We start from the raw sequence: 144,179 nt of genomic DNA on the forward strand, positions 1-144,179 counted from the left end.
CATATGGATCAAATTGGTGAGACAGCATTTGCTACATAGTTCAAATGACAGACATTATTGGCAAAACACATCCTTGTTATACAATGAAAAACACTTACTCTTAAGCCAAATTGACTTTATGAAGAAAACCAGATTTGAAGATTGATAAAGAACCATTTTTATGGACCTAAAAATGAGATTGTTACCTTAAATCCAGATACTTAGTGTTGAAGATGAGTTTTTGCTCTTTTCAATTTTACAAGAGCAGTTTAAACTACCTTTATCAGTTACAAGGCAATATCTGCAAGTGAAACATTTGTTATGATACAGATTTGGCTCTTCAGTTCTAAGTGTATCTGACGTTCCCTTAATATTAGAGACATTAAGTGAAGACAACCAAGTATCCAAACCAAACACACACACACGTTTCTGTTGCCTATAAAGAAATATGGCATAAGAACTTTACACCAAGAATAGGATAGAGAATTGGAATATCCAGTTTTGACTAATCAGTGGCCTTCGATTAACTGGAATCATGGATTTGGAAGAGACCACAAAGGCCACCCAGTTCTATTGTATGCCATGCAGAAATATACAATCAAAATCTCTTAACATATGGCCACCCAGGGCTTTTCCGCACAGCTATATAACCCAGAATATCAAGGCAGAAAATTCCTCAATACCTGCTTTGAACTGAGTTATCCGAGTCCACATTGCCATATATTCCAGTTCAAAGCAGAAAATGTGGGATTTTATTCAGCTGTGTGGAAGGGGCCCCAGCCTTTGTTTAAAGGTCTCCAAAGAAGGAGACTAATATTGCTATAGACCTTTGACGTTGTTTCTTACAATAGGAATGGCTCTTCCAGGCATATTGATTGGAGATGTAAGACTGTTAATGCTGCGTTCATGCATGTTTGGGAGGTGTCCCATAGTAGCTACATTTTGGAAAGAAATAATCACATGGCTAAATTGGGTTTTGGAAAGTTATTCAGAGATGTGCCTGCATTGTAAAAGTATTTACATGTTTCTTAGATATTAACAAATGGCCAATGGAAGATTTTTCTCATTATTCTGACTGCTAAAAGAGCCATGCTTCATCACTAGAGAGATATTTTTCTCCACCTGTGATTCAATAGGTAGAAGAACTAACGCTTGCAACATTTGAATATAAAAAATTACAAATGGACACATATTTTGACCTTTGTTCAGTTTTTATAGTAACAAATGTAGGACTATTGTTAGTTAGGACCAATGTTTTTCCTTCTTATGTTTTTATTTTCCTGCTTTGTGTATAATGGAGAGCCCCTTTGAATGTAAATAAAAATGATTAGAAATTTAAAATGAAATGAATGGAATGACCACATGGTTGAGTGGCACTGTTTCTCTGCAGCCGTAAGAGTTAGATGCCTACTCCTTTTTTTGTAAATGAAGGCACATAGGACTTTGGGTCAGAAGTCAGTGAAGATATTGGAATTCTGTGTCTGGAGCGCCATACAAATGGAAGGTTTGCTGTTTGTCCATTGGTGTTACACTCCTATTGGAGGTCTTTATACCAGAAGATTATGACCCATGTCCTTTGGGAAAGGGGTGGTAATGACTCTCCTGGTTTTACAGTAGCCGAGCTTTGAGTGACGGGTGGTAATTGGCTTCTCTGTGTGTAAATCCTCCAACTCTAGTCTCCAGAGAGAAGGCAATGCCACAGGCTGAGTCTCTGCTGTTCTTCCTAACTGCAAACTGTGATGGTGAGGAAGGGGAAGGGAGAAAAGAAGAAAGGAAGCGGGCAGGTGGTTGAGGTTTTAAGAGATTTTATCTTTCTACGGCAATGGAAAATTCATCCTATGATAATGAGACACTTCTACTCTGGATCTCTGTGAAAGGAAAATATTGATTCTGCAGTGAAGAGGAAAGAAAGCGACCTCCTCCCCATCTCTCCATGCATCTTTCTCTGTATTTTTACGTTCTCGCCCAGGTTCTGAAATTAAGAAATAACACTGTTTGAGCTTCTGTTCTGATAGAAAGACTCAAAGAGCACAGTGCAAGATCCTTTCAGCTTTGTTATCCAAACTCCATTACGTACGCAGACAGGACAGATGGAACAGGAAGCAACACAGCTGGGTTTTCAAAGCCCTTGCTGGGGACAATTTTCGTTCATTTTAGCTTTAAACTGAGACTCGGATTTTTAAAAAACATTTGATGTTCATTTTTACTTCTCGGCTTACTTCAAAATGCAAAGAAGGATTTGGATGCAAAAAACAATGGATGCCACTCACTGATAGCTTTTGTTTTCATGCTACAAGCCACACCTCCCTGTTTGTAGCATGAATGGAATACTAAGCCGAGGATATTTCAACGGACAATTTCAGTTAAGAAATCAGTTATTCTGCTCATTGATTGTGCAGTGGGTCATAGTGAAATGTGTCAGATATAGCTAAACTGGGATATTCATCTTCTATCCTGGCACGGTTGTGAGCGCAACAAATCAATTCATGGTAATTATCCAGTACAATATGTTGAAGATGCTCATGGATTAATCAGTGGGATTAGCTAATTAATGCCATACCTCTGATATTTCTCAAATAAATGTGTGCCCAAGAAACTTCAAAGTGTGGTCAATATAGCAAAAGTTAGTAATGAGCGATTGCAGCGGTGGGAGAGTAAATAATGCTAATACAGTATTGAAGATTGAATAAAGCTCTAATTATAAGTACGGTATTTCTTTTTCCACATTCCATCCACATATATAACCTGTATCTCTCCAAATGTGCACGTGTGTCAAATGCAAAATCCGTGGGCTGAATCTGGCCCACCACATCATTTTATGTCCCCCATGAGGCTTTCAATGTCAAGGCCCATAGTTACATTTTTAGTCTTACAATTACAAATGGCACTTCAAGGGCAACCATAAGGCTGATGTGACACTTGGTGAAAATGAGTTTGACACCCCTGGCCTAGAGCTCTTCCATAATCCACAGACTGCATATTCAGTAGCTGTGCTGGTTGGTTTTGGGGTTTTTCTTTGGAAATCAGAGTTCAAGGAAACGTTTCTAGTCATACCATCTGCTGCCTTATGGTATAGAACTAGGTTTAATGGTTTCAAGCTACGAGAGGACAGATTTTGATTGAAACGAGAAGGAACTTTTGGACAGTGAGAACATTCAGCAATGTATCCAATTGTGCTCAAGTCTTCTTTTTCGGACATCTTCAAAAAACTGGGCAGATATCTGTCGGGGACTAGCTGGAGATTGTGTATTAAGTTGGGGATTGGTCCTGACAACCTATTGGGCCTCTTCTACCTCTATTTTTTTAATTATTCTATTACTCATCTGGAAGATACCAGATTGGAAAAGGTTGTCCTAAATATTCATAATGAGGATAAACTGGGAATATAAATGTGACATATCAGATCCCCATTCCCAGTTGTTGCAGTTTCTCAGTTACCTATACTAAGGGATTATTGATACTGCCACATAATCCTTGGCCAGTCCAGAGCAGTAATTCTTCGAACTGGCCCCAGAGGCAGCCACATACTCCATCCCTGACTTCCGGTGGTGGGATGGAGTCTGCACAGTCCAGCTGGGCTGAAACCAGTTTGGTCCCATTAGACTGTTACCTTACTGTCCTTGTTGCCATCTCTGCACGCCCCCCCCCTGTTGTGCAGGTGTTATTAGCTTTACTGGAGATCTATGGTCTTTTGGCAGCTGTGGCAATACTGACCCAACCTATCCCCTTTTCCTTATCTTGATCAGCAGACTGGTCTGCATTGAACTACATCGTATTGTCAATACTGTGCATACATTGCAAGGCTGCTCCAGAGTTTCAACCACACTCTGGAGTATTCCCCAGATTTCCTTAGTACAGGGCTAAATGAGATTAACCTGGTTTACCTTGCAATAAAGACCAGAGGTCCCTGGACATCACGTAGATAGTAAGAAGCAACTTATGGTCAATGCAGGTTATATTGAGTCCATGTAGACAAGCCTTTAGTCATGGCTGGTATTTTGGAGCTGTGTTCTTTTCTCTTGTTTGTATTTCTGCATTCCAGATAATTTTTCCGATAACTAAAAAGAAACAGATTTGTTTTAGTGCATTATTAGTACTAGTTGCAATTGAATGCCAGTAGTTAGACATTCTTTCCCCATAAATCATTCATGACAGCCCAGAAACCTTGTGGCAAGGTACAGAAGGGATAGAATATTCACCATTAATAAACAAATGGAGCTATGGAAGGCAGCTACTCTCATACTGCAGAGAGTTGCAAGGTTAGAAAAGAATCAGTTTTGAATAGAAAAAATAAAAAGATGATAATTTCAGATTTAATGGAGATGTTGCTGGGATAAAGGGGCTAATCTTCTATGCAAAAACTGTAATATCTGTCCTCATTTTCAGAGCAATGTCCTTGGCTTATCTGATGTTCTAATTTCTCTTTCCTCAAAATATATGAAGATATATAGTTGAACCGTGATGCTATTCCTTAACTTTGGGAGGTTGTTTTTGCAGCCCATATAGTAGAGCTTCCCCTGGGCAGAGGGACTCTGCACACTATGGCCTTGCCTCACTCAATATCTATAATTCAGTAAAGCCATTAAGGTGAAGTATTAGATTCAAAATGCGAATCCCTACAGTAAACACAACACCCTATCTATCTATCTATCTATCTATCTATCTATCTATCTATCTATCTATCTATCTATCTATCCACATAATAAAAGTGAAAAATGTATGTGTGTGTGTTTGTGGCAGAGGTGTCCACTTACACAGACAGCCTCCCGTCTCCACAAACATCTATAGTTCCCCCTGAGAAGACACCAATGGCCCTCCCTCCACTCACATGCATGTTATCATGAGCATCACAAACATGTAGCCCTAACCCTGCCAGTGTCCTCCACAAACACCATTCTGCCCCCCACCAAGTGAAGGCTTTCATGTGGGGATAATTTCATCCTAGATGTTTCTGTTTTTCCTCCAGAATGGACGTCCCAGGGTTCCTTAATTTGCATGACCCCACCTCTTCCTTGACCCTTTCCTATCCTTTCCTATGGCACACAGTTAACAGAGGAATTGATCAGCAACTGAACAAGAGGTTTGGGGAGAATTCAGCATGATTTCCAGGATTTGTACTTGACCTATTTCCAGAGAACATTGTTAACCCAACCAACATTAGATCTGGACCAAACTTGTGCCAGATGATGGGACTTGCAGTATCTTCACTAATACTGTGGCCCCCACAAACAATGGTCTGGGACCAAACTTGGCACAGAGAAGCCCCATGACCAACTGAACATACTGCAGGGGTTAGTGGGATGGACCTTGATTTTGGGAGTTATAGTTCACCTACATCCTGAGAAACTGTGACCCCCACCGACAATGGACTGGGACCAAACTAGGCACACAGATCCACATGTCTAACTGTGCATACAGGCCTGCTCTGGGGGTGACTGACCTTGGATCTGGGTGTTGTCGTTCACCCTTATCCAGAAAACCCTGAACCCAGCCAACTATGGATCTGGACTGAACTTGGCAAACACACCCAACATAGGTAAAGGTAAAGGTTTCCCCTGACATTAAGTCCAGTCATGTCTGACTCTGGGGGTTGGTGCTCATCTCCATTTCTAAGCCGAAGAGCCGGTGTTGTCCATAGACACCTCCAAGGTCATGTGGCCAGCATGACTGCATGGAGCGCCGTTACACCTAACATGGCCAACTGTAAATACTAGCAGGGTTTGGGGGTGATGGCCCTGGGAATCTGGGAGTTGTAGTTCTCCCTTATCCAGGGAGCATTGAACCCAGCCAATGACGGATCTGGAGCAAACTTAAGTGATATCACCTAGTATCCCAAAGCAAACAATGCCTTCTTCTAATAACCCGGGCACTGCCTGATCCCCAAGCTAGTAAGTTATAAGATAAAGGAAAGTTGTTAGAGGAGGAGATAATTTGGATGTTCTTTTTGAAGTAGGTGAGTTCATACAATCATGTAGTTCCAAAGTAGAAATGGTTTGGGAAAAGTAGACTAATCAAACTGAATAATTCCTAAGATCTAGTTTTCTGGTACCACAGTGGGCTCTGGCAGCCATTAGTCCTGACAGAAGGAAAATCAAAGATAAACATTCAGTAGTGGTATGGGTAAAGTGATGCCTGGGGAAAGAATAGAACAAGGGCACCCTTTCACACTGCACATATACAATTACATTTCATTTGCCATGGCTGCAACTTATGGAATCCTGAGATTGTTGACACTCTAGAACTCAGTGGCTGACAATTTTGCATATAGTTGCCTTATCTCCAAATGTCAGAATTCCATAGTGTGCTGCTATGGCAATTAGGGTGGAATCATGGTGCTATAACTGTGTAGTGTGAAAAGGTCCTGAGGCATGTCTGAGTTGAGGAATCCACTCTCCTTATTTTGTTCTCTGCCATATTTAAAAATAGCTGACACACATGATTGATGAGCTTGTTTGGAGACAGAGAACTGTAGAGACCAAAGCAGCCCTTCCCAATCATTCAGGAGAGAAGGAATGGGAATATTCTGCAATGGGCAATGTTCAGCAACCTTTTCTGTCTGTCATTCCACTGCTTGAATGTAACATTCTTTGGCGGGTGAAACCAAAACCAAAATAGATCAAGTTAATGAACCAAACAACAGGCCCCAGTGCCCTGGCTGCTACAAAGGCTGGGATTGGTAAGCAGCTTCCTTTCCTGTCTATATGGAGCCATCTGGGGCATCCTGCCAAGGTGAACGATAGCATGAAGAAAGGAAAGCAGGAAGCCCTTCGGTGTCAGTCTTGGCTCAGCCGTGTCAGTATCTTAGATCTGTGTCAGATACACCAGCATACTTCCCTTTGATAACTTTCTGTTTTCGGAGCATCCTAATAGGCAGCAGCACACAAAGCAAGCCTGGCACAGATAAAAGAGATCTCCATCTTCACATCCCTCTCAGGAGGGAGCCACTCTCTGTGATTAAAACTTGTCGTTTAGAGTACAACTAGAAATTACAGGAAAAGATAAAGCAACACATAAGGAAGGAGGCAGCTTGTTTTTCAATAGGATGAGAATGGAGATAAACCAAAAATCTAAATGAGGTTTTCTCTACAAGAAGAAGCACTAGATTAATGAATTTTAGGTCACTGGGGCAAGGAGGTGATGCTAGTTTAGAATGCCTGGAACACTTTCCGAAAGCATTATGTTTTAGGAAATTTGCAGGCAATTTTATCAGTTTTCCATAATCTTTTAATGAATATTAAATGGATTTAACTCTATAGGTTGTTTAACACTGTTTTAAGCAATACACACACATTACTAATGTTTTATATGGTTTTTAATCTGTATTCCATTTAAGAAATTGTAAGATACCTTGCATCCCATTATAGGAGAAAAAGTAGGATATCAATGACTATAATTATTAATAATTATCATAATGAATATGGCATGGGAGGATTTGTGTCCCATGGTTGTTAGATTGTGGAGCTTGAAGGTTCTGTTCTGTTCCCCCTTATTTATTTGTTTGTTTGTTTGTTTGCAGTATTTATACCCTGCTTTTCATCCCAAAGGGGACTCAGAGTGGCTTTACAGAACATATACAGTATATGGCAAACATTCAATGCTGATTATACAATTAACAAGGACAGACAACACAGAAGAGGTAAAGGCAGTTTTTTCCATTTTATTTCCTGCATCTTGGAGATTGTGTTCGACTCTGGCCATTGGGGGGGGGGGGGCGCGTGTTGTCTCTCCATTTTCTATGCTGAGGAGCTTCCTTCCCATTGATGTCCTTAAGGGCGCTTTTATTACCTCACCGCTAAAAAAGTAGCTATTTATCTACTCGCATTTCTGTTTTCAACCTGCTATTTATTTATTTAAAACATTTATATTCCACACTTTTCACCCCAAAGGGGATTCAGGGTGGAGCACAACATATATACGGGAAACATTCAATGACGGAACATAAACTAAAAATACATAAACACTAAAATCAGTTATATCCACTTTAAAAACCATTGTTTTGGTGGGCAGGTGAGCTGGGGCTAATGGCGGGTGCTCACCCCAACCCAGGCTCAAACTGCTGACTTTTCAATCAGCAGGATCCTTCTGCAGCACAGCGGTTTAGCCTGCTATGCTAAGCCTGGCCCCTTCTGTTTAACATCTCTGTTTTGGCCAGACCTCACCTGGAATATTGTGTCCAGTTCTGGTCACCACAGTTCAAGAACAACATGGACAAGCTGGAACATGTTTAGAGGAGGGAGACCAAATTGATCATAAATAGAGGCTGGATGACCATTTGTCGGGAGTGCTTTGATTGTGTGTTCTTGCATGGCAGCAGTATGTGGGAGTTGTAATAAGGTACATGGTTAAATTCCTGTGGGATCAGAACCGTGTGTGTGTGTGTGAAGAGGAAAACACTGGCCCTGATTAATGGCAAACCACAGGCTGAGTAATTAAGGTATGTTTTGGGCTTACTGAACATTTGTTCCTGGGCTTGCTAAATTCGTGCTACTCGGTGTAAGCACCTGACTTCCAGCCCCTGTGATGCTGGTATGCTTGTCTTCATGTCCAAGGAAGGAACATTGGAAGAGACCTATTTTCTACTGGAAGAACTGCATGAATCAAATGCATGGACTATGTGTAGGTGCAATACTCAGAAGATCTGTGACTGTATTATTGGTTTGTACTTTGCTTATACAAAAGTAAATTTGACTTTTGCATTCTTCTATTTTGAGTTGCTCATCTTTGAACAAACAAAGGGGCTAATCTTCTGGACCTGCACGTACTGAAAAACCACAACAAGATGGACTGGGTTGCTGCTTAGGTCTCTTCCTACTCTATGATTCTAAGTTGATGTAGCGTGACCCTATGAATGAGAGCATGAACTGCCTGCTCAGTTCTTGCAAACTCAGGGCAGTGGTTTCCTTGGTTGAACCAATCCACCTGTAGTGTTGTCTTTTTCTTTTCTTTCTGTTTTTTATTGAATTCTCCTTTACTGAGCATCATCGTCTATTCCAGTGAGTCACAATCTCATGGTGAACAATTTCAGATAATTCAGACCTTAGAACTCTTCGCCAGCACCACATTTCAAAAAAATTAATTTTCTTCCTGCCATCTTTTTTCATTGCCCAGATTTCATATCCCTATTCATATACAATCCTACAATAAGTATGCCTGGATTATTATTATTATTATTATTATTATTATTATTATTATTATTATTATTATTATTATTATTATTAATATCTCACTTTATCTCTCCCGAAGGGGACTCAAAGCGGTCCATCTTCTATCACTGGAGGCCCAGGTGAATCCTAAGGCTTCGGATGGCTGCAGCTAGCCCTGGATGGTCCACCAACAATAACTCTTCTGAATAAGGATAACTTGGCCAAAGTAATTCATGCACTGATTACTTTATGTTTAGATTACTGCAATGCACAGAAAGGCTGAAGCTCGCACAATATGTTCTCGCCTGATGGGAGAATGAGCCTATGCCAAAGAAGCCTGAAGAATCTACATAACATTGACATTAAAGAAACTGCATTGATTTCAATATGCTTTCAATCTGAGTTGAGGTGCTTATAATGTGATTTAAAGCTCTAAGCAGCCTGGAACCTTAATGCTTTAAAGAGTGTCTTTCTCTCTATACATTTCTACATTAATTTCCACACCATGTTGAAATTAAAAATTAAGCTCATACTTGTATATATCACTTCTTAAGTGGCTCTTTAGTATTTTAAATCCATATTTGCACAGTCTTTCCTTCAACTACATCCAAGTGCAGTCATGGCCATTGACAGAATGTTTAAGAAAAACAGAATGTGAGCATTAATCTATACATTAAACATTAAAGTGTTTTACCTACAGCTTAAATATTTGATTTATAGAAAGCAGAATACTTTCATAGCCACAGGAGGTAAAAGTCATAATTCTACCTCATGGCACTTTGAAAATATCAGAGTACTGAAGCATCAAAATACTAAAAGGGAAAAATCTACATGGACATTTTAGCCTCCAAAGCTCTTGAGAGCTGACAACATCAGATAGTTTGAGACCTACCATTATGGAAAATCTTTTTTTAAAAAATCAGGCAACAAGTCCTTTTGATCAAATAAATGCAAATAGATAAAAATAATAGATTCTCAAACACAGGCCTTTGCTCTGCAGAAGATTCCCTCTGAGATTTAGCATAGCAACACTCAGGAAGAAAGGCATTTAGCTACATATGTAACAGGCTGGGATTAGCATAAAGAAAGCTAATTGGCATTTGCTTTGAAGTTCCAGTGTCAGGAAAGAGCAATTAGGACAAGGAGTGCACACACACAAACACACACAACTGCACAAACATGACCTCTAGAGTTCTATCCGTGGAATCTAGGTATAGCTAAAACCAATTAATGAAGTTTCAGTAAACCAAATTATGTATCACTATGCTTTCCCACCCTTTTTTTGACATCCATTTTTTGACATCAAATATAAGAAGATATAATCATCCACATTTTTAAAAAATGGAATAGATAAAAATGATATGTATATGTATGTATGTGTGAAAATATATTCTAATGCAGGAATTATAACTTTCAAAAATACTTCTCAGCAAAAGCACAGAATGCTAATTGTACTGGCTCGGTGGGACTGGGCTGATTTCCTATGAGAGGTAGACTGAATTTAGAGCTGCAAGATGGCCAGTTTTAAATCAAATAAGCCATTTGTGTGTGGTGTGTGTGGCCTGTATTTTTAGCTCTGATCCCTTGGAGAATTTTACAAGCGCAGAAATAAGCATCAGAAGCAAAACTGGTCAGATGGGAACTGACCCACGTTAAAGGTGCTCAAGTTTCATTTCTGTCCTTTCCTTTTTTATGGTGAGTGTTTTTGATAAGGCCTTTGTTTATATTATGGTGAATTTTAATTTTCCCTGGAACAACAGAAAAGTTGATCACCTTTAAAAGTAATCTGGGGAGTGCAATACTGGCTGAGATCCTTGTAATCTTCAACTATCTTAATTTGTCAGGGAAAGCTCCAATTAAGCCTTTGTCACCCCACATTTACAACTGCTTTCAAAATGGTTTGTTGTGTGGTTTCTGGGCTGTATGGCAATGTTAGTCGTCCCCCCCCCCCCCCCCCCGCTGTCCTCACAGTCTTCTTTTGAAGCATAATTTACTGTTATGCTCAGGACTGCTTAATATAAGTATAAGCAGATTTGCATGTGTGCATATGAGGTCCAGCAAATAACAGTGGAAATTTTTTAAAAACCACTTCTGTGGGATCTCTCTCCCCGCCCCAATTGTTATTTTAACTGTTTAAGATTATAAAGTGTAAAAGAAAAAGTTTCAGAGAATTCTAATTGCTTTCTATGTGTGCTTCCCTTGAACACCTGTGAGTTCAATTTGACAGCCCAATCAGTTGATCAGCTATTTAGGGCTTTTAAAAAGTGCATGTGACCTGGAGCAGTCTACACTGGGAGAGGGAAGGAAAGCGTGTGTTTTGCATGAATGCAGGGATATACAGTCATGCAAAGGTGCACATTTTTCAGGCTGAACCAGGTTATCTTTTTAAACACGTGTTGTTGTTTTTTTACCTCTTAACCCAATCTCTTCCACACTTTGGCTAACTGCCCCCTCTCTAACCTGGTTATTTCTGGGTTTTACAGCATGTGTAGAAGGGCCCTGAATTCCAAATGCAAAAGTATTTTTGACTCAATTAACTTAGCAAAAGTGAAGGGAGAGGGGAGGCAGAGGCTTGCTCTTTGCTGTTAGTGCACACAAAAGCACACTGCTCCACTTCTCACTGGTTTGGGTATTCTTCATCATTAGTCATTTTTGCCATCTTCACAATGTTCTTGGTTAAGTGTCCCCATTTTTATTTGTGAAATGTTAGAGAATATGAATCTTGTTCAATGTACTTATGTAATGGTGGCATTCCAAGTGATGCTTTGGCTGTTCTGCTGGCAGTTCTCAGCTGTAGGTTGGGCCTATATACTAGCCTGCTGGCACACTGTGGGTCCATCCAGACAAACCCATAATGCGGGATCTGTCTTGGTTTTACCAGAGGCATCCAGATGACATTTCTGGTAAAACCAAATTAATTAAACACCCGGTAAGATCCAGATCTATTTGGCATGCAGCCACCCTACTTGGAAAGCCCTGTTTTTGGGGGCTTGTGGGGATGCAAATTCATGCCAAAGTGGATTTTAAAAACCTGCTTTGGTGTGGATTTTTGTCCTGTGTGGAAGCGCCCTCTGATGCACTTGTAGAAGGACAATAGCCCAACAGGATTGCTGTTATGGTGTTGTGTGCCTCAAAGGCATTTTGAAGTTATGGCAACCCTAAGATAACTGCATCACAGGATTTTCTTGGCAGAACTTGTTCAGAAGAGGTTTGCCCTTCTCTTCTATGTGGCTGAGAAAGGGTTACCTGCCCCAAGTCAACAAACAGGTTTACATGGCCTAAGTGGGGATTTGAGTCTGGTCTTCCAGTATCATTTCCAACATTCAAATCACAGCACCATGATGTCAGGCTTACAGCCTGCATAACAAGTTTGGTTTTAAAAGACATTTTGCAAATCTTTCTCTCACATTGTATGTATAGAAACCAAGTACTGTAGACTGATTGTTGAATCTTATCCATAACTCCAGTTTTGTTTTTGTTTCCTTGTGCCAATTTGATTCTGTCAAAAGAAACTAGATTTTTTAAAAGTTATTGTTGGGTTCTGTTACTTTGATGCAACTGAATCTTGAATAGAAATACTTTGCATGCTGATATAAATGTGGACACAAGAATACACATTTCATAGTTTTACTACCCTTTTTTTTTTCAATCAAAGCATCACATATGGATCTTCCCAGACTGTCTCTCATGCAGGCTGGATATAGCTTCAGCAAATCTGCTGCCTTATCTGCCTCGAGGGTATGACCTGGAACAAGTATGCATAAAAATGGTGCATTAAAAGTCACTGCGAGTTGTTTTAATATCACATTCTATTTTTGTAGGTCTATAGTTTTCATTGTTGTTCTGTTTAGAAAACGATGTTCCTATTTCTGTTTCAGCTGATGTAGTGAGTCAGGCAGTGATTTTAAGATTTCCATTTTCTCCACATTTCTGTATCACCAAACCACATGTTGTTTCAGGATCATTTATATGCCAAACCATATGTCATTTACAGCTCTGTCACCAATAACATTTGTTTTTTGTAAAATCTTTTGGACATATTCCAAATTGTCACTGCAAATAAATTTCAAGTGGCCTACCTTTTTAATTTTTTGAGGAAGGACTTCTTTTTTTTAAACTTTCAAATTGTTTATTTTTTTTAAAGACCCAGTATTAGCTTGCCCTCAAAATCTCATTAAAATTGGTTTAAAAATGTAGTGACAAGGGTAAATTTATTCTGATAAGGAGGTGCTATTGACAATCTTAGCATATTCTCAAATATTTCACAAATGAAAATGGGATATTAAAAAAAGGAGGAGACATAAAAAAGCAAGAGTGAGGTAAAGGTTTCCCCAAGAAAATGGAAAGAATCTTGTCACAGAGGTGATTTATATGGTGATGACATTTTGGGTTTCTGTTTTTTGCAACAGTGATTATGGAGGGTTTAATGATGTTACATGTTAAAACCTAATAGCCTCTGGATCAACAACTCACAGCTTGAAGCTTTTCCAAAATTGGCAAGCACGGTTCTCAACATTTCCTGAATACACATTGAAACATTCCCAAGAGCTGATACTTGTGGAAGGCAGGAACGAAGGCAGACAAGCAAGCATGTGTGCTTTCTTTCATCTACACTATTTTATGCAATTATTTTCCTGTTTTTGTGTTATTGTTATGCACTTTCAAGTTTTGCAACTTATGCTGACCGTGGTGTGTGTGTGTGTGTGTGTGTGTCTATCTATCTATCTATCTATCTATCTATCTATCTATCTATCTATCGACAAGATATATTCAGAGGAAGTTTGCCATTACCTTCTCCTAAATATAGCCTTCATCACTTTGTATTCCCTAAACAGGCCCAGCTCAGCTTATCCTATATACACAAAGATAAATTCAGAAATTTTACTTAAAAAATCAACCCAAAAAACCTGGGTTGACATGGGTGAATGTGAGTACTGTACCTTAAGATTTATAAAAAAGGAACCATCTGTTATCGAACACCACTACCCCCTCCCAAATAAAAAGGATCTATAGTTTGGGGATCTATAGTTTGCTAAGGACATCAGGCTAAAATGGTATGAAAGGGTTAATTCTTGGTCACCCGATGACAGGAGTAGCAGCAGCATGGACTCCTTTTCTCTCTGGCTATATCTGTATACAGCTTATCTGGTTATATATATATTTACTAGCTGTGCCCGGCCACGCGTTGCTGTGGCGAAACATGGTGGTTTGGGAAATAAAGTATTGAGGAATTGGTGGTAGTTAAGGTCAAGGGTAAAGGTTTTCCCCTGACATTAAGTCCAGTCGTGTCTGACTCAGGGGGTTGGTGCTCATCTCCATTTCTAAGCCGAAGAGCCGGCGTTGTCCGTAGACTCCTCCAAGGTCATGTGGGATGACTGCATGGAGCGGCGTTACCTTCCCGCCGGAGCAGTACCTATTGATGCACTCACATTTGCATGTTTCCGAACTTCTGGGTTGGCAGAAGCTGGGGCTAACAGTGGGGGCTCTCTCCGCTCCCCCAATTCAAACCTGTGGCCTTTCGGTCCAGAAGTTCAGCAGCTCAGCGCTTTAACACGCTGCGCCATCAGGGGATATTATTTCCTAAAGGTTGTGAATATACAATATTTCTGATTGGTTTTTTTTGTTTGTTGGAGGCAAGTATGAATGCTGCAATTAGGAAAAATGATTAGGATGTAATGGCCTTGCAGCTTTAAAGCCTGGCTGTTTCCTCCCTAAGTGATTTTTTTCTTGGGAGGTGTTAGCTGGCCCTGATTGTTTCCTGTCTGGAATTCCCTTGTTTTCAGAGTGGTATTGTTTGCGATATTTTATGTGCTTCTACTGTCTGTGGCCCTGAGAAAATAGAGGATTTTCCAGACTTTGATTATGGGAATACTTTGTTGGGAGGTGTTAGCTGGCCCTGATTGTTTCCTGTGTGGAATTCCCCTGTTTATTTACTGTCCTGGTTTTAGAGATTATATTGTTCTGCATTATTCTATCCCAGTAATTATTTCATATTAAAGAAGAATCTCACTTATCCAACATTCGCTTATACAATGTTCTGGATTATCCAACGCAGTCTGCCTTTTCATAATCAATGTTTTTGTAGTCAGTGTTTTAAATTCATTGTGATATTTTAGTGGTAAATTTGTAAATACAGTACAGTAGAGTCTCACTTATCCAACATAAATGGGCCGGCAGAACGTTGGATAAGCGAATATGTTGGATAATGAGGAATTAAGGATAACCCTATTAAACATCAAATTAAGTTATGATTTTACAAATTAAGCACCAAAACATCATGTTAGACAACAAATTTGTCAGAAAAAGTAGTTCAGTACACAGTAATGCTATGTAGTAATTACTGTATTTATGAATTTAGCACCAAAATATCACGATATATTGAAAACATTGACTACAAAAATGCATTGGATAATCCAGAATGTTGGATAAGTGAGACTCTACTGTAAATACTACATAGCATTACTGTGCATGGAACTACTTTTTCTGTCAAATTTGTTGTATAATATGATGTTTTGGTGCTTAATTTGTATAACGATTACCTAATTTGATGTTTAATTGGCTTTTCCTGAATCCCTTCTTATTATCCAACATATTCACTTATCCTGCCGGCCTGTTTACGTTGGATAAGTGAGACTCTACTGTATATTTCTAATCTTATATTATCTGCTCAGAACTGGATTATATGAGGCTCCTTCTTCACAGCTGTATAAAATGCACACTGAAGTGGATTATATGGCAGTGTGGAGTGAAGATAATCCAGTGCAAAGCAGATAATATAAGATTATAAATGGGTTATATTGCTGTGTTGAAGGGCCTTGAGTCTACACTGCCATATAATCCAGTTAAAATCTGATAATCTGTGGAAGAAGCCTAAGTAAGGCCTAAATCTGCCTGTCCCCGAACTGAAACCTGGCTGTCCCTTGGTTGCTAGGCAACGAAGTGGGCAGAGATTAGCCCTCTAAACTGGCAGCAATTGGATAAAAAAAATTATTGATCTCCCTCTAATTAGGACTTTGTTTTTCTTTTCTTTTTGTTGTATCAACCTTGAGGCGTGGATGATGGGTTGTGTTGTCAAATTTTGAGGTTGGGGGGCCTGTACTTTTGTTGTTTTGTGAATTGCCGTGATGCCATCACTCTTTTATATATATAGATAGTAGAAATGAACATGTGGCAAATGTGCTAGAATCACAGCTACCAGGGACATTAGCCTGTGCTTGAGCAGCCACAGGCAATGGCTCACAAACACAGAAATTTCAAGGCTTTTTGTGTAGCTGGGGTGAGAGAAGGTATTTACATTTCTATACTCTAGCCTGGGAAAGTATATTCAAACAGTCAGGGTAAAAACCAAGAAAACAATTACTTTATTTTATTTCTGCAATACAGAATCAGCTTGAGGCCCAGATGATAACGACACAAACTATACAAAGGGCTTTCTTACCCAAGCTTTTGTGGGAGTTTGTTATCTGGCCACTCTAGTTAGTTTGAAGGTAGTTTTGAACTGCATTAGATGGGCAGTCTATATAGTGCCACAGTGTCTTCTACACACACACAGTGTATGTGTGTGTGTAGGAGACATTAGCATGGCATCTACGTGGTTACCCGGGCTATCAATCTAACTCAACACGGCTCCTTTAAGGTTCTTATTGAGTTACTAAAATCTAATCTAAGCCTTGAACACACACACATATGTGTTCTCGAGACAAGAAACACAGTTTCAGTTCACAATATGTCATATGGGAATAATTATATTGTCTTAAATTAGGGAAGAGCTATAAAGATTACAGAGATAATGTAAAGAGCAATTAATGTTTATATGTTGTGTTAAAATTACATGTGTTTTGCAAACCAAGTCCAAAGGTTTTAGATTTTAGAAACAACCTGTGATCTTTGGTGCAGCAGGTGAAAAGATGACAGCCCTAGTGACTGACATTGTGTTTTAAATGAGTTGTTAAAACAATCTCAGCAACTGCCAGTTCAATAGACTGTTGTTTTTTCTCGCCTTTTTGCTTCCCTTCTCTTTGCTCCAGGGGATTCAACAGACGCTCAGAGTCTATAATAAGTTATTCCTAGGCAGCCTCCATGCTGATTCTATGGATTTCCATTTCCACACATTCCCCTCTAGACTGCTGCTAACTAATATCCTCATTTCTCCAGCGCTCCCCCAGGGATTGTTCTCATTCAACTCTGTCCTTCTGGGATTAAAGACATTCATATTACTGGTGGGAAAACAATTTCTGAATTTTGTCGGCACTTTTCAGAGCAAGTTTCTCTCCTTGTAGCACAATTAAACAAGACAAGCTGGAAGAAAAATACAATTTAATATGTTTTTATTAGACATGTTGTGTGGTGGATGGAGCTCACTGCTGCTTTAAGTCACTTAAAAGTAATGCTTCCATGAGCTTCACAGAATTTGCAGGAATTCTGCTTTTTATTTTATTTCCTCAGACTACTTTTTCACAAGGAAAAGTTATAATATGTATGGAATCTGCAATATGGAAGGTGGCAGCCTGTCCCCCGACATTACAAAGTACACCCATTTTGGCCTTGTTTCTGCCAACTCTAGTTCCAATCCTGTTTTAATGCAGGTTGTGACTGACTTAAACTGAGGTTGTGTGGATGTTGATAGGAAAAGGTTTCTGCCACTTTGATATATAAAAAAGAGCCAATGATACAGAAATATTGCCTACTCCCGAGCATGCTTTGGCAGAGCTCAGGAGTGGGCAATGGCTGGCCTTCCAGATGTTGCTGAATTAGCTAGCATATCCACTGATGGGGAGTTCTGGCATAGTAGTTTAACAGCATGATCTGTAGGATTAAGTCATGCGTGCCCACATGGGCCAAATTAAATGGACTCACTTTGCAACTGCTGCAAGGAGACCACATGACATATGGCTGGTTTTGCATCTTAAGTGCCGGTTTCCACCATTAATCCAGAGCAAGGCAAATTGGAATTTAGAGGACTGCTCCAGAATGATCCTAATGTTTATTGAATTGTGAATAGCTGGTTCAGACTGGATCTGGTGCCATCTGTATCCACACTTCAAAAAGACCCACCCCTGTTTTGCCAACCAGAAGCAAGTCTAAGCAACTCCCCGGAAGAGCCTCGCTGGCAACTTCTGGAAGTCGTATGGGACTTTGCCAGCAAGGCTCTGCCAGGAAGCTGTTTCTGGTGGGTGAAACAGTGGCGGTGGCCCCTAGGACCACAGGGCATTGGTGTTGATGTGCTATTGGCCTGGCCCGCTGTCAGGACTCCTAAAGGACTTTGGTGCGGTTACACAGCAGTAGGTGTGGACTCTCCATGCTGCATTTGAGACATCTCTGGAGCAGTTTTTTCTGGAGTATTTTGAACAGTGTAAATGCAGCATCTAATTGGTTTTAGTAAGTTTAGGTTTTAATATTAAGAAAAATTAGGATAAAATCCTCTCCCGATCCATTTTTCTTCATACCATACATAATTCTATACATTTACATCACATCTCCCTGACCCACATTTTTGTCTCAGATGAAGAACCTCAGCTGTTTTAACAATATTTCACATGGAAATCCAAGTTACAAAGAGTATCAGTTTAGTCATTTTCATTTGTAGTGAGAATTCAGGATTGGTTTGCCCTAGAAACCATTCATTTGTCTTTTAAACTTTTCATGATCTCTGTAGAACTTATCTCTAGCATGACATTTCAAACGAGTAGAATTTCCCCCCCAGCTTTCTTCATTGTACAGCTTTCCCAGAAATTATAAATATCATGGCCTGGATAATTCTGGTTTTTACCAATATGTCTCACTCTTGAGGATATTCTCTAATTTATTTCTGGTTGTCTTTCCAAAGTTCAGTCTTCTGATTACTTGACTAAGTCAAGATACAGGGAAGTTTAAATATTTCAATATTTTCATTAGCTTTTCAAAAATTATGTAAATAATTATTTTTTTTCTTAATATTCAGTTTTTCCATTTTCTTCCTTAACTTTCATTAGTGGTCATTCCAAAAAAATTGGTCTTTTCTGTAAGTAATATAGTATCTGCATATCTTAAATTGTTTATATTCCTTTCCCCAGTTTTCATACCTGGTTCCCTTGAATCTTAACCTGCTTTCTGTATGTTATGTGTGGCATACGCATTAAATAGATAGGGTGATGACATGCAGTCTTGTGTGACTCCCTCTCCAATGGAAAATCACTTTGTTTCTCAATATTGTGTCCTGACAGTGGCCATAGTATAGGTTCTACTTCAGGACAGTCATATGTTGTAGCATTCCCATTTTTAGAGCAAACCATTATTGCTCAAGATCTACATGGTTTAAAGCTTTGCTGTTGATTTCCCCTTGAAATGGTATTTTCCGTTATCTAATTATCTTTGCAATATGATCCTTTGTGCCCCTTCCTTTTCTGAACCCAGATCAGATACCTTCCATTTCATACTCTATATAAGGTAAAACTCTTTTTGTAAAGTCTTGAGCATTACTCTGCTTGCATCAGTGCAATAGCTCAATGTTTACTGCAATCCCAGGCGTCCCTTTTTTGGTCTGCATATTAAATATTTCTGATCTTTTGACCACTACTTTTTCCTTATTAGTTTGCAGGTCTTTATTAGTATGTGAATGGATTCCACCTCTACATCAAGTGATAAAGCTGTCTATGCTTGATGATTTATTTTTCTTAAGTGCTTTGAGACCCTTGCCAATGTCACTTTCTAAAAAATTTCCTTGAAAATATCTGCCACCATTTCATCTCTTTTCATCTCAGTGCACTGTTTCAACTGAATTTTTATTTTGTCCTGATTACATAATGTGTTCCCTTGTTGCCAGCATAACACCCCTGTTCTTGGTTTAAATTTCACTTTGATTTCTCAGATCCCGTGAAAGCAGTCTCTTCTATCATTTTTTTTGGTTGGTCTTGCTTATTTTTGTCATTGACAAATATAGTTGTTTTCACCCCTGTGAACTATATTGCGAACTATCTCTGTTGAAATGCAAATAATTATGGGTTTTGGATATTTAAGACTATTTGGCTTTACAAAAGTCCTACTTAGCAGGGTGAGGGGGTCTGATTTATGTTATCAAATTAATGGGCCACAAAATATTATTTTTTCTCACACCCTGTTTACAAGTTTTAAATGACAACCATTATCGTGACCTGAAGGAAATAAAAGTGTCTGGTTTTAAAAAGTCAGGGTCAGCACACTGAAATGCAAGTAAAAGTCACTATGGGCCCAATTCAGATGATTTTGGAAGGAGAGCAGGAATAACTACCGTAGGAACTGGAATACTAAAAGTCTGACTGCCGTGCACCCTGCATGATTAGTTTCCAATTCATTTGGGTGTCCTAGGAAAAATGGTATCTGCATCTTTCTTGGCTTGTGTTCTATATATTATTATCAAACACTGTGTTCCATGGTTGTGAGCATCACCACTAATGACAAACCGTAATTTCTTAGCTTCTAAATCTAACATAAGAAATAACAGCCAGAATATTAGAAGACATGACTGTTTTCCATAAGGACTAAATGGCATAAAGTAAGGCACATGTCTTGACATGTTTTCTGATCATTGGGTTCCATTTTAAAATTTCCATTCTTTCTCCAACAGTTACAGTTAAAACATATGATTCTTTCCTACTTGTATGCCATAACGTATTTTTAAAATGTGCATGGCTTCTGACTTGATGACTGAGGAAAAATTTGTTATACCGAGCCAACAGAAAAAAATATAGCTTAACATGAAAAGAAGTAAAGGAAAATGCTTACTGCCCTTTATTTAGTGCATCAGTAACTGTCCCCTAAAAAGATATTGTGCATGAAGATCCCATTTTTAAAGAACAAAAATCATTTTTCTCATTGTTTACCCGCTTTCAGCCGATGCTAAATAATTGCAGTACTATAACTGCCATGGTTGCATTTGATGTAATCTTGGTTTTTATAGTTTTGGGAGGCACTGGAGTACTCTGGCAGAGAATTGTAAATGCTACATAAAACTAGGGATCCCAGGATGGAACTATAGCAGATGAAGTAGAAGCGAAGTGCTATAGATTTAATATGAAATGTCCTGGAGGAGAAAAGCACAATGAAAAGGGACCACTTCTGACCTCCATATGTTCAGCCAGCAGCTTCTACACAGGTAGGCTTGATATGTAAAAATCCCTGCAAAAATTAAGTTTGAGGGCTTTTATGCACCAGCAGGGTAACGCCCAGCCAATGTGGAATAGTTATGTCCTGGACTTTGTAGTCGCTTTGGTCTAAGGATAAACCACTGAACTGCTGACTCTCCTGATCAAAAGGTCAGAGGTTCGAATCCAGGGAGTGGAGTGAGGTCCCGCTATTAGCTCCAGCTTATGCCGACCTAGCAGTTTGAAAACATGCAAATGTGAGTAGAACAATAGGTACCGCTCTGGCAGGAAGGTAACGGTGCTCCATGCAGTCATGCCAGCCACATGATCTTGGAGATGTCTACGGACAACACTGGCTCTTCGGCTTAGAAATGGAGATGAGCGCCAACCCCCAGAGTTGGACACAATTAGACTAAATGTCAGGGGAAAACCTTTACCTTTTACCTTGGCCTATTCAGCCTGTGTAGACAAGCCTTGTAGTCCATGGCAAAGAGGTGTGGGTGAGGATGAAGAAAAAAAAGGACAGATTGGAAGAAACTGCTTGTACAAACTGCCCACAAAGTAAATGGTGTCCAGATTTTCAGCAGAATCTGTGAAGGTCAGAAATAAATTTTGCCATTTTGACACTCCTCCTCTTATTGTCTAGTTTACCACAGTCCTCTGGCTTTCTTAATCCCAACAATTTAGTGCCATCTTCCATAATAAATCCTTTCCCCATGTTCTTTCCCACATCACAGTACAAAAGATAAATGTGTTCTTCCTTTGTGGACTTTTATTACTTTTTGTTATATAAAACATAACAAGATCCTTCAGAAGAATCTTCTGAAGAGATTTCATGTGCTTTTTCCATTATGGCCTAAGTTTTTTAGCATTAAGAACATTAACATGCCATTTTAGAATACTGTAAAATGTACATCTGGACTGTGCAGAACATGCTGAGCCTCACAGGACAGCAACAGTGTTCACAGAAAGATCCAAGACAAGGGCTCCAGCCTGTACCTTTAGGCACAGATGTGAGAAGCCAGAGAATGCAAATGAAAAGTGAAACCTAAGGAGGGAAAAGATGATGAAGTGGGTGCTTTCTGGCTTTTTTAAAAAAAAGCATTATTCCTATTGTAGTGTAACTTCCTAATCGAATGCACATAGGGTAAAAATGTGAAGGCATTACATTAGCCAGAGTATTTTTAATTTCACTTTGGTGCATAAACATGGACGCTTTATAGACAAAGGGTGGAAATTATGTAACCCCAAATATGTAATTGCAAAGCAATTTCCAGCCCAACAACAACTGGAGGCAAAATGATTCCAAATCAGTGGTGGCAGCAGAACAAAATGGGGTAAGTGGGATTGTTACTGTATGCCTTCCCGTCTCACTCATGGTGACCCTAAGACAAACCTATCAGAGGGATTTCTTGGTAAGATTTGTTCAGAAGGAGTTTGCCTTTACCTTTGTCTGAGGCTGGGAGAGTGTTGACTTGCCCATGCTCATTCAGTGGAATTCTAGGGCCTAGAAGGGATTTGAACCCTGGTCTCTGGAATCATAGTCAAACACTTAAACCACTGCACCACACTGAGTCCTGGTTGATAGGATAGAAGGGGGAAAGTATATTTCCAAAACTGCTTTCTACATCAGTGGCGAACTACTGTATTTAAATTTTAAAAAAATAGGGGAAAGAGCTATGCAAAGAGATTTGATAAATGCATGCAGCCCATGTGCTGTTCTTTAACTAATCTTACTTAGATATTAATATATGAATACATTTGTCTATGTGAAAAGTGTCTTTCTCCAAATAATGATAGGAATCCAGAAATGGTGTAGAAAGTACTTGCCTCCTTGATTCTTTCCCTTGCTCCATGCCTTGTTGTAGATTGAAAATATCCAAGAAGCCAGTTACAGTATTTTCTTCCTTTCCAGTTGTCCTCTGCATTCTTTCCCTCACCTTGTCTTAAACCTCCTCTGGCCAACCTTCCAAAATCAGTCCCACTTAACAAAGAAGGGCCTTTTTACAAAGTCTTTTTAAACCCCATAGCCCCCTGCTTTTCCTTCTTGTCCTCTGCCTAGCTGCAATGTTTTAGCAGTACCAGCATTAAGAGGACAGCGATGGAGAAATGGAGAATCATAGAATAATTGAGTTGGAAGAGACCTCATGTGCCATCCAGTCCCACCCCCTGCCAAGAAGCAGGAAAATTGCATTCAAAGCATCCCGACAGATGGCCATCCAGCCTGTTTAAAAGCCTCCAAGAAGGAGCCTCCACCACACTCCAGGACAGAGAGTTCCACTGCCGAACAACTCTCTCACTTAGGAAGTTCTTCCTAATGTTCAGGTGCAATCTCTTTTCCTGTAGTTTAAAGCCATTGTTCTGCAGTTAAACTGCATTGAACTACATTATACGGGACCATAGTCCCATATAAAGAAAGAAAGTATTATTTAAAGAAAGTATTATTCCTATTGTAATGTAACTTTCTATCAATTTGCAGCAGTGTTTCTACAGTAAAAAAATACAATAAAGCATCATTTGGAAATAATGGGAGTTTTCCGGGCTGTATGGCCATATTCCATAAGCATTTTCTCCTGACGTTTTGCCCACATCTATGGCATTGTACCAGTCAATTCAACAGCAGCTGTGTGTGCTTCCTTACAACAGACAAGGTAAAAGCAGCCAACTGCAGAATCCTTTATTGAGCATGTGTCATCTGTCAGAAAATGAAAAGGAGATATAGTAAGCCAGTCTCACCAGTTACCTCCACTGTGGAAAACAAAACAAAACAAATATCTGTAAGTTTGGCAACCAAAATGGAAATCATAAGAAAAGAAGAAGCTGGTGAAAAAAAAGGTCATCCCTTTATTTCAGAAGAACCGTTCAGTGGTCTCCAGAAGCCTCAAATATTTTTGCTTACTTATGGAAGGCTCACCTGATCTTGTTTCACTTCTCATGTACATATGGTTAGCTGTGAATAAAAAGTTTGATGAAATATGTTGAATTGCTCGTGTGTATCCCCATTCTTTCCACGTTATTTCTGCCTCTGGTACCAAAAGAAACAGATCTATTTTGTGAACTGAAGCATATCTTTATCCCCCTTTCTGTTTCTCCCTCCTACCTCTGAGTGCCCGTTTCTTCCATCCCAAAGCCTCAGTTCCCAAAGTCGCTTTATCCTTGAAGTATCCTCTGCTTTTTCTTTTGCTGACACCCACGCTTCCAGCTTCATACAGTGGAAAGAGAGGTTGGGTAGCCATTCAAAGGTAAATCTCTATGGCAACACTGCTAGTTTAGGGCGCCTGTGCTTTTTTGTACTGCCTCGGAGACACACTTGAAGCACACACTGGTCTCTCTCTTTTTGCATTTCTTTCAGGAGATAATCCTTTGTGTTCCTGATGGCCGTCCTATTAGAGTGTAAATAAATACAAAGCCATAAATATAATGTTCTTTCAGGGACACAGCACACTATAGGCTCTGTTCAGAATTGAAGCTGGAAGAAATACACGTGATGTAGTTGGGATTTGTATGTTTGATTATTTGTCAGCCTTAACTAAAAATCCTTCAATACATCTTTTCTGGTGTCTGATGATTAAGAAGCAGGTATTCTTTCCCGCAGGCTATAAACAGAGCCAATATTAATTCCTTGCCTCCGGTAAAGAGGATTTCTTGGTTTAATGCTATGCAAAGTCATGATACTACAGTGGAAATGTTTCGGAAGTTTGCTTCATACTAGCTCTGTTTTGTCTATAAAAATACAGTTTGGGGAATAGGATTTGGGAGGTATACAGTTTAGCATATCACCGATTATTTCACCAAAAAGGAGCCAATCACCTCACTTCTCTATCCTTTTTTCTCTTCACATTTTTTTCTCTGTTTGGAATCTAATCTATTTCTGACTAACTTTTGCACTGAAGGATCTGAACATGTTTATTTATGTATTGCGATTTCTACACTACCCATTCCCCAAGAGGTCCAGGGCAGTTTCCAACCACATTGAAACATTTAATATTTGAAACACCAATAACAAAAAGGTAGGTACACAATAACAAAAAGTGAAACTTGTGCCTGTACACATGCCTTACCATCAAATGCCTTTGTGAATTAAAAAAGACAATACTTTCAAGAGGCCTGGAGATTCAGGACTCATCTAAACTGGTAGATAATCCAGTGCAGATGGCACATTAGCTTGGGGTGGCCAATGATGCACCCAAGCTAATGCGGGGTAATCTGGAGTAAACCATCTAATCCGGTTTAAACCCGAGTTAAAAAAAACTTGCAAAGACCCTGATCTTCCTTGATCTTCTGGATCTTTGCAGGTATGGGGGCAGTGGGAACCACTTCCTGGTATCGCCACCTATTATCCCAGGAGACATCCCCACAGCCATCCCATGCTCCCCACATTGGCAGGGGTGAAGATGTATGGTTGCCCCCCACTCAAGGTGGGGTTTGCTCCCGTATGTGGCCTCAAAATGAGACATGAACCAGCGATTTCAATTCCTGTTCATTCCGCATATTGGCCAGTGTGGAAGAACTCGGGGATTGGTAGGTCTTTCTTTGTTGTTATATGCTTCCACCTTGACTCTGACTCATGCCAAACCTCTCACAGGGTTTTCTATGCAATAATTATTGAGGTTTCCCATTGCTTTCTTCTAAGGGAATGTGACTTGCTCAAAGATATCTATTGGGTTTTCTGGATAGGGATTCAAATCCAGTTCTCCTAAAGCAGTAGTTCTCGACCTGTGGGTCCCCAGATGTTTTGGCTTCCAACTCTTAGAAATCCTAACAGCTGGTAAACTGGCTGGGATTTCTGGGAGTTGTAAGCCAAAACAACTGGGGACCCACAGGTTGAGAACCACTGTCCTAATGCCTGAGTCCAACACTCAAACCAGAACACCCCATCAGCCGTCTAATGAGAAGAAATTTCACACCCGAATACTAAACCAGAAAAAACCAATTAGTTTGCTATATGCATAATGCAGCAATGACACATTCAGCCAAAGATTATTGCATGGTTATAGAGCTCTCATGGGTGTATATAGGAAGAGGCCTTGTAGATTAATGCCAGCACCATGAATTATGTGCCAACACATATATTATTCATATACTGGAACACTTCTGTCAATAAACATTTCATGGGATCCTCCTATTTGGTTCATAGGTAAGACCAAACTAAGATTTAACTCAGGCATAGAAGAAAGAGTATTTAGGGAAGTGTAATGGAAATACCAATTACACCATACATCCATATTATAAATTAATATTTCACCAAACAAATGCATGCATAGCTTAGGCAAGAGGGTAGATGGAACAAAATCCTGAAGGATTTCACAGAGAAGACATAATAAAGGTTTGACCAGATATGAACTACAAGGCAATCTCATGTATGTGATCAGATTTGTGTTCATATTAAAAGCACATTAAAATAATAAATGGGAATTTTGCAAAACCAGCATAGCTGAGTTCTAAGATTTCCATGTGGCTTATTTGTACGTGAGAGGATTTAGAGTTGCCACATTAATTTAATTAAAATCATTTCATGGGAAAATTTTTAATAGTTTATATAAGATATTTGTTTTAAAAACTGAAAATCTAATAATCAGAACATGTCTTACTGATGTTTTTTCTTCCAAGTTGTGGTCATTAATTTCAACATTTTGGAATCTGTTTTTGGATGTTGTAAAAAGCGGTCATACCATAGCACCTTTTATTGTGACTTTTCCACATCATAATGGTTTTGTACACCCACCGGCTTAATTTTAAAACTAGTAGGTTTTGAGGATTTTCAATGACCCCATCAATGTGCTCGCTAACAACAACAACAACAACAACAACAACACTCAAACTAGTCTTCACTGGCTAAACAGTTGTGTATCTTGAGACTGAAATTATGGCTGTATGTCACTCTCAAAGGTCTGATCATTATGCGATGAGACTGTGGGGAAAGCCGAAAGCATGAGCAGTAGCTTGAGAGGCAGATTATGTGAGCAAAGGCCCCGAAGCCTCTGAAAGAGAACGTTGATCAAAGCTGGCTTCATGATAGGTAGTTACCCAAGGGTGAATTAATAGTATTTGATATTGCAGGTAGCATCGTCGGTATCAAATGTGAATATCCTGACAAAAACTGTTCCGCCATCCCTGCATAGCCCTCAGTCCTATCTTCCAAAGGAAAGACTTTACAAGAATTGAATATTTCACAACTTTTCACCATGTGCCCTGAGTAAGACTGAAGCTTGGATCCAACGAGTGACTGAACTTCACAAACAGCAAGTCTAGCACACAAGAACATCAGTTTCAAAACACCCTGCAGACAACATTTTGAAATCCCTCCCCTCCCTCCCTTTTCTTCCTGGCAGTCTCAAAATCCAGGCTTTTCAGACTGTGCTATCTTCTCTATGTAGAGTCTTTACGTCTGTATGATTTTTAAAATCTTGTCAGTCCAAGTAGGTCACACTCTATTGTTCATCTGCAAAAATAATGAGTCCACATAGATGGTTTATTTCAGCACAGATCTCTATAGAAAAGGTTCCGTCACAATCCTTGTCTACTCTGTGTCCTCTGTTTCACAGGAAAGTACGTAATTCGGGAGAATTATCCATCATGCGCATCATGCAAAAGTCTGTATTATACATGGCCACCTTTCGATAGGTAAGCAATCAGTGCTACAATCACTCCGACATACACCCCTGTGCCGATCGTAATGGCGAGTGCAGCAAGAAACAGAGCTCTCCGGGATGCTGAGCTTGCCAGGTGGAAATCCCCCTTCGAGATGGCCTTACTTGTCTAGAAATGAAAAAAAAGAACATAATATAGGTTATCTGTTAACAAAGCACAGTGTTCATACTTACCCTATATAATTATGTTTACTTCTAGAAATTTTAGTAAAAAAATCAACCCAAAAAATCTGGATACACTTATCCGCCGGTCAATGTAAGTCCTTTACCTTAACGCCGATTAAAAAAGAAACCACCCCCTTCTTTAAGTGGAGTGGCAAAAGATGAGAACGTAGTCCACCCTGTGAGAACCTAAAAGAAGCACCAACTCCATTTACTCTCTCCACCACGCCTTTTTGAATGCCTGGGTGGGGAAATTATGGTGGCGGTCAGATGTATCAAAATCCATAATTTTGGCCCCTAAACCTGCCCTTGACTTATACATCAGTTCGACTTATACATGAGTATATATGGTAAGCATATTAGCAGTCTTTCAAACAAGACCTTGTATACTGCATCAGTTCAAACACAGTGCTTTTCTACTTCAAAAAAGCCTGTGTGATGAATATGTGCAAATAAATTAAACTGAATTACAGGTTAAGTATCTTATGTTGAATTATAAAGTCCAAAATTTTCTAAAATACAAAAAAGTCCACACGGATCATTGAAAAGTGACACCTTTGCCTTTTGATGGTTCAATGTACATACATTTTGATTCACATAGAAAATGATTATTTATTTATAGTATTTATATTCCACCTTTCTCACCCTGAAGGGAACTCAGGCTGGATCACGGAACATACATATGCAGCAAACATTCAGTGCTGTTTATACACTGACAAGGCAGACAATTGTACATGGATAGAGGTATATATAGGCTTTTCCCATCTTCAGCATCTTGGAGGCTTGTGCTCGGTTCTGTACATGGGGGGGGGGGTGCTTTCGCTCCATCTTCCTGCCGAAGAGCATTGTTGCATATAAAATTACCTTCAGACTATGTGTATACATGTTTACGAAACATAAAGGAATGTTGTGCTTAGATTTGGGTCTCATCTCCAATATATCCATTGTACATGTTCAAATATTCAGGCCAGGCTGTGGTACAGGCTGGTGAGCAGCCAGCTGCAACAAATCACTCTGACCAAGAGGTCATGAGTTCGAGGCCAGCTCGGAGCCTGCGTTTGTCTCAGTCTCTGCTCTATGTTAAGGCATTGAATGTTTTCCTTATATGTGTGCAATGTGATCTGCCCTGAGTCCCCTTCAGGGTGAGAAGGGTGGAATATAAATACTGTAAATAAATAAATAAATATTCCAAAATAATAATTTAAAAAACTCCAAAATACAGAATACTTTTGGTCGCAAATATTTTGGATAAGGATACTCAACCTAAATATTAGAAGATTTGATTGAAAGCACTCCCCTTAATGGAGGAGGTGGAGGCGGTCGTTTTGCCTCACCTTTCTCTCCACTTTGCCAGTTGTCTTGGCAATCCCAGAGGTAAGCAAGGTGAGTGCGCAATGCGCACAGTTTTGTGAGGCTTCCCATGTTACCAGATCTAGGCTGCCTCCATAGAGGGAAGCCGCATGCACTCCACACACACCTCACTTCCCTCCATGGGATGGCAGTGTCAGGCTGGAAAAACGAGGCGGGGCGAGGAGAGATGGGAGCCCCAGACCTCGCCATTAAGGTGAGTGCATGCCGGCAGCTTCTGTTGCTGCCACTGTGCATGTGACAAGGTCATAAACAGGAAAATAATATTCATATAATAATATAAATAATAAATCTTTATTTATACCCCCACCATCTCCCTGAAGGGATTTGGGTTGGGTCACAGAAGCACTCCAAGTGCGGCACATAAACAACAATACATAAATATATACGCAGTGACATAAGTATACAAAACAACAATGCACATAAAATCCCAGCTAATAAAATTGTAAAAATTGTAAAATTATAAAATTTCCTAGAACAGTAGAACCTGCGAGTAAAGCTGGCTATCTGCAGTAACAAACAAAGTGCAAAGTGACATAATCGGTGGATCATCAAGCTGACCATAGATTACACAAAGTCAGAGGTCTGTCTGAAGAGCCATGTTTTGAAACTCGCTTGAATAGTGGGAGCTAATCTAATTTCTTTAGGGAGGGTATTCCAGAACCGGGGCGCCAGCACTGAGAAGGCCCCCTCTCTCAAGCTTTTCAAAGTTTAGGACTGCCGTGATTGAGAGTAATGAGATTGGGTGGAAATGAGAAAAGCCCAGAGAAGAGGGGGGGGGGGTATCTGCCATAAGAATGATGCCTCCTGTCTCCTTGAGAGTAATAGGATTGGAAAGGAAAGTCAAATATCCCAGAAGTGGCGTCTATCTTAAGAATGGTGCTTCAGGTCTCCTAGTTGAGGCAGGAAGAGGTGATCTTGTGTGATGGGGGTAAGTAACGTATATACTTGTGTATAAGACGACCCGAATATAAGCCGAGGCACCTAATTTTACCACAAAAACTGGGAAAACTTATTGATTCGAGTATAAGACGAGGGTAGGAAATGCAGCAGCTACGTGTCAATTTCAAAAATAAAATAGATATTAATAAAATTGCATTATTTGAGGCATCAGTAAGTTAAATGTTTTTGAATATTTATATAAAACTGTAATTTAAGATAATAAGACTTTAATAAGACAAGACAGTCCAACTCTGAATACCTATATACTCAAGTATAAGCTGACCTGAATAGAAGCCGGCCAGGAACCTCGCTCGAGTATAAGTTGAGGGGAGCCTTTTCAGCCCTAAAAAAGGGCTGAAAAACTAGGCTTATATTCAAGTATATACAGCAAATTCTTTGTCTTCTTTAAATATAATCCCCCATGCAAAAAGATAATTTTTCCTGCTTTCCCCAGCTCCATCTGATGAAGTCTTATGAAATATTGGAAATCCTACACTGAACACATGAGTATGGTAATTTCTTAGGTGTCTGTTTGCGAGTGTTGCTAGGAACTTTAAAAACATGAGTCTTAAGCACACAGGTCACAAGCTGCTGCAAAATAGGCATAGGCTAATTCATATTTATGTAGGCAAATCAAGAAGGAATTATTCAGGTTTATTTAAATTGCATAGAAAAAACTACCAATACCAATAACTACAACCAGAATAATTTTTTTCAATTACTCTTCCATTCCAGCAGAGGTTGGAGTTGGGATGGTCAAAAGACCACGGCTACAAAATCTTTCATCAAGACAAGTTACGGTTGAGAGTAATTTCTACAGACTGTAATTGGAGACAGTGACTCAAGTGGCAAGGCTGTTAGCATAAATCTGCTGAAAGACTCCTTAGTTTTTAAAGTTTCTCTTCATCATTCATCTTTCTCTTTGTATTGTGTATTTTAGACAGTAAACCTGTAGGCTAGGACTAACATTTTTATTTAATGTATGCAATACACTGTGGGAGCCCTATTAGCTGCAGGGCAGGATGAAATGGTAATAAACAAATGAATATTAATACGCAACTGTGTGAAATATGCAAAAAGATAGTAGGTGGTAGGGTTTTCATGGGCTCTTTATCTCTCATTCTCTCTCATTCTCTCTCTCTCTCCCCCCCCCCCCCCCCCACACACACCCCTAAAAACAATTTTAGCACCAAAATTCAGTTTCAAATATTGTGCTGTTGCAAAAGCAATGAAGGATGGCTGGAGAGGGTTGGCTCTCAGGCAATTTCTCAGCCGCCATCCAGATCCTGTCTAAATGTAATACATTTCCCTTCAATTAATTCTCCAATTCATATATTATCAGTACTTCTAAACCAGAGCTGAGCCTGCTTAACTCCCAAAAGTTGGCACCATTAGGGGATTTAGACCCTTGTATCAAAAAGGGAGGAAAGATAAAACAATCATTAGCCAGTACTGAATGCATAGACAGACTTAACAATGAAAAGGGAAGGGACAGTAAAGGCAGCGGGTATGGAATGATGGTTTCCTCATTTTCTTTGTTCTGTTCAGTTTCTTAGATTGTCTCTCTGTGTGATTAATAAAATGTCCCCAACACATAAACTAAGAGCAACCATGCCACTGAAGACATGTAGAGATGAGGACCCGTAGGTCCAGGAAAAGATGAAAGCCCTCCTGGTATCTTCAAAAGACTGTGCTCTCTTCCATCATGTAGTGGTATCCATCATTTGTATTTGCCCATTTCATTACAAAAGGTTGAAATGACTTCTCCAAGGCTTAGCAGGAGTTAGAGGTTTATGATAATATATAGTGGTATTTTGATTCCACACCTTTGCCTCCACCAGCTAATAAAATGTAACTCTTGAACATTTATCTGAAATTGAATCTGGCCCCATCCCACCCTTGAATATTTAAGAATATAATTCCTGGACATAACTGGAAATCTACATTCATTTACAGCTTTCATACCATACAACTTTCACAATTGACAGGGACTGTCTTGATAAACCCTCTGTTGCCCCACTTTTTCAATGGAGAGAAAAGAAGAGGAGGAGCTGGAACCTTGCCCTTCCCTGCAGGCAAAAGCAAACTGCTGTTGGCCATCCTAGCTTGTGTGTTCCTTCTCATTAATAACCTTTACAATTTTGACCACATTCTGATATTGCATGTGGTAGGAGCTCTGATGTGTTAGGAGAATTTACAGTAACCACAAATTCACTGAGATGTCCATGGCTAGTCCTCTGCATTCACTGATTCTCAGCTAGCCTTAAAGAGTCTCCCCTTCTCTTGCCTGTCACTCACATGTATGCTGCCTCCAGTTGCTGCTAACTACACCTTCAATTTGAGAGTTGCTACAATTGAACACATAGCACTCAATTAGCTTAGCAGGGTTTGAATCCCCACTTAGCCATGGAAACCTACTGGGTGATCTTGGGCAAATCACATTCTCGGAGCCTCGGATGTAGGCAAAGGCAAACCAGCTCTGAACAAATCATGCCCTGAAAACCCTGTGATAGGTCAGAAATGATGTGAAGACACAGAGCAACAAAAGCACGAGGAGAGACATGCTGGCTACCTACTTAGAGAAAGTTTCCTGAAGCAGATCAATATTTCAGTTACATTAGTAATGTAATCATAGATCTATCTATTCAGATTTATGTATGTGGATACATCTTCAAGTCACCTATCAACTTATGGTAACCTTATGAATGTCACAGTCTTTTTTTTTACCAGTTCCTTTGTCTGGAATATACCCTGGAAGATCTGGTATTTCCTGTTGGTCTCCTATTCAAGTATCAACAAGGTTGACCCTGCTTAGCTTCCAAGATCAGATGGGATCAGGTGCCTTTGGCGCAGTGGTTCTCAACCTGTGAATTCCCTAGGTGTTTTGGCCTACAACTCCCAGAAATCCCAACCATTTTACCAGCTGTTAGGATTTCTGGGAGTTGAAGGCCAAAACATCTGGGGGCCCATAGATTGAGAACCACTACTTTAGGGTATTTAGACACTGAGACGTAATCCCCCAACTATTTACATAGAACTTACTTCTAAGTAATGTTTACAGAATTTTACACTAAATAAGACATTCTAACAGGACAATGGAATACATAGATATCGTTTTGAAATTTGTCCCTTTCCCAACAGTCTCTTTTTAAAGCAATTTCATTCTATTTATCACCTGCGGCTAAAATGCTGCACACTGTTTTCCACCACTCCCATCTACCCATGCACCCACTTTTCTATCCTGACACCAAAACTGTGAATTAGGTTATCTTGAGTTGGTGTGATTAGCTCAAGGTGAATGTTATGTTATATGGAAGCTGGGTTTTGACCTGATCTATAATGTGCCTTGCCCATAGGGGATGGGCATAAATGCAGTGTAGATTAGAGTGCATTTTAATTTTAAAATAATGTTATGAATTTCTTATTAATTATGGTGCATGTGTGCGCACACAAAAACAGAATATTGTATTTATTGATTTGAATCCCTTTTGTTTTTCAGGCTTTGCTAAACTCAAAACATATATTCCAAGGATTCTATCTTAAAATAGTACTTTTCTGTGTAGTTCCTCATTAATAGGTCTTGCCCTCTTATTGTCTGACTGCACACTTTGACCACAATGTGATGTTTCTTGGCCATACATGTTCTTATTTCCATCTGAAAAATGTTGAAGGATATGGAGAACTGATTAGCAGTTTTGGTACCACTTTATAGTGACTTTTGCCACCTCCCTAGGCATTTTTCTGGGGCTGCACAAAAGATTGGGGGGTACATGCAGTCCAGAGACTGCACTTTTTCCACCTTGCTCTAATACAAATGTTGGGTACCTCAGGGGAGACCTTTTCCACCTTTGGCCTTTGAGAGGGCAAACCCTGCATGATATGGCCTTTGAGAAGGCATTACAATAACTAAGAGAGAAAAAACCCCCATTGGTATCAAGTGAAAGTTTTTCTTCTGATATGCTACTTCTTGAAAGGGATTTCTGTACTCTTGGCACATGATACTCCAGGGCTATAGGATTTATATTACTGCACTTATATATATTTCACCTTTCTTCCAGAACTAGTACTCAAGGCACTTCATGTAAGGTTGAAGGACATTTGGTTCTCCAGATGGGTTTGAACTCCAATTCACATCATCCCTAGCTTCCCTGAAATGAGGGTGATGAAAAATGCAGCCCAACAATATCATTGATCTTCTCAATATCTCCCAATGGCATAAGATTTCTTGACTTGATAGTAAAATTAGAGTAAGGATGGAACCATCTTGTCCTCCATAGGGAGGGAATTCCAAAGTATGGGAGTAATCACTGAAAAGACCTTCTCCCCTTATTCCCATCCTTATTCCTAGCCTGAGAAGATGGTGGACCATAGAGAAGGGCCTCTCCATATAAACGTAAATCTCTAATTGACTCATAAAGGGACATACAGTCTTTAAAGCTTTCTGAATTTTGACTGGAAACAGACCAATAGTTTAGTGGAGATGTAGCAACAAAGGAGCTGTGTGGTTCTTATCGCTAGCCCCAGTTAACAATCTGGTTGCAGCTCTTTGGGGCAATTAAAGTTTCCAAGCATTTTCAAAGGGAGTCCCATGCTGAGCACATTAGAAATCCATAGGGCCAGAAAAAGGTCTGCCCCCGGGGACATCTTTTGTGTGGCAACAGGAAGGCTCAGGCACCCTGCTTTGCCACAGCTGGAAAAAGTGACTTGCTGGCATTTTGAGCACAGGAGGCTTTCAGCCCACGAGAACCAAGGCTTTCCTACTACTCCAACTTGTTCCTGTAATGATAGCAGGGAGGAGAAACTCAGCACCATTTTATTTCTTTCCTATTGAAAGCGATGTTCAGACAAAAAAGAAAAAAGAAAAAAAAGACCCCCAAAAGAAGAAAGATACCAGACTCCTTGTATTTTCCATCCTATCAATGTACAATAAATTGGTTTCCCCTGGAGGTGACCCAGAATATCTATGAAGTATGCCACCTGAGATGGTATCATAGATAGTACCTGAAGTTGGAAAGGCAACAACACTAAGCTCCAAAGAATGAAGAATGCCTCACAGTGGGCAATAATAATTAGGTTTAAGTCTCCCCTCTATGTTTTACTATCCTGACTCCTCTGTGATGTAAACTAATAGTCTAAGGCAGGGCTTCTCAATTTTTTTCAGAGCCCTTTTTGAAGCAAAAGTTTCCTGTGGAGCCCCAAGAACTGGCAGTCTTTCCTGTTATCATCTTCACTCATATCAATTTTCCATCCCACCAAGAGCTCTTTCTGGCTAATCTGGGTTCTATTTTAGAGAGTTTGTTTATATATCAGGCATGAGCAAACATTTTGACATATTTGGTTTTAAAATTTGACACACAGGCCGAGCCAGTGGCAGATGTGAAGAGTATTTGTGTGAACTAATTGAAAAAAAATGAACAAATTCCTATGCACACTGCGCATATCTCGTTTAGAGTGCAAAAAAAAAGGAAAGAAAGAGCAATACAATATTTTAAACCAACATAAGCTTAAACCTTAACCAACACAAACATTAACTGACATAAGCTTAACAGTATTCCAGTGAAAGACCCTAGGGCCCATCTGGTCCAACCCTCTTCTGACATGCAGGAAAAGTGCAGTCAAAGCACTCCCAACAGATGGCCACCCAGCCTTTGTAATAATAGTAATAGGAGCAACCTCAGATGCCATCCAGTCCAACCCCCTTCTGCCATGCAGGAAAAGCACAATGAAAGCACCCCCAACAGATGGCCACCCAGCCTTTGTAATAATGATAATAATAATAGTAGAAACCCCAGTGGCCATTCAGTTCAACTGCCTTCTGCCATGCAGAAAAAACACAATTAAAGCACCTTCTGAGCAGTGAGAAGGAAATAAGGTTTTGGAAGCAAGGAAGGCAAGGGGCAAACATCTGGGTGGTGAGGAAGGTGAGGAAAAAAGGCTTTGGCAGCAAGCTTGGTGAGGGAAAAAGCTTTTGGCAGAAAGGAGGTTGACAGAAAAGAGCTTTTGGTGGCAAGAAAGGCTGGTGAGGAGAAAGGAGCAAAAAAGAGGGAAAGCTTGGAGGACACTCAGGGAGAAGGAGAAAACTGCAGAGCCCCTCAGTATGCTTCGTGGAGCCACAAAAGCTCCATGGAGCACACTTTTGAGAATCACTGGAGGTTCATAAGCGAGGGGACAGTGGGAGAATCTATGAGGCACCGGGGGAAGCTGTCGGGCAACGCTCTGCATCACCCCCTTACCATCACACAGCGTTTCCCATCTGCCCCCAACTTCATTCCACACTGTTCCTGGCTTCTTGAACGAAAACACGGGTAGTCACCTATGTTTTCAGGGCAGCCTCTAAACACGCTACCAAGACATAGCTGGGGCAGAGCCCCGCCGGGAGTAGGCCCCCCGTCATGTGATGGGCTCTGGTGACTCCGTCCTGGCTGTGTCACAGCTGCATCCTAGGACGGGGGAAAAGCCCTGTGTGCTGAGGCCCTTAGACCCCCATGAGTCTTCTCTTGACCTTCCAGATAGATAAAGCTAGGTTAGATCAGCACCATCTATCTTGGAATGGAGCTCCTACAATAAAGCTTCGTTTCTTTCGCCATTGGTGTGTTTGCTCCTTAAACCAAGATCTGTAACCACTGCATGCATTCTAAAACCAGAGGCCATACTCATCTCCTTTCTGGCAGTAAGAAAACATGAAATAAAAATGTAATAAGACATGAAACTATTAATAGTTTTCTGCCCTTTTGAGACACTCAAAATCTGTACTGTGAGGCAGCTGCCTGACTCTGCCTAATGCTAGGGCTGGTCCCAACTCTCTTATCATCTGCAGGTATTGGGTGGCTCTGTTAATAGGTTTTGCCAGCTGTTTTTTTTATTGCTACAGAAATTTCCAAAGAGGTTTCCTTATTAGTCTGTTGCAGCAAAAGTGGAATATTGTAAGACCTTAAAAACTTAAGAAGTTTTATTTGGCATAAGCTTTCAGGGACTCCATCAGATGAAGAGAGCTAGAGTGTGTGGAACTGATGCCAAGTAAAACATGCTCATGTTTAAGGTCTCATCAGATCCTTTGTTGCTTTTCTAATGTGTGCATATTTTCCTGTTGCTTTTATTGTTATCATTAAGTTGATCTAGAAACTCCATCCCTTTGTATCTGTTAGAGATTTTTAATCCTAACAGAAGAGAGCTGATGGAAGGGAAAAAATATCATTTTTGTAATTCCTGTCCCGCTTCCAAGCCCCTTATGCTCCTCATCTACTTTGCCCCTCCAATATTACTTTCCATACAGGTTCTGATAGTTGTGGATATGGGAAGGAATTGAGAAAAATATCACCTTTCTAGGGTTGGCAACATTTGAAGGAGAATTCTGCACAGGGAAGAATGTCTTTTTCCCTAGACAGGAAAAGGGAAGATAAATCTAACTTACTGGTTCTTTGTGCTTTGTTTTACCTTTTTAATGCCAGCTGTGTGCGACAGAAATCTTATAAATAAATAAAATAAAATTGAGAGATTAAGTCTGTAATCTTTTGGAAATCTTGGTGGTAGAGGACACCTTACAAACATCTTTTCTTTTTTGTTTGTTCATTCTTAATTAAAACCTAGGAGCTGATTTTTGCTAGATCAATTTGACTGCAATGTAATTCAGCAGAAATCAATAGAAACTCACCAGTATAATCACTTAAAAGACAGTCTTCAAATTGCAAGTCAAATTGCAAGGTGCTTTCATTTTCCTCAAGAGTAAATATATTTCATATACTAGGGAAATACAGATGATATAACCTATTTGGTCCTCAATCAGGCATTTTGTGAAGAGCTACAGAGGAAATTACTTTTTAAACTGGAAATGATGAGTAAGGTAATGGTTAAAGGGAAGCAAACAATGCATTTTGCTCAAAGCAAATGTTCAAGTTAGAGAGATGTAACAAGTGGACTTCCCCAGCCATCAATCTTCTAGGACTTGTTTTGTTCATTATAGACCCTAGGGAGGGAAATCGTAGGTTACTGATGCAATTTGCAAATGGCACCAAGTCCAGAAGTCTTCTAAAAGCAAAGAATAACTAGATAATTATACAAGATGAAACGGAGTAATAGAATTGACTTTTCTTGCAGTCAAGTGTGCTTTATCAGGGGGTTTCTTGACCTGATATGTCATGACCTTATCAGGGGGTTTCTTGACAGCATTTGTTCAGAGAAGGTTTGCCTTCATCTTCCTCAGAGGTTGACATGATTTGCCTAAAGTTGCCCAGTGGCTTTCCATGGTTGAGGGGAATTCAAAACATGATCTCTAAAGTGATAATCCAATGCTGAAAAACAAAAATATATCACAGTGCCTCTTTTACATTCATTAATACAAATAGTAAATTCATGCACTTGGGAGCAGTGTTTTTCTTTGTTTATTTGTTCATTATGTTTATTTGTTCATTAATTCACTCTTGTAGTTTTAAATGAACTTTAGCCTTCTTTGCCAAATAGTGCTGGTGCCTCACCAAACTACGAAGTCCAGGTATCTGTAACACTGAGCCAAGGCAGTTAAAGGGTCAATCTACGGCCTCTTCCACACAGCTGAAAAAAATTCCATGTTTTCTGCTTTGAACTGGAATATATATAGCAGTGTGGATTCAGATAACCCAGTTCACAGCAGATATTGTGGGATTTTCTGCCTTGATATTCTGGGTTATATGACTGTGTGGAAGGGTGTCAAAGTGGTGTCAAACTGCATTAATTCAAGAGTGTAGATGCACCCTGTGTTGTCAGTTTTGAGTCTCAAAAGGACAGAAGAATGAAGACTACACTACATGATCAGTATGTGATTTATCAAATTATCAGTGTCATATGTTTGCATCCATGCAATCTGGATACGTGTAGTCCAGAAATGGAAGGGTTAATGTGTTTATTTAGTAATTATTAAGCTTAAATTAATTCAATTACTTTTTTCAGAAAGGAAAATAGCTATTATATTTATGATAATATTAACTTTGTAACATTAAGTTGTAAGTTAACTTTGAATTAAAAGCCTACAGGAAAACCATTATAGAAAAATACCTTCCCTCTTTTTTCACTGTGGGCTTGTCCACACAGCCATATAACCTGGAATATCAAGGCAGAATAACCCACAATAACCCATAATCATTCATATTATGAGGTCTCTAGTCTCACACCTTCAAAATTGAATTTTTACTACTAATGGGACACCTGCATATACTGTCCAATGTACAAACCAGGAGGGCCTGAGAATGCAAAGATAGCTACAGCTGGTCCTCCACATTTGCAGATTTGTTTGACTTTTGCAGATTTGATTATTCACATATTTGATTAAAAAGTTCTCTCTATGAATTTGTAGTTCCTCCCGTGTGATTCTTGACCTCATCACAATTACTTTTTCTAGTGTTCTAGGATGCTAAAGGGAAAGTCCAGTGACAGATGGGCATGCTGTCCATCACACAACATCACTGGATTTCCTGTTGAAGCCCCGCTCCCAACCAGAATGGAAGCATCGTAGGATGCTTCCCTCCTAACACGGGAAGACTTCAATGGAGCCACCACACTTCAAGGCTGTTTCAGTGTGCTTCCCTTGTGTGACGGGGAAGCACTGACACTTGGGAGTGGCATGTAGGGCTATGGAGTCGTCCCACATCCCTACCATTTCCCCACAGAGCCTGGAAAAACGAGGGGGGGGGGATCATCCATGAGATGAGGTCACATGTGGTCAGTTTCCAGCAGGAGTTGACCACAGAGTCATATCTATGTTTATATCAATATCGGTATCAATATAGATACATATATAGAGAGATTTATATATATAATAGATAGGAAACACAATTATAAACTGTAATTTTTTTGTTTGTAGTTTTTCATTTGTTCTGTGTCCCTGATCCCAGCAAATGTGGAGGGCTGACTGTGAATGCCTTCCAAGCTGCTCTACTACTTGTTGATTTAAATGTTGATTTACTTGTTGATTTAAATGTTTCACTGTGGAATACTCTCAAACATGGACAAAAATAATCAAAGATTCCAATCACCATTTTCAATTGCAATAGTTTGAATCTTGTGAATAAACATTGGAAATCTCTAAGCCTGAGGGACTAACAAAAAGCAAGAAGCACTTTTTTAAATATTGAAAAAAACCCTAAGCTTTGGGTAAAGAACTAGCTGAAGTCTGTTCACTCTTTAGCATAGTATCTCATTTAACAAATTAATAACTTTACTTAACTCTGTAATTAAGTTAAAGCTGAAATTCTTATTTAAGACAATGAACTACCTTAAAATGAATTTAATTAAGTTGCTCTTTTATGCTACAAAATGTCTAATTTAATTTCTAACTTTGGCATTGAGGGAGATGGGCTTACTTATATGGCTATTGTATATTTTTATCACTACCTGAGAATCTTACTTTATTTATTTAATCAGATAGATAGATAGATAGATAGATAGATAGATAGTTGCTGTTATTGTGTGCCTTCAAGTCATGTCTGACTTATGGTGACTACAAAGTGAATCTATCACAGGTTTTTCTTGGCAAGCATTGTTCAGTTTCCTATTGCCTTGCCCTGAGGCTGAGAGTGTGTGACTGGCCCAAGGTTACCCAGTTGGTTTACATGACTCAAAAGGGATTTGAATCCCATTCTCCCAAATTCATAGTCTAACACTCAAATCACTAGGCCAGTGGTTCCTAAACTCCAGGTGTTTTTGACTTCAGCTCCCACAATTCTTAACAGCTGGTAAGATGGCTGGGATTTCTGGGAGTTGAAGTCCAAAACACCACTGCACTAGGCCATTCCGGCACCCATGTTTGTATCTCCTTGATATTAGTTTTAGCCATCTTACAATAACATCAAGTTGAACAATTTACATAATGTAGAATTTAAAACAATAAATAATTTAGATTAAAGATATATGACTATTTTAAAAAGTCAAACCATGTATAAATGCAGATCTGGATGAAATCACAAGGGCCTCTTCCACACTGCCATATAATCCAGATTATCAAAGTAGATAACATGGATTTTATATGGCAGTGTAGAAGGGGGCTAGGTCTTAACAGATGAAATCCTGTTGTGAATGGACTTGTGCCTGCATAACATCCGGATCCAGTAAACAGCTACTGTTATGTTGCTACATAGGCAAGGCAGCAAAGTGATGATGTGCACTGGGAGTGATGTGCATTGGGACACTGCTTAGGGAGCGCAGACACACATCAGGACACTCTTGCCCTTCTCCTGTTATGCATCTTTGCAATTCACGGACAGGCCCCTTCCGCACAGTTTATAAAATCCATATTGGATTATATGACAGCATGGACTCAGATAACCCAGTTGAAAGCAGATATTGTGGAATATCTGCCTTGATATTCTGGGTTATATGGCTGTGTGGAAGGACCCTGAGTGCCTCTTCTACATAGCCAACTGCAGTAGAGTCTCACTTATCCAACCTTTGCTTATCCAATGTTCTGGATTATCCAACGCAGTCTGCCTCCCTCCCAGATCCACAGCTGTTTCTCTAGGCAGCAAGGACTAAACTTTTTATGGATTTAACTTCCGACAATGTTGTTACTGTAACAATTCTATCTTGATTTGTAGTCAATTTGTTAGTAGCCAATGTTTTTGTAGTCAGTGTTTTCAATACATTGCGATATTTTGGTGATAAATTTCTAAAAACAATAATTACTACATAATGTTACAGTGTATTGAACTGCTTGTTCTGTCAATTTTTTGTAAAACATGCTTTGGTGCTTAATTTGTAAAAATCATAACATAACTTGATGTTTAATAGGCTTTTCCTTAATCCAGCCTTATTATCTAACATTTTCGCTTATCAAAAGTTCTGCCGGCCCGTTTATGTTGGATAAGTGAGACTCTACTGTATATGTATACTGTGATAGAGGATTCTGGCCAAGGTCTTCAATTAACATGTTGCTGTAATGAAATGACATTCGGACCTTCAAGAAGAGTACTGTATATCTCACATTATTGGCACCATAACACAGAAAGGCCCTTTTTGATATCTTTACACAGGGTGCATCTACAGTGTCAAATTAATACAGTTTAAGATCACTTTGCCACCATTTATACTGCCAGGACTCAAAGCTCTAGAATCCTAGGAGCTGTCATTTTATATTTTTCTGCCAAAGAGTACTAGTTTCTCACCAATCTACAACTCCCATGATTCCACAGCATTGAGCCATGGCAATTAAAACAGTGTCAAGCTGCATTAAATCTACAATGTAGCTGTACTCTTAGACCCCTTCCACACAGTTGTATAAACTATACATTGAACTGGATTATATGGCAGTGTGGACTCAGATAATCCAATTCAAAGCAGATATTGTGGATTATCTGCTTTGATATTCTGGGTTATATGGCTGCATGGAAGGGTCCTTTGTGTAATGTTCCCTCTAATGGGGCAGGGCAGGGCCATTCCAGTAGATCTCAATCCATGGCCAGGGTAATACAGAAATTCTTCAAGTATCAAAATTCCAGGCTGTGCAGGTCTTTAAATTTTATTATTAGCATCTTGAATTCAGAGTGGAAAAATACTGGCAGCCTGTGCAATTTCTTTATGGCCCCTTCTACACAGCTGTAAAAAAATTCAGATTATCTGCTTTGAACTGGATTATATGGCAGTGTAGACTCAGATAATCCAGTTCAAATCAGATAATGTGGATTATCTGCTTTGATAATCAGTATTATATGGCAGTGTAGGGGCCTTAGACTACCTCAGGGAGGTCTTCTTCAGAAGAAGGCCACTGAAGTTATTTTGTTCCTCAAGACCCATGATATTTTGGATTGGTTTGAGTTAAATGTATGTATTTGTAAAAGTAATCTTCTACTGTAGCAGCCTGTCCGAATTAAGAAGCCATCAAATAATTTCATGCTACCAGGGATCCTATTAAACACTGTACTGTATGTCTTATATTGATTCATTCCGCCCTGCTAGGCTCCTTTTAAAGAGCAGTTTAGTAAGCTAAAAAGAACATTGGAGGCAGAAGAACATGAGAAGATGCTAATTCTTACCCCTTGAGAAAAGTAGAAGGCAGCAATTCCTAGAGGCCAGAAACAGCACAGCATTGAGAAAATAGCTAAGCCCAGGTGGTCTCGTGGGGGAAGCATCAAGAAATTATCTTCACTCTCGCTGTCACTTGAAGAGTCACTCTGGAAAGCAAATTAATTCAAGGATGGTGACCAATGGTGCAAAGTAAGCCTGGCTTGCAGAACATCCAGGGAGAACAGCCAGCGCCACTATGCATGTTTGGATAACACATTTCTTCTGATACATAGCAGGCAGAACATGGGGTAGGAGACTTACTCACTGAAATATATGATGTAGTCTCAGTGGGAAGGTTCCACCATACATTTTGGAGATAGAATCAAACTCTGTTAGACTGTAGGCATAGGCAGTTTCGTTTGCAAAAAACAATGACTAGTATGAATTGGTGGCTTTCAAAGATCTCAACGGCATTATAGTTCCTTGAATTGTAGTTTAAAATATCTGGGCCAAAATCCAATTGCTGCTCTGAGAGTAGACCCACTGAGTCAACTGATAAATGATAAATCAGGACCCAACATAAATCCAATTGATTCAGTAAGTCTGCTCTAGAAGGGACAAGTAATTGGATTTAAGCCGTGAAATCTACTAGGCAGCAGAGGTGTCACTTAACATTCTAGTTAAGAAAGATCTCCTTGGATCCTGTCCACAAGCATTTCATCTAGAGTGGTGGTCGGGCAGTCAAAAGGACTTTAGTGAGGTTCTGGCAAGAAGAAATATGTAGTTCTCACCAATAAGTATTACAGTTGTCAAAAACCAAAGAGGGTTTGTGTACTTTAATGGCTGTATAGAAGAGGGGATTTCATCATGGCAAACAGTTGCTGAAATTCCCTCTTCTGTGCAATTATGAAAGGTACAAAAGTTCTCTCCAGTTTTTACTGTGGTAATAGGAACCCCCAGTGGCACAATGGGTTAAACCCTTGAGATGGCAGAACTGCTGACTGAAAGGTCAGCAGTTTGAATTTGGGGACCAGTGTGAGCTCCCATCTGTCAGCTCCAGCTTCTCATGGAGGGACGTGAGAGAAGCCTCTCACAGGATGGTAAAACATCTCAGCGTCCCCTGGGCAATGTCCTTGCAGATGGCCAATTCTCTCACACCAGAAGCAACTTGGAGTTTCTCAAGTCGCTCCTAACACGTACCCCCCCCCCCAAACTCTGATAATGTTAAAACTAGTTAGCACCATATCTGCTGTTAGCATATCTAAGAAGTAACATCTAATATACAAAGATGTCTATTCCCCCTACTCTCCCAAAAACCTTGGCAATTGCACTCATAATTCTAAAACGTTAGACTATTAAATTAAACCAGCAGAAAAACTGCCGCATAGATTAGTAAATCTATGCCTCAGACTTACGAAATTTTGCTGACATTCTCAAACTACTTAATTCAGAAGAACCCCTTGATTTTCCTGAAGAATAATTCTTAGAATTTAAAACCAGCACCTGGTTTTAAAAGAAAAGCAATCTTTTGTTCTATATTACACTGGAGACTAGTCATTGTTTTAAAGATTGGTCAGATCACAATTATATTCCCTTGGAGGAAAGTTCAGTTTATTTCAATGGAACTTGAAGTTACCTGTGTTCAGGAGACAACCTTTCATTGTTAAATAACTCAGTGTGACATAGTAATCCAGAAAGCTACAATATCATAATAATAGCGATGATGATGGTGACGGGGATAATAGTAATAATAGAAACAGTATAAAAAGTCCCACTCACTGTTGTCAGTTTCAGCCCTTGATGTGAAACAATTGGCATCCTACTGATTTTTTCTTTTCTCCCACTGAAAGCTGCTTCCACTGCATTGTCTGAATATAATATTTCTAGGACATCTATCATCACCATGGCATTTAAGGAGCATTTTCACCCTCCTACTCTTCCATTCATTAAGTATTTTACAGCCTTTCTTCTCACTGTCATTTGACCTTCTTTCCAGTTCTACTTTCACATATTTGCTTTTTCTGCTTCTTTTCATCATTTTAAACACGAGAGAAAATGGATTTGAGAAGTTTCTATCAACTGCAAAGTTTCTGTAAACACCAGCGCTCTGCTCTGTCCATTTGGATAAGGAGAAAAATTTCAACAACTAAGTTCTTGGGTGAAAATAGGTTCTCATTTTTCTCCAAAGCAAATTTCTCAGGTCACTGGCTGGGGATTTGAGGTTTCCTGGGAAAATTGTTTTTCTTGAATGTTGGTGAAATGGAGCAATTTTTCATCTTCAGCAACATACCTGCCTTGCATTAAGTCCAAAGCTTGTAAAAACCGCCTCTCATTCTAATTGCATGCCTCTCTTGACTATTTCCAGCTGCACTATTTTTAATATATGATGCTTTCAGTCTTCAGAAAAAAAAGGAAGCTATAGCTCAGGCAGGAGAAATTATGCTGTAGCATATGCCTCAATTCCATCTGCTATTAATAATTTTATATTAAAACAATTACTGTCTATATGTATGTCCTAGTCTAAGTATGAACACTTAGAAGAAAATCACATTGTTTGTTAATGATGGATTAATAAATGTACCTCATATTCTTGTAATTCCTCTTCTTCCACTTCATAGGATACTGTCTGGATTTTGATATCGTTTTCCATTAGGGAGCATCCTTTTGTTTCCTGTCCATCAGCAGCCTCAGCAAGTGGTTCCTTATTTTCTGTGAAGGTTGTCTCACAGCTCTCACCTTTGTTGTCCTTGACTTTAACACTTGCTTCATCCTTCACCAGGATGAAATTTGGGCCATACAGTGCTTCCACAGCCAGCTGAAGAGAGCTGGCATCCAGCAGCTGGTGAGTCCTCGCATTGCCAGAATTTTGGAAAATGTAGGAATACAGTTTGCCCTGGCAACGATGGCCAGGATAATCCTGACGAAATGTGTAACTGTTATGGAGATGTCCATTATTCTTGGACAACAGGGGATTCTGAAGTTCACTCACGCTTTCCATTCTTCCGAAAATTCAGTCGAGGTTCTGTTGCAATTGATGAATGGCCTGAAGAAGAAAGAATAGAGCAAGAAGTGCATACATTCTACAAATCAATTAAATGGCCCAGGAGCAATGATTGCCCTCGATGACTTGGGATTGGGATATCTGAAAGTCTGCCTCTTCTACTGACATAAAATGTCTGCCATAAATTTGAGCTCTTCAGAGGATCTCTGAACCTGTTTTGTGGTCCAATCTTTTGTAAAATTAGGTTGGTGGGCACATGTAACAGAGCTTTCTTCATAGCAGCATCTTGATTGTGGAACTACCTATCCAAGGAAGTTAAGCGGACTTCATTTTTTAAATAAACTTCCAGTTGATAGCTCAAACAATGCAGTTGAACATTGCTGTTTTTAACTGTTTCAAAACTGGATTCTAGGTTTGTTTTACACTGCTTTTAGGAACTTCAAAAATGTTTTATCTTGGAATCATTTAAATTGGTTTTTATTTGGGAGGAAATACAGGCATACTACAAAACAAATAAACAAACATACTGTGTTCCCTCAATACTTCGCGGTTCACTTTTCGCGGATTTGCTGTTTCCCGGTTTTTCAATAAACTGTAAAAGACTATTATGTATCATAAAAACTTACAATTTACAGCCTAAGGAGGGAGGAAGGAGAAGCCAAAAGGAGAGGAAAGGAGCCCAAGCGGCAACGGGAGGAAAAGGAGGCGATTTATCAACACACGATTGGTTGATAAAGACTTAAAATAGTGTATAACTACTAAAATAATGTATAAATATTAAAATAAATATAGTGTCCCTACTTCACGGATTTTCACTTATTGCGGGTGGTCTTGGAACCTACCCCCAGCAATAAGTGAGGGAACACTGTATTATGTGAGCAACATGTTTGTCTCATTAAAAATTTGGAAGTTGGATTTGTATCAGATATGGTCCTACAGGTATCTTTACCCATGAAAACTGAGCTTATGGTGTCTTTGGGAACATTTTATAAAGGTAATTTGAAAGAAGATCCCAATAGACTTTACAAAGGCCAGGCAATGTGTCCCACTTCACCTGGCTTCTGGGAGAAAAAGAGAGGCAGAGGGGCGAATCTGTTGCCCCGCACACGGTTCCTTCTCGGTGACGTTTTCCCCATCACTCTGAAAAAGTGTTGCTCGAGGACCAAGGATCTGTGCTGGCTCCATTGGAGCCAGTGCAACACGGGAAAGCCTCCCATGTTGAGAGTGAGACTTCTGGCAACATTTTCACTCGGGTTAGAGGTGGGACCTCAGCTGGAAGTCACATGACATCATGTGATGGCTGGCATGGGACTTCGTCCCAAGTCAGGCTGGAAGTGTTCTAGGACACTGTTTAAGGTAAGTGTGATGATGTTGAAAGTGTCAGTTGAGGAGTCTAATAACTTGTTATACTCTTAAGAAATCAAGCCTACTACTACCCTGGCAAAATGGAGAACCTCTTCTCACTATAGGAGATTATCTGGAGCAGTGGAGGAATTGTTTTCAGTTGTTTGATTCTCAAATAAAAATCTATAAACCAGCTCTGGCTGATTTGTGTCTGGACTGTAGGGATGAACTGTAGGGATAAATGCTTTGGTTAATTTTATGACATACCTTCTAAGACTAATTTTGGATGGTCTTTCAAAACACCAACACCATCTTAGTACAAGCCATCCTTCCCTTTCATAGAGTTTTTGATGCATTATTTGAGAAGGAATTTGCAGCAAGTGATAGTCATAAATTTAATGCATTCTTTTCTTACATACTGTATTCCTGCTACATAAGTCCCTCTTTTATGTTACATTAAAATTGTGGAAGAAGTGCTTCTTCGACTTCTGAATCGTCTTCTACCCCTTTTTAGAACATCCAAGGCACCCTTGCTTTCTCACAAGTCTTGGATACTATTATCACAATTCCTTGAAATTACTTTATCTAGGTCTGTACAAAAACCTGACAGGTCAGTCAGAATATGCTGCAGAGATAAAGCAGATCCACAGTGTTCCGTGCTGAAACCCGTGATTAACGTACAAAAGATCTGGATGGCATGCCATCTAGTACTTTGATAATTTGGGAAAATATAATCAGCCATTAGAAACAGGAGCAAATGTTCTACTTTTGATGGGAAATGACAGTATTTGGCTCCACAATTGGGCACAAGACCATGTACTTCTTTCTCAGCCTGCCAAAATATGGGTTGAGTGCTGACTTTATTTGAGCCTTCTTGTCAGCCGCATTGTGGCAGGTAGCGAAATCGGACTACAAACCATGTGATAAGATGAGAAGGTCAAAGCCATCATGATGGTTAGAATGTGTTGAGCACTGCCCTTTCTCCTTGGCAGCTGGAGGAAAAGGGAACAGAATTCTGATGTAAATGCACAGTGTATTCGTTATGCCGGGTCATAACTTCCTGCAGAGCTACAGTGAATAACAGATGGCCCTGGCACAGACCTGGAGTTGGCATCCCCTGCAGGAACCCTCCTTGCATTTTAAAGACGCAGGGAATACAATGAATTACAGCCCTTTCATTTGTGACTGGTTCCAGTAAATGTAATATATTTTGCATGCTAAAGAACTTCTAAGGAGTCACTCAGGATTTGAACTGAATTGTACAAGAGGAAAGAAGAAATCACAGGAAGATGAACAAAAATGGACTCCTATGCACCTTTATTTTTATAACCAATGCCTACTTGATATTGACAATGCTTCTATCTATATTACAGAAACTAACCCAGTGGTGCAGCGAGTTAAACTGCTGAGCTGCTAAACTTTCTGACCAAAAGGTCAGCAGTTCGAATCTGGAGAGTGGAGTGAGCTCCCACTGTTAGCCCCAGGTTTTGCCAACCTAGCAGTTCAAAAACATGCAAAATGGGAGTAGATCAATAGGTGCCACTCTGGTGGGAAGGTAACAGTGCTCCATACAGTTTTGCTGGCCACATGACCTAGTAGGCATCAACAGACAACACCGGCTCTTCAGCTTAGAAATGGAAATGAGCACCAAGCCCAAGAGTCGGACATGACTAGACTTAATGTCAAGGAGAAATCTTTACCTTGACATTAACATTCTTTGCTTCCACCTTAAAGTACAATTGGCTCTCTATACTCAAGTTCACCATCATAGCACACATCACTATATAATATTATGTATCATATTATAATAATATAAGGGGCCGGGCTGTGGCGCAGCTGGCTAGTAACCAGCTGCTATAAATCACTACTGGCTGAGAGGTCATGAGTTCGAAGCCCGGGTCGGATTAAGCCTCCGACCATTAATAGCCCCGGCTTGCTGTTGACCTATGCAGCCCCGAAAGACAGTTGCATCTGTCAATTAGGGAAATTTAGGGACGCTTTATGCGGGAGGCTAATTTACAACACCATAAAACTGCCAGCAAAACACGAGGAAAGGAATGCGGAAGTACAGCCACTACTGGACGGTGAAGCAACAGCTCCCCCTGTGGCCGGAATCGTGAAGCTGGAAAAATGTTAAAAATGCCTCTGAGTCTGTCTAATGTATGTTGTTTGTCTGTTGGCATTGAATGTTTGCCATATATGTGTTCATTGTAATCCGCCCTGAGTCCCCTTCGGGGTGAGAAAGACGGAATATAAATACTGTAAATAAATAAATAAATAAATAAATCAAGAGTTGGTGGTTTTGATGCAAAGCATAACAAAGGGCTCAACTACATGGTCATTGTCATCCAGGGCCAGTCCAAAGCATTTCTACTTAGAACTGGTCCTTGATCCAGCAGAACTATTTACACACTCTGTCCCTGAACTACAGCAGTGCTGTGAGTTGAGTCCAGACTGTACCATTGGGCCAAACCTGGATCAGCCCTGCTGGACAGTTACCCTTACGTGGACTGTTGTCCCTGTTGTTACAGGTTAACTAATTTTACTCCACATTACCAACTGAAAGTCCTTGGACATTGTCTGGACATCCAGGAGTGACTTTCCATTGGAACCTTAATAGAACCGGAATGAATTCTGTTAAGCTCTTGTATTTGTTGATGCCACTTGAACTGAGACCAGAAACACTATCTTTTCACCATTCATGCTACTGGTATTTCAGGAGATGAAGCCAACAGCTTCCTCCCAAAAATGGATATGGTAATGCCAAAAACAGAGTCTAAAGACAATGGCTTTTTTTGCGAATGGTTCAGGGTTGTGGAAGCAAATGAGAACATATCAACAACATGCTATTACTATCATACCTGTCTGCAATTGTGCCCTTGTCCTTTGCTCCTTCTTTTCTCTCCCAGTCCTTTCTTTTCCCATATTATTTCTTCCCCGCTACCCCTCCCCTTTTTCCATAGAGTTGCAAAATTCCACCCCAACAAAATCTTTAAATGAAAGATACAGATCCCACCCTCTCTTTTCTCTATTTGAATACCTCTTTCTCTGTTGGAGGGACAACTGTGCTCATGATCAGGGGACAGGAGTGGTGCAGAGTGATCAATTGAAAGGGAAGGGTGTTGGATTAAGAAAGGGGATGTTTCCTAGAGGAGAAAGAGCAAAATCAGAGCTAATCTTGCTAAGCCTCTCTCCCCCTTCCCTATAGATCTCTCTTCCATACATAAAATCAACTTTTGCTTGTTTAGGAGCAGCAGAGGGGAGAGGAGAAGAGAGGGAGAGGAGAGGAATCACGCCCACTCAAGCAGCGATAATGGGACAATTGATGCATTTTTCAATGCATATCAATGAAAAGGTGTACTCCACTAACACTTTAAATGCAAAGCAGCAACAGGATAGATTTTTTTTTCCTGTCAGGAGTGACTTGAGAAACTGCAAGTTGCTTCTGGTGTGAGAGAATTGGCCTTCTGCAAGGACGTTGCCCAGGGGACGCCTGGATGTTTTTTGATGTTTTTACCATCCTTGTGGGAGGCTTCTCTCATGTCCCTGCATGGAGCTGGAGCTGATAGAGGGAGCTCATCCGCGCTCTCCCCAGGTCGGATTAGAACCTGGAAGCCTTCAGGTCAGCAACCCAACTTTCAAGTCACAAGGCTTTAACCCACTACGCCACCGGGGGCTTCAGGATAGATATGACATCATGTGATAAATACTGACTACAGATGTTATTATCCTGCTGTAATTACAGTTTACCAGCATCATGTGATAAATTCCTTAAAGCTTTTCCTGGCAAGACAAATGTGTTGGGAAGTGGCACCATTTTGTTGTATTTCCTGATCCCCCCCCCCCCAAATATCAGGAAATACAACACAATTTTTCAGTTACACCATACTTCTAACTGCCTCTATTTTACTCTTTTCTCAGAGGTGAGGTTGAGTTCATAGAATTAACCATCCACAGCTTGAATATATCTATCTATCTATCTATCTATCTATCTATCTATCTATCTATCTCCAAAAAGCTACTCTATGTAAAGGGCCCCATTTAACTACACCTTTTAATTCAATGGGACATGAGCATCCATGGAGTTTGGTATCCATGGAGGGTCCTGGAACCAAATCCCAGCAGATACCAAAAGCCCACTATATTTTTTATGGGAAATACTATGTGGGGGAAATGCCACAGGATATTTTTTATTCAATCAACAATTTTACAGGATAGTTAACAATCCAGGCCCTTAGCCAGGATTTTGATCGCGGGGGGGGGGGGGGGGGGGGGCTGAGTCTGAGTGAGAGAGGATCTACCCTAGCAAACCTTTTGTATCGTTATCCCAATACCCCCATGCATATGGGATATATTGAGCATGGTGATCAGATCATGATATGAATAAACACAACAGTTTAAATAATAAATGTAAGGCCTTCTCACGGACCACCCCGAGAGTTTCGGGTTAGGGGGGCTGATGCCTGTTAAACAACCCAGCTCACAAACAATTCCATCTGTTAGATACTGCAATTTTGATCCAGAAATGGAACAGAACTCTATGAGAATACAGCAGCCCTCATGTATATGCAAAGGCTACAGGTTCTAAGCCATTAAATGAACAGGGGTAGTGTGTTACCTGCAGGAGAAGCGGAATTGCACTCAATTATTGTGTGTTTGTATGCGTGCATAACAATGTTATAGTACCAGATGTGCAGGAATATGTGCTGTCGCACCATAGTACCACGTTTCAAAAAATAATGGTAGAATAGAGATTTGGGCCATTAATTTTATGTAAATGTTAGTTCTGTTTTGGTAAAACAATAGATCAGATGCTAAGTGAAATCACTTACCTAGGGGATATGAATCCAGCAATGAATGCAAAGGATTTGTGAGGGATGCCTCATGTTCAAACAAATCTTATATTTTAGCCAAGTCTTTGAGAGCTAGTTTTATGACAATTTTCTGCCACCGTTATCTTAAATTGAGATGGATGGGAAATTGTTGCATGAATTGAAGCCTGCCTGAAGAACTGATAAAGAGCAGCATGCAGCACAGTCGGACGGGTTCTGCTAGGCACAGCATGTTTCAACATTCTGTCTGCTTTTTACTGGAGAACTTTGTTAATGGGTCTCGAGAAAGAATACAAGTGCAAATTAATGAACATCATTCAAATGAAAGTATATTGCACAGAATCGGCGAGAAATCCCAATGGCTAAAGAAAATTAAAACATTACCAGAAGATTTCCATTAGGGACAGGGTTATCAAAAATATGTGTGCGGGAGAATCTTCTGAGTTAAAACTGGTGTGTCTATCTGCAGAGTGCCCTGCCTCATTTCAATACATAAGATCATAAAAGCCCTGCTGGCTTAGCTAAACCCACTATTCAGTGCCTACAATGGCTAACCAGATTCCCATGGGAAGCAGAAAATGAGTGTAACAATAGCATTCTTCCATTTGGATTTTCAAGAAGTTGGTATGAGGGATGTATTATGCCTGGTGCTGTATAGGCATAGATACATTTGGCAGGAATAGTCCCAATTTATCCCTTATTGTTCAACTTTTTGAGCTGCTTTTAAAATGACCCAGTTTTTCTGTGCCCATTTTACTTTTTTCTTTTGTCCTCAGCTTATGTCAACTATTTCTCCAAGAAAAATGCAGAGAACAAAATCAATCCCTGTACATGGCATTCATCAACCCTGAAAAGGCCTTTGACACCATAAATTGTAATGCTCTGGATCATCATCCTGAAAATCAGATGCTCTGATGAATTTGTGAACATCCTGCTCCATGATGACATGATGGCAACAGTCTTGGACAGCAACAGCTCCCAAAGTGATCCATTTAAAGTGGGATCAGGAGTCAAACAGGGATTATTTTCCATCTTCATAGCTATGATTCTACACCTTGTTATGAGAACCTTCCCATTGGTGTGGAAATCACCTATTGGACAGATGGCAGACTCTTTAACCTCAGAAGGCGGAAAGTAAGGTCACAATAACCTCTGTTTTAGAATTCCAATATGCTGACAATAATGTAATCTGTGCTCATTTAGAGGAAAACCTACAAGCCACTTTAAAAACCTTTGCAAAACTATACAGAAACCTTGGCCTTTCATTGAACATCAAGAAAATCAAAGTGCCCTACCAATTTCTGTATTGCTAGAAATAAAACTTATTGGGTTAAAGCTAGAAAATGATGACCATTTCCACCACCTAGGCAGCCATTTTTCTACAAAAGCTGAGATAATCAAAATACAACACCATCTGAGCTCTGCAAATGCAGCATATTTTCAAATGAAGCCGACAGTGTTTGAAGATTAGGACATTTGTAGGGATACCAAGATGCTTGTTTATAAAGCTATTGTCCTTCCAACTTTTTTATACTCCTGTGAAACATGGAACATCTACGTCACTCTTGACTTCTGGAAAGACTCCATCAGTGTTGCCTTTGAAAAATCCTGCAAATATCTTGGGAAGACAGACTGACAAATGTCAGCATTCTAGAAGAAGCAAAGACCACCAGCACTAAAGTAATGATCCTCTGGAACATGGACCGGCCATGTTGTCCAAATGTCTGTTAAGTAAGGTAAAGCAGTTACTTTACTCTCAGCTCAAGAACATAAAATGGAATGGACAACAGACATATTGTGGACAGTAAAAAGGATTTAATGATGGGCCTAAAGCTAACCTTAAAAAATGTGGCATAAACACAGAGAACTGCGAAGCCCTGGCCCTCAAGTGCTCTAACTAAACTTATCTGTTACCAACAGTTTTGAAGAGGCATGAACAGAGGGCAAAAGATAGAAACATACCAAGAGGAAGGCGCATCAAGCAAGCTCTTGTCGGGACCACCTTTCATCTGGAAATCTATGTCCACACTATGAAAAATGATGTGGATCCAGAACAGGTTTTTACAATCACTTACAGACCCACTACCAAGACAATCATACTAGGCCACAAGGGATTGCCTATAATGATGACTTCAACTACTGCAAATTGATTGCAGAGTAGAAAAGTTTGTAGTAAATTGTGTGTTGTCAAGATGTTCATTTTGCGTGTCTTGGAACAGTCTCTCCCTGTAGAGATGTAATTTGTAATAAATTAATTCTTTGATAGAGAAGAGAGAAAGAGGCAATATCCTGGTCTCTTCCTGCAGCCTCCTCTGGTGTGTGCTCTTCCTCTATAATGTTTGTCATCTTGACCACACAGTGTTACTTGGCCACATGTGCCCTAGTTTCTATCTGCGAAATTTTAGAGGGCATGTAGTCATCATGACTAATAGCCATTGATAGTCTTATCTTCCAATAACTTATCTAATCTCTTTCTAAATCAGTGCCAGCCAGCAACTTCTAAAAATTCTCAGCCATTATCCAGACAGAATGGTAGACTCATAGAAACATAGCGTTGGAAGAGACTACAAGGGCCACTCAGTTCAACTCTCCGTCATGCAGAAATACACAGTCAAAACACTCCCAAGAAATGGCCCTTGAAGCTCAGTTTAAAACCTCCAAAAAAGGAGACTCTACCACACTCTAAGCCAGCATGATCTACTATTGAATAGCTCTTACCATCAGACAGTTCTTCCTAATGTTTTGACAGAATCTATTTTCCTTTTGAATCCGTTGCTCCATTTCTTAGTCTCTGGAGCACCAAAAATCAGCTTGCTCCATCTTCAACATGACATCCTTTCAAATATTTAAATATGGCTATCATGTCACCTTTTAACCTTTTCTTATCCATATATATATTGGATTAGCCTTGTACTTAAACCTACAAAAATAACTAGCCTGCAATTTTTATTTTACCTATTGCCCTCATTCCTGTCTTGTATAGAACCTGCAGGATATTTACCCCTTGGAGTTTATTCCTTTACCTGCTATTCTTAAATGTTTTACTGAAATTCTGTGCCATTTTTTCCTGAGGAAAAATATCTAGGGCTGTATTGTTTGTGCGATAGTTTTAAAAAGAAAAAGAAGACGCATGCCAAAACTTTGAGCGTCAGTGTCGAGCAATGGTCAGGGTGCTTGAATGGAAGAAGTGATCGAAGTTCTGATCCCCACTGAGTCATGAAATTATCCAGACAGCTTTACTCTAGTAGTCAGTTTCTCTCATCCTGACATATTTCATATGGTTGCTATAGGAATAGAGCAGCCTGCCATGAGCTAAATGGGGGTAAGCTGGAATATAAATGTAGCTAATGGTTGGCATCCTTTTGGTGAATGATGATGACATTATTTGGACTTATACCATCAAAATTCATCTTTTGATTATTGCAGGGGCTGTGATTTTGTAACAACAGTGCATTGGAAAAAATCTCTCTCCCCCTCAACCAGCTTTTCCCAGCTCACCTGACCATTTATGATCAATAGAGAGCACATTGTTTCCCCTCACAGAGAGCTCCCAAAGGTCCTGCACATGCAAAAGGAAAAGAGCTTTGTGCTTGTCTTCTGGTGCTCCAGCACCCTGGAAATGGTCAGATTTGGGAGTGGGTAGATTTTGGAAAGGGGATGGGCAAAAGATAATCATAGCTGTCTCATAACTGCATTTCCCAGTGCAGTATCACAGCAATAATTAACTTCATGCTATCATCTGAGCTCCTAGAGGAGGGGAAGAGCTGAAAGAGTGATTTAATGACTCTTTAAGGCCAACACCGAAACCAAGGAGATAGAAATCTGCCCATCCTCTGCCAGCCAAGTCATTCATCTTCATGGAATTCCAGACAAATTGTTAATGACAAGGCTATATTAGATATGTGTTAAGTATGCCTTTCAAGTGGATCTCTCTTACGGGTGGCTTTTCATATCACTGACAATATTTGCAATGCTGTACACTTGCACAATGCTGGAAAGGCCAAGTGGGCCGCAAAAAAGAAAAGACACAAAAGAATCCAACAACAAACCAGACAAGATGTGGGAAATGATAGGATTGACTGAGTGAAATACCAGCAAGAGAGAGAGGACAAGAAATTGAAAAGGTATGTTTCCTCCATTCTCCCTCTTTCTGCTGCAAAATGGGGCAGGAATACTCATGTGCAGTTCTGTGAGCTCAACAAAATAGCTGAAAGTATGCTGGAAGTGACTGGAGATACAGTGGTAAAACATATGCTTTCATATAGGAGGCATGTCTCCAGTTTAAGGTCTTCAGTGGCATATAATGAGTGCTTCCAAAGTCTTATGACCTTGTCACACTTGTCGCTGAAGATGTCCAGATCACTGCATCCTGCCGGTGGTTGCGCAGGGGGCGAGGGGACCTGTCACCCCACACCCCATTCTATTGCGGCTTCCCCCTTTCCTCATCACATGAGGGGAAGTCCTTTTTCGGTGACTCAACCCATCTTTCCTTATGAAAAGACAGGGAGCTTGTTGTTGTCTGCTGTCGTCATTTCTTTGGCAGCGGCAGCACTTCAACCACGGAGCCGCCCTGGAAGTAGTTGTCTGGAGTGTGATGGGAGCCAATGGGCTCTGTGGCTGAAGGCTGAAAATACAGTAGAGTCTCCAACACTCGCTTATCCAACATTCTGGATTATCCAACGCATTTTTGTAGTCAATGTTTTCAATAAATCATGATATTTTGGTGCTAAATTAGTTATTGCCCCTACCTTATTTTCCATCTTCATCACTATGATACTTCACCTTGTTGATGGGAAGCTTCCCACCGGAGTGGAAATCATCTATCGGACAGATGGCAAGCTATTTAACCTCAGCAGACTGAAAGCCAAAACCAAGGTCACCACAACATCGGTTATAGAACTCCAATATGCTGATGACAACGTAGTCTGTGCGCATTCAGAAGAAGACCTACAAGCCACTCTAAACACCTTCGCAGAAGCATATGAGAAGCTCGGCCTCTCACTGAACATCGAGAAAACCAAAGTGCTCTTCCAATAGGCACCAGCTAATCCCTCTGCAAAGCCAGGAATACAGCTTAACGGTGTAACATTAGAAAATGTTGACCACTTCTGCTACCTTGGCAGCCACCTCTCTACAAAAGTCAACATCGACACTGAAATACAACACCGCCTGAGCTCTGCAAGTGCAGCATTTTTCCAAATGAAAATGATTGGGACATCCATAGAGATACCAAGGTGCTTGTCTATAAAGCTATTGTACTCCCAACCCTGCTCTACACCTGCGAAACTTGGACTGTCTACAGACGTCACACCAAACTCCTGGAGTGTTTCCATCAGCGTTGCCTCAGGAAAATCCTGCAAATCTCTTGGGAAGACAGGCAGACAAATGTCAGCGTGCTGGAAGAAGCAAAGACCACCAGCATTGAAGCAATGCTCCTGCGCCATCAACTCCGCTGGACTGGTCACGTTGTCTGAATGCCCGATCACCGTCTCCCAAAGCAGCTACTCTACTCCGAACTCAAGAATGGGAAACGTAATGTTGGTGGGCAGGAAAAGAGATTTAAAGATGGGCTCAAAGCCAACCTTAAAAACTGTGGCATAGACACTGAGAACTGGGAAGCCCTGGCCCTTGAGCGCTCTAATTGGAGGTCAGCTGTGACCAGCAGTGCTGCGGAGTTCGAAGAGGCACGAACGGAGGGCTTAAGGGAGAAACGTGCCAAGAGGAAGGCGCGTCAAGCTAACCCCGACCGGGACCGCCTTCCACCTGGAAACCGATGTCCTCACTGCGGAAGAATATGCAGATCAAGAATAGGTCTCTTCAGCCACCTAAGAACCCACCCTCAAGATACCAAGGATGGAAGACAATCATCCTCGAGCTATGAGGGATCGCCTAAGCTTATGATGAGGCTGCATAAGCCTCCAAAGAAGGAGCTTCTACCACACTCAGAGGCAATGCGTTCCACTTTCGAACAACTCTTACAGCCAGGAAGTTCTTCCCAATGTCCAGATGGAATCTCCTTTCCTTTAATTTGAACCCATTGCTCTGAGTCCTTGGATTTATGATTAGATGGATGGATCACTGATTTGACCCATATATCTGACTTGAATGAATAGCAAGAACAGCAAAAACCCGCAGGCAGAGCTTGGAAAAGGGTGCATCTACACTGTAAAATTAATGCAGCTTGACACCAGGGTTTGGGCAGAGACCAGCACTCTTTGGCAGAGAAGGCTAAAGATCTTGTAAAGCTACAACTCCCAGGATTTCACAGCATTGAGTCATGGCAGTTAGAGTGGTGTCAAATTGCATTAATTCTCCAGTGTAGATACACCCAGAGTCATTAAAAAGCAAATTACAATTCATTATAATTTTAACATGTTTGTAAGTCATCATTTTAATTATTGTATCATCTGCACTGTTAATGGTCTGAATAATTGCTAACATGATGGTGGAGATGCTACATGTAGATTGCATTGCAGAGTTAATTGTGCAGCAAACCCCTCATATTAAATTGCAATGTCACACAACTAAACCAAGACAGTAAATGTATAAATGAATGCAGATCCAAATGTTCATGCACATTTCTGCGCCATGCAAATCCAAATGCACAACATGTTCTGCTTTCTTGTACAGAATGTGAAAGTTTTATACTGGACAGAAATATCTACTTCCATAAAACAATCCACGCGTCTGTGAGACACCAACAGAGTTCCAGCCTTTGTGTTACTTTAATTTGTTATTTGGGGGATAATTTCAACTTTTATCCCATATCTGGCAATTTTAAAATTATTTTAACTGAGTCCTGGAAATCGAATGGTATTGAATCACTGAAGAGTTTTTAATTCAAGTATATCTCAGTTATTTTTTGTGTCAGGAATGACTTGAGAAACTGCAAGTTATTTCTGGTGTGAGAGAATTGGCCATCTACAAGGACGTTGCCCATGAGACGCCTAGATAATTTTTACCATCCTTGTGGGAGGCTTCTCTTATGTTACTGCATGGGGAGCTGGAGCTGACAGAGGGAACTCACCTGCTCTCTAACCACCAACTTGTTAGTCAGCAGTCTTGTAGCACAAGGGTTTAACCCATTGCACCAAAGTTGATGTGTTCCTGACCATTGCTTCTTTAACAGAAGTTTTGGTACTAGAGGCAAAAGTAACATGGAAAGAATAGGAATAGATTTCTACTCAACAAAAAAGGAAGCACTTCATCATGTTTCAGCAAAATTTTCATCTAAAATGAACAATATGCACATATCAAATGGGAAAATCCAGGAGTCTTATACAAGGAAACAAAAGCACGTTGAACCTGCTAGAGAACATGTAAAGGGTTTTTTTTTCAAAATCCAGCCAGGAATTATTATTTTTCTTTCACCAGTTTCCAGTTTTCTTATTAATTCCATTTTGGTGTTTATACATCTGCATCTCTACTCGGCCATGGCCCCCCGGCTCTGGAACTCCCTCCCTAGGGAGATTAGGTTGGTGCCCTCTCTACCATCCTTTAAGAAACAACTCAAAACGTGGATGTTTAGGTTGGCCTTTGGAGAGACAGCCATTGGATGACCAGCCTCATTATAATTCTAGTCTGAATTTTACTAGGTCCCTCTTATCGGGGTATTTTAATCTAATAATTCTATTTTATATTGCTGCTACAGTCCCCCCCCCCCCCACCTATGAAGTTGACTGAACTGTATTGATGGATGTTTGATACTATTTCTGTTGTATTAACCTTTGTTTTAACTTTTGTTTTATTATCTTATTGTGTTTTAACCTGTGCATTTTGTGCTAATGTATTTGTGTTGTTACTTTTGTAACATTGTGAGCCACCCCGAATCCCCGTGGGGAGATGGTGGCGGGGTATAAATAATAATAATAATAATAATAATAATAATAATAATAATAATATTATTATTATTATTAACATGCTATGAAGTGGGGAGCCAGTGAGGCAGGTTTATCTCCCTCCACTTTCCTGTGTAGTTATTCAGTTTGTATAGTAAGGGAATCTGGAGGCAGATGTAGTTTACCTTGTATTTTGTAGGTAGGTACATGCAGCTACACAATTGGCTAGAGCAGAATATCATACTTCCCCTAGCTCAAGCTTTTTGCATTGTTTACTACAGACATGTTCTGGCAATCTCACATCAAAAGTCTTTATTTCTCCAGCCCCTGCACTGTCTACATATTGCTGAATTTTCGGATTATTTTTTTTTAGCTCAATAGAGAAGAAGGAAAAGGCCAGTTTGGCCAGGAATAAGAAGACTTTGTACAAAGGAACTCCCTTGTCAGAGGTTTTGTTAACTGCGGTATGTCTGCATTGTACATGTTGAATTACTAATTTTATAATATTGACTTAAGTGATAAATGTTAATTCATTTTTGAATTAGCTTTAATGTGAACAGCCCAACCACTTACATTTCCAGACTCTGTTTACAAGAAGATTGCAAGGTTCTTTGATATTAAACTGTACATCATACCCCAAGGCCCTCTTGTCAATTCCAGCACTGACAACGTTGAGCTGAACAAATTACTAATCAACTAATATAACAATCTCGCATTGGTAGGTGGATTATTCCTTGGGACAAAGATGGCAATAACATGCTTTTTCTTCTGAAAATGGGATTGAAAGAGGAAAATGTCAGGCATGCCAGATTATTATTATGTTAAAAGAATTTGATCAGTGTCCCTGGCATCTCTGAGCTGTGGGCGGTTATAACTAGCTGAATTTACAATTCAGGTGCATAATTTCACCACATTTGTGCCACTGGAGTCAAACAAAGTCTTCCTATATTTTTTGCAGGAAATTTCCTCCACATTATCTATATGATGCTAAAGCACTTGACCAAATATGGGAGATGATACCAATTCATCATCACCTTTTTGTTAAATTTGGATAAAAAGGGCCTCATGTGTTATTGTGTGAAAGAAAAAAAATTAGACATGAAATTATTTCCAATCAGGCTGTATAAATATGCAGAGAGTCTATACAGTGCAGCTCCAGCAGCCTCATTATTTTGTTTTTGCAGGTATGTCGGTATCTGGGAAAAAGAGCTCATTGTAATGTCAAGGTCCCATCAGGTGCTGCATTCAGCTGTAGCCTAATTTAAGCCTTGAGCGAGCTTCCTGCATATTCCAGCCTTGCTGGCATCCATCACTTCTCCATCCAGCACATATGAAAGACACAGGGGCACATGGGGTCACTGCGAAGGCTCACGACTGTTCTCTTTTTTAATTTCTCTCACAAGGGGTCAAACATTTTGACATGTTTGGTGTGACCGAGGTATGATTTATATTAAAAAGGAGCATTCTGATTTCTGCTCCAGCAAAGATTACACCCAGCATATCACACATATAGATCTGCAAAGCAGATTGGACATTCTTATGCTAAAGTGTATTTTGCTTCAGTTGGGTCTTATTACCTAGCACTAGCTTTTTGAAATATAAGAAATCAAACTCAATTCAGAGCGAAGCGGCTTTGAAGCAGATAAAATTTGCTAAAAGCAACCATGATCCATTTTCATTTAAAATCCATCTCCATAAAGTGATGGAAGGCATTGTTATTCTTATCCACACTGTGAAATAGTGTAGCATTGGTAGCTACTACAGGTTCATACATAGCATATGTGGTTAGCTAAAAGCTAAGCACATATGCTGGGGGAAGCGCTGACAGATTATAGATTGACAGAACGAGACAATGGTGGCAATCAAGTGAGATAAAGGGACTGGACCGCATGCCAGCTTCCATCAACTCTGTGTCGGCCGGCATCTATGTACTTTTACGTGCCTCTGCCAAACCATGCTCGTTATGACTGGCCCTCTCACAACTGAAATTGAAGATGGCATGTCCAACCTCACATTACAGCAATGAAGTTACAGGTGGTTGAATCTGTAAATGCTTGTCTCAGCGGAGAGTCTTAGATTCCAATTTGACATTTGGCTCACTCACAGCTGGATACAATAGTCCAAGCTAATGGTGAACTAAGTAGCTTTCCTCAGAATCAATCACGGGATAATTGGCCTGTCAGGTAAACATTCAGTTCTTGTACTCCACATTCGATGCACACTCTGTCCACCAGAACAATTTATGGGAGTAGACTCCTTATTCACATGACCTTCTGGGCAGCATGCAAAATGTTAATGAACCAATTTAGCACTCCGTCTGAAAGGGAAGTTCTGCAGTCTGCCATTTAAACAATACCACTTGTCACTACATAGAATTCCTAGGGGTTATATTCTTGTATCCAATAGAAGCAAAACACACTGATAAGTTTAGATTGCGGGCAGTAGCCAGTCCTTCTGAAAGCCACCTAGACATTACATGAATCTGTTAGTAACAACATGCAGTGTTTACATTGGACTCTGGAGAAAATGCTTCGGCTTACATCATAAAAAGAGGAAACCAGCCCTATTTATTAGCAAGACTCACAAATGCTGATTTGTTATCAGTAAATGTTCGACTTTTTACCTATTTTATATCCATATATACCTCGGGTTACCTAAAATTGTCTCAGTTAGAAAAAAGTTGTGAGTGGAAAAAGTTTTTAAAGCCCTGTTTTATTGGGATGCTAAGGAAGAATGATTACTGCAAGAGTTATGTTTGATGTATCTCTGGATGACCAAATGCAAAGGAAGACTAAGGACCCGTCACATGCACCATCAGAATCAGCCAGTGTCTCCACAAATCAAGGCAATCCCGGCAGCGCCTGCTCAGGGGACGTGGGGACCTGTCATCCTGCGCCTCGCACCTACCTGGCTTCCCCTCTACCTCATCATATGGGAGGAAATCTGTTTAAGACGGCTCAATCTATGTTTTCCAATGGAAAGACGGGGAGCCTCCCATTGTCTGCCACCTATAATTTTTTGACAACGATGGTGGCAGGGTTATTTTCCATTTCAGTCATGGAGCTGCCCCAAAAGTACTTTTCTGGAGTGTGATGGGAGCTGGGAGGCTCCATGGCAAAAGGACAAAAAACCCCATTGTCACCACAACATTTTGGACCACATGAATAGGTTCTAGGTTTCTCTGACTTTTAAATATTCTCTAGAAAAGGAAACTTTGGCAAAATTGTGCAGCACTGGGGAAAATGCTCTTCTTCCTCACATGTATCAATGATCCTGAATATATCATATCCAATGATCATAGCAAACTCATTAATATGAAGACTCATCCGCCCTGAATCCCCCTGGGAAGATAGGGCGGAATATAAATAAAGTTTCATCATCATCATCATCATCATCATCATCATCATCATCATCATCATCAAACAACAAGGCATTATTCATTCTTGTGAGTTACATGCATGGTGTGAAAATATATCCCATTCATCACAAATTAAGCTATGTTCCTTATAACAGTGCTACTCAGAGTGGTGGTCCATCACTGGCTGCTGGTGTTCTAGGAAATTGCCCATATGCTATTAATGTGGCAAAATACAGTACTGGGGAAAGAAAAGAACTGGTACACTACATCTTAAGAGCTTGGTCTTAGATCTTCAACATAAATTTAGTATATCTATTTGTCTTCAAGTAGTCTGTTGATTTATAGTGGCCCCATGAACACCATAGGAATAGACAAGGAATTTTCAGAGTTGACGGGCCACTATCTTCCAGAATAGAAATTTGCTTTGCCCAATATTTCCTCTTCAGTTGTAGCTGCCAGGGGAAAAAGTCTCTCTGACTCAAAACAGAGATTACAGAGGCACCACATTAAAATGTGAGGGAAGGGAAGGCATTTGCACCTTGAGTTGGGCTGTCACGCCATAAGGTGTGTCAATGTGGGTTCAGGTTAACGTGCAGGCTTCTGTGCTGCTGAAGCGGAGAGTTCAAACAGTCTATAATGGAAGGGAGATAATTCACCTGTCTTCAGCTACTACTTCAATACAGGTAGGAAAGAACAAATGTGCCATTTGTTCTATTCTTCTAATAGCAATAGAGTCAGCTGCTCCAGTGATGGGCTTTGGTATCTGACAGAGGCTAAATTGCTTAGAGAATTGGGATGCCATGTGCTGATGTTTAGAGGTTTGCTAGTCAAATTGGCCGATTTCCAGATGGAAATCAAATCTTTATTCTCCCTGATAAAAATGTTTCTTGGCAGAGGCGAAGTACTTACTGCCAAGACATCTCTGCTAAGGGTGAAAAACCAGAATTAGGTGCAGAGCCCTTGGCAAAGCCTGATCATAAAGCTTCCAGAAAGTGATGGCATATCAGCGGAAAGCAGCCAAAAGTCTTCCTTACACTGTCATAGATCTTCCAGCAAACACTGTAAAGCATTTATGCAGCAACCTGCTAAAACTCTCTCACACTTTTTTTGGAGGTTGTTAGAAAACAGTTGAAGCTTGGTTCTTTTATGCATTTGTTTGTAAAGGGCCAGTGCAGTGGTTTGGAGTTGTATTTCTTCAAGTCATTTCCAACTTACAGAGACCTTAAGGTGTTACTGTTATGAGGTTTTCTCAACTAGATTTGTTCAGAGGGATTTGCCCTTGGTTTCCTCTAAGGCTGAGGGAATGTGTTGCCAAAGACCACACAGTGGATTTTCCTGGCTGAGCCAACTGTGGTCTCCTAGAGTCCAACACAACATAGATTTTATGAGGGATTAGCCATTGGTTTCCTCTAAGGGGCTCAGGGGAAGAGTTCTGACACTCTATGATGGAGGGGAGATCATTCACCTTTCTGAAGTTGTTAGTTCAATATGCGTAGCAAGGAATAAATGTGTCATAGAAGAAGCAAAAATAAAAGGAGGAACAAGAAGGCAGATTGTAGAAAACGTTGTCATGTACACTCTGAATGTTTTAGACATTTCAAAGCAGAAGCTGCAACCCATGGCCAGGTTTGGGCCCAAGGCTGGTTTACAGCCCCTCAGTTCCTGCAAATCCACAAGTTTTGTTGCCCTAGGAGATGTGGAGGACCATTTTATCCCATTTTTGTTTTAATTTTAGCCTGATACCTGACAGTTTTCAGTGACGTTAAATGCTAAATTTGTATAATAGCTTTAAACAGTGGGAAGAAGGATGTCAGAATTTTCCAAATATATATGTGTGTGTGTGTGTGGGGGGGGGGGGGGGGCACACAGATTCCTTTCTGTAATCTTACATTAGGTAAAGGTAAAGGTTTCACCTGACATTAAGTCCAGTCGTGACCAACTCTGGGGGTTGGTGCTCCGAAGAGCCGGCGTTGTCCATAGACATCTCCAAAGTCATGTGGCCGGCATGACTGCATGGAGCACCGTTACCTTCCCGCTGGAGTGGTACCTATTGATCTACTCATATTTGCATGTTTTTGAACTGCTAGGTTGGCAGGAGCTGGGACTAACAGCGGGTGCTCATTCCGCTCCCAGGATTTGAACCTGGGACCTTTTGGTCCGCAAGTTCAGCAGCTCAGCACTTTAACACACTGTGCCACCAGAGGCCCCATTAATATTCCTAATCTTACATTAGGAATATTAAATTTCACCCCTTTCATCCTTGCATGACAGTACAAAAATTCTCATAGGTTTTCTGCCTAATGGGTAACATTTAAAAAGTTTTGGCCTACTGTGAAATGATTTTTCACAGTTTTGGCTAATTCAGGCTCAACCATAACACAGGAAGGGTGTTGTTGTTGCTATTGTTGCTGTTGCTGTTGTTGTTTAAAGCTCACTTTTTAAAAAATCCATAGAAAATGATGTTTTATTCCCCCAGCAAGACACCATGTTTTTGTACAAACCCCAAACTTTTTTCTGCTATTGTTGTTGCTGACCGAACAAAAAGCCAAGCGTTTTGTCTTTTCATTTTCCTGGAGAGCGAAAGGTCTCACAGCAACTGTGAAAGATCCCTCTTTGTGTAAAGGGTGAGAAAAAAGTGAATATTTTTTTCTATCATCACCTGACTTCCAACCTCAGACGTGCAATCTATTTTGCAATTGAACCAATGGCTGCCTCAAATTGCCTCAGTTTATGCACACTGGGATAGGCAAAGTGCAGCCCTGGTCCTTTTTCTGTCCCTTCCAAAGTGGCTTAAAAATGGTTTGAAGAGCCCCCCCCCCCCCATGATCTAATTAGGGGCATTTTAAAAAAAGAAGTAGATTCTTGCTTTATGCTGAATTGGGGGTATAAGGTTCTAGGAACAGAAAAATGGCCCTGTAGGCTCACCACAGTTGCCACATAATGTACATTTGATGTTGTCAAAACTATTAACAAGCTAAGAATGAACACTTTGTATTCTGCACTAGCCTCGATATCGGCACTCAAAGTGGGTTACAATTTATTAAAATCAATTAAAGATTAAAAGAAGATTTAGTGTGGTATAGGGGTTTGAGTGCTGGACTAGGTCTCTGGAATATCAGGGTTTGAATCCTCAATTTAACTGTGGGAACCTGTTTGGACAAGTCACGCTTTCAGCCTAAGAGGAAGGGAAGCACCTTGGGTAGGTCACCATAAGTCAGAAACAACTTGAAGGGATACAAGGCCAACATAATAGATTTCAAAAATACAAAAAAAAATCAGTAAAATGTATGTGTGATTTAAACAAAACATTAAACAAATTATATAATTACATTTAAATTTCATCAAGAAACAGAATATTAAAACTGACAACACAGCACACCATTAAAAATCAACTGCGGACAGTTCCTCAAAACCTTTCACTTGTCACAAGAGACCAAGAATGGCTCTATACTTTAACTTTTATGGCTTAATGCTATGGAATCATGGGACTTTGGTGAAGCACCAGCACTCCTTGGCAGGAAGGCTGAAGACCTTGTAAAACAACAACTTCCAGGATTCCATAAAATTGAGCCATGGCCGATAAAGTGGTGTCAAACTGCATTAATTTTGCAGTGTAGATGCACCCCAAGAAGAGAGCAATTCAAACCACCCTACGGAAGGAGTTATGTGTTTTGGGCGCACACATTGAGAAGACAATCTATTTTGTCCCCACCAAAATAGCTTGGTAAGGTAGTAGGGCATGCAGAAAGGCCCTCCTTAATATCTTAGAGCTCAGACTTGTTTTGAGTGTTTCTTCTATCCGCTGCTGTTGCCAGTTCCCAATCTCCTGCTGCTGCCACTTCCAGTAGACAGACAGAGAAGAACTTTGACTGCAAAGCCAAAGTTTTCCCCTTTCTTCCCAATTGCTTCCTTTTAATTTGTTTTAATCAAGTAACTACATAGCTCCAAAACTACACCAAACCACTGATATAAGTTTCCCCTCTTAATGAAACATTTCCTTTCCTTGCAAGGCAAGACCGTTTTGCAGAACTTCCCACTCATGGATTGTTTTGCATCATTAAAAAGGTTTCAAAGTCAAAACTACACTTTCCCCTTGCAGAATATACATGCTAGGAAAATCCTTTTAATTGCAAAATGCTTATTTATTCTTTATGAATATTTTCAGTGTTCATAGGGATCATGCTTCAGTACTTTGAAAACTCAGAAGTACAAAGATGTGCTTCTCTTCAGGCGGGCAGGGGGAAAGTGGGGGAAATAGGAAGAAAACAGAGGGAACCATATTACTTGGTTCTCTACTGTCTTTTCATGTCTTCTGGGATGGCCTCCCATGCCACGTGGTTTCCTGTCCTTTCCCCATCCTTTCTTGATTCCTCTTCACCTTCTTCACTGACTCCTCCAAAGTCATTCTTGGCTCCGTTTCTGCATGCTGCCAAAACAGAGCCCCACGGAGTCCCGATGGAAGTTGTGTCATGTGATGGGCTCCATGGGACTATGTTTCGGCAACATGCCAAAATGAGGAGAAGACACAGAAAATACTGTGTCTGGTAAGGTCCTTAGAGAGCAAAAGACCAGTCTCCACGAGATTGTGAACTCTCAGAGTTCCACAATCCCCACAGAAAACAAAACAAAAACGTGGGGGAGGGCATGATTGAGGTCAGGGAATCCATGGTTTTGTGGAAAATTATGTCCCTGCAGCTGCACTAAGCTAAATGCTCTTCAAGCTTTTCCAAAGTGTTTTCAATACATGGTGCGATAAGAAGAGGGGCTAGGCAGGTGTACTTTAGACTCAAGGAATATAGGTTTGCAACAGCAGAATCCATTTTAAGAGCCACTTGGGATAACATCCCTGGACTCTTTGGAGACTCAGAGGTGAGTATTTTCTTTTAATGGGAGAGGCATAAAACAAAGATGGAATAAGTCATGTGCCTCTGCCATAAAGACATGTAAATCATTCACTCAGACAGTATCTGAGAAAACGAACAACAGAACTCATTAAGGAAGGGATATAATCAACTCTTTTTATTTTGGTCACTAGATGTCTCTGTTGTCCTATATTTATCCCCTAGCCTGAGTCTAAAAGTGTTTCTGAATAGGGAGAAATTTGGAGCTGAAGCCCCCAAATTTAACCAAATATTGATAGTGAGCTTGAAAATTGTGCAAAATGCTCTCTTGGTAACTGCATTGCTTATTACCAATGTAGTTTCACAATGAACAGCAACACTGTCAAGCTGTTGTTGCATATCTTCGTGTCATTTCCAAATTATGGCTTAAGAAATGTTCAGTTAAGTATGGTTTTTATTATTATGTATGCCAAAGCATTTTCATAGCATCGGAAAGGGAAATAGGCAGACTCAGAACAGACACAGATAGACTCAGGTTTAACAGTCCTCCAAATCATGATTTGTAAAACCAGGAATGGATTTGCTTGTTTCTTGTATGTGCTTTATTTATTTGATTTTTGCTATACTTTCAATAATACTGCCCTCTCTTTCTCATCAAATATGAAACAGAAGAACACGAGAAGAATTATTCTGGATCAGATCAAAGGTTTGCCTTCTGTTGTTGTGTGCCTTCGAGTAATTCCCAACTTATGGTGACCTTAAGGTGAATCTATCATGGAGTTTTTGCTGGAATTGATTGGTTCAGAGGAGTTTCATCCCTTCCTTCCTTGGAGCCTGAAAAAGTGTGGCTTGCCCAAGGTCACTGAGCAGGTTTCCATGGCTGAGCAGAAATTCAAACCCTGGCCTCAAGAGTTGCAGTCCAAAGCCCAAACCACTATATCACACAAGTTCTCTAAAGTTTTGTCTAGTCCAACTTTTCATTCCTTCAGTGGCCAAGCATAACTCTGTGAAACACCCACAAAGAAGGGCTGCATATAATAATATCCTTCTGCACATGTTCCCTAGCAACTGATGTTCAGAGAGACCTTCTGCCTACTGGAGATTATCAATAGCTAACACGACTAGTAACCACTGACTACTTTATCATCCTTGAATTTGTTTAATTCTTGGTTAAAGTTACCAGAGTTGGTGACCACCACGGTTTCTTGCAAAAAAAAGAATTTTATCTATCGCTAGCATCCTGTTCATGATTTATGAGTTTGTAGAACATTAGAATTGAAGAGGTTGAAGAGACTACATGGGCCATCCAGTCCATGCAGGAATACACAATCTTATAAACTTTAGAATACGCATTTATGGTTATTAACGTGATCCCAGACATCTACTTCTTAAGCCAAGTAGCACCCCAGGCAAAGGGCTTCTGAGGTGCTATAGGTCATGGTACTAGAAGTGATGATTCCAATGCTCTCCTGGGCAATATGTTGAGACAAGCAGATACAGAAATAAGCTAAGGGATCTTTCCACCCCCCACCCCCCCTTTCCCAATGTGTCCTGCAACTGGGAGAGCACTACAGACATCATTTTCTAGTGTCTTTATCTGCAGCACTTTAGAAATTTATTTATTTATTTACAATACTGCCTTTCTGCTCAGTGGACCCAAGGCTTACACATCAAAACATACAATACAAAAATTTAAAACATTTAAAATCACATGTTGTATATAAGCCATTAAAATATATGCTTAGCTTACAGGTATGACAAATGTTAAAATGGCTCCCCAAACAGGAGAACTTGGGGAGACCATGACTGAAAAAAAGACTGGGGGGAAATACATCAAATACATGAGACGTAATACACAGAGAATGTTCCACAAGGTAAAAGACTCAAAGGAGAGCTGCACAAACCACACACTATAGTAGATAAGAGATCTTTTTAATTTGAGCGGAGAAGAATCCAATTTGGATTTCCCAATCCGGATGCTACAATGTCTTGGGCTTCTAGCTGAAACATAATATAGAATTGTTCTAGAGTAGGGGTTCTCAAACTCTGCTCCTCCAGATGTTTTGGACTTTAGCTATTAGGAATTGTGGGAGTTGAAATCCAAAACATCTGGGGGAGCACAGTTTGAGAAGCTCTGTCTTTACTTTCTCCATATCAAGCTTAATGCATATTACTAAGCTTTTCCTTTATTTGTGACAATGCTCAAGAATCCTTATTTTAAGGATACAGAGGATAGTACTGCAAAACAGAAATTCCTTGTCACTGGTCCCTGAAAACATAATATATAATGTATACTAAGGATGGATACAGCCCCAGACCAGTGCCAGTGATATGATACCTGGCCTCCTGTCATGATAGATGAGACCAGTAAAGTTATTGCTATGGGACAGCCTTCGTGTACGACACTGCCATTCACAAGTCATTTTTAAACTGGTTGTTGCTGTTGTTTAAATGAGGCTGGACAACATGAAGGGTTTCAACACATGGAGTGGGAGAAAATGTGACAGACATTTTCAAATGTTTAAAGAAAAGTCAAAGGTAATATTTGATGCTGAATATAATAAGGGTAATATACAAAACTGTAGCTATAGGAAAGGAATTGTACCTGTTATTTCTTGGGGTGTTGTATATGAGAGCCGTAATGTGCCAATGAACCTTGTGCAACCCAAACACTCATTGGCCATAGTTGCTGAAGTTTTCTGGAAAATATAGAGTCAGCCCTCCACGTACATGGTTTTCACTTTTGCAGGTTTGAAATGTATTAATATATTTTCTCTACACATCTCTAGGTCCTCTGGCATGTTTTATGGTCAACTTAAGGCAGAACATGACCATGGAGTCACACCGGAGGGCCTAGAGATTCTTAGAGAGGTGTTCTCTCAGGTTAATTTTTTAATTTGTGGCTTTTTAAAATTTTCACAGGGGTCTGATACCTCTACCCCAGTGAATGTGGAGGGCTAGCTGTAGTAAAAAAAAAAACAAACAACTAGCACCCCTTTTCTAAACTCTACACATTTGAGGGAAAATAATCTGAGTTCCCCTGATATTACATGCTACTCTTTAAAAAACAATACTATTCCTAAGTAGAAGCACAATAGGAACATAACCTCAACAGAAGATTTCTGGAATGTGCACAACAAAGAGATAATAGCTTCATCTTGATTGAATAAAAACACTGGTAACATAAAAGGTCCTTACTATAGAAAGGGTGAATGCATTCTAGATGTCTTGTAATTAAACTAGGAACAAAACAGAGACATCTTCTTCAGTGCTGGCCTATTCAGTTTGAGATCTCAAGCTGTTATCGGTCACCTTAACTGGTTTATAAGCCAGCCTGCACAATTTGACATTCAATAAACTGAGTTGAAGGTGTCCAATCAACTCTATATAGGGGTTTATAAGGGTCTAATAGGGTGATAAATAGAGAGTTAGTGAAACACACAGCAGATCACAAAACAGTTTGTGCAGGAATGCCTGCAGCTTAGATTTCAAGGAGATATCAATTTTCCCTGCTAGTCAATATAAAGTGGCAGGCTAAAACCCAGAACCTCAATCAGTGGTGGACACCAGATGAGAAACTCCCTCCTGGGCACACAGAAAACTGGACGACTTGGAAGGCGTGGAACAGACTGTGCTCTGGCACCACGAGATGCAGAGACAACCTTAAGAAACGGGGCTACAAAGTGGAGTCCACGACATGTGAGTATGGAGAAAAGCAAACCACAGACCACTTACTACAATGCAGCCTGAGCCCTGCCACATGCACAGTGCAGGACCTTCTTACAGCAACACCAGAGGCACTCCAAGTGGCCAGCTACTGGTCAAATGACATTTAGTATAATGCCAAGTTTTTTAAAACTTTGTTTTTGTTTTCAAAGACATTACAACTTGTATCTTTGGTTCGCTTCTGACACGATAAATAAATAACATAAAGAAAAAGCAGGTTTGCAACATCATCACCAGCATAAAAACTAACATTGCAGGGGCTAAGAGGATCTTGCAAGAGAAGTAAATTAGAAGACAATTTGTTATATGTAGCATTATTATCTGTGCATTGTGAGAGTCATTAGCAAAACAAATAAAATAAAGCTTACAGCAAAAATGACAGTGTATCATAGGGTTCATTAAGAAGGCACTAGAAAAATAGCTGAGAAATGTGAAAATTCAACTCTAGTGATCTAGTCATATTTTTTCCTTGCTTAAAATACTATCTATATCTCTATCTCTTCATTTTCACAAGCATTACATGATTTGTATATAAATGAAACATGTACAATAAACATGATTGGGAGCCTAAATCAAGTTGTTACCCCCAACTGAAATGCATCTATTAAATCAGGAAAATATGTAAATTTTATTGATTCAATAGGTCTACTCCATCTGGAACTGGATTTTGGCTACAGCGTGTTTTCATTAGACCAATGAAGAAGCATGGTGCTCTAGAGACACTTCTCAGTGAATATAATACAGGTTCTAAATCCTGAAAATATAGTATTGAAAATTTTAGGATTACAACTCACAGACCCCCAGGCAGCATGGACACTGATCATATTGACAGGATTATTCTGAATGTTGCACTCCAAGAGGACATTCCCACCTCACCCATACTCATATTTTCTGAAAGCAAAGTTCGCCCTTGGTATCTGATGGGGTTTGGTTCTCCAAGATCCACTGTGGATACCAAAACCCACATATAATCATATCCTATTATATACAATGGTGCAGTTAAATTGTGTCCCTTGTATAAAATGGCAAAAATTCTGGGAATCATTTTTGAAATCTTTTCAAGTTGTGAATGTTTGAATCCATGGATGCAGAATTCATGGATATGTATGGCCAACTATCATTGGAAGGGAACACACAGTAGGAAGGAAGACAACAGCAGAGAAGTAGCAGACAGTTGCAACAAACAGACAAAAAACTTCGTTCTTATTTGGGAGATTGAGTTCAGTATCTCGTAAAGCTCCTTTAAAGGTCAGATTAAAACATGGCATGGCTTCACTGCCTCACTGGCAGAGACTACCAGCCATCAGAAATGCTTACCAGTGCATATGCTAGTGAAGCACTTGTGATATGAATGGAAAGGGAGTTGTGTTACTTTGCCAAGATGTCCATCCCCATTGCTAAAGATGGGACAAGATAGGCCAGCTGCTCCCAGTGAATGTAGAACAGCTTGTGCTTGTCAACTGTATGCTGATTGCAGGCATTAATGGTTATTGTTTGTAAACCTCCACTGGCATTTCTGCAGCCGTTCATCTCTGCAGTCTATGATATACATTGGGTCTCTTGGAGAGCGCCAAGCTTACTTCCTCTGCCAAAGACTTTCTTGTCCATTGTCTTGATTAGGCAAAGATATAAACCAACTGAAGACTTCTTTTGACAGATCGGAATGGACTTTGATGGACTTTTTGAGCAATAAGAAATGTAATGATATAGCAATTGTAGAAGCAAATCTACTAGGTTTACTTAGTTGGAGTTGTAATGGTACATTTTTTAAAAAATCTATAGTTTTTTTTCTTTTTTCCTTTAAGTTTGGATTGAGAGGTTAGAGCTCTTTAGCGCTAGTGTGTTAGTTCGTGTTTTTTGTTTTGTTTTAGTTTACTGTTTTAGTATTTATTTGTTTTAGATTTAGGTTAGTTTCAGTTACATATCCTTACTCATATATCTCTTCCCTTTTCTGTCTTGCTTTTTGTTTTTCTCTACTTTAGTTGTGAATTACATTGTTTATCTTAAAATCAATCAATAACATAAAAAGATAGGTAGGCTGGTAGACAGACTCTTCTTTTCACACAATGAAATTTGGTAATGTAGTTGTATGCACACATTGTCATTTCTGTTCAATATTCTTACAGCACACTCCTTCATGTTTCTTCTCTGATCTGTGATCAATGGATCTAACTCCTTGAACAGGTGTTGAATTAGCTGCCTGAATTAGCAGGGATTTGGGCACGATGATTGTTAATTACTGATACATTTGAAAAAACTCCCAAGCTTGACTAACAGCAAGTTAGTCTTACATGAAGTAAACTTATGGGTTGAGGGTTTTTCCAGACTGAAGGGCCACTCTCATGATAATGACATACAATCCAACTGCCCTAATTTAGCAGGGATAGCTCCTACTAAGCATTGCTCATCCCACTTTTTTTTCTCCTATTTTTACCCTTTGTCCTGGAGCCCCCGGTGGTGCAATGGGTTAACCCTTGTGCCGGCTGAACTGCTGGTGGTGGTACAAATCCGGGGAGCGGGATGAGCTCCCATCTGTCAGCTCCAACTTCCCATGTGGGGACATGAGAGAAGCCTCCCACAGGATGGTAAAACATCAAAACATCAGGAAGTCTCCTGGGCAATGTCCTTGCAGATGGCCAATTCTCTCACAACAGAAGCGACTTGCAGTTTCTCAAATCGCTCCTGACACAAAAAAAACCCCTCTTTGTTTACAGACTATTATAATTGCAGCTCCTTAATATACTTTGCCATCTTGACATATTTTTTAATGTTGCTGGGCCACGTGTGTCCTGGTTTTTATTTTGAAACATTGAAGGGTGTGCGCTAATGGCAAATCTCTTTTAAAACCACAGAATTTTCAAAGACCTCAGAGCAGGGAGGAAATGGAATGAAGTATCCATTCTCCCCTGTGGGAAGGAAATAAACAAAAAATTGCATCCCTCATTTATTCATGAAGATTTTTTTGCCACTATTGTTTTACTTTTTGTGTTTTATTTATTATTTCTTTATTCTTGATTTAATTTCACTGCCTGCATTTCTGGAACAGTTCACATGTGTGCAAAACAGGAAGCTCAGCTTCTGGGATCATTCCAGAGCCCCAACCATTGTAACTTGACTTTGAGGAGAGCTGTGGATCTACTCTGGGTTTTAATCTGAACTTTGAAAGAGCTGCCTAAGGAAGTAGGTTCATTTTAGAGGTGAGACTTAGAACTTTGGATAGCTTATTTAAAGTTCAAGTGAAAACTCATAGTGGATTCACTGTCCTACTGAAATGGGATCCACCACATCTTGGGAAACATGCGGAGAATGTAAAGCATGCTTAGATTCCATACTGTTCAAGGGCACTGGTTAAATTTCTTAGCCTGGTCAATGCCTTTTGAAGAACCTACAGCTGGAGGGGCTGGTAGTATAATGTGCTTTTCATACCCATATGCCTTATGAGTTTTGTGCCATTCTTCAGTTGAGAAGCAGAGATTAATGGGTACATGACCTTGGAGGCATCTACGAACAACGCCAGATCTTCAGCTTAGAGATGGAGATGAGCACTACCCCCCAGAGTTGGACACGGCTAGACTTAATATGAAGGGGAAACCTTTACTTTTACTACAAGTATGACAGCCAGTAGAGTGTAGTAGTTTGAGTGCCCAGTTTTTGAAATCCTGGGATCACATCCCTGCTCAGCCACAGAAATAAAATCTTTAAAAATCCACCATACACTTGCTTTTTACTTTGTAATGAGATGATATATCAATTTTTTTGAAAATGGGTTCAACTTCCAACAATTGTTTTACCATTTCAGAAATACTGAACGTATCCCTACCACCATACAGAGTACTCTTTAAACCATTTCTGGCAATGGCAATATTACAGCTTCACTCTTTGGAGCTTTATTATTATTAACTATTGTAATCATGTGGTTGTACCTGTTTATTAGCTAGCTTAAAGATTTCTAAAGGGGAAGAAGGGATGAAAATATTTTTAAAGTAAATAAAATGTGCAGTAATTTATTCCCTTTCTCTTCTTATTCCTTCTTAATGTCTGCATGGCTTGGTATAAATACACAGAATAATTACCATAAATTGCTGATATGTATGTCATTTTAGAAATGTAGGCATTCCATTAATGCAGAAACATTTTCCTTAAGTATATAAGAAAATTTGTCTTTACGTATATGATCAAGTTACCGTTCTTCTGCTGCCTCTTAACTCCTTTCCCTGCTTTTGCTATACCCATTGTTCTGTCTTTATTTCTTCAGCATGACAGCAACTATTGCTATAATTGTCTTGCAATACCCAGAATGCTTTGCAACTGAGTAACAATAACCATACTGTATATTTAAAGAACATAGTAGCTGCAATTTATTTTTAGTATTAGTCTGCTGTCACTTTTAAAAACATACCTTGTACTTTGGAATTTGCACATTTTCATGTTTCTTTTTTGAACCACTGAAATATGGTTCCAAGATACAAAGGCTAGAGGATAAAAGCGGTATTCTATTCAAATTCAAGGTGAAAATATCCTCCAATTTTCTGCAAGTTCCGGAGAATACTTAATTTAGGCTTCAATCCTGTCACATTTACATGGGAGTAGGCTCCATCGAACATATTTGGATTAAGGTAGTTTTAGAAGTGTTGCCAAAAGCTCAAAGAGGACACAGATTTCCCTATTCTGATTTACATTAGCACAGGGAAATCTAAAACACAGAGCATAATTTTGCAGTAATGAAACACAATTGTGATATTGCATCTGCATACAGAATGCACACTTGTGCATGCAATACATAATGTACACAACTGCATCTTTGGAAGCCTGAACTGAATACAGATGTTCTTTATCAGACAAAAATGTCCAAACATTTTGAACAAAAATGTCCAAAAATGTCCATGTGACATCAATATGAGTCTAGCTATTACATCATGAAGCTGAAGAATGTGACCACATGGACTCTGTGCCCACTGAATCTTTTATCCAGGTGCTCACCACTTAAGGGCAACTTCTAGGTTCCTACTCTATAATGTATTATTGTTGTGTGCCTTCAAGTAATTTTGACTTATGTTGACACTAATGTGAAACTATCACTGGATTTTCTTAACAAGATTTGTTCAGAGCCTTCCTCTGAGGCTGAGGGTGTGATTTGCAAAGGTCACCCTTGGATTTCCATGCTCAAGAGTTGATTCAAACCCTGGTCTCCAAAGGCATAGTCCAATGCCCAAATGACTACAGCATGCTGTCTCTTCCTTTTATGAACATAGCATAGCCTCTTTTCCTGGTTGTTTTATTTTCCTTTGCTTTACATTTTATTCTTTAATATCCTACTCCAGCTCTTTTGCTCTCCTCTTATGTACTCTCTTTCCAGCCCCTCAGCTATTTCCCAGTGCCTTCTCTGCTTTCCAACACTCTTCTGACAGTCATGGAATCATAGAGTTGGAAGAGACCACTTGGGCCATCTAGTCCAATCCCCTACCATCCAGGAAAAGCACAATCAAGTTATCCCTGACAGATGACATTCTAGTTCCCTTTCTTACCATCTCCTTCTTAGCTGCCAAAACTCTTTTATTTTTTGTATGCTCCTGTGATGCCCTTATCTTTCTCCCTGCCCCAAGCACTCTATGGGATGCTGCTGCTTTTTTCTCATCCTCACCTTGCTTTGTGGACATGGTGGCATGCTTTGGGTGGGAGAGCTCTGACAGGAGGTTGTGATGGAGGCAGTGAGGTTTATGCAGGCAAATAAACCCAGAGATGCCAGTAGAAGTCGTAAAAGTTGGCAACTACTTTGTGAGTCAATGTAGTTGGGGATGATATGGAAGGGGTGGGCAATGACTAGAGCTAAGATATACCAAATGTATACCCTTCCCAACTGTCCTGATTTCACAATTAATCTTCTGCCCCACTTTCTGAGCTGCTTTTGAAATGTCTCATTTTCTCTCCTCTTCTCTTCACTTTCCCTCTTCATCCTCTCTTCATCCTCAGCTTACTTGCATTGCTGCAAGCTGTGTTCAGAATGAAAAAGGAGTTTGAATTCAATTAACTCAGCAGAGAGAGAGGAGGAACTATAAGTGTTCTGGATTGCAGATTATTTTCAAATTTTAAAATACTTGCATATATATACAGTAGAGTCTCACTTATCCAACATAAATGGGCTGGCAGAACATTGGATAAGCGAATATGTTGGATAATAAGGAGGGATTAAGGAAAAGCCTATTAAAAATCAAATTAGATTATGATTTTACAAATTAAGCACCAAAACATCATGTTATACAACAAATTTGACAGAAAAAGTAGGTCAATACAAAGTAATGCTATGTAGTAATTACTGTATTTACGAATTTAGTACCAAAATATCACGATATATTGAAAATATTGACTACAAAAATGCATTGAATAATCCAGAATGTTGGATAAGTGAGTGTTAGATAAGTGAGACTACTGTGTATATATATAGAGAGAGGGGGGGGGAGAGGAGAGGGAGATATCTTGGAGATAGGACCCAAGTCTAAACATGAAATTTATTTGTGTTTCATATACAGTTTCATATTCACATGCCATGATAGTAATTGCATACACAATATTTTAAATAATTTTGTGCACAAAACAAAGTTCTGGTGGGACATTGAACATCTAGAAAACAAAGGTGACTATTTCAGCCACCCATGCAGGCAATTTGAGAATTCTGGATAATGGATGTTCAACCTGTACATGTTGGCAACCTGATTAATGGTTTGCATTTGAGAAAATGTAATTTTAGGAAGAAAGATATTATATAATGTTTTCTACTAGATTTAAGAGAGGTTTGTTTCCCTTTCTGACAATTTTGTGCCTTTGGAAAGACCTTCACAGATACTGTGTTCCAGCTGCAATGATCAAACGAGCACACAATATTCCAGTCCGGTTGCACCACAGATTTTTTTCATAAGGTAGTATGATATTGGCAGTGTTGTTGTTTCTGCACCTTTTCTAATGATCAAAACATAGAACCATCTTCGTTTTACATCATGTTGAACACAGAAATTGTTGAAAGCTCAGCAGTTACTTGTCCTTGTTTTCTAAGGTTTTAGGCAGTGAACATCAAAATAACCCAAGCTTTTTATTTTATGTCTATATAATTTCCCCTTGTATCCATGGATTCAACCATCAATTGCTTGAAAATATATTTTGCAGAAATTCAACAGGCAAGCCTTGATTTCTCTGTTTGGGATAGTATTTTACTCTGCCACTGTATATAATGAGACTTGAGCATCCACGGATTTTGATATCCTGGAACCAAACTCCAGTGAATACCAAGGGCTCACTATATAATTTTAATTGGGCAGCTTGGATACTGAAAATGCCACCTGCAGCTGTTGCTCTGTTCCCGGTTATCTTTCTAGCAGCAAACTATTGTTGTAGACATCTTTGCAATTAGCAGTTCATAGCAGTACACTCCTTGGACTAGAATGCTATTGTGGCTAGGCTATGTAGCTGTTGGGTAAATTTGTGGTTGGTTGACCGGCTGAGGACAAAGGGTGTTTCCTAATGGAGAGAAATGGAGAAATAGGGTGCCACAGAGTTCTATATCAGGACCACTGCTATTCAACATTATAATAAATGATTTTTATGATGGAACAAAGGACATGCTTATGAATTTGCAAAGGACACCAATTTAAGAGAGATAGCTTATACCTAGAGCACAGAATTAGAATCCACAATGACGTGGACCCAAAACAATGAGATAAATTTCAAAAGAGGGAAACTTGAGGTATTACTATCTTTAGACATAAGAAATTAGATGAAATATGGTAGGATGGGTGACACTTGGCTTGATAATGCTGCATGTGAAAGGGATCCAAGTGTCTCAATAGACCACAAGCTGCAAAATGAGTCAACACTGTGATGTAATACCTAAAAAAAGTCAGTGCGATTCTAATCTATATCAAGGGAAATCTATATTAAGGAACACAGTAGTACCATTCTATTCATACTTCACCTGGAAGACTGTCCAGTTCTGACACCACAATTCACAATGTGATTTTAATGTTTACATTAATATGTTTTTAACTCTGTGTTTTAATGTTAATGTTATTGCATTTTTATGATTCAATTGATAGTTGTATTTTATTATTGTTGTGTAGGCATTGAATTTTGTCATAATATGTTTGGAAACCGCTTTGAGTCCCCCATCTGGAGTGAGAAAAGTGGTATAAAAGTGAAGTAAATAAATAAATAAATAAATTCAAGAAGACTATTAAGGTGGTGAGGCATGTCCATAGAGGATGATCAAAATGGCAAGAGGTCTGGTACCATGTCCTATCAGACGTAGTTTAGGAATCTGGGTTTGTTTAGCTGGGAGAAGTTTAAGAGGTGACATAGCCATGTTTTAATATTTGAAATGATGTCATACTGAAAATGGAGTCTAGTTGCTTTCTATTGCTTCAGGGACTAGGGCATAGAGCATATAAATTACAGGCAGTCCCCAAGTTACAACGAGATAGGTTCTGTACATACACACACACATATGCTTTGGATAGCATAGGGAAAGGTTAACACTGCTGTGATGTCTGTTTTGCTGTCTGTGCCCCTGTTTAGAAGATTTCACCTCACTGTATGTCAATCTGCTAATTGGATTTTGAAAAATGTGGCTTGTCGTAGAAACAAGGATTGGCGATAAAGCTTCAGTGGAGACATCTTTTCCCCATGATAACTCTTTCAGGAGTGAATGTCCCTTTCTGGAGGTAGACTTCTCTCATTTCCTGTTATCTCACCCCCATTCTTAACTATGAGCCGTTTGTAACTCGGGGACTGCCTGTACAGGAAAAGAGATCCCACCTGAATATTAGGAAGAACTTCCTGATAGTAAGAGCTGTTTGTCAGTGGAATATGCTACCTCATTGTGTAGTGAGTCTCCTTCTCTGGCAGTAGTGTTATAAAACTGTGGCTGAATGGCTGTCTGTCAGAAAAGCTTGGATTGTGTGTTCTTGAATGGCAGAAGGGGGCTGGACCAGAGGTCATTTGGGGCTTCTTCCAACTCTTATGATTTTATGAAATGTCACATCTCTGGATAATCCCTTCAGAAAGCATAGAGATTGTCAATGCAGCACACCTTTCTCCTGGGATTTTGAGATTCTGCACTCTGTCATCTAAAATTACCCTAATTTTACTAAGCACCACACCTATTTTCCAATTCCCGACCTCCTGGAAATTCAGTCCCCCCCCCCTTTTTTTTTTTTTTTTTACTTTGGTGGTAATGCTTAGGTCATTACCTTTCTTACCAGAGTTTCCATAAATTACTTTTCTGGATGGGTTGGTGGAGATACATTTCATCTCTAAGGCATATGCCTGTAAATGCACACACACACAAAGAGTGATGCCAGGTAGTCTTCAGCCTGTCAATTCATATTACATTGAGGCCCGTGTTGGACTGCTGTTCCCCAGCAACTGATATTCAGGCGTGTTGCCATCATGACTGGTAGCTGTTGATAGCCTTATCTTCCATAAATTTGTCAGTGTTGACAATTGTGTTTTTCATGCACCTCTCTGCTAGCGCCATCTAGCTACATCTCTTCCTGAACAATGTACATTTTCTAGCACACTGCCACAAAAAGAACTATCTTTAAACAGTGAGGCAGAGAATGCTGTTGAAGATTAGTTGGCAAGCAATTTAAAACTGGAATGATGCGAAAAAAATCCTTGACATAATACCAGGGCATTGCCCAGATGCATCACTATTTCTGTCCATAAAAGATGAAAAATTATATGATCTGGAAACATGTGTTTTGAACACATCTGATCCTGTCTAGTTTTGGAAGCTATGCTGTACTGGGCCTGCATAGTAGACAGGAGACTACCAAAGAATACCAGGTTTCTTCAGTCAGTCAGGCAGTCAGTCCCAGGAAAGATTCCTATTTGAAATCCTAGAGCAGAGGTTTTCAACCTGCCCAGATGTTTTTGGCCTTCAACTTTCAGAAATCCTAACAGCTGGTAAACTGGCTGGTATTTCTGGGAGTTGTGGGCCAAAAACATCTGAAAACCCCAGGTTGAGAACCACTGTCTTAGCGAGTTTCTGGCAGTCAGAACTCACAATATCGAGACAGGTGGGCCAATGATGGTAACTGATCTGATAGTTTTCCAGGCTCCAATGGAAGATTCTCATGTATTTTCAAAAGAGAGCACATATCTCTTCTATAACATCATACTTTTTAAAAACATCAATGAGGTCAGGAAACAAGGTTGTCTTTGAAGCAATATTGCCTGAAAGCACAAGATGCTTTTTTGAATGGGCAGATAAGAACCCAGGAACACAATTTTCATCTGGGTCTGATGTAACAGAGAGCTCAGTAGCCAAGATCCTGTGATGAGAAGGGGAAACCACACAGTTCTATGTCTTCTGTCAAACATAGGAATTTGTTTCTGCAGCAGCTGGAGGGTAGCACCATTCAAACAGTGGTCCTGGATCCAGCACATATTTTCTGGAAATGGGACTAATATCCAGCTGGTCCATCCCATCCCCATGCTGGGCAGAAAACATGGCTTGTTTCAGTGCAGGCCATGCTTTCTGATTCAGGCAGCTGTGGAGATCTGGACAGTGACAGCACCATGAATTTCATCAAGTTCTCTTAGGCAAGAAGTCTTCAGAAGTTATTTTGTCAGATCCTTCCTTTCATATTCGTTGATGATTTCCCATTCAAATGCTACTAGGGCTGATCCCCTTTAGCTTTCAAGATCAAACAGGACCTAGTGCCTTTAAGGTATTCAGGCCTATTAGACAGACTTTAGTAAGCCATCATGGCCAAAATGACTTTCTGGTCAATGCACCATGGGAAAACCTTCTAAAGGCATAGTGGAAAGAACTGAGTTTCAGTAAGGCTTTATTTTCTGGACCAGTTTAGTTCTGTGGCAGGTAAAACTATTTGTGCTCTACCAGGCCCGTAGCCTGGATTTTGTTTCGGGAGGGGCTGGGATTTTGGTTGGGGGGGGGCTGAGTCTGAGCGGGAGAGGATCTACCCTAGCAAAACTTTTGTATTGTTATCCCAATACCCCCATGCGTATGGGATATATTGAGCATGGTGATCAGATCATGATATAAATAAACATAACAGTTTAAATAATAAATGTAAGGTCTTCTCGCAGACCACCCTGAGAATTTTGGGGGGGGGACCGAAGCCCCTCAAGCCCCCCCCCCCCCAGCTACATGCCTGTGCTCCACCAACTTCGAAGCAGAATTCACCAGTACTCAACATCTTCAATACATGCTTCAAATTAGGAATGGCGGAAACTGGAGATGGACAAGAGCTGTGAGGCTGACCCTCCCCCTTACACAACACTCATCTATACTTCCAAACAGCTGCTGGCAAGTGGCTATAACCCAAAAGGAAGGGATGCTGTATGCCCTTTCCAATTCTTAGAGGTGCCAAGGCATGCTGGCAACGAGTGCATGAGGTATTCTGTGAAGTGCATGTGAACAGGAGGTAAAAACAGCCTTGTTACACGGAGGCAGGCTTGATGAAATTGCGATGGGAGGGGAGATGGCAGGAGATAGCAGATACGGCTTTTTCAAATGGAACAATCATGCGGTGACCAGGCCACACTGAATAACCGTGTGATCTTATTACCAGCATTTTTGTCCGTCTTCTCACTTGCCCACCCCTGCTTTTCTCTGCTTATTTCCTTTACTGCTTTGCAGCTTCTATGATGGAAGATAGAAAGTCTCAGACGGAGAATTCTTGCTTATTTCTATGAAATGCCCAGCAAGTCTTTAGGTGTTAGAAAAACATTAAGTGATAAAAAATATATCAGAGATTTGAAACTGTGCTGCCTTGTGCAATCTTACTTGAAAAACACATTTGTTTAGGCACAGTTATGGTCCTGGCACAGAGGCAAGCACTGAAAAGCTGACAGAAACTGTAAATAAAGAAGGGATCTTCAGATAAACAGCAAGGTATGGAAGTGTGGGAGGTTTCTAGGTTGGGCTGATGTAGGATCTTCATTAGAAGTCTGGAGATTGGAACAGGGGCTCTAATGAGATTCAGAGATGATACTAAATCAGAAGTAGCTGCAAAACCTTCGTGAAGACAGAGGAATTTACATGCATCCATCTTTTCTGAAATCTACTAAGGGCAAAGGAAATGACATTTAACATGATATAGAGTTGCATTCCAATTGGAATGCCAATTAATGAAGGAAACAGAAACAAGGATGAACCAGGGAAGAGAATCGCTATGGAATGCAGACATCCCCACCAGAAAAATTATTTGTTTTCCCAGACACTAAATATAGATAATGGAAAGGTGACCTTTAAGGGCAATAGTGCCCATAACCCCCTAGCAAACATGAATTCTGGGAGTTGTAATCTAAAAAAGTAATATTTGCCAACTTTGGCTAGGCAGGCCAAATGGACTGAGCTGACGTTATTTGGTCTATTTTGTAATCATGTTTTGCGTATAGTAAAAAAAAATATCAACCCACATTGCTGGTAAAAGAAATTACTTTATTTAGTAATAATAGTATTTCCAACTAGTTTACAATGGATAGTTCAGTGTGTAGGATTAGTTTTTAATAAAGTAGTGCCCAGATAATATGGAAGAATAGAAACTTTATTTATGGCTTATACTCATAATTGACAAGAGTCTTTTTAGGAATATTAAATCAACAGTTTAGTATTATTAAAACAATAACACTTTAATTAAACTCCATACATTATTCATAACTAGAGATGGGTTTGACAGAATTTCTCTTAATCCCCCTGATTAAAGGCAAATCAAAAAGAAATACAGCCTCTGGTTTTGCAATGGAAGCACAGAAATCATTTTGGAAATGTTTTCTTTTGAAAAGTGGGCAGGTATTTACCTGTGTGAATGTGTGTAATAAATTGGAAAATGGCTTATTGTCTGATGGGGTGCAGAATTACATCTACCCATGTGTTCGAACTACATAAAAACATTTGAACTAAATGTTTGGAAGAGCTTTCTCTCAGAAGATTTTGTCACAGGCTTTTAATTAGATGCCTAATGAATTCCATAAAGGGATATTATAGTGTCTTGGTGGGGCATTTAGATTAAATAATCTTTGGGAACCTGTCCAAATCTGTGATTCTATAAATCCATTAAAAACATATGAGTACTTTCTGAGTAGAGTTATCAGTTGTAATCCTATTGGGCAGTTATGAAGGTATAATTGCTATACTTGTGGTGCTATACAGTGAGTTCGGCTCACCAGCCTTCCCATTCCCATTAAAGAAAAGCAGCCACTATGAACAATGGGTGGGGGTAGCAGTTGATTGACATTCCCAACCACTCCCGAGATTGATATCCACTGCAACAGGCAGAAAAAGGGTTCCCACTCACTTGAGGAAACATCAGTTAGCTGCTTCCCGAGTGACAGGGGAATAAAGCTCTGTCAATTGTGGCAGTTGCCTCCTGGTAAGTGGGAACTGAGAGACCTCCAAAGTCCCTACACGTTCCCTAAACCAAGGGCTACATAGGGATCATATATAACACACAGTTAAGAATGAGTAACTCTGAATTATGCACTTGTAACTTCCCAAAAGAATTGTGGCCGTCCTTTGCACAGCATGCTAATAAAATGTACCACTCAACAGAATTCATAATATTTGGGATGTGAAGGGATTTCCTTGTGCCCTCCAATTTGTCCTGATTAATCTTCTGTCACCTCACTTTTTCCAATACAGGCAGTCCCCAAGTTACGAACAAGGTAGATTCTATAGGTTTGTTCTTAAGTTGAATTTGTAGGTAAGTTAAAACAGGTATATTTTAAGGGTAACCCCAGCATGAATACATACATACATACATACATACATGTGTGTGTGTAGGTGTTTGTTCTGCTGTTATGTTTGTTCTGCTGTCTGTGCCCCTCTTCAGAAGATTTCACCTCACTTTTTGTTCCTGTGATAATTGGATTTTGAAAAATTTGGCTTGTTGTGGAACCCAGGATTGGTAATAAAGCTTCTGTTGAGACTCATTTTCCCCGTGATAACTCTTTCAGCAGTGAATTTCCCTTCTGAGGGATAGAGTCCTTTCCCTTTCTGTTGTCTCACATCCATTCTTAACTGTGCCTGTACTTTTAAATGTCCCACTTTTCCTCTCTTCCTTCCACATTATCTCTTTGTCTTCAGGTTATTTCAGTGGTGGCAAACTGAGCTCAAAGTGCAAAAGTAGTTTACATTCAATTATTTCAGCAGTGTATAGAGGAGCGGAAGGATGGGATTTTGTCCTTTTAATTAGACTCAGATGAAAACAAGCTGCTGCAGCTTCTCCTAGCTTGTGTGTTCTTCCTCATCTTGGCTACATGTGTCCTAGTTTTCATTTGTGAAATGTTGATGGTATGTTCCTTACCCCACTACAAACAGTAGATATCTCTGATTTGACCTTCTACATTAATTCTTATCATCTAGCAATTTCAGGGCTTGGTTGCATTAATCTGGGCTAGTTCATACTTGTATATATTTAATTTTTTGTCACTACATAGCTTACAGTGTGAATTGACTCCATTCACAGTACTGTATTTGAGTGTTTTATCTGTGATCATGGTTAATTCATTTTTACCTATGTGAGTCACCACTAAATATTGCCTTCATCAAGTTATGAGTATTAAAATTGATGACTTGACCCTTGTATGGAACACAGAACACATTAGAAGAAGCTGTTTTAATATTTCTGCATCTAGCCTCGTTTGAGATCTGGCTTAAAACATTTTGTTGTATGGGATGGAGCTGCAGAGTTCTCCTTTATAACAACAACAACAACTACTACTACTACTACTACTACTTTATTTTTATACCCCACCACCATATTCCAATGGGGACCCGGGAGGCTTATACATGGGGCAAATGCCCCTAGATACAAATACAAATGATCCATCAAAAACAAAAATATAGGTAAAAATAAAAACAATAAAAGTAACAAAAATAATTAAAAACACAGTTCCAATAAAAACATAAGAATATCAACCTGCTCCTTTATGAAAACCTAGGGAGGAGAATCTTGGGTAATCCAGGTGTTTTGACCTACAACTCCTATGTTTCCTTACTACCGTTTGGATTTTAATTGTATTTGCTTATTTTTATATTTATATGTATTGGCATCGAATTGCTGCTTGCTCTAAGGCCGCCCTGAGTCCTCTTCCAGGTGAGAAGGGTGGGATACAAATACTGTATGTGAAATAAATATTGGCCATACTAGGTGGGACTGATGGGAAGTGTAGGTCAAAACATCTGGATATCAAATAGTCATCCACTTTTGTCTCAAAGTAATCCTGTATCAGGAAAGGTAGCTACAAAATGTAGCTAAGTTTCTCTTCCAACTCTCCCATCAACGTCATCTTTTCTCAGCTGAAACTTTCTGAACCTGGCTATTGCCTGATCAATGGAGAGCTGACATTCGCCTAGCCATTTTCCTATAATTGAAAGCTTAGGAGATCATCACACTACACTCTTAAAGTGTTATTATTACACTTTATCTGCTATGATTGTCTCCTGTGGAATTCTGGGGTTTATAATTGAGAGAGGCCCAGGACCTTTCTGGTTGAGATTTTTAAATGCCCCCTTCCTAAACTGCAAATCCCAGGATTCCACAGGAGGCAGCCATAGCAGTTAAAGTGGAATAACAGGACTTTAGCAGTATAGTGTGATAATCTATGTAACAGTCCTCCAGAGGTCTTTGCAAATAATGTTATTTCTCTTTTCTAGCCTAAGCTGTTGTAATTCACCAACAGGATGCAAGCTATAGTGTGCAAAGTTTGTTACTGATGGTAGTTTATTAACTACAGTAGAGTTTCACTTAACCAACATAAACGGGCTGGCAGAATGTTGGATAAGTGAAAATGTTGGATAAAAAGGAGGGATTAAGGAAAAGCCTATTAAACGTCAAATTACGTTATGATTTTACAAATTAAGCACCAAAACATCATGTTTTACAACAAATCGACAGAAAAAGCAGTTCAATACAGGGTAATGTTATGTACTAATAATTACTGTATTTAGGAATTTAGCACCAAAACATTGCAATGTATTAAAACATTAGCTACTAACAAATTGACTACAAATAAAGGTAGAATTGCATAAAATGAACTTACAGTAACAACATTGTCAGAAATTAAATGCGTAAAAAGTTCAGTCCTTGCTTTCTAGAGAAAAAAATTGTGGATCCAGGTGGGAGGCAGACTGCACTGGATAATCCAAAATGTTGTATAAGCAAATGTTGGATAAGTGAGACTCTACTGTACCATCAAGTTGAGTTTACCTTATGGTAACACTATGAATAAGAGCCTTCCAAATTAGTATCTTCTATTCTTCAACCCTGCAGAAAACAATTATAGCTGGCCCTAAATAATAATAATAATCATCATCATCATCATCATCATCATCATCTTCTTCTTCTTCTTCTTCTTCTTCTTCTTCTTCTTCTTCTTCTTCTTCTTCTTCTTCTTCTTCTTCTTCTTCTTCTTCTTCTTCTTCTTTATTTATATCCTGCACCTATCTCCCTGAGGGGACATACAATTGCAGGTTTGACTTTTATGGATTTGGTTATTCAGATGTTTGACTTAATAGTTCTTCTAAGACAGTGGTTCTCAACCTGTGGATCCCCAGATGTTTTGGCCTTCAACTCCCAGAAATCCTAACAGCTGGTAAACTGTCTGGAATTTTTGGGAACTGTAGTCCAAAACACCTGGGGACCCACAGGTTGAGAGCCACTGCTCTAGGACCTCTATGTTCTCCAGTGCAATCCTATGGTTGCAGGAAATCCAGAGATTCCTGGACAGAATATCTTTTTAGGAATCTCTAGGTCTTCCAGAACCAAACTATGATAAGGCTCCAGCAGAAGTTGATCATAGAGTCATGCTGGAGAACCTAGAGATTCCTATAAGATGGCTTAGTTAGATTTTTTTGGAGACGACTCCTAGATATTTTTAGCCAACATGTAGACCAAAGAGTGTTTTCCCCCTCAAAATTGTGTTCCTCACATCTCCCTGCTCCTTCAGTGGATTTTCTATTGGTTCTCCAGAAAAATCCATCCCCAATGATTCTCCCTGTCAATTGTATTCAGTGGTTGAAATTGTGACTCTTGAGAGGAAGAAATGCCAAACAAATACATGTAAACATGGAGACCCCCCCCCCCCACAAAGCATCAAATGTGTGTTCTGTTGGCATATGGAAATTTGGATTGCAGGGTTGTTGTGTGTTTTCCGGGCTGTATGGCCACGTTCCAGAAGTATTCTCTCCTGACATTTCACCCACATCTATGGCAGGCATCCTCGGAGGTTGTGAGGTATCCATAGATGTGGGCGAAACGTCAGGAGATAATACTTCTGGAACATGGCTATACTGACTAGAAAACACACAACAACCCTGTGATCCCGGCCATGAAAGCCTTTGACAACACATCGAAATCTGGATTGATTGGTCATATCTAATATACAAAAAGCACTCTGCCCCTAGCAATGACCCAGCAAAACTTTAATATCTCTCACATATGAAAGCCTCCAGAGACACAATTACTTCAATATTTTTTTAAGTCTTAAGGAAGAAGGCAAAAAAACTGACAATCTGAAATTAGTCTTGTAAAAGTGCTTGTGATGCATTTCTCTGGGGACATAATTTCCCAAATGCTCAAAAAGATACATTGCATAAGGAAGGAGCATTACTAGCAAGAAGAGTTTGTAAAAGACTAGAGGATAGCGTTAGATGTGTTTTGAAAGCATTGAGATTCATGAAAGAGTTAGTGCAAAAAAAAAAGAAGAGGGAGAAGGGAGGAAAGGAGGGAAGGAAGGAGGAAGGTGAAAAGACTTCATGACAATTTCTAAGGGAAAACAACATGAAAATATATGGAATATCTTTGGTCTTTACCCATCCTTTCTATGCAGCAATAAAAAAGCAGGTTTGAAAGGAGGGGTGCTTAAGCATTTCCTTTTTTCCCCTTCCAACTACCCCCTGAAATATCCTTTATTTACCTTCCTAATGGGACATGAGAGAAGCCTCCCACAAGGATGGTAAAAACATCAAAACATCCGGGCGTCCCCTAGGCAACGTCCTTGCAGACGGCCAAATCTCTCACACCAGAAGCATCTTGCAGTTTCTCAAGTTGCTTCTGATACAGAAAAAAAAAACCCTTCCTAATGTAGTGTCCAAACATTGCCTTTATACTGTTGAAAACTTGCATGGCTGGAATCACTGGGCTGATGTGAGTTTTCCAGGCGGTATGGCCATGTTCCAGAAGCATTCTTTTCTGATGTTTCACCCACATCTATGGCAGGCATTTTCAGAGATTGAGAGGTCTCTTGGAAACTAGGCAACAATCTATGGCAGGCATCCTCAGAGGAGCCCCTGGTGGTGCAGTGGATCAAACCCTTGTGCCAGCAGGACTGCTGACTTGAAAGTTGGGTTTCTGACCTGAAGGGTGCGGGTTTGAATCCAACCTGGGGAGAGCGCGGATGAGCTCCCTCTATCAACTCCAACTCCAGCTCCGTGCGGAGACATGAGAGAAGCCTCCCACAAGGATGATAAAACATCAAAACATCCAGCTGTCCTCAGGACAACGTCCTTGCAGCCGGCCAATTCTCTGACACCAAAAGCGACTTGCAGTTTCTCAAGTCGCTCCTGACATGAAAAAAAATCAACAGAGGTTGTGAGGTGGAATCTAGGTTTACATAAAAGACTAAGTGATCTTTATAAAGAAGGCTATCTTTTTTTTTTTTTACAGCTAGATAACATTGAAAGTTTAGGTTTTGATTGCGTTTGGAACTTAGCCAGACAGGAAGGCCTTGTGGGGCAATTTGGTGAACAGGGAGAGAGCTCTGTCACTCCACAATCCCAGTTCATCAGGACTACCAGTTAATCAGTTTTGTGTGGATACTGGGAGATGGTTAGATATTTTTCACTCTTTCCTGGGGGCTTGTCTAATATGACATTAGGTATCCCAATGCTGCTGTTGTTGTATGTCTTCCAAATCATTTCTGACCTTCTTCTTGGTAGGATTTGTTCAGACAGGGACTGCCTTTGCTTTCCTCTGAGGCTTAGACTGTGACTTGCCCAAGGTCACTCAGTGGGTTTCCATGGGCAAATGCAGATTTGAACCCTGTTCTCCAAAATCTTGGTCCAGTGTTCAAACCATTACACTATATGGGCTGTCTACCAGGCCTATTTACTGGGCTATACACGTTCTCAATATATATTTAATTTTCTGCATCTTTTCTTCCTCTCTCACCTGTCACCTACTCTCCATCAATGCCATATCACTACATGCCCACACTATTAGACTACTGATATTACATCTTCCCTCATCAGGATTAGGCAGGGTGAGGCACTGGCATTTGGGCACAGATTTTTTTGTGCCATAAATAAATGCACATTTTAGCTATTATACATTTATTACATTTTTACTGCTTCTGATGGGGAGAGATGTTTTGGGGATTTGATGTCACATATGTCAAAACCAGTTGGTTGTGCTCTTTGACTAGGAAAGGATGTTATTTTCCTTTTTTGCATCCAGCAGCATAATGTTTTGGGCTCTGCCTGCCATCCTTATTTAACTCCTCCATTCTGTCCTGAAGTAGCTAGGCCTTCAAAAAGGGAGTGGGTGATGTGAATACAATGTTTTCAACCCACCTTGGGTTCCAAATGGCCTTCCTCTTAATTTGGGAACTACTAAGCCAAATATTCCTGGGTGGCTTACCATAAAAGCATATAAAACTGCAACAGTGTCATTATTACTTTCACATTAAAAGGTTCTGGATTGAGCCAATTTTATGACAAAGTTAGAGCTGGCAATTGAATCAGTTTTCCCTCACCAGTCAAATAAATGTCTTGCTTCTAACCAAGCAGTTAAGTATTACTAAGATGAGGTGCTATTTTGTAGAATGCCTCCACCAGCATAATATTTTTTCATTAAAAATGTTTCTATGAACTAAACCATGTATTGTTTGAAAACCCAATCAGGCCATATGTTAAGAGACTCATGCAGATGACTTTAAACAACCTCTTTCCTTTGGGAGGCAGTTCTAACAAAACCCAATTTGAGCTCCACATCCTAAACTGGCAATTAATTAATGAATCAGCATGCAACAATAGGGTGACCAGCATGGGAGCTCAGGACAAGGCAGAGGAGTAAAAGCACAGTTGGGAAAGACTTTTGCAGCAAGAAAAGCTCTTATCCCAGATGTACAAAGTGGTCTGGGGGTGGCTGGGGAGGCAGACAGCACATGATGTTTCATTCAATATGTTTTTGTCAGTACTAGGGAGAGAGAACTTCAGTACTGGATCCTGCTCTGTTTCATGTTTTGGTCTTCTTGAATTTCACACTTTTCTCCTCTAACAGAGCACCACACTCGTTTAACTCTACATCTCTGTGTACCTTCTCCTACACAGAATGAAGGAGAATTTGCCATCGTAAGACATATTTTTGGAGAAACCAACCAATCAATCAAATAAAGAGAAGTGGGTAGGAATCTACTTTCAGAGCAACTGCAGTTAAGGTAGCTGCTACTTTGGAATACAACTTATCTGCCTCTAGGAAAAAACACAAAGTTTGTGTGCCACTGACACTCTTGCTCAGAACAGGATCAAAATAGGTGGCAAGAGATGCATATCTGAATGGTCATAAAACTGGCAGAAGAAATATAAGGGCAGGACAGAGATTTCAGTGGAGCAGGGCATTTTCATGTGTTGGTGTGTACCTTCAAGTTGCCTGTCTACTTTTGGAGACTCCATACAGATTTCTGAGCAAGAGATGGTTTTGTCAGTTCCTTCCTCTGAAATATATTTGTTGGCAATCTCCCATCCAAGTACTAACCAGGGCTGACCCCATTTAGCATGGAGCCCTCATGGCGCAATGGGTTAAACCCTTGTATCAGCAGGACTGCTGACCTACAGGCCGGCATTTCAAATCTGGGGAGAGCGGGTGAGCTCCCTCTGTCATCTCCAGCTCCCCATGCGGGGACATGAGAGAAGCCTCCCACAAGGATGGTAAAACATCAAAACATCTAGGCATCCCCTGGCAACCTCCTTGCAGACAGCCAATTCTCTCACAACAGAAGCAACTTGCAATTTTTTATTTTAATTTATTTTTTATTAATTTTTTAATTTTTTTAATTTAATTTTTAACTGATTTATAGTGTATTGTACAGTTTTTATATGTGTGTTTTATTGTAAGCCACCCTGAGTCCCCTGTTGGGTGAGAAGGGCAGGATATAAATATTGTAATAAATAAATAAATAAATAAATTTCTCAAGTCGTTCCTGACACAAAATTAAAAAAAAAAAACCAAAACCGTTTAGCTTTCAGGATAGACAGAATCTGGTACATTTAGGATATTTAGGCTCTGCATTTTCATTCCCAACGCAAAAAGTGCCACTTAGCCTTTCTCATTGTTTGTGTACATAAGTGAATGTTGTTCACGATAGTGAGAAAATGAAACAAATCCATTTAAATGTTAATTTTACATTGACATTACAGACCTTTTAAAGAGAAAAACAACTCAAACCTTGCATGTGCAAGTGCCGTAAACAGGAACAACAGATGAAGGCTATGAAACGTGTGTGCACACACACACACTATCCACATCAGAAAAAACTCTCACAGTATTTAATGGTACCTAAGGGTACAAGGGAGCATGGGATTATCAGGGCATCCATTGTGGGACATTGTGAACATAATAGACCCAACAGAGCTGGTGATTACAACAAACTGTGTTCCTCATTTTGTTGCTTCTGGCTTGTGATAAAAAAAGACTCAGACAGCTTCTTAGTGTGATTTAACTCTTGGCTGTGGTAACAAAAGGGGGGGGGACTATTGTAACTTGTAAGCACTTATAAGAGGCAAATGTATTTAGGTGACAACTGTAGTTTAACAAATTCGAGTATCATTCACAGCTAAAAGCAAATGCCACCAGAGAGTTCATGTAGTTCAAATGACATCCGGTTGAACTTTCAATCTATCACAAAATATACTCGATTATTTTGAGCGAGTCTAGGATCAACATCCCTCCCTGGGGTGTTATACGTTGAAATTGGGATGTAAGCTCCCTCCAGGGCTCCACTTTTGGGTAAAAGACTAGCCAGTGCAACAGAGACATTTTTGGATAGCTGTGAGTTTTCCGGGCTGTATGGCCATGTTCCAGAAGCATTATCTCCTGACATTTTACCTACATCTATGGCAGGCATTCTCAAAGGTTGTGAGGTTGCCTAGAGTTGGAAACTAGGCAAGTGGAGTTTATATATCTGTGCAATGTTCAGGGTGGGAGAAAGAACTCTCATCTGTTTCAGGCAAGTGTGAACATAGCAATTGGTCAGCTTGATTACATTGAATAGCATGGCAGCTACAAAGCCTGGTTGCCTCCTGCCTGGGGAAATCCTTTTTTGGGAGGTGTCAGCTGGCCCTGATTGTTTCTTGTTTGGAATTCCACTGTCTTCTGAGTGTTGTTTTTTGTTTACTGTCCTGATTTTAGAGTTTTTTTTTAATACTGTTAGCCACATTTTGTCCATTTTCATGGATTCCTCCTTTGTGCTGAAATTGTCCACATCTTGTGGATTTCAATGGCTTATCTGTGTAGTCTGACATGGTGATTGTTCGAGTGGTACAGCATTTCCTGTTCTCAAATAATCTGCTGTGTCCGGGTAGGTTCATCAGGTGCACTGCTATGGCTGACTTCTCTGGCTGAATTAGCCTGCAGTGTTGTTCATGTTCCTTGATTCGTGTTTGGGCAATGTTGTGTTTTGTAGACTTGTTGCATGGTATAGGGTAGACTTCTGCAGAGGTGAGAGGATCCCTCTTGTCCTTTGCTGAATGTAGCATTTGTTGGATTTCCTTAGTGGGTCTGTAGATAGTCTGTAGGTTGTGTTTCTTCATCAGCTTCCCTATGTGGTCAGTGGTTCCCTTGATGTATGGGAAGAACACTTTTCCTCTGGGTGGATCTTTGTCTTTACTCTCGTGGCTTATTCTTGATCAGACAGGGGAATTTCAGACAAGGAACAATCAGGGCCAGTTAACACCTCCCAACAAAGGATTCTCCCAGGCAGGAAACAGACAGGCTTTGAAGATGCCAGGCTATTTAGTGCTAATCAAGCTGGCCAATTGAAACATTCACACTTGAATTCTCTCTCCTACCCTGAACATTCCATACATATATCAACCCCACTTGCTTAGTTTCCAACAGACCTCACAATCTCTGAGGATGCCTGCCATAGATGTGGGTGAAACATCAGGAGAGAATGCTTCTGGAACATGGCCATAAAGCCCGGAAAATTCACAACAACCCAATGATTCTGGTCACGAAAGCTTTCGACAACACAAAGACATTTATTTGGTTCTGCACACAAGGTGGGTGTGTGATGGATTTAGGAAGCTTTCCCTAAAGAACTCCAAGTGCTTCAAATGAGCAGCTGGTCCCCCAGCCTTGGCTCCCTGGGGATGACGGATGGGCTCAGTTTGTTCCCATCCTGAACCCTCTTCTTGGAATCGGAAGCAGACGGGGCTTTCTCCCTACGTCCCAGGACTGTTTCTCTGCCAGTGCGCGTTGACTCGGGAGAAATCCCTGCTGAGCCCAATGGGCAAACAGGCTTCTAGTCGGGCAGTTCCCGTTCTCCGCGAGTTTGGTTGGAGATGGGCAGTTTCCTCGGCCATTTTGGCCAACGCAGCCCATGGGGAGCTGGGGATTGGAAGAGGCCACACGGGCCATTTCCTTGCCATGCAGGAATCACAATCATTGAATCATAGAGTTGAAAGAGACCTTGTGGGCCATCCAGTCCAACCCCCTGCCAAGAAGCAGGAAAATCGCATTCAAAGCACCCTTGACTGATGACCATCCAGCCTCTGCTTAAAAGCCTCCAAAGCCTCCACCACACTCCGAGGCAGAGAGTTCCACTGCTTAACAGCTCTCGCAGTTAGGAAGTTCTTCCTAATATTCAGGTGGAATCTCCTTTCCTGTAGTTTGAAGCCATTGTTTCACATCCTAGTCTCCTGGGCAGCAGAAAACAAGCTTGCTCCCCTCCTTCTTACGACTTTCCCTCACATATTGGCCATCATGTCTCCTCCCAGCCTTCTCTTCTGCAGGCTAAACATGCCCAGCTCTTTAAGCCACTCCTCATAGGACTTGTTCTCCAGACCCTTGATCATTTTAGTTGCCCTCCTCTGGACACATTCCAACCTGTCAACATCTCCCTTCAATTGCGGTGCCCGGGTGTGGTCTGACCAAGGAAGAATAGAGGGGTAGCATGACTTTCCTGGATCTAGACCAGGCATGGGCAAACTTCGGCCCTCCGGGTGTTTTGGATTTCAACTCACACAATTCCTAACAGCCTACCGGCTGTTAGGAATTGTGGTAGTTGAAGTCCAAAACACCCGGAGGGCCGAAGTTTGCCCATGCCTGGTCTAGACCCTCGACTCCTAGCGCAGGTTTTCCTTCCCCATCTCCATGGCCGTGGCGCTGAGCTGCCCTGCCCACCTTTCCCTTTCCAGCCCCGATAACCGTCGGAGACGTGGGTCGCAGGGCCCCCAAACACAGCCCCAAACTTCATGCCAAGAGGAACAAAGGCAACCCTCTCAAACTGCCCACCCCATCTTATCCCGTCCGCTTGGCTGTCTTTTCCTTTTCGGAACTCCTTCCCTTCGTGAACATTTATTTCTACATCCAACACTTTGCGGAGGTTTAAACTTTGAAGGCTCTCCTGCCCCGCGGAGGAGTCCCGGAGAGCCAGCGAGACACAGATGGGAAGCAGGACGTGGTTAGATAGAATGACAGCATTGGAAGAGACCTCCAGGGCCATCCAGTCCGACCCCGACATTGCACGCCTTACCTGAACCTGGGAGGAGGAGGAGGAGGAGGAGGAGGAGGAGGAAGAGGCAGCTGCTTCACCCACCGAGCTGCATCCAGGCGGGTTGGAGGGGGCGTCGGGGCGCAGGCATGATCCCGGGGTCGCCTCTCTTCGCGCTTCAGGTGGGAGGAAGCCCAGCCGGAGAGACGGGCAGAGGCGAGGTCTGGGCTGGAGAAGGGAGATGCGCCGGAGCCAGGCAGAGATGCAAAGAGAGGGAGGGAGAAAGCACGGGAGAAAGAAGAAGATGCGCTTTGAGCCCAGCCTCCCGGCTGCAGCAAAGTCTCTCCTCCTTTGGGCGAGAGAGAGAGAAGGGGGGGGGGGGGAGAGAGAGAGAGAGAGCCCGGCTGCTCGCTCTCTGGCTCTTCCTCTCAACTGCGAGGAGCGGCTCCTCCAAGCAGCAGCAGCAGCAGCAGCTCCTTCTCCCTTGCTGGGCTCCTTCCCTCCTCGGCCCCCCTCCCGCCCAAACCGCTTGGCATCTTCCTCAGCCTCTTCCTCACATCCCCGTGTCTCCAGGGCCCGCAAGGAGCGGAGTTTCTTCTCCCCTCCTTACCAACAATCCCGAAGAGGGATTCAGATTTCAGGGGGGGATCAGATTTGAGATGTTATTCCAGATTCCCTTCCTTCGTTTCCTTGATTTTTTTAAAAAAGATTCCAGATCTCTGCCTGCTTGTGTTTCCTTCCTCTCAGAAGTAAGTCTCCGCTGGGTTTTTCTGCTCCTTAGCAGCTGAAACGTTTCGATTTGCAAATTCTCTGAATCATTTATCGCGTGGATTTGTTTATTGAAGACGAATTAAGTTTTTAAAAGGGGCAGCCCGTCTCCAGCCGACTGACATCAGACGGATTTTGAAGGAGCCATGGGAGACCGTTCAAATTTGCCTTGCTCAAGCGGAGGGGATGTACTGTGTTTATTAAGTCCCAGCCTCCTGATAATATCTTCAAAGGTTTCCAGCCTATGTAAAATATATAGAGTATCTATGTTTATAGAAGATTCCAAAATACCACGACCCTATGGCATCGTGATGTCTGCCAATCTAAAGAGACTAACCTGGGAGTAAACCTGACTGAGCTCCCTGGGGCTGATTTCTGAGAAGAGGTGTATAAAGCTACACTGAAAGGTGCAATCTTGTGAACATGTCCATGAGAGTACAGTGGGACCTACTTCTGAGTAAACACACATACAATGCTGCTGATGTACACCAAAAATCATTAATTGGAACTCTTCCTTCATGATGTACAAAGGTTGTTGTGAGTTTTCCAGGCTGTATGGCCATGTTCCAGGAGCATTCTCTCCTGACGTTTTGCCTGCATCTGTGGCCTGCCATAGACTCAGGGGTTGTGAGGTCTGCTGAAAACTAGGCAAGAGGGGTTTATATATCGGTGGAAGGTCCAGGGTGGGAGAAAGTGTTAATGTAGCAATTGGCCACCTTGACTAGCATTGAAAGGCCTTGCATTTTCAAGGACTGGCTGCTTACTGTCTGGGAGAGATGTTTGTTAGGAGGAGGCCTTGTTAAGCCAGCTCCACTGGCTGCCGATATGCTACCGAGCCCAATTCAAAGTGCTGGTTTTGACCTATAAAGCCCTAAACAGTTCCGGCCCAATCTACTTGTCCGAATGTATCTCCTCCTATGAGCCAGCAAGATCCCTGAGATCATCTGGAGAGGCCCTGCTCTCGGTCCCACCTGCCTCGGAGGTGCAGCTGGTGGGAACGAGGGACAGGGCCTTCTCGGTGGTGGCTCCCTGGCTGTAGAACACCCTCCCAAGAGAGATGCATCAAATTCCAACCCTGTTGGGCTCCAGAAAAGCCCTAAAAACATGGCTGTGTGCCCAGGCTTTTAATCAATAAATGGTGAAAATGACACGGACTGAACTATGGACAAAGCATGAGGAAGAATGGATCTGATTTTATGTTTGAAATGTATATTTTTAATTCATAATGTATTTTAATAGTTTTAACTGTTTTATGTGCTGTTTTATATTGGTTTGTATGGGCATCTAATTGTTGCCACCGTTGTAAGCTGCCCTGAGTCCCTTTGGGTGAGAAGGGCGGGATATAAATGTGAGAAATAAATAAATAAATAATCACCACAGACATCAGAAGAGCTGCAAGGCCAGGAACAAGCCATGAGAATAAAGACAAAGATCTACCCAGAGGAAAAGTGTCCTTCCCATACATTAAGGGAACCACTGACTGCATTGGGAAACTGATGAAGAAACACAACCTACAGACTATCTACAGACCCACTAAGGAAATCCAACAAATGCTACGTTCAGCAAAGGGCAAGAGGGATCCTCTCACCTATGCAGGAGTCTACCGTTTACCATGCAGCTGTGGACAAGTCTACCTAGGGACCACCAAATGCAGCATTGCCCAAACACGAGCCAAAGAACATGAAAGGCACTGCAGACTAACTCAACCAGAGAAGTCAGCCATAGCAGAGCACTTGATGAACCAACCTGGACACATAATATTATCTGAGAACCAGGCCCGGTCCAACATGGAGGCCAGTGAGGCCCCCGCTTGGAGCGCAGGGTCCCCTGGGGCGCCGTTGAGGTGTCTCCCCCCTCCCCCCCCCCCCCACGGGGATCACCGGCTCAGTTGAAGCCTTCCACCTTCCGCAGCAGCGGGCATGGCTCTCTCTTCCTCCCTGCTTCTCTCTCTCTCTCTGAGAGGTCGGAGGGAGAGAGAGAGAGAGAGATAGAGAGAGAGAGAGAGGTCGCACAGAGAGAGAGAGAGAGAGGTCGCAGAGGGAGGGAGAGAGAGAGAGAGGTCGCAGAGAGAGAGAGAGAGGTTGCAGAGAGAGAGAGGGGGGGGAGAGAGAGAGAGAGAGAGAGGTCGCAGAGAGAGAGAGAGAGAGGTCGCAGAGGGAGGGAGAGAGAGAGAGAGAGGTCGCAGAGAGAGAGAGAGAGAGGTTGCAGAGAGAGAGAGGGGGGGGAGAGAGAGAGAGAGAGAGAGGTCGGGGAGAGAGAGAGAGAGAGAGAGAGAGGTCGCAGAGAGAGAGAGAGAGAGAGAACGCAGGGAGGGAGGGAAGAAAGAAGGGAACCAGCACCAGCCTCTTTCTCTTTCTCCCTCTTAGGAAAAAAGTCTCTTCCCCGGTTTGGTTTTGCTCTTTCCAGACTTACCCAAGAGCCAGTTAGCCTTAAAGGGGAACACCTGAGGCAGGCAAGCCTTTCTAATGGGAATCCTTAAGAGCCAGAAGATATCCCTTTAAGAGATATCTCCAGGAGGATTATGGCACCAGCTCACTTGCAACAGATTCAGTGCCATGTAATCATGTGAGTTGTAGTTTTTAAAAGTCCCTAGCCTTCCCTGCAGAAGAGAGCCAGTAGCATGCCAAACTACAACTCCCAGTTTTCTGTCAGATTGTTTTGGATTTCAACTCCCACAATTCCTAACACCAGACACGGGCAAAGTTTGCCCTTGCCTGGTATAGAAGCATTCTATTCTTTTTCCCCAGACATGCCAACAGTTTGTATATTAAGTGAGAAAATCCTGGGCATTTTTTCCTTTGATGCTAAAAGTGCATAGGTTGTTCAGCAACAGCCTACTGGCTGGGTTGCTATGAGTTTTCCGGGCTCTATAGCCATGTTCCTGAAGCATTCTCTCCTGACATTTTACCCACATCTGTGGCAGACATCATCAGAGGTTATGGGGTCTGTTGGAAACTAGGCAAGTGGGGTTTATATATCTGTGGAAAGTCCAGGGTGGGAGAAAGAACTCTTGTCTGTGGGAGGCAAGTGTGAATGTTGCAATTGGCCACCTTGATTAGCATTGAATAGCCTTGCAGCTTCAAAGCCTGGCTGCTTCCTGCCTGGGGGAATCCTTTGTTGGGAGGTGTTAACTGGCCCTGATTGTTTTCTGTCTGGAATTCCCATTTTCTGGGTGTTGTTATTTATTTACTGTCCTGATTTAACTTTTCTTTAATACTGGTAGCCAGATTTTGTTTATTTTCATGGTTTCCTCTTTTCTGTTGAAATTGTCCATGTGCTTCTTGTGGATTTCAATGGCTTCTCTGTGTAGTCTGACATGGTGGCTTTTACAGTGGTCCAGCATTTCTGTGTTCTCAAATACTGGCTGTTAGGAATTGTGGGAGTTGAAGTCCAAAACATCTGGAGGGCCAAAGTTTGCCCATGCTTGATTTAGATCCATCTCAAAAAAGGGTATATTTGGCAATCCCTTTGGGTACGACCTTGGAAATATCTGGCTATAGTGCAAAATGTTCTCAAGTGTTGGGTTTTTGAAACTGCACAAGATGGCTTTAAGGCAATTTCTGCCCCCTCAGCCAAAACATATACAGCCAACTTCAGTAAGCTGGAAATAGTCTTAATCATGTATCCAGCTCAATAGCAGATTGTGATGGGAAAGTTCTGGAAAGTGCAGTATAGAGCAGGCATGGGCAAACTTTAGTCCTCCAGATATTTAATAATAATAATAATAATAATAATAATAATAATAATAATAATTGTTATTCTATTTTATTTCTAACCTGCCCTCTCTCCCCAAAAGGACTCAGGGCAGCTTCCAAATGCAAAGGCAAATATTCAATGCCATATACAATAATAAAAACACAACACAATAAAGTCACAAATAAATAATAGCTAAAAGTGCATATAAAATTGATTCTATAGGGAGGATAAATGATTGGATTTCAACTCCTACAGCTTAGCTTTCTCTGCCAATAATGGTACCATAACAAACTACAGCTCCCAAGATTCTGTAGCAGTGAGCCATCTTGGATATTGCAAGGGATGATTTTTATATTATTATTATTATTATTGACACAACGACGTTGTATGACACAGCAAACAAGATAGATATGCTGGATTTCGTTTCACAAAATCACAAGTCGAACACTTCCCAAGTGTCTAGGACTGTGTGATGTATTTTCGGATTATTATTATTATTATTATTATTAGGCCTTGCTCCTGGGAAGGTTCCTTCACTGTGGCTCCCTACTTATCTATCTACCTTTCCACATATTCTCCACATTGTGTGTATGTGTATGTATACATACACACACACACACATACACAAACACATATGCAGGGACTATAACACACACACACATATATATTCTATTCACCTCTACATTCTACCTTTTATTTTTCAGTGATTGGTTTCAGGAGGGGGGGAACCAAAATGCTGCTTGCTTACACTTGGAAATTGCCTAGGGCCGGCTCTGCTGAGAACACAGAAATGCTGGACCACTCTAACAATCCCCATGTCAGACTACACAGGGAAGCCACTGAAATCCACAAACATCTGGACAATTTCAACAGAGAGGAGGAAACCATGAAAATGAATAAAATCTGGCCACCAGTATTTAAAAAACTCAAAAATCAGAACAGTAAATAAATAACAACACTCTCAAAACAGAGAAATTACAAATATGAATCAATCAGGGGCAGCTAACACCTCCCAACAAAGGATTCCCCCAGGCAGGAAACAGGCCGGCATTGAAACTGTCAGGCTATTCAATGCTAAGCAGGCCAATTGCAACATTCACACCTGCCTCAAACAGACAAGAGTTTTTTTCTCCCACCCTGGACATTTTTTCCACAGATATATAAACCCCACTTGCCTAGTTTCCAACAGACCTCACAACCTGTGTGGATGCCTACCATAGATGCAGGTGAAACATCAGGAAAGAATGCTTCTGGAACATGGGCTATACAGCTCACAGCAGCCCATGCCCATGTGAGTTCAATGGGACTTATTTCTGAGTAAACACATACAAGACTGCTGATGTACACATCAATTGGAATTCTGCCTTCATGATGCACAAAGGTATTGGTCTGTTTTTCAACAGAGAATGCAATTTCCAGTCATTATTATCTGCCCTCCGAGGCCAATGCCCAAACGACAGGCTGTTTTTAAGACTTTCTTCTTTTCCACATCCCAGGAAAGGTTCCATCAGAAAGAAGGGAGGTGGGCGGATATTGACATGAAGCCTTTTGGATTTCTTGAAGGCAGCTAACTGGGTCCCTCTGGGCCAGCTATGTGTTTGACAAACATCCCTTAGAAACACCTCATAGTGAGTGGATCTGGCAGTTGTGTGTGTGTGTAACTGGATCACTCATCCCCCAGCCCACACACACTGATTTGTCATCCAGTAAAAATAAAGAGATGCCTATCCTTGCTTTTTCCCTCTTAGCATTTTCTTTCTGAAGTCTAAGAAGAAACATCTTATTCTCCCCATGGTACTGAACAATTGCATATATATTCATATTTGAGAAGAGGCTCCATAAAAGAAAAAGGTGCCCAAGGGATCTTACGCACACAGAGGAAAGGCTGATCTAGTGCATCTGAAACAGAAGAACATGAGGACTGTCTTGTTGGATCAAACTAAGATTCATCGCAGATTCTGTCTCCCAATATTGCTGGGAGGCTACCCCCAAATTGTGATGGCACCCGTAGCAACTAGCTGGCACTTATTTCAAAAGAGGTTGTGTTATATTCAGGGAGAGTAACTAGATGCAGACCTCTGCCTTTAGAGGCAGCAGATCTTTTTGGTTGCAATAGGCTATAGGCAGTATCAGGACATGATGTGTCAAGTGACCTCTACATTGGTTCTGTTGAACAGAAGTTGCTGCCACACTTAAAAATTGCATTTGGAAAAAAGACCAGAACGCAGTGATAAGAAGCACATACTTTTTATTTTGAAGATTTATTTATTTATTTATTTATTTATTTACAGTATTTATATTCCGCCCTTCTCACCCCGAAGGGGACTCAGGGCGGATTACAATGAACACATATATGACAAACATTCAATGCCAACAGACAAACAACATATATAGACAGACACAGAGGCATTTAACATTTTTTCCAGCTTCACAATTCCGGCCAGAGGGGGAGCTGTTGCTTCACTGTCCACTAGTGGCTGTACTTCCTCATTCCATTCCTCGTGTTTTGCTGGCAGTTTTATGATGTTGTAAATTATTTAAATTAGCCTCCCACATAAAGCGTACCTAAATTTCCCTAATTGACAGATGCAACTGTCTTTCGGGGCTGCATAGGTCAACAGCAAGCCAGGCTATTTAATGGTCGGGGGCTTAACCCGACCTGGGCTTCGAACTCATGACCTCTCGGTCAGTAGTGATTTATTGCAGCTGGTTACTAGCCAGCTGCGCCACAGCCCGGCCCCCGGGCTGTGATTGGCCCCTGATTATCAGATTCACTCTCTTCCTGCCATCACTGCAGAAAAGGTAGCAGTTAAAGGAGAAATACCTCCCCTGAGACTTTGGAAAATCACTGCCGGAATGGTCTCATGAATTGATTACATATAATTATTTGATTATACATGTTTTCATGTCAATTGTTTCTATTCTGTCTTTTCTCAAAGGGGCTCAAGGCACCGATCTGTCTAATGTTTTATCCTCTATCCTGTGAAGCAGGTTAGGCTGAGACAGAATGCTCTAAGGGCACCCAGTGCACTTCAAGACTGACTGGAGATCTGAACTTTTGTCTTATTCCAGCAGGTGGAGGATATAACAAACAGGGCGGACGGAGAAAATTTAAAATATTAAGAGGGGGTGGGGAAAAGCGCCCCCCCCGCCGGCGCCGCGGGAGGCGTGGCCATGTGTCGCGGGAGGCACATGGCCACGCCTCCCGCGGTGCCGGCGGGCCCCGTCTCCCGCGCCCTGGCCCCGCCTCTCGCCCAGCGTCCCCTGGCCCCGCCTCCCACGCAGCGTGGGAGGCGGGGTCAGGGCTAGTAGCGTGGGAGGCGGGGCCAGGGTTGGCCCCGCCTCCCACCCAGCGTGCCCTGGCCCCGCCTCCCACGCAGCGTGGCAAGGGCAAGGCCTGCCAGGCCACAAGGCCAGCTAGACCAGGGCGCACTGGGCGGGAGGCGGGGCACCGTCAGGGCGGTGCCCCGCCTCCCGCCCAGCTCAGATCGGCCATGTCGCCCTAAGTTGCTGGACGCAGGCGCAGATCTGCTAGCCGATCTGCGCCTGCGTTCAGCAACTTCAGCGCTTTGCAGTTTGGCGCGGCACGGCGGCGCTACGGGGCGCTGTCGAGGCATCGACAGCGCCCCCTAGCGGCATGCGCCCGAGGCGGCAGCTTAACCGGCCTCATAGGTTAAACCGGCTCTGATAACAAATAAACCAAACATTCAAACTGTGGGCACGTCTGTAGTATAGAATGTCTGTGCCACTGATGAATTTCAGTGTGGTAGCTTAGAGGCAATTTCTCACTCCCTGTTCATCTTCCACATTAAAGTAACAGGCATTGAGCATGTGAAATCACATTTAGAGAAACTAGAAGTGGGACTTTCCATCTCTCATTACTGCTGCCACTCCACCAAATTTTGGATTACCTCAAAGGATGGCATCTTACCTGGCAGCAAGGTGAGATCTATTTTCAGTTTGAGGAGTTCAAAGCTACCAACTTTGGCAGGTATACTCCAGGTATAACTACTGTTGAATGTCTTAAAGTTATCTCAGCTTTTAGGAATGTACATTCATTATATGTCTTGTGAAGAAGTCTTTTTTCATCTCTGTGTCTCTAAGTTGACTTCTGATCAACATTCTTTGGTGATGCCAACTCCTATTATTATACGAGACAGGGAGAATGTCTGCCTATTCATCCTCTGGCTTCTTTCTCAATAATTTCCTTAATGATGCTTGGAAACCACATGGGACTTGTGCAGACTGCAGCTTGTCCAAACAGCAGACTGACCATTATCATGATCAGCATGGGTGGTACAATCCAAAATGTTGGGGCATGTAAAAATCAGTTGGTGTGTGTGTGAACAGAAAATGCAAAGCATGAAGTTGATTGGTTGGGCCATACCCAGGGAGTTAACTGAGCCTGGGAGTTTTGGCAACAGTTACCACTGACTTTCTGTGCAGGAGCTTAGCAGGAGAGGTTTTTACTCCTGGGCTGCTGAAGGAAGACATTTTACACGAACAATCTAAAGACCTAGTTTATTCTTACCTAGTTTATTCCATACCTCACAACCTCTGAGGATGCCTGCCACAGATGTGGACGAAACGTCAGGAGAGAATACTTCTGGAAAAATGGCCACACAGCCCTACAATCTAAAGACCATTTGAATCTCTCTCAAAGGATATTGTGTGAGTCAATGCAACTGTTGAAATGACTGCATTTTGAACAGTAAACTTCTTGTTCTTTACTGATGATCTGCATGGCATATTTTTTATCTGACAAGACAGTGTGTGGACTGGTCAAACATGAAATACGCATGATTTTCATTTCACCACACAAAATGCCAATGTTGCAGAAAAACCCTGAAGCTAGAGGTTATTGTCTCCTCACAAAAACGCCTTCTCTGGTGTAGCATTATTGTGATGTACTACCAGGACAGGACCTGAGGGTAGACTTCTTGATGGGAGACTGCCAATGAATACCATGCTATATTCCAGAGGAAGGAACTGACAAAACTACCTCTGAATATTCCTTGCCTAAGAAAACCATTTGAAATTCATGGCATAAGTTGACAGGTGACGTGAAGGCACATACATACAACATACTTCATAAAGTAAGCACCTGTGCTCCTTCTGGTGTACCAGCTCTATCACCCATCAATTCCAATGTCCATTCTCAGCTTCTAGGTCTCTGTTCCTCTGAAACCTGAACTACATCAGCAATTTGCAAGGGCCAAAAGAGACTGCCACTGCTTCTAGAAACATATCCCTACTTAAGCAGTACATTTAATTGCTTAGAACTTTTAACTGCATACTGCCTTGAGTCAGCTTGTATTTGGTTCTACCAGGCATGAGAGTATCCTGAAATGGAAATCCAAAGGTCTTTCCATGAGAGAAATAAATCAGGTCTACAGGATGGTCTGGGCAAGAGAGAAACCTATTGGGAGAAGGGAAACATGGGGACATTGTCTCTCCCAAGAATTCTTCCTTTTTTCAGTTATCATTTTTTTTAGCATTGCAGACAGCAAGACACTGAAACCTGTTCACATCAAGAGTTATTACATTTGCCCTGCTTGCATTGCCTTAGTAATCATACCTGCCCCTTTTCTTTGGATGTCTACACTGTATTTCTCAATGGGCAAGTAAAAAAAAATTAGAGCCATGTTAACTGTTTGGGTGGGGGGGTGAGGAGGAAATTTATGTTTGGTGTGGCAGATTTTCTATTTGGAGGAGAATGTCTTCATTCTGTCCCCACCATCCCATCCCCGTAACTACAAAGGAGAATTCAAAACTTCTGTCATTATCATAAATTCTAACAAATCTGTCGTGACATGAACCATCTCAGCCTGCTTCGTCAGATGTATGACAGTGTCTATCTCCTTTAAGGCAACACAGGATTCATGGCTCTTTTTAATACAACAGACCAATTATGCTTCCACCAAAACAAGCGAGAAAGATTCTGGACCAGTTTATTTATGATGAATTCCTTTGAAATCAATGAAGTTAATTGTGAGGTAACCCTACATAACTGAATAAGAAAGAAACACACCTCGGATCAGTTTCATCCGCTTGTATCCCCTCTCTCCCTTATTAAGTGAATGCTTTTCATTACTATCTAATAGTGCCTAATCAACATGCATAGACTTCACTGTTGTCTCAGACTTTTCCAATTTCACTTCCTTAAAATTCTCTGGGTATCCAACTCATCACCCTTGCCCAACTACTTTCCTCTAGTATTCCTCTTGGGCACCTTACCACCCACACTTTGGGATTTGTTTTACACATTACCATTTTAAAATGTATGTCTAAGAAGTTTACTACACACCCAGTGCAAGTGTAAGACTATTCTTTTGAAAAGAAAAGTGAGGAGAGGCTGATTTCTAGAAGAAAACATGGGGTGTATGTTGGAGACAGGAAAGATATGAGAGTGTTGAACCCTTTTCTCTTTCAGACTACATAATTACAGCTCTTTAATACCATTTCACTATAGCTTCTTCCTTTGGAATCCTTGGATTGGCAGGGAGCTGTGGCATGTTCCGCTTTTTCACACAAAAACTAGACAACTACATCTGCTCCAAATGCAAACAGATGACTCTGATGGAGCAGAGGATCCAACAGCTCGAGCACCGTATTAAGACCCTTAAGGACATTCAGGCACTCGAGCTCTTCTTGGACACTGCACAACACGCTGCTGTAGATCAGCAGCCTGCATCACACCAACACCACCAAGACCATGATCAGGAACCTTATGGGGAGATCAACTCAAAGGTAGACAACCCTCAGGCTTGGAAGGAGGTCACCCATAGAAGGAGACGCAGGACCAGGCAGCCTCCACAGAACTCCTCTGCTCAGCTGCATTTACACAACAGATTTGAAATTCTTACATCATTAACATACAATCAGGAAACACATCTTGTGGAGGACCACAGTTTCTTAGATACCACTCAGTGGACCATCCTGGATCAATGCGCAGGGGATAGCCCTGACAGGGACAGTGCATCACCACAGTCACACTTATGTAATCATGCAAATGCTCCATCCCCAATCATAGACCAGGAGCAACAGGAACATCCTTGGGAGAGTAATGGGCTCTCGGATGTATCTCAATGGATTGTCATTGATGAATGCACTGGGGATGTTGAGGAGGAGGACAACACTTTACACCTACATGATTCACTTCAACAGGAACACTCTTCAGGGGACATACACACTGCCTTGCACAAAAGGGACCCTGTCAATCCTCAAAGGAAACAGGTCTTGGTAGTAGGTGACTCCCTCCTTAGAGGAACGGAAGCCATCATTTCCAGACCGGATGGGATGGCTCGAGAAACATGCTGCCTCCCGGGGGCAAAAATACACCATATCACTCAGAGGCTCAGCAGGCTCCTAAAGCCCCATCACCCTCCCCACCTTATGTTGATTCATGTAGGTACCAATGACACCGCTAGGCATACTTTTCAAAAGATCACAAATGATTTTCGAGCTCTGGGAACAAAGCTAAAACTGTATAATGTACATGTGATCTTTTCATCCCTCCTCCCCGTTGTAGGACATGGCTCTACAAGGGCCGGAAAAATAGTACAGGTCAATAACTGGCTCAGAAAATGGTGTCAAGAGGAGCATTTTGGCTTCCTTGACCATGGTCTACTCTTCCAAGAGGATGGACTACTGGCAAGCGATGGGGTGCATCTCACACAAGTAGGAAAACATCTTTTTGCACACAGACTCACAAACCTCATCAGGCGCACTTTAAACTAAATCCACTGGGGGAGGGGAACAACAGCCTGGCGAACACTATATTACCCACGACCACAGGGAACCGCCGTAAGGCTAAACGGAGGGCTGCACAAACACAGCAAGGACCAAGTACAGAGAGCACAATAATCCCAAATAAACAGTTCGAGGGGAGGTCACAGGGGCTTACATGTCTTTACACTAATGCTCAGAGCATGGGAAATAAGCAAGACGAACTCCAACTCCTAGCACAGCACCACACATACGATGTCATAGGCATCACTGAAACCTGGTGGGATGACTCCCATCACTGGAATTTAACCATTGAGGGCTATAACCTCTTTCACATAAATAGAACAAAGGGGAGAGGAGGGGGAGTAGCTTTATATGTCAAAAACAGTTACGTTGCAGAAGAAATGCAAGACTGTAATCCGGGAAACCAGCTTGAAAGCATCTGGATAAGAATCAAGGGAACCGGGACTCAAAAAGATCTTGTCGTGGGTGTCTACTACAGACCTCCGAGTCAGGATGAAGGACTTGATGAAGCCTTCTGTCAACAGCTGACCAAACAGGCACAAAGAAGAGATATAGTAGTCATGGGCGATTTCAATTATCCCGATATCTGCTGGAAAACAAACTCAGCCAAGAGTACAAAGTCCAACAAATTCCTCACTTGCCTTGCAGATAATTTTATGGTCCAGAAGGTAGAAGAGGCAACAAGGGGATCAGCAACTCTTGATCTAATCTTAACAAATGTTGGAGACCTGATCAATACAGTTGAAGTGGTTGGATCCTTAGGGGCAAGTGACCATGTGCTCCTGCAGTTTGCAATACAAAGGAATGCTGAAACTAAGACAAGTCAAACACGCATTCTGGACTTTAAGAGAGCTGACTTCCAAAAAATGAAGGAATTACTGAGCGGCATTCCATGGACGCCGATATTAAAAAACAAGGGAGTTAAGGATGGATGGGAGTTTTTCAAAAGTGAAATACTCAAGGCGCAAATGCAAACAGTGCCAACAAAGAAGAAAAATAAGACAAGTGCAAAGAAGCCAGAATGGATGTCCAAAGAACTTCTAACTGAGCTAAAGCTCAAAAGTGACATGCACAAGAAGTGGAAAAGGGGAGAAATCACCAAAGAAGAATTCAAACGTATAGCCAACTCCTGTAGGGAAAAGGTTCGCAAGGCTAAAGCGCAAAATGAGCTCAGGCTTGCCAGGGACATAAAAAACAACAAAAAAGGTTTTTTTGCTTATGTTGGTAGAAAAAGGAAGAAAAAGGAGGCGATAGGGCCACTGCAAGGAGTAGATGGGGTGATGGTGACAGGGGATAGGGAAAAGGCAGAACTGCTTAATGCCTTCTTTGCCTCGGTCTTCTCACAAAAAGAAAGCCATCTTCAACCTCAGCAACATGGAATGGACGAAGGATTGGGGGAAATCCAACCCCAAATAGGGAAACAAGTTGTCCAGGAACACCTGGCCACTCTAAACGAATTCAAGTCCCCAGGGCCAGATCAGCTACATCCAAGAGTATTGAAGGAACTAGCGGAAGTTATTTCAGAACCACTGGCAATCATCTTCGAGAGTTCTTGGAGAACAGGAGAAGTCCCAGCAGATTGGAGGAGGGCGAATGTGGTCCCTATCTTCAAGAAGGGAAAAAAGAACGACCCAAACAATTACCGTCCGGTCAGCCTCACATCAATACCAGGCAAGATTCTGGAAAAGATCATTAAGGAAGTGGTCTGCAAACACTTAGAAACAAATGCGGTCATTGCTAATAGTCAACACGGATTTACCAAAAACAAGTCATGCCAGACTAATCTGATCTCTTTTTTCGATAGAGTTACGAGTTGGGTCGATACAGGGAATGCCGTGGATGTAGCATATCTAGATTTCAGTAAGGCCTTCGACAAAGTCCCCCACGACCTTCTGGCAAACAAACTAGTAAAATGTGGGCTAGACAAAACTACGGTTAGGTGGATCTGTAATTGGCTAAGCGAACGAACCCAAAGGGTGCTCACCAATGCGTCGTCTTCATCATGGAAAGAAGTGACAAGTGGAGTGCCGCAGGGCTCCGTCCTGGGCCCGGTTCTGTTCAACATCTTTATTAACGACTTAGACGAAGGGTTAGAAGGCACGATCATCAAGTTTGCAGATGACACCAAACTCGGAGGGATAGCTAACACTCCAGAAGACAGGAGCAGAATTCAAAACGATCTTGACAGACTAGAGAGATGGGCCGAAACTAACAAAATGAAGTTCAACAGGGACAAATGCAAGATACTTCACTTCGGCAGAAAAAATGGAAATCAAAGATACAGAATGGGGGACGCCTGGCTTGACAGCAGTGTGTGCGAAAAAGATCTTGGAGTCCTCGTGGACAACAAGTTAAACATGAGCCTACAATGTGATGCGGCAGCTAAAAAAGCCAATGGGATTTTGGCCTGCATCAATAGGGGAATAACGTCTAGATCCAGGGAAGTCATGCTCCCCCTCTATTCTGCCTTGGTCAGGCCACACCTGGAATACTGTGTCCAGTTTTGGGCACCGCAGATGAAGGGAGATGCTGACAAGCTGGAAAGCGTCCAGAGGAGGGCAACTAAAATGATTAAGGGTCTGGAGAACAAGCCCTATGAGGAGAGGCTTAAAGAGCTGGGCATGTTTAGCCTGCAGAAGAGAAGGCTGAGAGGAGACATGATAGCCATGTACAAATATGTGAGGGGAAGTCATAGGGAGGAGGGAGCAAGCTTATTTTCTGCTGCCCTGCAGACTAGGACACGGAACAATGGCTTCAAACTACAGGAAAGGAGATTCCACCTGAACATCAGGAAGAACTTCCTCACTGTGAGGGCTGTTCGGCAGTGGAACTCTCTCCCCCGGGCCGTGGTGGAGGCTCCTTCTTTGGAGGCTTTTAAGCAGAGGCTGGATGGCCATCTGTCGGGGGTGCTTTGAATGCGATTTCCTGCTTCTTAGCGGGGGGTTGGACTAGATGGCCCTTGAGGTCTCTTCCAACTCTACTATTCTATGATTCTATGAGGGAGCATTTAGAAATCTCAGCTAGAGAGCTTGAATGCTTCATCAAGCTACAAATCCCAGAATTCTGTAAGAAGGAGGCATGACCATTCACATGGTTCAGAGTGCTAGAATTATGTCATGTGAGAGAAATAAATGCACCTGCTGAAGGATTTCATTCCATGGTGCTGGAAATGTTCTTTCCCCCCAAGAAGCGTCCCTCCTGTGGTGGGGACAATTTAGAATGGACATATAGCAGCCCTTTTCATCTCTTCCAGTGAACCAGCTGAGAGCTTTACATTTGTATTTAATATATTCTTCCTCCTGCTTTCCTCCTGTGTTCTCAGCTACTTCAGAATGCAAAAGTAGTTTGCACTCAATTAACTAGGACTTACATCCCAGTAGGATTAGTCAAAAGCAAACTGCAGCCGTCTCTCCTGACTTGTTTGTTTGTTTATTTTATTTACAGCATTTATATTCCGCCCTTCTAATCCTGAAGGGGACTCAGGGAGGATCACAGAACACATATACAGCAAACATTCAATGCTGATTATAACAATGACAAGATAGACAATAGATAAAGGTATATAGGCTTTTCCTATCTTTGAACTCCTTTGGAGGCTGTGCTCGATTCCAACCACTGGGGGTGCTGTCGCTCCATCTCCCTGCCAAAGAGCTTTCTTTTTTGTAAACTTCCTTTTTTTTAACAAAACGCCGAGACTAAATACCTCCCCTCTTTTAATGTGGTTCCTATTTATATACACACATTTATTTTTGAACTGCTAGGTTGGCAGAAGCTGGGCTAAAGGTCAGGAGCTCACCCTAACCTGGGCTTCGAACTCTCAGCTTTGTGGTGACAGATTTATTGCAGCTTGGTGATTAACCTGCTGTGTTAAAGCCCAGCCTTTATTAATTAATTAATAATAATTCCTTGGAACCCCCGGTGGCACAGTGGATTAAACTGCTGAGCTGTTGAACTTGCTGACCAAAAGGTTTGTGGTTCGAATCCGGGGAGTGGGGTGAGCGCCTGCTGTTAGCCAACTTTGCAGTTGGAAAACATGCAAATGTGAGTAGATCAATAGGTGCTGCTCGGGCAGGAAAGTAACGGCATTCCATGCAGTCATGCCAGCCACATGATCTTGGAGGTATCTACGGACAATGCTGGCTCCAGGCCTGTAGTGAGGGGTTTTTTTAGGGGTTCAAACCCCCCCCCCCCCATTTTTCAGGTTATAAAAAAACCTGGTTTACTCATGAATTTTAGCTGGTTAACCAAATCCCAGTGCTAAGTCTATGAGACGCAAAACATTAAGAGTCCCTCCAGGCACTATCTCAAGCAGATATTGACAGGTTTGTAGCGGTGTGTGTGTGTGTGTGTGTGTGTGCTAGGGGGTTCAACCCCCCCCCCCTGAAATTTTCAAAACCCCTCCTAAAATTTTTTTTCTGGCTGGCTCTTCTGCTTAGAAATAGAGATGAGCACCAACTCTCAGAGTCTGACACGACTAGACTTAATGTCATGGGAAAACATTTATCTTTACCTAATAATTCCTTATTCGTAACTTTTGCTTATTAATTAATAATAATTCCTTATTAATAACTTTTGCTAGGTTATCTTGCTTGGCCACATGTGTCCCAGTTTTAACAGTAAAATCTTGTTGAGGATGGGTGACATATCAATGCTGCAAGCAATGGTCATGAGTATTGCACAAATACATCTCCTGAACTAAATTGTCACATGTGTAATTAAGTTTGCTGCTTAAATGACTTTTAGTAGACTAATATCCTAAGCAGTCTTTTCTACCATCCCAACAATGATGGGATATATACTTTCACTGTTTCCATGGCATAGTAAGAAGATGGCAGGCTTTGCACATGAAGCTGTAGCATTATGTAATATGCTAACATACCTCTAATCATATTAATGCTATTTCTATCAGGAAATAATATGTCTATAATGGTAACTCATAAGTCCAGCTCAGAGAATGAAGACTAAATGTCACCTCCTCTAAACAGGGATGATTCATCTATAGTTTCAGAAACCCTGGCAACATTGACCATGAATCAGTTCTGACACCATGAGATCCTCTATGTTCCCCAATGAACCAGGTCAGCCATGGCTCATCCAAAACTATACCTACTTAGAGGTATGGAGAATCATTCTCCAATTTCCTAGAACTTGCAACAATTCAGCAAATTCACTTTCTTTAGATCAACACTTCCACTTCTTGCAAGCCATTGTTCTCAAATCTGTTGCAAGTACTGTATATAGCCTGGAATACACCAATTCAAACCACTGCCCCCATCTACTCCAACTGACAGCCGTTCAGTGAGGCTGCAGGACAAAAGTCCCAGTCCTGATACCTGAGATGACTGTTAACCGGAATTGCCAGTGGATGAACACAAAACACTCTGCTCAAAGCATGAAATTAACTTGTAAACAAGTAACAATATCACCTGTGACATGTTGTTTTGGGGAGCAACAAGGAGCCAACAGTAGCGTTTTAACAAAATAGTGTAACTAATGAAAACACTATAGGTTTTTAAAAAATATTATAAGCAAAGTTTAACATTTAAAAAAATGTAGGTTTTTTTTGGCCATTGTGGCAATTTCTGTTTTTTTAATGTTATAGCTAATTTTAATGTTTAAAAGTAATATATTAGTAACATATCACTAACACTTCCAAAGCAGCATGTTACAAGTATTGATCAACATATTATATGGAAGAGGTAGTATGTAAAGGCATCGTATAACACCTTTGAGATTACCAGAAAAAAATAATTTTGTTATGCTAGATTTAAGTCTAGGGAGGTCCATGGAGGTCCCCTAACCTTTTCTCTGTGAGTCTCAAATGTGCTACAAGATCCTTTTGCAAACTGATCCAGATAAGCACCGTTATTTTTTTGAGAGATAGAGAAAGATAACACAACACATAGAATCGTAGAATTGGAAGGTATTACAACGGCTATCTAGTTCAACACTCTGCCATGCAAGAATAAACAAATAAAGAACTTCTGAGAGATGACCATCCAATTTCGGCTTAAAACTTCCAGCTCTTACTGACAAGAAGTTTTTTCACTGTTTAGGTGGGATCTCCTTTCTTGGAATTTGAATCCATTGGTTCATGTTCTAGTCTTTCTCACTTTAAAATATACTATTCTAAGTTCTGGTTTAGGTGTATTCAAAGGCTGTGAAGTATTGATTAGAAATGGGCCTTTTGTGAGCTACGCGTGCTGTTGTGAGCTTCACACTTCAGTTCCTCCAGCAGCCAAAGCACCTCTTCATCACCAACCCAACATACAAACAATAGTATCCTTAATGCTACACATTATTGACATTCAAGAAACAACACAGATGTGTTGAAATTCAGTATCCCTATTAGACTAACAGTATAAATTATCTGCAGGAGAAACACCTATCATTAACAGAAATGGGTAAGAGGCTATACTTCAGTTTAAGTACAAATAGATCTACAGTCCAGTAAAGGGTTACAGGTGCCTTCATCTCTCCTTACCCCATCGTCTATTGTTCAAAATGATTTAGTTCAGACTGAGCACAAAACAAGAGAGAAATGCGCTTGCCCACAGGTGACAGTCTGTCTTATTCATAATCATTTTTTGCATTAAGATTTTGGATGATTGAGGGGCTCTTTTTTATACCATTGGGATATCAGCTGTATTGTGCTAGGTACAATGGAGAAACAGAAACAGACAAAAGAGCAAAATCTTTTCAACCCAAGCCCTTCAAGGCAGCTGTCTTTCTAAGGCTAGAAATGAGATAATTCCACAAGAACAAGATAGCCGAGTGACTGGCTTGTACTGTGAAGAAGACAAAGAGAATTTCAGGAAAGGTGTTGCAAAATGTCTTCTTGTTGCAGGCATACAGGAGGTTTGATTTTGTTCAGCAGGCAAAGAAGAAGGCAAGGTTCCAGCGGACAGAAACATCCACTCTCAAAATTTCTCAGACAGTACGACCAGTTTCCAAGAACAACAAGGATCTAACTTATACTATTTACATTTGATCTGGCTAACTCAGTAGCCTCACAATTCCTGCCAATCATGGGGCTCTGTGTTCCGTCTGCATTTTCTTCTGCATTCCCCCCGCCCCCATTCTGACACCACATCACCTCCTCTATCTTCTTGGGTGCATAAATACCTCTGTTGATGTTAGAACAGGACACCCATGATGGTCAGAAGCTTGTACGGATATCTGCAAGCAGCTGTGAGTGTTGACAATGACAAAGAGGATGAGATGTGGTCTCAGTATAGCTGGACTATGTGGACAGTGGTGGACTGGCCAGGGTGTTAGCTTTCCCGATGGCAAGTGGGACCATTTAAAAATTGGACAATGTGTTCAAAATGTTAATGACCTTTGAGTAGCTTGAAAATATAATAGAAGTTCCAATGAAAGTTCCAATACCGTATGCAACTAAAACTATGTTGTGTTATTATTTTAATAAAAATGTTTTTCAGGAATACTTTATATTTAAAAATATAATAAATAAATCTGAAAATATAATTCTGATTCGGGTTATGTGTGTCCAACACATGCCTTATGTAGGCTCTCATCTTTACTATTTCTTTTAAAAAATGAAATGATGGCCTTATAGTTGTGGGTGGGCCCCCTTTTTTTCATGGCAACCAATATTTGTAGATCCTGTCGCAGCTATCAAACTGGGTGTGATGTCTCATGGGCCTTGTAGTCCCGTTCCTAGTACTATTGTGGCAGATGAGGAGGAAAACATGGGATTTCCACCGGTTCAGCCAGAATCGGAGCCCCTGCACCTGGAGGATGTTTGCCCTCAAGAAGTCAGCCAAACAAGCCTTGGGCAGAATTCTCCCCCGTTTTCTCGAAAGGACAATTATAATAGAGATAGAGGAGCTAGGGAGGCGAATCGCCGGAGCGCCAGAATCGCAGCCAAACAATTAGCTGATTAGGTCTGCTTCCCTTGGGAAATTCTAAGGAGTCATGCATCTGGACAGAGTTGGGTTTCACTTCTAGTTCTCCAGGGAAAGTGTTCTTCTGGTGGGAAACGAGACTCTATTTAGGTGTTTTGCCGCGAAGGAAACCTTGCGGAGTCAACTCGTCAGCTTGAGGAGTGAGATCGTGTGTGGACTACGCAACTCCAGTTCCTTGTTTCCAGGACCAAGTTCCAAGCCTGCCTTGTTCCCCGGACCTCGCTACGGACCTTGTTCTTGCTTCTTGTTGCCTCGTATCAAGTCTTGTTTTGCCAAGAATCTAGTTTGTTTTCTAGCCTTGTTGTCAAGCTTCAATGGACTAAAAGACCTTGTCATTTCCCCACACTATTGCTCGGCAAAGTGTGTGTTTCGGTTATTGGATTATAACTTTGGACCTTAATATCACATATTGGACATTATTTCCCTGGACTATATTTGACCTTTCCTGAAAGGTCTATTTCTGAACTTTATTCTTCACTTGTTTTTATTGACTTTATATATTCCTTTAATAAAGATATTAGATAGAATCCGGCCTCTGCGCATGGTTATTGGTGCTCTGTAGCCTGGGTCCTGACAGTTTGACTCCGCCACCCTAAGCACCAATTAACCTAGGCCAGGATGTCTACAGGAACCGGGGCGGAAGCCCAACCACTCAGCTACACCATTTCCAAGGATGAATTCGACAGAATCCGTGATACACTCCGTACGCAGGAGGGAGAAATACGGGGCTTGAAGGAACGCGGTGTCCGGCTCCCTGCCCTAGCGCTTCAAGCCAAGTTTTCTGGAGAAGCCTCCAAGGTTCATGTTTTCCGTCGCCAGTGCCAGGCGTACATAGAAGCCCGCCAAGCTGAGTTTCCCCAAGAAGAAGTCAAGGTGGTGTGGATTTACAGCCTCCTAGAAGGGCCTGCGGCCAATTGGGCGACGGCGCTATTTGATGCGGGTTCCATGTACCTAAGTTCCGCGCAAAACTTCCTGAATCACCTTAAAGCGACATGGGGGATCGAGGACAACGGCGTCTTTTCCAAGGGGACAGGCCGTTGTCCCAGTACATAGCCGAGTTCCGGGTGTTGGCACAGAACACCGGCTGGAATGATATAGCCCTCAGAGGACAGTTTCGTGAGGGTCTCAACATCGAGATGCAGGAAGAAATCTCTAAGGTGGATCAACCAAATTCTCTTGAGAGACTTATCAATCATTGTTTACGAGTCGAGGTCCTGCTTGCCAACAAAAAACAGTGGCTCCGAGGCCAGAGTGGAAGAGCCGGAGTGAAACCTCCCGCTTCCGCCAGTATTCAGCCACGTCCAGTGTGGAGACCCCCACCACCAGCCCCAAACCCCAGGGGAAGCGATGAGGAGCCGATGCAGTTGGGCAATGTGCGCCCCAGACTAGATGTTGCCGAAAAGGCCTGCCGCCAACGTTTAAATCTCTGTTGGTACTGCGGGAATGGGGGGCACTTCGCCAAAGGATGCCCAGCCAAGGGAAAGCCCACCACCCGCCTGGCGGCGGCGTCCTCCGCGGAGGCGGAAGTGGCCACAGCGACTGAAATCAAGCCAGCGGGGGAAGTCAGCGACCGGGCGTAGAGAGGCTCGACAACCCGGTCAAAAACCCTGCTCAAGAGCCGCAAACCGGGGTCCTATTTCTCCTGGTGATTGCGCTGTGGTCGGTGAAAAAGGGACCCGTCATGATCCATGCCATGATAGACTCAGGGGCAACAAACAATTTCATCGATAGAGAGTATGCCGACTCTCTGGGATAACAATATCACGAAGCGGAACCGCTACCCCCTGCCTTTGATCTCGGACCTATTAGACCGGCTTCGAGGGGCCAAGGTTTACACCAAGCTGGATCTCCGGGGGGCTTACAATCTAGTTCGCATCAGAGAAGGGGACGAATGGAAAACCGCCTTCCAGACCAAATTCGGATTATTCGAGTCCCTAGTCATGAATTACGGATTATCCGGAGCTCCCGCAACGTTCCAGCATTTTGTCAACGATATCTTCCAGGATTATCTAGATCAGTTCTTGATCATATACTTGGACGATTTTTTAGTGTTTTCTAGATCACAATCGGAGCACGAGAAACACGTCAGAATGGTGCTACAACGATTGCGGGATCATGGACTATATGCCAAGTTAGAAAAATGCGCCTTTGATCTGCAAGAAGTAGACTTCCTGGGGTACCGCGTCTCGCCTCTAGGGCTCTCCATGGACCCAGCAAAGGTCTCAGCAGTATTGGAATGGCGGGCGCCAACCAACAAGAAGGAAGTGCAGCGCTTCTTGGGGTTCGCAAACTACTACCGCAAATTCATCCCAGACTTCGCTCGCTGGTCTGACCCAATCACCAGCTGCATCCGTGGGAAACAGCCTTTCCGCTGGACGGAGCAAGCAGAGAAAGGGTTCCAGCAGCTAAAGAAGTTATTCACGACCCAGCCAATTCTTCAGCACCCTGATCCTAAAACCCCTTTTGTTGTACAGGCTGACGCCTCTGATGTAGCAATTGGGGCTATACTCATGCAACCAGTGGGAGAGCATCTCCATCCTTGTGCCTATTACTCCCGTCAACTAACAGCCCCAGAGAGAAATTACACTATTTGGGAGAAAGAACTTTTGGCCATAAAGGCAGCTTTTGAAAATTGGAGACATTGGTTGGAAGGGGCCAAATTTCCCATTGAGGGTCATACTGACCATCGTAATTTGGAACATCTAAGAACTGCACGAAAACTAAATCAAAGGCAGCAGCGCTGGGCTTTGTTCTTTGAACGTTTTGACTTCCAGATCCATTATGTGACCCCGGCTCAGACCAAGCAAGCAGATGCTCTATCACGGAAACCGGAGTATGCTGCAGGGCGCAGAGAGACCTCAGAGTCCCGATTGCTGCAGCCGGAAAACTTTGCCACGCTCACAGTGGGAAACACCAAATCCACTCCAACTGAACCAACTCCCTCTAACCCAGAATCCCTTTGCTCTCAAGAAATTAGAGCCAGTCAACAGACAGATACCTGGGCTCAAGAACAGATTCGCCAAGGACTACGTTTCCCATTCTCACTTAAAGACGGCCTACTATGCTACAGGAACCATGTTTACATTCCTCTGGGCCCCGGCAGAGAAAAGGCACTTCGTCTGTGTCATGACAGCAAGCCAGCAGGGCATTTCGGACTATTTAAAACCATGCACTTGATCCTACGAGACTACTGGTGGCCCAAGATCCGCAAGGATGTGGAGAAATATGTCAATACCTGCCCTGTATGTCAGCGCTCCAAGACATGAAGGGAGAAGCCCTCAGGGCTACTTCATCCCCTTCCCACTCCTTCTCGTCCATGGGAGATAATTTCCGCGGATTTTATCACTGACTTACCACCCTCCCTTGGATTCACCACGATTCTAGTAGTGGTGGACCTTTTTACCAAATTGGCCCATTTCGTTCCCTGTGATGGTCTTCCCACGGCCAAAGAGACTGCAGATTTATTCCTTCAACATATCTTCCGCCTACATGGGTTGCCCAAGAGTTTGGTCACTGACCGTGGATCTCAATTCACCTCTCGGTTCTGGAAGGCACTGCAACAACTATTGGGCATAGACTCTCGTTTATCTTCAGCTCACCGTCCCCAAACGGATGGGCAAACGGAGCGCACCAATGCCACTTTGGAACAATACCTTCGCTGTTATGTAAACTACCAACAGGACAATTGGGCTTCCCTATTACCTCTGTCAGAGTTTGCCTACAACAACGGTGTCCAGGCTTCAACTAAGGAAACCCCGTTCTTTGCAAACTATGGTTTCCATCCATGTTTCTTTCCTTCTGTCATTGAAACCTCAGAAGTCCCCGCAGCGGAGGACTGGCTGCAGGAACTCACAGCAGTGCAAGAACTCTTGCACCAGCATCTGGATCAAGCCAAAGAGGACTATAAACGCCACGCTGACGGTCATCGCCAGCCGGGCCCCGAGATCAAGGTAGGAGATCGGGTTCTCTTGTCCACTCGCTTTTTGCCCTCCCACCGTCCCTGCCAGAAGCTAGATGCCCGTTTCATTGGTCCCTACCCAGTGGTGGCGCAACTTAACCCCGTGTCAGGACCCAGGCTGCGGAGCACCAATAACCATGCGCAGAGACCAGAATCTATCTAATATCTTTATTAAGGAAATATATAAAGTCAATAAAAACAAGTGAAGAATATAGTTCAGAAGTAGACCTTTCAGGAAAGGTCAAATATAGTCCAGGAAAACAATGTCCAATATGTGATATTAGAGTCCAAAGTTATAATCCAATAACCGAAACACACACTTTGCCAAGCAAAGTGTGGGGAGATGACAAGGTCCTTTAGTCCATGGAGGCTTGACAACAAGGCTGGAAAACAACTAGATACTTGACTAAGCAAGACTTGATACGAGGCAACAAGGAACAAGAACAGGGTCCGTGGCAAGGTCCGTGAAACAAGGCGGCTTGAAACTTGGTCCAGGAACGAGGAGCTGGGATTACGAAGTCCACACACGATCTTACTCCACAAGCTGACGAATTGACTCCGCAAGGTTTCCTTCGCGGGAAAACACCTAAATAGGGTCTCGCTTCCCGTCAGAATAACATTTTCCCTGGAGAACTAGAAGTGAAACTCAACTCTGTCCAGATGCATGACTCCTTAGAATTTCCCAAGGGAAGCAGACCTAATCAGCTAATTGTTTGGCTGCGATTCTGGCGCTCCGGCGATTTGCCTCCCTAGCGCCTCTATCTTTATTATAATTGTCCTTACGAGAAAATGGGGGAGAATTCTGCCCAAGGCTTGTTTGGCTAACTTCTTGAGGGCAAACATCCTGCAGGTGCAGGGGCTCCGTTTCTGGCTGAAACGGTGTAAATCCCATGTTTTCCTCTTCGTCTGCCACCATAGTACTAGGAACGGGACTACAAGGCCCATGAGACATCACACTATCCCCCTCCTCAAGGCCCCTCTCCAAAATGGGACCTCTTCCCGAGGTGCGGGGCCGCGGCTTGGCAGGGTAGGCCTGATGGAAGCGGCGAACTAAATCGGGAGCATGGACTGTGGAAGCGTCTTCCCAAGAGCGTTCTTCGGGCCCAAAACCCACCCAGTCAATGAGATACTGAAGGCGGCGGCGATGAAAGCGAGAATCCAAAATGTCCTGAACCTCAAATTCCTCCTCCCCGTCCACCAAAACAGGGGTGGGGGCTGGCCGGTCCACATCAGGACGGACACCATCTGCCGGAAGGAGCAGGGAACGATGAAACACTGGATGAATGCGCATGGAGCGCGGAAGTTGGAGTTTGAAAGTCACGGGGTTAAGTTGCGCCACCACTGGGTAGGGACCAATGAAACGTGCATCTAGCTTCCGGCAGGGACGGTGGGAGGGCAAAAAGCGAGTGGACAATAGAACCCGATCTCCTACCTTGATCTAGGGGCCGGGCTGGCGATGGCCGTCAGCGTGGCGTTTATAGTCCTCCTTGGCTTGATCCAGTTGCTGGTGCAAGAGTTGTTGCACCGCTGCGAGTTCTTGCAGCCAGTCCTCCGCTGCAGGGACTTCTGAGGTTTCAATGACAGAAGGGAAGAAATGTGGATGGAAACCATAGTTTGCAAAGAACGGGGTTTCTTTAGTTGAAGCCTGGACACCATTGTTGTAAGCAAATTCTGATAGAGGTAATAGGGCAGCCCAATTGTCCTGCTGGTAGTTTACATAACAGCGAAGGTATTGTTCCAAAGTGGCATTGGTGTGCTCAGTTTGCCCATCCGTTTGGGGATGATGAGCTGAAGATAAACGAGAGTCTATGCCCAATAGTTTCTCTAGTGCCTTCCAAAAACGAGAGGTGAATTGAGATCCACGGTCCGTGACTAAACTCTTGGGCAATCCATGTAATCTGAAAACATGCTGAAAGAATAAATCTGCAGTCTCTTTGGCCGTGGGGAGACCATCACAGGGAATGAAATGGGCCAACTTGGTAAAAAGGTCCACCACCACTAGGATCGTGGTGAATCCAAGGGAAGGTGGTAGGTCAGTGATAAAATCCACGGAAATTATCTCCCATGGGCGAGAAGGAGTGGGAAGGGGATGCAGTAGCCCTGTCGGCTTCTCCCTTCGTGTCTTGGAGCGCTGACATACAGGACAGGTATTGACATATTTCTCCACATCCTTGCGGATCTTGGGCCACCAGAAATCTCGTAGAATCAAGTGCATGGTTTTGAAAAGTCCAAAATGCCCTGCTGGCTTGCTGTCATGGCACAGACGAAGTGTCTTTTCTCTGCCGGGGCCTGGAGGGATGTAAACATGATTCCTGTAGCACAGTAGCCCATCCTTAAGTGAGAAAGGGAAACGTAGTCCTTGGCGAATCTGTTCTTGAGCCCAGGCATCTGCCTGTTGACTGGCTTTAATCTCTTGAGCGCAAAGGGGTTCTGGGTTAGAAGGAGTTGGTTCAATTGGAGTGGATTTGGTGTTTCCCACTGTGAGCGTGGCAAAGTTCTCGGGCTGCAGCAATCGAGATTCGAAGGTGTCTCTGCGTCCTGCAGCATACTCGGGTTTCCGTGATAAGGCATCTACCTGCTTGGTCTGAGCCGGGGTTACATAATGGATCTGGAAGTCAAAACGTTCAAAGAATAAAGCCCAGCGCTGTTGCCTTTGATTTAGCTTTCGTGCGGTCCTTAGGTGTTCCAAATTTCGATGATCAGTGTGAACCTCAATGGGGAATTTGGCCCCTTCTAACCAATGTCTCCAATTTTCAAAGGCTGCCTTTATGGCCAAAAGTTCTTTCTCCCAAATAGTGTAATTTCTCTCTGGGGCTGTTAGTTGACGGGAGTAATAGGCACAAGGATGAAGATGCTCTCCCACTGGTTGCATGAGTATAGCCCCAATTGCCACATCAGAGGCGTCAGCCTGCACAACAAAAGGGGTTTTAGGATCAGGGTGCTGTAGAATTGGCTGGGTCGTGAATAACTTCTTTAGTTGCTGGAACCCTTTCTCTGCTTGCTCCGTCCAGCGGAAGGGCTGTTTCCCACGGATGCAGCTGGTGATTGGGTCAGACCAGCGGGCAAAGTCTGGGATGAATTTGCGGTAGTAGTTCGCGAACCCCAAGAAGCGTTGCACTTCCTTCTTGTTGGTTGGCGCCCGCCATTCCAATACTGCTGAAACCTTTGCCGGGTCCATGGAGAGTCCTTGTGGCGAGACGCGGTACCCCAGGAAGTCTACTTCTTGCAGATCAAAGGCGCATTTTTCTAACTTGGCATATAGTCCATGATCCCGCAATCGTTGTAGCACCATCCTGACGTGTTTCTCGTGCTCCGATTGTGATCTAGAAAACACCAAAAAAATCGTCCAAGTATATGATCAAGAACCGATCTAGATAATCCTGGAAGATATCGTTGACAAAATGCTGGAACGTTGCGGGAGCTCCGGATAATCCGTAATTCATGACTAGGGACTCGAATAATCCGAATTTGGTCTGGAAGGCGGTTTTCCATTCGTCCCCCTCCCTGATGCAAACTAGATTGTAAGCCCCCCGGAGATCCAGCTTGGTGTAAACCTTGGCCCCTCGAAGCTGGTCTAATAGGTCCGAGATCAAAGGCAGGGGGTAGCAGTTCCGCTTCGTGATATTGTTCAATGCTCTATAGTCCACAACCAAGCGTAAGTCCCCTGACTTCTTTTTTACAAACATCACCGGGGAAGCAGCTGGGGATTGAGAGGGTCTGATGAATCCCTTGCGAAGATTTGACTCTATGAACTCCCTGAGAGCTTCTTGCTCTGGTTCAGTCAGGGAGTAGAGGTGTCCTCGCGGGATCGGGGCCCCCTCCACCAAGTCAATGGCACAGTCATAGGGTCTATGCGGGGGTAGTTTCTCGGCTTCCTTTTCATTGAAAACATCCCAAAAGTCTGAATATTTCTTGGGCAAGGTGATGATGGGCTCAGCGTCTGTGGCATGGCAGACCTTGGCTACTAGACAATGGTTTTGGCAATATTTAGAAGCAAACTGTAGTTCTCTGTTGGACCAGGAGATGTTTGGGTCGTGGAGTGTCAGCCATGGAATTCCCAAAATCACAGGGAAGTGGGGCACCTCGGTAACGAAGAAGGAAATCTCTTCCATGTGTTCCCTTATCCACATTCTGGTGGGCTCAGTCCATTGGCTTACTGGACCCATCTTTAGGGGACGGCCATCTATAGCCTGCACCACCCGGGCGTTCTTGAAATCGTGATATTGTAATCCCAGAGAGTCGGCATACTCTCTATCGATGAAATTGTTTGTTGCTCCTGAGTCTATCATGGCATGGATCATGACGGGTCCTTTTTTCGCTGACCACAACGTGACCACTAGGAGAAATAGGACCCCGGTTTGCGGCTCTTGAGTGGGGTTTTTGACCGGGTTGGCGAGCCTCTCTACGCCCGGTCGCTGGCTTCCCCCGCCGGTTTTGCTCCAGCCGCCTCGGCCGTCTCCGTCTCCGCGGAGGACGCCGCCGCCAAGCGAGCGGCGGGCTTTCTCTTGGCTGAACATTCTTTGGCGAAGTGGTCCCCGATCCCGCAGTACCAGCAGAGGTTTAAACGTTGGCGGCGGGCCTTTTCGGCAACATCTAGTCTGGGGCGCACATTGCCCAACTGCATCGGCTCCTTCTCGCTTCCCCTGGGGTATGGGGCTGGTGGTGGGGGTCTCCACACTGGACGTGGCTGAATACTGGCGGAAGCAGGGGGTTTCACTCCTGCTCTTCCACTCTGGCCTCGGAGCCACTGTTTTTTGTTGGCAAGCAGAACTTCGGCTTGTAAACAATGATTGATAAGTCTCTCAAGAGAATTTGGAGGATCCACCTTGGAGATTTCTTCCTGCATCTCGATGTTGAGACCCTCACGAAACTGTCCCCTGAGGGCTATATCGTTCCAGCCGGTGTTTTGGGCCAGCACCCGGAACTCGGCTATGTACTGGGACAACGGCCTGTCCCCTTGGAAAAGGCGCCGGAGTTTGTGGCCGGCCGCCTACTCGTTGTCTTCGATCCCCCATGTCGCCTTAAGGTGATTCAGGAAGTTTTGCGCGGAATTTAGGTGCATGGAAGCCGCATCAAACAGCGCCGTCGCCCAATTGGCCGCAGGCCCTTCTAGGAGGCTGTAAATCCATGCCACCTTGATTTCTTCTTGGGGAAACTCGGCTTGGCGGGCCTCTATGTACGCCTGGCATTGTCAATGGAAAACATGAACCTTGGAGGCTTCTCCAGAGAACTTGGTTGGAAGCGCTAAGCCAGGGAGCCGGACACCGCGTTCCTTTAAGCCCCGTATTTCTCCCTCCTGTGTTCGGAGGGTATCTCGGATCCTGTCGAATTCTTCCTTGGAAATGGCGTAGCTGAGTGGCTGGGCTTCCGCCCCGGTTCCTGTAGACATTCTGGCCTAGGTTAATTGGTGCTTAGGGTGGCGGAGTCAAACTGTCAGGACCCAGGCTGCGGAGCACCAATAACCATGCGCAGAGACCAGAATCTATCTAATATCTTTATTAAGGAAATATATAAAGTCAATAAAAACAAGTGAAGAATATAGTTCAGAAGTAGACCTTTCAGGAAAGGTCAAATATAGTCCAGGAAAACAATGTCCAATATGTGATATTAGAGTCCAAAGTTATAATCCAATAACCGAAACACACACTTTGCCAAGCAAAGTGTGGGGAGATGACAAGGTCCTTTAGTCCATGGAGGCTTGACAACAAGGCTGGAAAACAACTAGATACTTGACTAAGCAAGACTTGATACGAGGCAACAAGGAACAAGAACAGGGTCCGTGGCAAGGTCCGTGAAACAAGGCGGCTTGAAACTTGGTCTGGGAACGAGGAGCTGGGATTACGAAGTCCACACATGATCTTACTCCACAAGCTGACGAATTGACTCCGCAAGGTTTCCTTCGCGGGAAAACACCTAAATAGGGTCTCGCTTCCCGTCAGAATAACATTTTCCCTGGAGAACTAGAAGTGAAACTCAACTCTGTCCAGATGCATGACTCCTTAGAATTTCCCAAGGGAAGCAGACCTAATCAGCTAATTGTTTGGCTGCGATTCTGGCGCTCCGGCGATTCGCCTCCCTAGCGCCTCTATCTTTATTATAATTGTCCTTATTAGAAAACGGGGGAGAATTCTGCCCAAGGCTTGTTTGGCTAACTTCTTGAGGGCAAACATCCTGCAGGTGCAGGGGCTCCGTTTCTGGCTGAAACGGTGTAAATCCCATGTTTTCCTCTTCGTCTGCCACCATAGTACTAGGAACGGGACTACAAGGCCCATGAGACATCACACCCCGTGACTTTCAAACTCCAACTTCCGCGCTCCATGCGCATTCATCCAGTGTTTCATCGTTCTCTGCTCCTTCTGGCGGATGGTGTACGCCCTGATGTGAACCGGCCGGCCCCCACCCCTGTTTTGGTGGACGGGGAGGAGGAATTCGAGGTTCAGGACATTTTGGATTCTCGCTTTCATCGCCGCCGCCTTCAGTATCTCATTGACTGGGTGGGTTTTGGCCCCGAAGAACGCTCTTGGGAAGACGCTTCCACAGTCCATGCCCCCGACTTAGTCCGCCGCTTCCATCAGGCCTATCCTGCCAAGCCGCGGCCCCGCGCCCTGCGGAGAGGGCCCATGTTGGAGAGGGGCCTTGAGGAGGGGGATAGTGTGATGTCTCATGGGCCTTGTAGTCCCGTTCCTAGTACTATTGTGGCAGATGAGGAGGAAAACATGGGATTTCCACCGGTTCAGCCAGAATCGGAGCCCCTGCACCTGGAGGATGTTTGCCCTCAAGAAGTCAGCCAAACAAGCCTTGGGCAGAATTCTCCCCCGTTTTCTCGAAAGGACAATTATAATAGAGATAGAGGAGCTAGGGAGGCGAATCGCCGGAGCGCCAGAATCGCAGCCAAACAATTAGCTGATTAGGTCTGCTTCCCTTGGGAAATTCTAAGGAGTCATGCATCTGGACAGAGTTGGGTTTCACTTCTAGTTCTCCAGGGAAAGTGTTCTTCTGGCGGGAAACGAGACCCTATTTAGGTGTTTTGCCGCGAAGGAAACCTTGCGGAGTCAACTCGTCAGCTTGAGGAGTGAGATCGTGTGTGGACTACGCAACTCCAGTTCCTTGTTTCCAGGACCAAGTTCCAAGCCTGCCTTGTTCCCCGGACCTCGCTACGGACCTTGTTCTTGCTTCTTGTTGCCTCGTATCAAGTCTTGTTTTGCCAAGAATCTAGTTTGTTTTCCAGCCTTGTTGTCAAGCTTCAATGGACTAAAAGACCTTGTCATTTCCCCACACTATTGCTCAGCAAAGTGTGTGTTTCGGTTATTGGATTATAACTTTGGACCTTAATATCACATATTGGACATTATTTCCCTGGACTATATTTGACCTTTCCTGAAAGGTCTATTTCTGAACTTTATTCTTCACTTGTTTTTATTGACTTTATATATTCCTTTAATAAAGATATTAGATAGAATCCGGCCTCTGCGCATGGTTATTGGTGCTCTGTAGCCTGGGTCCTGACACTGGGGTTCCAAACTCTCAACCCCTTCTGCGGAAGTTGCACCCTTCGTCCAAGGAGAAACCCCAAAACCAACTGTCTTTTAGTAAAGAAAGATTTATATAAAAATACATACAAACAAAACAGTCCTTGGCTTTTATCAGCAGCTTTCAACTGGCGAAACAAAAATGTTATCTTCTAGCTTTCTTCAGCTCCACTCCAACAGCAGCACCATCACCTTCACGATCACATTCACATTCACTAACTCAAGATTTACTCAGTCTCTATTAATAGCCCTCAGTCTTTAGCAGGTGTCTTGATTGCTGCTGGTCATACATGGATAGGACATGATTCTTACAAACACTTATCCATTTTCACGTAAGAAATGACCTAAATAATATAAAACTCTGACAGATCCAATCCACCACTGTCTAGATGCCAAAATGGTACCACAGCGGGTTCAGCCGGATGATGTGGCCACCTGCAGCATCAGTCCAGATTATTTCTGCTCCAAACGGGTCAGTGAGTTTAAAAATAATAATGGTAGAGAGGGCAATAAGAATATGGCTGCTTCAGATATCTATGTCTGCACTATATGTCTGATGTTACTTTAATAATCTTGGGTTCTATTGTTTAATGTACTTTAGGATTCTTTGCTAGAGGGCTCTCACTCTATATTTCAAATGAGTGTCCTAAAATTCTGTGGCAGAGAATTCAAAGTACCTCATTTAACTACAGATCCCAAGATTCTGGTCAAAGACATCTCGGAAGTGATCAAAAACCAATCTACAACTTGCATTGCTAAATTGATCAGCCAGTTTCTTCTGCATCAAGTGAACTCTGGGTGTTGATGGGAGTGGGGTGGAGGGGTATTATTTCCTAAAGCCATGCCAGGCAGCATTTGAGGACATTTAATGGGACATTTTTCACCAGAAATATTAGAACAGGACTTGTGGGATACAAACAAAGATGGATCTAGATATAACTCAGAGGTTATGGTTTCACCACTTCAGAGCTAGTTAGATATCTAAGATCGGGATCTACCATGACCTACTGGAAAGAGATCCTTTCTGGGCTCAGATTCAACTGGCACAACATTGTGCCCCTGCTCTCGTCTTTCTGGTTTTCTCTAGTTATTAAACTGTTCTTAGGAAGATTTGGGCTGCCTCAGCTAAATAAATGAAACATGCAAGACCATGAATGGACATGGCCATGTTATAAAAGCTAAGAGGTCATTCTTCAATTATAAAAGGTAAAGGTTTCCCCTGACGTTAAGTCCAGTCACGTCTGACTCTGGGGGTTGGTGCTCATCTCCATTTCTAAGCTGAAGAGCCGGTGTTGTCCGTAGACACCTCCAAGGTCATGTGGCCGGCATGACTGCATGGAGCGCCATTACCTTCCCGCCGGAGCGGTACCTATTGATCTACTCACATTTGCATTTTTTCGAACTGCTAGGTTGGCAGAAGCTGGAGCTAATAACGGGTGCTCACTCCACTCCCGGGATTTGCACCTGCGACCTTTCGGTCTGCAAGTTCAGCAGCTCAGTGCTTTAACACACTTCGCCACCGGGGTCCCTGGTCAATTATAAGACCTTGCAAAGTACTCTTGCAAAAACAAAACAAAACCCAACTAAAGAAGCTGAAAAGCCACCCTGCTTTGAAAGTGAGTTGCCATAAATTAAAATTGAGTGAGTTTTGTATTCATCAGAATCTTTCTCTCCAAAGGCACAAAATAGATTATTTCCCACCTACAAGTGCTGCCCTGACACACAGCTTTCTAATTTGCTTAAAAGCATCTTTTCAGTACATTAGTGATAAGCTGCTGCAAATGCATTTCAAAGGACTCGGAGTGTATGGGCACAGAGGAGCTGTCCAAGGCAATTCTTTGCCAAAATGGAGTCATTTCAGCCACACAGCATTCCTGTCCAAAACGGAGAGATCGGCTTTCCTCCATGTGGCTGCAGCTTCCTCCCTGTGGGCCACACAGATTGACTGGATTCAAATCCAAGAGCTGCAATAATTCAGAGTTGAAGCATGCACAAAGCTTAGCCTCCCTAAGCCATAGCAGAGATAACCAGGCAGCAGAATTATCAGACTTTGTCCTTCGATTTGGTAGCAATAAATGCCTCTCGAAGTGAAAAATTAAATGGGTACACCCACACAAAAATTGCCTTGGACTTCTGGTTGATGCCTTAGCAGACAACTTGAAGAAGCAGCTTTTCCCTTGAAGTTCCAGGGAAAGCAGGTGGATTTTGTGACACAAAGTTCCTCATGTTGGAGGCATTGCACAATCTCATATATGAATGGTGATTCTTGTACTCGTTTGAAAATATTCTCCATTTGAAGTTCACTTTATATAAGGATGGCATTTCCAAAAAGAATGTCATCAGTGACTTCCTGGATCTAGTTTAAAGTCCTGATGCTAATACTAGTATTTAGTATTAAATCTAAACATTGGGACCTAAACAGTTTGGAGTAAACTGACTGAAATAATAATAATAATAATAATAATAATAATAATAATAATAATAATAATAATATCTTTATTCTTATAGCTGCCACCATCATCTCAAGAGGACTCGGGGCAGCTTACATATGGGATAAAATGTCCAATTTGAAAGGCAACTTGCACGCCCATACTTTTTCCTCATATTTTAAGGTATTTGTCAAAGACACTGCTCTGATGCCTTTAGACATTCTATAAAATTGTATGGAACAAGCAATTGCCTGGGCTATCTGGTCTTCTTCATAGTGAGTCCTGAATTATGAGATTCTTTTCCACATGAAGAAATGCTTGGTCACTTCAGTTATGTTCAAATGGGCCTTTAAAATATATTTCTTCAGTGCACCTTCTCCTCAGGAAAATATTTATATGATTTAAAATTCTTTCCAGATAATTACAACTAAAATTTTGTTTTGTGTCCATTGCATAAAATATCCCCATCTGGTAATTTACTTTGAATTAGCCCATGTTTGGAACGTATAAAAAGCAACTTAGAAATAAGACAGAGAAGCAAACAGATTGATAAAAGCAGCTGGAGATTGTTTATCCCCTATGTGTTGATGGACTGGCTTTGAAGTTTACAGTTTTCAAAGGAGAAGTACAAGAGTCTTCCCACTTTGATACACATAGAAAAATGAAGTGACCTCAAATGACCTAAGACAAAAATTCAACCTCAGGTGCACTGGGAAGGAACAAATGAACAATATAAGGGGTGGAAGCGTTCCTAATAAAAAGAATATAGATGGAGAGTAGCCTGCATACAAAGCAACACCAAATCTTTTGCTCTACTGGACCTCATTTTGAATCTGTGAGAATGACTGGATGTGACTCATAAAAAGGGAAGATGTAAGTGCTCCCTTGATTGTACTTTGATGCAGGGAGATCTCTGAGAGGCTCACAGGAAGCTGGATGAAAAACTCAATCTCATTATCTTAAACACGACATAATGTACTGCGTTATTATTTGATAGGCTTTATAGATGACACCGCTATTCCCATTTTGGTTCCATTTGGGGAAAAGGAGGTTTTTGTTGATATGAAAGATGTGAGTTTTCTAAAAAGCCCTGTGTTTGTTCCGCAGTTTTCCTGCAGTGGTGGGAGGTGGCAAGTATTATATGGAGAGAAAGAGTACCATTGCCAAAATGTGCAAAGCCTGGAATTCTTCTTTGAACAATAAACACAACAACAGATAAATACACTATGACAAATTTGTTAACACTGCATTATTGGCAGCCAAAAAAATAGATCACTTTGAAGAGAACACCTGAACCCCTGCCAGGAAGTAACAAGTGGGATTGACAGCTTAGCTCAGAGATTTACTGCCAGCGAGGAAAAAATGCTGTAGAAGTCACAAATGATCGAAAGGATTTTTTAAAGGCAGTAATTCTTTCCCATTGTGTTCTTCAAACCAGGCTAAGCAGTTTTTTTGAAAAGAAAATAATGCATAATTACCAATTAAACATTTATTGAGCTTCTAGATGTAAAGGCCTATTGAAATTATTTGGGCTGTTCATAACCACAATCTAGATTTATGTACAAGGTCAGTTATCTGATTTTTGCTTGGATAGTCTCTGCCCATTTCTGCATTTAAATTTAAGTATATTTTAATGTTTATTTTGGTCTAAAGTAATGAAGCTCCAGAAATTCTAACCAATGGGATGTGTTCCAAAAATTCTATGGCATTTTGTATTTCTCTGCACAAATGAATAGAATGACTAGTAAGACCAGTTCTACCTTTTGACAGACTGAAGCAATCACTTCAGATACTTGTAGAAGTATGGCAGTGTTTGGTCGAGACCCTATCGGGGGTCACAAGGGGGGTGTCAGAGGGATTGCAAAAGACCATCAGAAAACACATATTTGTTTGGTCCAGATCCACTGTTGTTTGGTTCACAGTGCTCTGCAGATGTAGGTGAATGACATCTCCCCTAAATCACTGTCAATTCCTCCCAAACTCCTCCAGTATTTTCTGTTCATAGGGGGTTCTGTGTGGAAAGTTTGGCCCAATTCTATCATTGGTGGGGTTCAGAATGCTCTTTGATTATAGGTGAACTATAAATCCCAGCAATTACAAGTCCCAAATGTCAAGATCTATTTTCCCCAAACTCCACCAGAGTTCACACTTGGGTGTATTGAGTATTCATGCCAAGTTTGGTCCAGATCATTGTTTGAGCCACAGTGCTCTCTGGATGTAGGTGAACTACAACTCCAGACCTCAAGATCAGTGCCCTCCAAACTCTTCCAATATTTTCTGTTGGTCATGGGAATTCTGTGTGCCAAGTTTGGTTCAATTCTATCATTGGTGACATTCGGAATGCTCTTTGATTATAGGTGAACTATAAATCCCAGCAACTACAGCTCCCAAATGACAAAATCAACCCCTCTCAACCCCACCAGTATTCAAATTTGGGCATATTGGGTATTTGTACCAAATTTGGTCCAGTGAATGAAAATACATCCTGCATATCAGATATTTACATGACGATTCATAACAGTGGCAAAATTACAGTGATGAAGTAGCAACAAAAATAATTTTATGTTTAGGGGTCATCACAACATGAGGAACTGTATTAAGGGGTTGAGAACTGCTGAAGTAGGGTTTGATCCATGAAGCTGAATATAAGGGAGTCTGAGGAAAGGTGTAGACCCTGATAAATTCAGACAAACCAACTGACTCTTTCACTTTGAAACAAGATGTTTATTCTTCATTTTCACTTCTGTTTTTCTTTCCTATAGGATTCTTGTGAGCAACAAATAAAATCATCCTGATCATTTTTCAAGGTACCATGTTGTCAATCTATCATAAGCTACTTCAAGGAAACTCACCAAACCTATACTGTTAGACTACAGCAGATCCTCTTTGCAAAAGCTCAGTTCCTTTGCAAGTCAGCTGTCAAGCTACTCCTCACTTTTTGACAGGAGGGCCGATATACTTTGTTATACCAGATGTTTCCCCTGAGTTTAGAGCCCAGGTTTTACAAGTGTTTATATTCCAGCAAACAATACAAGATATATGCCTATGATGTCAGAAAGCAATGGACAGAATAATAAAGAACCTTAAATAAGTGGACACAGGAAACTAGTGTTTCTAGTTTTAACACAGGAGCAGAAAATTACCTCTATTAATATAAATATTAAAATGCCTTGTACAGGTATGTGTTTGGTTTAATTATATTGTGGCTGAAAAGTAATTGAAAGAAGGAGGAGGATGGAAACAGGAGACGGGGAGTAGGAAGAAATGCAAATACTACACTCTTGGATTTTCAGCATTGGCAGGAGTGAAAACACTGGACCAATTAATGATTCATTAACATAGAATCCAACACCTCACCACATTGTCACCATAAAAAATGGGCACACTTCATCCATCCATCTTTTTCAGGTTGTCTGGTGTCTCAATGATATTGAAAGATTCCGGATACTGCTTAGCATATGGAGCCAGTGGTGAATTTGTGGGGGGGAAAATTAAAAGCACTGGTCATAATGTCTGCGGCACAGCTTTAATCAAGTCACTATTTCTTGGTTTCTCTTTTCTCCCAGGCTGAGTGTGTCTGCAAAATGAAATAGCATCATGTACTGTTTGAGTTCCTTGGGGGGGGGGGGGGAGGGAATCAGGTTATAATGTGTGAAAAATACATATGCCATCTACAAGGAAAAATTATTTTGCCTTGCTGTGATCACTTGCAGCTACCCAGTTTGTGAGGAATTATTTTTGTGTGGAATTTTTAAGAACAGGGCAACCTGTGGCGGACCCTCCCTGCTTGAGACCAGACCCCCGTGGCTTAATAGCTGCATGGGGCCTCTTTAGCATCTGAGAGACGGAGCCTGGGGAGCCTAAGACCAGCTCCTGGCAGGAGACCAACTCTCTGGAAATGAAGCTTTACAACTTCACCGGAGCTTGATCTGAAATGAAAGGAACAGGATTGGGAATGCGACATGAGGTGGCAGCTGTGCTTGTCACCACAGGGATCCTACCCACTTCAGCTCACTCACTTATTTGAAGAGATGTCTTGAAGCCATCCAGTGTAAACACAGGACATGTGCCCTCCAGAGATTTCATTTTGACAGCATTGAGAGCTTGGTTCAATATACATATATTTAATGGGATGAGGGAACATGCGGCCCTCCAGATGCTGTTGGGCTAAAACTCCCAATATTCCCTCACCACTGACTATTATGGCTGGGGCTGCGGGGAGCTGTATTCCAACAAACCATGTAAGACCACACATCCCCTATTCCTCCCCTAAAGGATCAAGGCCAATACACTTGTGACATTGTTCCTAAATCTATTGCACGATAATCTTTCAGTGATTTACTGATGTTTTGGACTTAACTTCCAGAATTTCTGACCAATGGTCATGATGGCTGGAGTATCTAGGAGTAGACATCCAACAACATGAAATCCAATGATTCCACTTCATCCTGGAAAGAAGTGACTAGTGGAGTGCCACAGGCTTTGGTCTTGGGCCCAGTACTGTTCAACATCTTTATTAATGACTTGGATGAAGGTTTAGAAGGCAAGCTTATCACGTTTGTAGGTGACACCAAATCAGGAGGGGTAGCTGATACTCCAGAGGACAGGATTAGAATTCAAAATGACCTTAACAGATTAGACAGCTGGGCCAAAACTAACAAAATGAACTTCAACAGGGACAAATGCAAGATACTCCACTTAGGCAGAAAAAATGAAATGCAAAGATACAGAATGGGGGACGACTGGCTTGACAACAGTACACATGAAAACAATATTGTAGTCTTGAACATGAGCCAACAGTGTGATGCAGCAGCTAAAAAAGCTAATGGTATTTTGGGCTGCATCAAATAGAGGATAGTGTCTAGATCGAGAGAAGTCATGGCACTTCTCTATTCTGCTTTGGTTCAACTGGTTTAAAAGAGATATTAACAAGCTGGAAGGTGTCCAGAGGAGGGTGACTAAAATGATCAAAGGTCTGGAGATGAGGAGCATCTTAAAAAGCTGGGTATGTTTAGCCTGCAGAAGAGAAGGTTGAGAGGAGACATGATAGCCATGTATAAATATATGAAATGATGTCATAAGGAAGAGGCAGCAGTCTTGTTTTCTGCAACCTTGGGAACTAGGACTCAGAGCAATGGGTTCAAATTACAGGAAAGAAGATTCCACATGAACATTTGGAAGAACTTCCTGACTGTGAGAGCTGTTCAGTAGTTGAACTGTATGTCTCTGAGTGTGGTGGAAGCTCCTTCCTTGGAGGCTTTTCAACAGAGGCTGGATGGTCATCTGTCAAGGGTGTTTTGATTTAGCTTTTCCTGCATGGCAAGGTGGTTGGACTAGATGACCCAACTCTATTATTCTATGAACATCTTGTAAACCAGAGATAAGAACCACTGATTCAAGAGACCTCTGTAAGAATAGCTGCAAGGGGTCACCCTACAGCTAGAAAGGTAAGCAGAGATGTGTTGTCAGAGACTGATATTTTCCCCTTAAAAGGATAAACCCATCACCACATTTCTCTTAACATCTGTCTCAAAGGTGATGATGTATTGCTAGAAATGCCCTAAAGCCAATAGTCTTTTATTTCATGACAAAAGGTATGTACAGGAAGTTACAACAAGATATAATTACGTTTCAAATTTTGATGGGAAGGGGGCTTTCTAATCAACCTTAACTTTGATTTCTCTTCTCATTTCAGTTAAAACCTTCTTTTATTAAACATAGCTTTTAGGCTTAATTCTCACCAAGGGAATAAATTTACATTTGGACTATACCACTTCAGACTGCAAGTATGGGTTCACTTGAAATTATTAGTTTCCTTTTACCAAAAAGAAAAAATCTGTACACATAGAAGGCAAGCATTCTAGCTTACTTAGATAATGATACATACCGCTTTTCTGTGTGTGAATATTTGTTATTTCCACCCACCATGCAAGTTAAAGTGGTGTGAATTTAATTAAGGTTTATCACTTGACTGAGAACTAAAGCACTATTCTCACTACAGTAAGTTCTAGGTAGTATTTATACAGGGTCGGTTCTATCACAAGTATAGGAGGACCTTAATCTTGTGCCCTTGAAGAAAGTTCACTTCTATTGAATTGTGTTAGGCATTTAATGGTTTCATAAAGTATTATATATATTGATATATCATTTCCATAGCTTCCATGAGAAGTCAAAATGACTAATCTAAGGTTATCATACTGTGAGAATATCATGAGATGACACAATCCTTTTGAAAAGGTGATAATTTTCAGTAAAGCAAAGACAGTATGGAAAAAGATCACATTGCAAATGGATTGATTCTACTGAGGAAGCCACAGTCCTGAGTTTGGAAGTCCTAAGCAGGGCTGCAGATCAACAGAAGCTATTGGACGTCTCTTATTTATTAGGGTGCCATCAGTTGAAGCCAAAAATAATTTGTAAAGAGGTTTTGCCTATTTGTTTTTGGTAGTGCACAACATTTGTTCCTTCATGTAACTGCATTATAGATAAACTAGCATCATAATTCAATATGATTCGTGTGAAATTTTAGTTGCTCTATAAATTCTATGTTTGGGAGACTCTTTTGTTTATCCTCCTAGGTCCAGTCTTTTAATTCCCTGATCCAGAGAGCAGCAGTAAAGCAGGAAAATGAGGTTTTGGCTATAGAATTAACTGGCTTAGGTAAAATTTATTGACTCTTTGGCATGGTGGCTCATGGCTTTTAATAACTTAGTTCAAGATAAGCATTCAGGCTAAATTTCACCTTAAGTCAAGAGTTTTAGTTTAAATATAATATTAACTAGCTGTGCCCGGCCACGCGTTGCTGTGGCGTTGTCTGGTGGTGTTGGCGAGAAATTGTTGAGGTAGTGGTGGTATTGAATGTCTGTTGTATGGTTGTCTTTATGTTTAGTATGCACACTGAAGTGGATTATATGGCAGTGTGGAGTCAAGATAATCAAGTTCAAAGCAGATAATATTAGATTCTAAATGGGTTATATAGCTGTGTGGAAGGACCTTGAGTCTACACTGCCATATAATCCAGTTAAAATCTGATAATCTGTGAAAGAGGCCTAAGTGAGGCCTAACTGTGCCTGTCCCCTGGTCTGAGGAGGTTGTCCGCTGCCCTGATGCCATCACTCTTTTATATATATAGATTAATTCCATTTTCATTGTCCAATTTCCAATGTAATTCACCACATAATTACTGGACAGGAAACCATGGTCTGGATTGAAACTCAAATGGATAAAATTGAACTCAGAATTCAGCATCCTGAAAAACTCAGCTTTCTTTGTTAAAATGCACATTCCTTCCTCTTAAGGATGCAAAGATAGGCTCATAAGTATTCAGCCAATTCCTAGATAAATCTCAGAAAACAGTTGAGGGGAGAAGAGCTGCTTAACAAAACCAGTGAGAAAAAAAGAAGACGGCAACAGTGCTCTGCATAACACTTGGCTCCCCTTTATGATTACCAGAAGCGGAATTATGCAAAATAAGCAAATATCATGATAATATACTCACTTTGCACTATACATTGTTTTGTACTTCCCATGTCCTCAGGCAGTAGGAAGCATCATGTGCAATATTTGCAACCTTCTTTCTTCTGTACAGGAAATATATTGGGATTTTTTTTTAAAAAAATTGGCATACTGTTTATTTACTGGACAGTGTGGTTGTATGTTCAGGAAAAAAGACAGAGAACCCTGATAAATAGTACCAGCCTGGAAGATAACATCAATTTTTCAAAAGCAAACAGCATGAAGTGGATTGAGGCTGCTACATGCTAGCCAACAACAAAAACACAGTCTGTTTTCTTTTGCCTCCAACATACAATATTGTTGTTTCCTATGACACACATTGCTTGCTGTTCAGCTTAACAAATACCATTACATAAATATAAAGATAGCTATGTAGCTAGGATGCTATTCAAAAGCCTAAGATATAACCACTATTTTACCTGGCACAGAGCAAGTGCATTCCCATAACACCTGTGTACATGTTACAGTATTACGTTGTTTTTTGTTTTTAAAAAAACAGGAAAGTTGACTAGAAGGGAATCAACTCATTTGAAAGGTGGTGCTGGTGGAAAGTTCTACAGATACCATGGACTACCAAAAAGACAAATCTTTTGGCCCGAGAGCAAATCATGTCTGAAGTCAAAACAACTAAACTGCAGCTTTCAAATTTTGAATATATTGCAAGATAACATGACTCATTAAAATTATAAAGTTTGGTAAGTGGGGATTAAAGATAATGGGAAAAGAGGAAGACTGAGTTATATCTCCCCTCTATTAATAATAGGGTTTCTTAGAGGTTTCCCTTTAAGAGGCTTGCCATAAGTCAACATCGACATGAGGGCAGTTAATAAGAACATAGCCTGCTTGATGTTCTGGGCTTGCAAATTCCAGTATCCTTACCCATATACCTAATTATTCTGATACTTGTAATCCAACATCTAATGGGCTAGCTGATTCCCATCCCACTGAATTGGCTTTCTTTCAAAGCTTCACAAGATTTCATTTGGTAATGACACATATTAAGCTGTAAGATATATTTGTTGATGGTAAAGGGTGCAGCAGATGATGGCCAGAATAATGGAGTTAAAGGTAAAAGTAGAGGTTTTCCCCTGACATTAAGTCTAGTTGTGTCCAACTCTGGGGATTGGTGCTCATCTCCATTTCTAAGCCGAAGAGCCAGCGTTGTCTGCAGACACTTCCAAGATCATGTGGCCGGCATGACTGCATAGAGCGCCGGAGTGGTACTTATTGATCTACTCACATTTGCATGTTTTTGAACTGCTAGATTGGTGGAAGCTGGGGCTAACAGCAGGAGCTCACCCCGCTCCCTGGATTTGAACTGCTGACTTTTCAGTCAGCAAGCGGTTTAGTCTGCTGCACCACCAGCGGCTCCTAATAATGGGGTTACAAATGCATGAACAATATAGTGACTATGCAGAGACCATGCAATTAGATACCTGGCCCAACCTCTCTCTCTCTCTCTCCCCCCCCCCCCCCCCCAAATCCCTACTTATTGTGCCACAACTACTGCCTTCGATGGGGATCTGCTATCTCATTACATGGGAAGCAGTTAACTGATGCTTTCATTGCCTCCTGTGAGTGATCTCCATTGTGACAGGCAATCCACCCACTCATGGGAGATTGCACATGCAAGGGATGGTAGGAGCATCAGTCAGCTGCTTCTTGAGCAAAAAGAAAGGGGAACCGTGCAAGTCATTGCAGCTGCTTCCCAGTGAATGGGGACTAGGGGACTTTCATGATCCCGCCTGTCTCCTAAATGAGAGAATAAGGGCCCTTCCACACTGCCCTTTATCCCAGGATCTGATCCCAGATTATCTGCCTTAAACTGGAATATATGAGTCCCTACTGCCAGAAAATCTGAGATAGTATAGATAATATGGGATCAGATCCTAGGATAAAGGGGCAGCATGGAAAGGCCCTAACATAGGAATAATGAATGACAAAGATTTACAAATACATAGCCCTAGATTGCAACTTCCCAACACATCCCTCGCAGCCAATGGTAGAATTGGGTCCCTAAACAGCTAATTCTATCTCTGGTCATTCCAAGCAATCCAATTCCCCATGGACTGGTCCTGGGCAATGTTGATGGAAGTGCGGAAGTAAATGAAGAAAATCACAGTGTGGTAGTAGTAGTAGTAGTAGTAATAATATACTTTATTTATATTATTCCCTATTTCCCCTAGGGTACTCAGAGGGCAACCATTCAATGGTGTTACACAGTTAACAAAGACAGATAGTACACAGATAGAAGCAAGGCTTCCCACTTTTTTATCTCCAGCATCTGGAGGCTGTGTTCAACTCATCCATAGGAAGGTGCTGTTGCTCCATTTTCCACGCTGAGGAGGCTATTGTCCATGGACGCTTTCCTGATGGGAATTTTGCCAGCACGTTTTCAGGGGCACCTTTTACCTCCCCGCCGAAGGGGTATCCATTTATCTACTCACATTACTGTTTTTGAACTACTAGGTAAGCAGAAGCTAGGGCTGATGGCAGGAGCTCACCCCAACCCACGGCTCAAACTGCCAACCTTCCGGTTGAAAAGATTTTCTGTAGCTGGCAGTTTAACCCGCTCTGCGGCCCCTAGTATGGTCCATCTCTATACAACTCTAAGAATCGTGCAAATAAATAAGTAACAAAGATCATTCACTTCCCATTATGTATCCAGCCTTGACATTTTTCCTCAGACTCAAACTGTCAAGCTAATGTGAAAAGATATCCAACAATGCCACTAATACAATCTACTCCTTTCTGTATCATTCAGCAGCTATTAACATTTGCACATGATGCTGGCAAGGACTCATCTCTCTGGTGGCAGAGGGCCACCTTGCTGTGAAATAATCCTCACTCTGAGTTGCAGTAAATGCCTATGTAACTTTTATAAATAGTAGATTCATTCATCACACTGTACTACTGACAAAATGACGTGATCAAATATTAAAGCAATGAAAGTCATCAGGATAATAGAAATGTCGAGAAGACAACTCACCATAATTGTCCAGGGCAGGGCAGGCCCAATTTTTGACTTATTTTGCTGCTATACGAAAAGAACAAAATGGCACCGCCACCCTTCACCTCTCAATTCCACATAGCCTGACTGGACTGGCAATTGGATATTACTTCAAACAACTAGATCTTGTTCTCTGAAAGAGGGCATTTGACTGAGGGCAGGGGCACAGGGACTGGGCGGCACAAAGGGTGGCATTCTGTTTTCAATGTCTGCATTGGGGAGCAAGGAGGACCTTTACTTTGGATGCTACTGTTCCTTCCACCATCTGCTCCCTAAGGGTGCCTCATTCTGCCTAACAGTGAGGCCAGCTTGGATTCAAGGCATAATTATTTAAATGAGAAAAAAATCAAAGGCTGTCAAAAAACAAAAAGATGTGTGTTTCTGGACAAGTGCATTATTTTGCAAAAAATGAAATGCATAACTATACCATACATGGAACATTTACTAGAGCATCCCACAAGAGGGAGCCAGTGAAAAATATTTAAATACATGGTTAATTTTTAGAAATTGTCTGAGTGATAACCTTAAGCTGTTGCTCTTCATTTGCTGTCTTCTTCCATACTTCCCCTATGTGTCTGATTTGTATGCATGTTCCATAAAATAGTAAAATCATAGAACTGGAAGGGATCACAAGGGCCATTTAGTCCAACTCCCTGCCACGCAGGAAAAACACAATCAAAGGATCCCAGATAGATGGCCAAAAAGGAGAGACTCTGCCACAGTCTGAGGCATCCTATTCAACTGTTGAATAGCTTTTATCATCAGGATTCCACCCCCTAAAAGACAAGAGGGATCCTCTCACCTCTGCAGGAGTCTATGTATACCATGCAGCTGTGGAGAAGTCTACATAGAGACCACGACACACAGCATTGCCCAGATATGAATCAAGGAATATGAAAGGCACTGCAGACCAGCTCAACCAGAGAAATCAGCCATAGCAGAGCACTTGATGAACCAACCTGGACACAGCATATTATCTGAGAACACATAAATCCTGGACCACTCTAACAACCACCATGTCAGACCACACAGAGAAGTCATTGAAATTCACCAGCAAGTGGACAATTTCAACAGAAAGGAAGAAACCATGAAAATGAAGAAAATCTGGCTACCAGTATGAAAAAACTCTAAAATGAGGACAGTAAATAAAGAACAACACTCTGAAAATTGGGGAATTCCAGACATGAAACAAATCAGGGCCAGCTAACATCTCCCAACAAAGGATTCCCCAAGGCAGGAAACAGCCAGGAGTTGAAGCTGCCAGGCTATTCAGTGCCCTTGGTTTTATTGTTCTTTTGATCTTGTTTAATGTAGTGTATATTTTCTTTTATTGTGTTGTTTAATGTGCTATGATTTGTTGTTCTATTATATTTTGTTATATTGTATTGTTCTGGGCATGGCCCCACGTAAGCCACCCCGAGTCCCCGTTGGGGAGATGGTGGCGGGGTATAAATAAAGATTATTATTATTATTATTATTATTATTATTATTATTATTATTATTATTATCATCATCGATCTGGCCAACTTGCCTCAGGCAGACAAGAGTTATTTCTCTCACCTTGAACATTCCACAGATATATAAACCCCACTTGCCTAGTTTCCAACACCTCACAACCTCTGATGATACCTGCTATAGATGTGGGCGAAACATCAGGAGTGAATGCTTCTGGAAAATGGCCATACAGCCTAGAAAACTCACAGTGACCCAATGATTCCAGCCATTAAGGCCTTTGACAACACAATTTTCCTAATGTTTAGGTGGAATGTTTTTTTCCCCTGTAGTTTGGACTTGATGCTTAGTCACTGGAGCAGCAGAAAAGAAGCTTGCCTCATCCTCAATGTGACATCCTTTCAAATATTAAAACATGACTATAATATCCCCTCTCAGTCCAAAACACCTGGAGGGCTGAAGTTTGCCCATGCCTGATGTAAACAAATTTCACTGAATTATATGTTAGAGAACTAACCATAGTTAAGGTTTATGTACAGGATTGTTTGGAAAAGTGCAGTTAGGCAAGGGAATATGTGAGTGAGTTTGGGCTGCCAATGAATGTATCTCTCGTGTATCAGAAATCAATGAAAACTTTTAAAAAACAAGAACCCAAGATTGATACTTACAGTGGCCAAACCAAATACAACAAAACCTCTTCATTTTTGTGTTATTATTATTTAATCCAAAGCAGATGTAGGGATGGCTCTGCTTTTGATCAGATGTTGGTTGCCATATGCATTGCTTAATCCTTTCCAATGTGCCCTTTTCCAAATGCAAATGATCGCATTTCCCAGCTGCTAGCCTAACTAGAGGAATGCATGTATGCTCAATATAGCCATGAATGATATAAGTTCTTGAGTAGAATTAATAGCGGTTTGGTGGACCGGGAGCAAACTTAAAGAAAATGGCCTGAGGAAAAGATCTAAATAACACTTATCTGAATGTAGCCCCGTGTAATACCTTTGTTAAGATCACTTAAATGTCACAGACATGAAATACATATCCGGAGGTAGCTGTATTGACCATGCAGAACAATATAACAAAATCCAAAGTACACATTACAGTGATACCTTTATTAGGCCACCCAAAAGAAAGAAGAATCCCCATGGAGAAGGAAATA

General features: G+C 41.6%; 1 protein-coding gene across 1 annotated transcript; it reads right to left on the bottom strand.

The window, feature by feature from the left end:
- Positions 1 to 23,881: 23,881 nt before the first annotated feature.
- syndig1l (synapse differentiation inducing 1 like) lies at positions 23,882 to 97,837 on the bottom strand. Its single transcript, XM_062968308.1, has 4 exons — positions 97,023 to 97,837; positions 45,890 to 46,351; positions 43,338 to 43,475; positions 23,882 to 27,979 (listed from the first exon to the last, which is right to left on the bottom strand). The coding sequence occupies exons 2-4, from the start codon at positions 46,304 to 46,306 to the stop codon at positions 27,821 to 27,823; spliced, it is 714 nt and encodes a 237-aa protein (XP_062824378.1). The 5' UTR covers positions 46,307 to 46,351; positions 97,023 to 97,837; the 3' UTR covers positions 23,882 to 27,820.
- Positions 97,838 to 144,179: the final 46,342 nt, after the last annotated feature.

The sequence above is a fragment of the Anolis carolinensis genome, chromosome 1, assembly GCF_035594765.1.
Source record: "Anolis carolinensis isolate JA03-04 chromosome 1, rAnoCar3.1.pri, whole genome shotgun sequence".
Classification (NCBI taxonomy): domain Eukaryota; kingdom Metazoa; phylum Chordata; class Lepidosauria; order Squamata; family Dactyloidae; genus Anolis; species Anolis carolinensis.

Coding starts and splice junctions, on each gene's coding strand:
- syndig1l (XM_062968308.1), bottom strand. CDS start 46,306: ATGGAAAGCGTGAGTGAACTTCAGAATCCCCTGTTGTCCAAGAATAAT. Junction 43,476..45,889: donor AGGAATTACAAGAATATGAG/GTACATTTATTA, acceptor TTTGCTTTCCAG/AGTGACTCTTCAAGTGACAG. Junction 27,980..43,337: donor CCTTCTACTTTTCTCAAGGG/GTAAGAATTAGC, acceptor TTTCATTTCTAG/ACAAGTAAGGCCATCTCGAA.